Source organism: Panthera uncia, chromosome B4 (assembly GCF_023721935.1).
Source record: "Panthera uncia isolate 11264 chromosome B4, Puncia_PCG_1.0, whole genome shotgun sequence".
Classification (NCBI taxonomy): Eukaryota; Metazoa; Chordata; class Mammalia; order Carnivora; family Felidae; genus Panthera; species Panthera uncia.
The window spans coordinates 13,556,740-13,699,220 of record NC_064809.1 but is presented as its reverse complement, the minus strand read 5'-3'; the positions used below and the strand labels follow the sequence as shown (position 1 = coordinate 13,699,220).

Below are 142,481 nucleotides of genomic sequence, written 5' to 3'. Positions count from 1 at the left end.
AGGCCCTGATCTCATGGTTCATGGGTTCGAGCTCCTCGTCAGGCTCTGTGCTGACAACTCAGAGCCTGGAGCCTGCTTCAGAGTCTGTGTCTCCCTCTCTCTCTGTCCCTTCCACACTCTCACTCTGTCTCTCTCTCTCTCTCTCAAAAATGAATAAACATTAAAGAAATAGGTGCCTCTTCGGCTGAGACAAGCCCAGAATAACAACCAAAATTCGAAGGTAAAATAGGTGAGGGTTGAGATGATACAGAGAGCCCGAAGAGTTGGCCTGGGAAGGTCCAAGGAGGAGGTGAGGCTTGCACTCAGTTTAGAAGGTCAAGTGAAAGAGTTTTTCCAGACCAGAGAAGAGAGGCCAAGGTTAGGATGAGGTCAGCTTATTTGCCAGGACTCAGCTATCCAGCTCCCAAATTATGTTTCTCTGCGTGTTTATTCTCTGTGACCAAGACTCCAAACAGAGGTACCCACAATGATGAAGTTTCAGGGTGATGGTGGTGTTCGTGGGGTTCGGAGCTGACGGGCAAGAAAGAATTCTTGAATGAAGACGTCTTTGGTGCAAAAAGGTTATATTAAAGCTTGGGGACAGGACCCATGGGCAGGATGAGCTGCGCTTGCAGGTGTGGGGGGTGACCATTTGATGGAGTGGGGGGGGGGGGGGGAGATAAAGTCAAGTGAGAGTTTCCAAAGAGACTCTCACATGCTAAAAGTCTAGCTATTGTCAAGCTAAGGTGGTTCTGCCTCCACCAAAGCATTAAGATAGTAGGGAGTTCCTGACCCTTGGGCCATTGATGGGATTTGCCTTTTTCTGGTAAACTGGTGGAGAGCTTTTGTCCTTTCCTGTTTTGGGGTAGCCTGGAGTGTCTGAGGAATATCACACATGTCTGAAGGGGGGGGGGGGGGGGGGGGGGGGCGGGTGCAGCTTGTACTTTGCCCTCAGCCTGCCCCACAATCCCTCATCAACTAGATGTGGAGGTAAACTGACTACCCCACAACATCTTGAATTTTTCAACTATAGCTTAATTATTTATTTTACTTGAATGAAAAAAAAACTTTAATCCTGCCCTTTGCAGCAATATAGATGGACCTCGAGGGCATTATGCTAACTGAAGTACCCAGACAAAGGCAAATGCTGCTGGCATCACTTATTTGTGGAATCTGGTTTTAAAAAGTCAGATTAATACAAACAGAGAGTAGGAGCGCCTGGGTCAGTTAAGCATCTGACTTCAGCTCAGGTTAATGATCTCACAGTTCATGACTTTGAGCCATGCATCGGGGCTCTGCGCTGACAGCTCAGAGCCTGGAGCCTGCTTCGGATTCTGTGTCTCCCTTTCTCTCTGCCCCTCCCCTGCTCACACTGTCTCTGCCTCTCAAAAATAAGTAGACACTAAAAAAAAGAAGAAAGCGATGGGACTGGGGAGGGGGGAAAGGTGAGAGGGTTGGAAAAGGGTACAAAGTTTCAGCTATAGGACGCATAATGTCAGAGGATCTTCTGGAACGCAGGTTGACTATAGTGGATAACACTGTGCTACATAATTGCAATTGGCTAACAGAGCAGAACTTAAATGTTCTCATACATGCACAAAAAGGTGAATATGTAAGGTGGTGGATGTGTTAATTAAGTAAATGGTAGGAATCCTTTCACGAAAATGTTTCTATTTAACTCTAGCCTCTGGGACATTAGCTGTCAGATGATGACATCAGTTGTGAGTCAGAAGCTCTCAATTTTCAGGAATACCATAGTAACAATGTTCTTTTTTTTTTTTTTTCTTTTCCATTTGAGAATAACCTTTGGAATAATTAGAGAAATGCCTTTGTATGACTTCATGTTTTTTCCTCCCTCCGTCCTCTGAGGCCTGTAACACTGACCTGCCCTAGGAATCCTGGATTCCAGAAACCCTTGGTGGATTAAGTCAGCGCATTGTCGTTGTGATTGCTCACAAGTGTGATTACCCCTTATCTGTTTCCTTTGAGAAAGTCACTCCAATTGTTTCCATGTGTGAATCTACTGATGAAGCCATTACACGTCTGTCATCCACTCACACCCTCCTGTGCTGATCGCTGAGATAATGACAGGGTGGTGGTCCCACATGACTCAGTCCTTCCAAGCGTAAGCAGCCCCAATATGAACGTTTTTAAATCGTTTAAAAGGAGTATGAACGAGAAATTCACATTTTTTACTGCAGGTTGTGGAACTCCTGACCAGTCCAGGGACAATAGCCCCCACCCCCCATCCCGAGCCACAGCATTTGCTTCTATGGCAGGCCCTCCAACCACTGTATCTGTAACATCGCTGTGATCCAGAAAGAGCCCGTTCCTTCCCCATGGGATGGAGGGCTCTCAGCCTTGAGTCTCCAGATAAACTTACAATTTTGCTGGGGAAGCAAATACACATACTTGAGAAATTAACGGTGCAAGTAGAAAGAAAGGATGTCAGCCTTTGACGTCTATATACACAACCCTCCCACCTGGAGAATGGCTGTCAGGCTGATTCCTCCCAGAAAAATGAAAGGGAAAGGGTATAGGTTCCATGAGGGTCTGAGGCCCTTCCCAGAAGACTGTGGGAAGAGTTGATGCGTTCCTAGGTGCGGTCACATGCCTCTCCTTTAAAACCACCAGGGATCTTAAAGTTGTGATCAGAGCAAGCGTCTTCGAAGGACAAATTCTGACTGTTAGAGAAAACGAGACTGTGGGCTCATTTAAAGTGGCACATCGGCTGCCTCTCTGTGGAAGTGACCACATAGCACAGGGCAGGGACCCCTTTTGCTAAACAGTGTTGCAGCCACACATGGCAGAGTGTGAGGCTTCGGGGAGGGCAGGGGCTACTACTCCCCAAAGTGCAGCCTCCGGTCTCTTGAGAATGAGTTGTCTTGTAAAGAATGCGTCGGGTGAAGCAGTGAAAGGACTTCCCCAGAAGCTGATGCTGGGGTAGCAGAGCATCATGGGCAGAAACTTAAAAAGGAAATGTCCAGGAACTGGTCCCACAACACTTAGCCCACTTACAAAAGGGTCATGAGAGACAGCAGGAGCATTTGGGAAGATTTCTTTGGACAAAACAGTGCTGTGAACTCCACGCACAGGGCCAGACCCTGGGGAGGGGGCCAAGGCCACTGTGGGCAGAGAGGCTGGAGTCACAGAGGAGGGGCACTGACCACAACCCTCCCCTCTCTCTGGCCACATGTTCTGCGTTATGGCCAGCCCCATCGAGAAGAAGAGAAAAGACTGAAGGCTAAAACTAGAAGTTTTGCTCATTTATAGGGCTGAGCATTCTGACTGATGAATTGAAATGCATCTTGTCAAGACTGTTGACTGTTGCTCCTTGAGAGTGACCAGAAATGTCACCAACTTGACAGTTTTTGACGGATGGACAGAGGGAACTTCCCCCTACCCCCAACAAAGGACAGCGGGAGAGAAAACCAGGTTTAAATTGCGTCTGATTATGCAACAAGTTTAGTAACTTAAACCTGGTTCCCTCCTATAGTTTCTCCTTCATTCTCCTCCAAGCACGTAGTAGAATCTATTCCATTTCTTTGGAACACCTGGGTTCCCATCCTGTGTAAAAACATCTGCTAATTTAAAGAGTTTGTGTCAAGAGTGCTCTTGGCAGTTGTAGGGAGGAAGAATTATATGTTTAGGGACAAAAAGATTGACAATAAACAGAAGGGCCGAAGGAGACTGAAAATGCATAGTGAGACAGAGATGGCTCGTGTATGTGGAAGGATGCTGGGCCCTGGGCAACAAGTGGCCAGTCTCACCCAAGATACCCCTACCCTAGCAAGACTCGGGGACTGTAGAGCCACTGGACAGAGAGGAGCCATATAGACCTGGATCACAATTGTCCAGCACAAGCTGCGAGGAAAGACACTACCAAGTGCACTGGTGCCAATTAAGACCCATGGTGGGGAGATGGTCCAATAATGCCTAAGAGTGAATATCCTGCTAATCCAGGTGCCTGGGGTCTCAGACTCACATCTCAAAAATAATGAAATCCATTTGGATGTGCCTTCTGTAAGTTTGTAGCCTGAGATCCACACCCGTCACAATAGCAAGGAAATGTTTGGCACTAAGATGTGATGGGCAACCAAAGAAATAATCAGCCAGCAGGCAACAGACTGACATTTTCACCAACTTTTGATTTTTCAAATTCCAAGATTTAGGGGTTTTTTGTGCTATTTAACAGATTGTTTTCTTCCCAGGAAGTATTTTTCTATGGTCATAATAAGTACAGTAAAACCTTGGTTTGCGAGCGTAATTTGTTACAGAAACATGCTTGTAATTCAAAGTGCTTGGATATCAAAGTGAATTTCTCCATAAGAAATAATAGAAACTCAGATGCTTCCTTCCACAGCCCAAAAGTATTCATATAAAAATGATTACAATACAGTAATATAATACAAAATCATGAACAAAATACAAAGTATAAAGAGAAATAAACAAATGAACCTGAACTTACCTTTGAAAACCTTCGTGGCTGGTGTGAGGGAGATGAGAGGAGGGTTATTGTGTAGGACAATTTTCACTATCACTAACGGAATCACTGCTATCTATTGGTTCAATGGAATCTTTTTCTTTTCGTAACAAGGAACCTATCCAATGACACTTGCTTTTGTCTCCTTTTGAGGATTTCGCGGAAATGTGACATCTTATTGTCTTTAAACAGATGCATTGCTCCCATTGCTACCACCTCATTTGGTGGTGGTGTTTTCTACAAAATTTTGCACTGTTTCCCACATTTTACACATCTCCCTAATCTCATTTGAAGTGAGGGATTCCTTCGCCTTTTTCTCTTCCTGCTCTACAGATGAGATGCAGACATAGACTTATAAAATCCTGCTATTTCGGCCACTCACATCCCTCACTTGTACTTCTCAATGATCTCCTTAACTTCCACCATAATCATCTCCTTCTTCTTAGCGCCTTTCTTTTCAACCTTTTTCTGCACGGGGGCCATTGTATACACTTGCACGGATGTTGACTACATTACAGTATTAATAAACTCTGGTCATATACTGTATTTAATGTAACTGGCAATAAGGCAGCAGAGGGAAGTGTCTATATCCACAGGCAGACTGACTAGAATGAAACAAAGCATTCCTAAGTTTCATCTTGTATGGAAAGGCAAAAGACTGTGCATAGGTGCTTTGAAGTGACCAAAAAAAAAAAAAAAAAAAAAAAAAACACGCTCATGCTGGGCACCTTCTAACATTCTGAAAAATCACTGATTTCTGCCAAACATCAAGACCTGAGACCGAGCATCCAAGCCTGGGAGATGATCACCCACAATCCCGCAGTGAGAGAGAGAGAAGAACCATTGGCTCAGTTGTGATCATGTGACATTCAGCATCAGGTACGCCTCGTGTTACAAGACATCACTCGTTTATCAAGTTAAAATTTATTAGAAATATTTGCTCGTCTTGCAGAACACTCACAGAACAAGTTACTTGCAATCCAAGGCTTTACTGTACCTAAGTGAGTTGGCAGACAAGGCAATTTAAGGTGTTCTTTAAGAAAAGTGAGAGAATTGTGGGGGTTTTTTCTTGGTGTAGTAGACAGCCCTGGGTTTGTCTGCCAGGAACCCCTTTCTAGAAACAGCCCTCTCGTTCCACCCAATCCATAGGCTGCAGAAGTGGGCTACTGGTAGACATGTTTTCAGAACACCACACTATCCCTGCAGTTGATTAATCCACAGGTTCTCCGAAGGGTATGGTGCCCGTGGTCCAGGTGGCCTTTCAGCCTCCATCCGTCCCTGACACTATGATGTAGCAGCTGAGCAGCTTGGGTAGGACTGACTGCAGAAGTGGGCCCTGACTGGCCAAGACAGTGAGCATAAACACATCCTCCTTGCCCAGTGAGTGGTTGACGAATGAGCACATGGTCTAAGTTGGTCTAATTAAAGTGAAATTAAAGGCTTTTGTGCACCCATTGGAGGAAAAATAAATATTCTCTTGCTGTACAGTGAAGGCTGAAACTGCCTGGGTCCTTTTGCTATCAGGAAGAAAGGCAGGGAATGCACCTGACAGAAAGACGGAGGGCAAGCCAAAAGCATCACAGAGAAACTGAATGGGAGTCTGGATCAAACCAACCCCAAAGCCTTCCAATGCCATCGGACTTTTGAAATGTGGTTTAATAAGTTCATTTCATTATTTAAGTCTGTTTGAATTGTGTTTTGTGCTGTATCCTGATCTGTAAAATTTGGTTCCATGAAGAGGGGAATTATAAGTAACAGACCCTAAAATGTGATCTTGACTAAGTGAAGTAAGTTGAGTGGAAAACAATGAGAACAATGCTATTTTATGTAATGGCAGTCATAAATTAGAGTTCAGAAGATGTGCTTACCAAGATCTTAACACGAGATTTGGTAGAAAAATTCAACATGTTGGAGTGTCTTGATTGCTTATTGTAGCCTTCCATAAGATTCCACAAGAAAGAGATGTGCTTAGGCTTTAGAGAAAGAAAATATTATTTTGCTAAAATATAATATTAGTAAATGTCTTAATAGAGCCTGAAATTCAAGAGATCGGCGGGTTTCAAAATATGGAGTCTGATATGGTTGAAAAAGCCAAACTCTTTACTTCAGGTCAGCTGAGGAAAATCTTGCAGGAGAGACAAGCAGGGTTTAGGGAGGCATGATTCTGTCTGCCAAACATAGACAATGACTCTCCATGCACGGATGGTTGCAGCACAACATCAGGGAACAGAGTAGCTGTCCCTCCCCATCCTAACTCATTATTCTGAATTTTCCTGGGGGCAGAAGCCTAGGCAGAAGCATGGTCATTAACCAAAGGCTAAGAATGGATGAAGTGGAACTAGAAGAAAGACAGTTCCCTAGCTAAAGGCTATCGGGCTTTGGGTATAAGCCCATGACATTGACTATATTCTTGTTATACTTTAAGTAGAATCTCTGTAACTGCCACCTCGTGCTATGATGTTGAACATTTCCTGTTCATCTTTCTTTTAACTGGATCTAGTTCTGGTAAAGAGATAGTTTTGTTTGACTCACAGTCTTTGGCTTCCTGCTCTCAGTATGTTTTTTCTTTATTTGGTTGGCCTGGGTCATAATGCCTCCTAATATGAATGGGAAAATGAAAGATCCCCCTAACAAAGCTCTCTTTTTATTTTTATTTTATTTTATTTTTAAAGTTTATTTATTTTGAGAGAGAGAGAGAGAAAGCACAAGCAGATGAGGGTCAGAGAGAAGGAGAAACAGAATCCCAACCAGGTTCTGTGCCATCAACACAAATGCAGGTTTCCAACCCACAAACTCTGAGATCATGACCTGAGCCGAGATCAAGAGTTGGTCGCTCAACCATCTAAGCCATTCAGGCGTCCCTATTTTATTTATTTTATTTTATTTTATTTTATTTTATTTTATTTTATTTTATTTTATTAAGAGAAAAAGAGAGTGTACACAAGCACAAGCAGGGGAGCGGGGAGGGGAGGGGAGGGGTGGGAAGAGAGAGAGAGAGAGAGAGAGAGAGAGAGGGAGAATATCTTAAGCAGGCTCCATGCTAAACCTGGAGTCCAATTCGGAGCTCAGGCTCACAACCGTGGGATCATGACCTGAGCTGAAATCAAGAGTTAGATGCTCAGGGTACCCAGGTGGCTCAGTTGGTTAAGTGTTCGAATTCAGCTCAAGTCATGATCTCATGGTTCATGGGTTCGAGCCCCATGTCAGGCTTTGTGCTGACAGCCTGCTTAAGATTCTGTCTCTGGCTCTCTCTGCCCCTACCCTACTTGTGCTCTGTCTCTAAAATAAATAAACATTAAAGAAATTTTTTTTTTAAAAGTTAGATGCTCAACCAACGGAGCCACCCAGGTACCCCTGAAAATAGCTGTCTCAAAAGTGCCTAATTTGGTCTTATTTCCTGTTGTCGTACATTTGTAACAGCTAAGGAAGCAGGTAGAATGTTTTTGCTGATGCTTATTTTTTCCCATAATTTCTATGTCTTCGGTATCCTAAGCAATTGGTTTTTAGATAATTCTAAAGTGTTCTGGGGTTCTGTGAGGTAGGAAGCCAAGATAGGATCTTCTGATCTTTGCTGATTTGTGTATTATGGGACTCGTGTAATTACTTTTTCTAAAATGATTTCCCTTTTAAAAACCAGTAATAATGTTTGAAAACTGTTGTCCTAGGCACTGGCCACAAGGATCTGTTCTTAGCTAGTAGTTGTGTTGTTATAGTAAAAAATAAAAATGAAAATGAAAAATAATAATACTAATAGTACCAGAAGGAGAGAACTGGGTAGAAGGAGGAAGTGGGGGCATCAAAACACAGGAGGGTGGGGGCACCTGGGTGACTTAGTCGGTTGAGCATTCTACTTTGGCTCAGGTCATGATCTCGTGGTTTGTGAGTTAAAGCCTCCCATCGGGATCTCTGCTGTCAGCACAGAGCCTGTTTTGGATCCTCTGTACCCCTCTCTCTCTGCCCCTCCCCCAGTCACACTATCTCTCAAAAATAAATAAACATTAAAAAAAAAACAAAAAAAAACGGGGACGCCTGGGTGGCTCAGTGGGTTAGGCGTTTGACTTCAGCCCAGGTCATGATCTCACAGTTGGTGGGTTCAAGCCCTGCATCAGGCTCTGTGCTGACAGCTCAGAGCCTGGAGCCTGCTTCGGATTCTGTGTCTCCCTCTCTCTCTGCCCCTCCTCAACTCACGTTCTGTCTCTCTCTCAAAAATAAGTAAACATAGAAAAAAAAAATTTAACAAAAACAAAACCAGAGGAGGGTGTTGCCCTGTATGCAGAGAGGGGCTCATACCCAGAACAGAAGTAGCCCGCCTGGACTCTGTGTCTTCTGGGGTAGCAGCAAGACGTGTACGTTGGCTCTCGAGGTAAGGATCAGGGAGAACAGGAGTTGCTAATACTGAGCCATTTAAGGGATTTAAAAAATTGACCTCGCAAGGACCTGAACGCTGTAACTCAGGAACGGGAGAAAAACATGCAGAGAGAGAGGGTCGCCATTTCTAGAGCTCATCGGATGGTTTAATGTCATCACAGAACAAGGAGCAGAAGCCCCTCGGAGGTCACGTGGTTCAGTCTCCTCACTGGCAGACTTAATGAAAGACTGGACTGAGGGAGGTTTCGCTGTCCGCCTAGAGGTGGTCTGCATCTGTAACAGGCCGTGATGGCCGGCCAACCCTCTACAAATGGCTGTCCTCCTTTAAAGATAGAATCATTTGGGGGCCTTGAGAGATAACACACCAGGAACTTGATCTACCTGGTGAATTTCTTCCCCTGCTCTTTGCCCGACATATGGATTCCCTGGCACAACCTAGCGGAAGCATTCAGCAGCAAAGATATTTGGGGGAGTGATGGCTGAAAATATCTATGCATAAATTGTATGTTGCTATTTTTAAAGTGAATTTGCATTAACTACTCTCCCTCCCCTTCTTTATTGGAGAAGGTGGGTGAGTTCCATTAAGCAATATTTTGCTGTTGAATAAGAGTTCGATGTAGCCCATCTTTAACTTTCCAGATTTTCTAATGATTCCTCTCACGTATATCTACATCCTTAGGGGCTGAAGTACCGGAGGAGAGACCCTCTAATAATTGTGTATCACGTTTTAGTTCATGTGATATCATTCGATCTTTAGCGTCATTTCTCAGCGGGCAGCGAAGAAAGGCCTGTGGTAACAGAATAATCACAACAGGTTTCTGTCCACAACGCTCCCTCACACCAGCAGTCATAGTGTCAAAGCATAAGTTGCAGTTATGTTGGTGATCCTCTCACCTTGTTAGGACCATGAAAGGTGAAGCAGTTTTCCTGTGGGTTGGGGCTTTCCCTGTTGTACGTTGTTACAGCCGTGCTGAGGCGCAGAGCTCAGAGACAGACGTTTTAAGGCATTCCATAGAGCAAACCAGTCAGCCCAACATGAGCAGAGAAATGGACCGAGGTCTGGTATCCATCGGCATTGCGCTCCTATGTAAAAATGATATGGGGCAATAAAAGACAGGCCATTCCTGTCTGCTGTAATAGCCTTGGGGATGAAGGACCAAAAAGATGGGCTGGAGGACCTAGGACGTGAGAAGAGTTCTGTAGGAGGGCTGAGCCCATGCAGGGCTGCCGGCAGCGATGTCTGGCTTATTCAGATGAAATTTTGACCTTCTGTAAGAACCAAAAACACCACTGAGTGGAGGCTCAGGGTCAGCCAAGTCCTGGCTTAAGACAGTCATTGGTATTTCTGTATCCTTTTTCTCACCAAATCCCTCGTGAGGGAAAATGTCCAGCCTTTGAGGACATCCTACTGTGGGACCAAGGGTTATGAATTTAAAAGTGCCTATGTTTTCATTTGCAATATTTATCTTTTCCTTTTGTTCATATACGCTTAAATAGGCTTTTTCTTTTTCTAAAGCCTGGTGCTGAAGAACGCTTCGTTTGATTCAGTCGCTTGGTGTATGAGGGAGAAGTGATTGGAGACCTGTAAATTCTTCACGGGAGCCCCCCAGAAGTCACCCCAATGCATCGCAAGTCTGAGAGACGCCACAGTAGGGGAGTGCAGAATGTGCTGGGTGATGGGTCACACTGTCACAGCTACTGCAAAAGAAAATGGGCTGTGATTTAGGCTATCAGTACAACAGGTAATTCAGAAAATTCTGATGTAAGTAAACCTTCTTCCAGCCTCTCTATCCGCTGCGCCAAGGGTTTATCTTCATAGGCAGACATGAAGATCACCCTCTAGCTTGGAAAAGAAAGAGGAACTGAAAATAAGATGTGGGAACACAGAGCTCGTGGACACAAAAGATGAGACTGACAGTCCTTTCCTGGTAATCAGCAGAAGGAAAGGCATTAGAGCCAAAGGTTTGTAGAAGCAGAAATTGCCCCTTAGATATCCTATTTACTTGCAACGATTAAAGGTAGAGACCCAGACAGATGCTCTCAGTTCTTAGAAGGATCACTTCAGTTGAATCAATGTAAGACAAGCAGCGTCCACTGACTTAAGAGAAAGGTCTAGTAGGACCTGGCATCTTCGGCTTGGCAAAATTGCCTTCCTCGGGAACGGTCCCATCTACATAAGGTGCTAAGGCCATATGAGAAAACTCACACCCCAATCCCTTCTCTGTGGTATTTAAACAGACCCGACAGATGGGTCTGTTAGCTGTGAAAACAGCAGCAACAACAACAACACATAGGAATAAAGGTCTATAAGATCTCTGAAATAAAATGACCGTGAGGATTGAGAGAAACAAGACCACAGTGGGTAGGCTACCGCTTTGGGTCAGGAGGGGGAAATCAAAGAAGGAGCACTTCTGTCCATGAGGTGGCAGAACTTCTTCTGGGGGCAGGCTGACATTCCAGGGGAGGGGTTGACGGAGACAACCCCGTGTGTAGACCCATCCTGTCAGCAGCAGCAGGGAACAGAATTTCCTCAGGGCACCCGTGGGAGTGGAGAGGTGCATTCTAAAGTAACCGACTTCCAAGAGGTATTGAAACATTCCCCAGCTCCCTGTTTGAACGCCGCCCCTCGGGCATGATGGGGTGGGGCAGGCAAGTCAGGCCCTGAGATTCCCAGCTACGGTGAGTCACATAGAAAGACTTAGAGATCAGGACAGGTTAGATCTTGTCCTGCTTGTCGTGTCACATGGGGTGGAGAGGGAGCATGGGGACCCTAGGCAGGTGGAGGGCATTATTTTGTAAATCTGAGCGGAAATAAACATCTTCGGGGACCCTTGAGATTTGGGGGTTGGGGCGAGTGGTATACTGTCTCTGATGGAATCCAAAGATGGAAATCTAGGATGCCAGGGGTGGGAAGGGGCCAAGGCAGGCTCAAGGGGGTCCCTTCTTCACATCAACATAGACCAGGGGGCGCAAACAAGGAGAGCCGTCATTTATAATGCTTCATGCCGACCTGGAAACAGAACACAGCCTTCACAAGTGTTGCCACCAGGCGAGCTGCGGGCGTTCTACCACTTCCTGGACACCTGCTCTCTGCCCAGGCTTCTGCCGATAATGCCGGGCCTTTAAATCCCCTCAAAGATGGGCCACAGGGACGCCTGGGTGGCTCAGTTGGTTAAGCAACTGACTTCGGCTCAGGTCATGATCTCACGGTTCGTGGGTTCGAGCCCCATGTCGGGCTCTGTGCTGACGGCTCAGGGCCTGGAGCCTGCTTCGGATTCTGTGTCTCCCTCTCTCTCCTCCCCCCCTGCTCAGGTTCTGTCTCTCTCTCTCAAAAATAAATAAACATTAACAAACAATTTAATGAAATTTTGTAAATGTCAAAAAAAAATTTTTTTAAACAATAAATCCCCACCAAGGGCTCATTTGAGACCTTGTACATACAGCCCATGACCAAGTACAGTCACTTGCACGGTGACTCACAGGGAGGACCCGAGGAGCCTGCACCTAAGAGAGAACTGTATTTGCTGGGACATGTCCAGTAGCCAGTTGCACGGCCAGCTGAGGACCCAGCGATGTTCCCCGGCCTGGCCTGTCAGAAAGCAAGCTGGAGAATGCAGAACAGCAGGGGGGATGCATCTAGGCTAGAAGAGCAGAAGCAAGGAAGCAGCGTCAGGTTCTGAAACCCAGGATTGAAGCCAGATGCAAGATGTCAGACGAGGATACACCAAGAAGCCAGGAGTTCAGAGCCAGGAATTAAATGAACCTGACTCCAGGGCGCCTTGTTGGCTCGGTCGGTTAAGCGTCCGACTTCGGCTCAGGTCATGATCTCACGGTCCGTGAGTTCGAGCCCCGCGTCGGGCTCTGTGCTGACAGCTCAGAGCCTGGAGCCTGTTTCAGATTCTGTGTCTCCCTCTCTCTCTGCCCCTCCCCTGTTCATGCTCTGTCTCTCTCTGTCTCAAAAATAAATAAACGTTAAAATTAAAAAAAAAAAAAAAATGAACCTGACTCCACAGTCCAGATCAAGGTGTCAAGTCAGAGGCAGGCCCTGGTGAGGAAGCATGAATGCTCAGGCAGGAGGCAGGCAGTAAACGGAGCCCACACTTTCGTCTCCACTCATCCACTCAGGATCCTTACTCTTACCCAAGAATGAAGGATGGCTTAGCCAGAAGTTGAAAGGGAACTAGAAATTCAGCTTCCCTTCATCCCTTTGGTCAGGCTCAACTGTGCTGAAAGCAAAAGCAGGAATCTGGAAGTACCAGCCTGTTCCTCCTCTGCTAAAAGCCTGAACAATCAAAGGCTCTAGGCCACAGTGGAAGAACCCACAGGAGAGCCAAACAAAAGCCTGAGTTTCCCCATGGTCAACATTTTTTTTTTTGATAGAGAGAGAGTGGGCATGAGCAGTGGGGAGGGGCAGGAGGAGAGGGAGAAGGAGATCCTCAAGCAGGCTGGACACCCAGCAAGGAGCTTGATGCAGGGCTCCATCCCATGACCCTGGGATCATGAGCCAGGCATTCAACCAACTGAGTAACCCAGGCGCCCCTCCACAGTCAATTTCACCTTTCTTTACTTTCTGTTATACCAAATATGAGAAATAAACCCACTTGACCCATCAAAGGAGGGACGCAGAGACTCTAAGCACAGTGAAGAGAGGCTTTAATGAATGTTCTTGCAAGAGGGGGTGTCTGGTGGACAGACACATTCAGAGCGGTTACAGCAGGCAATTAATCTCCTAGCATGAAGTCCCTCCTCTGATTCCTCATTGGCTGCGTACTACAGAGGTTCCGGCCTTACCAGGAAGTCGCCTATGCCCATGTAAGGCCATGTAAGCCTGATTGGAACAAACGTGCATTCCCTGAGGTGATGCAGACTTTCAGTTCTTTGGCACGTGCTCATTGCAAAGCCGGTGAAAAGTAAGCTGGCAAAATGGAGAGGGGAAGAGCCAGGAAGTAAAGTGTCTAAGGGTTTGGGACTCCATTTTGGCGAGGGAGGGGTTCCTACATATTTCCAATAGGTTGTAAACCTTTTGTTAACTAGACAGCACAGCTTTTATTTGGTGTTTCTGAAAATGAAATATCTCCCTTACTTTTCACACTATATTTGCCCTCCAGGGAGATCTGGTCCCTGAAAAATCTCTACAAAGTGACACCTGTCATCATTTCTTTGTACATTATCCAAGGAAGAAGCTAAGGGCAGAGACTGGCAGGGCAACTATATGGTGACTTGAAGAATGACAGCAAGAAAGGGCTTGATGTAAAATAGTGGGACGTAGAACATTCGATCCAAAATCCACTGTTAAACTTCACATTGAAGGAAATGTATCTTGACTCTTATGGTCTCAATAATTATTCTCCTAAGCCCCAAATATGCTCAGACACAGTTGGGGTGATGGTATGCATACAAAGGTTGAAAGACTAAATACAACAAATGTACCAACCAATTCACTAAACGTGGAAAGTTGTGTGATGTCATCCAAAAGGATGATCTGAAAGCAATGTAAAATTAAAAAGCTGACTTCTCTTCATGTTTCACCACTAAAAGGAGTCACAGACATACACATAACCATATAAGAAGGAGCTTTCTCAAATGGCCACACTTCCCAAGAGCTTCTGGCTTACTTAAATTTGTATTAAAGACTCTAAATGTTTCTTCAGTAATTTTCAAACATCACTGTCTGCATAGGCTGACCCAAGGAGTGGTGTCTGGGGACAGATATGATGACCCATTGGAGATAGTGGAGGGTGGGAGCATAATGGCCTTCAAGCTTCGAATTTCTTAACATTTAGAGAATAGTTCTTGTTATCACGCCATCTGAATATTTTCCCAAGAGTTGATGTGGTTTTCAGTTGCTATGTTCAACTACATGCGACCTGCCATGTTATTCTGTTTTGAAAAATAGAGTATTTTTAGAGTTTTCTCCCCAAAGCTCTGAAAAGTAAATATACAAAAGTTTTGGTGTTGGGTTTGATCTCTAAAAGATTTCCTTGAGTTCCCTTGTACCAGACAATAAATAATTTTAGAAAAATGAAGTACAAATTAAAGCATGAAGCATGACTGCAAGTGTTATATAATCTGATACACTGGTTGAAAAATATATGAAAAGATATACCTAGTCATATAAAGAATTCACTTAAAATTTCATCATGAATATTGGATGCACTTCTGACTTTAAAATGGTAGCATCTTGGGGCACCTGGGTGACTCAGTCAGTTAAGCATCTGACTTCGGCTCAGGTCATGATCTCACAGTGCATGGGTTTGAGCCCAGTGTCGGGCTCTGTGCTGACAGCTCAGAGCCTGGAGCCTGCTTCGGATTCTGTGTCTGCCCCTCTCTCTGTCCCTCCCCCACTCATTCTCTCTCTCTCTCTCTCTCTCTCTCTCTCAAAAATAAACATTAAAAAAAATTTTAATGGTAGCATCTTCTGCAAACATCAATAATCCATGAAAAAAATGTATTTCCTAAACTCTTTACCATTAATTATTATAGCCATGAAATAATTTCTTTTACTGAGGAAAGGATTACATTTACTAGTAACTTTCTTTAAAAAAAAAAAAAAAAGATTTTATTTTTAAGTAATCTCTTTACCTAACATGGGGCTTGAACTCACAACTCCAAGATCAAGAGTTACATGCTCCACCAACTGAGCCAGCCAGGCACCCTTTCTAGTAACTTTTATATGGTTGGTTAAAATGTCAGACCCAATGTCCTGAGTGGAGAGTTTATTTTATTTTATTTATTTGTTTGTTTATTTATTTAGTTTAGGTAAGCTTCATGTCCAATGTGGGGCTTGAACTCACAACCCCAAGATCAAGAGTTACATGGTCTACCGACTGAGCCAACCAGGTGACCTGAGAGGTTACATCAGACTTTGAGAAGTCACCCTCTCATTCAGAACCCTCCAGAGCTCTCCAGGTTTCATCCTGCTGTCCTCTCCCTCCTACACTTCTCTTCTAGGCCAACTGGTCACCTCACTGCCTCCTGGACCATCATGCGGACTCTCAGACCTTGATCTCAGGTCTCAGATACCAAGATTTTCTGACTGGAGAGCCCTTCCTTTCCCTGCCCTCTACTCTCCAAAGTCCTGAAGCAAACCAGCCTCTTAGGACAACTCATGTTCCTCCCTTTCTGGAACCTCTTCCGTACCTCCCAGCTAGCCCACCCACCATGGCATGATGCTTTATGACATAGTCTATTTCAGTTGGATGGCTTGCCTCCATGATAAGATGAAGCTCCCAGAGGGCCAGCGAAGTCTTATTCTTCCTCCAACTCCCCATGGTGTCCAGCTGCGAAGCCCAGCTTTGGTGCTTAGAAGGCCCGAGTTAAAATCCTAGCTCTGTCATCTCATTTATGACTTCTCTGAACTGGCAATTATTGACACTGTGTTATGTCAGCACTGTGTTCTCCTGGGGGGGATTAGAAGTTGAGTCAGATGTAGCTACCACTTTCCAGGCCCTCAGGACTGAGATGTGTCTCCCCCCATAGCCACCATACATTCCTATGGTGAAGCCAATATTCATATATCGAAGCCTCAACATCCCGTATGGCTGTATATGGAGATGGGGACTCGGAGGAGGCGATCCGGGTGAAATGAGGTCCTGAGAGTGGGGCAAGGAGAGGGCATGGTCGTGTCAGTGGAGGGGAAGACTGAGGCTGCTCTGAGTTCCCCGAGTCCCTGGCCTGGGGTTGCACGAACCTCAGCATCAAGTAAATCTCAGGTGTTTTCCAAGAATCCAAGGTCTGCTTTCCTAAGCCTTTCAAGCTTAGGGAGCAAACAGCAGCGCTAACCTACCTTAAACAGTACTCTCAGCATGGGCTCGCTTAGCCTCCTCTCCCCTCCACCAATTCTCCCCAGAAACTATAAATGAAATTGAAAACAGGAGATCATTATACCTTTAGTGGAGGCAGGGCTGAGGCCTCAAGCTTTTTCTATAGAACACGTAGTAACCTAGGACAACTGGCCCCCCACCACCTCTCACCTCCGCTTATCCTACCCTCCAAGAGGGGTTGGAAATTTACGGATGGGTGGGTATTCACTGGAGTCCACCTTGACATGACTCAGCTTTTCTCTTAGCCTCCGGGGTTTTTTTTCTTTTCTTTCTTTTCTTTTCTTTTTTTTTTTTTTAATTTTCCACCCTGTGCTAAATGAAGAAAAAAAAAAAAATCTTCCCAAATCTCCAGTTCAAATTCCCAAAAGAGAGTCTAATTTGATTTTCAACCCCCCTTTTGAAGGATGTGTTCATGCAGGTGTCTTGACGGTCCTGCCCTCCGGAGGCAGCTGCCCTGGTCTCCCTGGGAGTGAGCTGTGGTCGGGGCCCTCTCCCTCCCAGTGGGTGGTGAGCATCCAGGTGATGAGGGACCATGAACCTGGCTGAGGACCAGGCACAAGCTAGCACCTCCCCCCCACTGGTGGGATAGGCGTGACAGTCCTCAGGCACGCCTGGCTGCCCAAAAACAAAGGAAAGAAAAAACCAGTGGTTAACTGATAGGGATCACAGTGGTGCAGGCCAGGAGTCTCCATCAGTTTACAGATATCTTAGCCAATTACAAGAAAAAGCCAGCCTGGGGCCCCTGGGTGGCTCAGTCGGTTGGGCGTCTGACCTCAGCCCAGGTCCTGCATGATCTCACAGTTTGTGAGTTCAAGCCCTGCATCAGACTCACTGTGGTCGGCGCGGAGCCTGCTTGGGATTCTCCGTCTCCCTCTCTCTCTACCCCTCCCCTGCTTGCATTCTCCCCAAAATAAATAAATATTAAAAAAAAAAGAAGAAGAAGAATAAAAGGAAAAGGCAATCTTATCAATAGCCTAATCTCCAGAAACCTAGAAGACTCTGTTTCCTGGAGCCCCTAATATCACCTTCCCCTCCATAGTGATGTGAGAACAGAGGCAAGAAGGAAAAAGCGGGTAAAATTAAATTTCCTTATAACCAGCAGCCCACTGACAAATACTTGAGGGAAGTTCAGAGAACATTTCTCCAGGAACCCCCTACCGTCCTGATGTTAATGCCTTACTAGCTGAAGAACAACCTTAGATTGACAATAGCAAGGCCTCAGGTATCTTAAGAGTCCTCTTTAGCATATCAACGTCCTTCTGGAGGCCTGCCTTTTGCCTCTCTCTCCCCCAGCTCCATTAGTATATAACCAGTCACTCTTGCACCCCCAGTACACCCTTTCCTGCCCCCCGGGTCCTGTCCCGGTGCTGGAATAAAAATCACACTTTTTGCACCAAAGACGTCTTCAAGAATTCTTTCTTGGCCATCAGCTCTGAACCCCCATCCCTCCAAAACCCCATCACAGGCATCTGGGGACAAGCCTGGCCTGCCCATATGGGATGGAATGCTTTCAGCTGCAAGTAACACGATATCCCAAAACAAGGAACCTGAAACACTAAGAGATTCTTTTTCTGCCCTGACAAGAGGCTGGCAGGTGGAGGTCCTGGAGCTCAGAGGGTCTGTGACCCCACGAAGACCAGGCTCTTCCCATCCTTCCCCTCTGTCAAGTGGCTTCACGGTAGTTGAATCAGCTCCATGAATATGTCACTCGTTCAGGTCTCCCCTGGGCCCGCAGGGGGCATCTTGATGTCTCACTGATAAAAGGAGTCATAGTGCCCCTTCTGGCAAGGGTGAGTAGTTGCCATTTACAGTGTCACAGGAGCAAGTGGATGCTGGTGACAGGTAGAGGATGGTGCATTGTGGACGCAAGTATCTGCTCTCACAAGCAGACAACCGCACCAGTGCTGTGAGTGCTAGAAGAATTTGCTAAGACGCTATTTTGGATAAGTTACATAACCTCTGTGAGGCTCAGATTCCTAAATGGAAAATAGGAATCATCCCTACATGACAGAGCTGTTGTAGAGATAATGTGAAATAATATCTAAGAAAGTCTCTGCCTCTATCCCCAGTGTCCAGGAAACACACATTTGTTTCACCCTCCCCATCACCCACGGAGGAAATACTCCATAAATACTCGTTAACCACAGAAAACACTGCTTACCTGGGATTTTATCCTCTTGAAAGTTGTTGGATATTTGTTGTGAAAAAAAAAAAAGAAAAGAAAAAATCAATTTGACGTGCCAAGTAAAAGTAAACATGAAAAAATGCAAAGGCTGGCATGCTAGGAGTTAATTTAAAATGCAATTGTGCCTCACTGTATTTATAAGAAAGCCGGGTAACTACATTTAAGCATCCAACACATTTCCCCTGGATCATCTGATTGTCCATTGTCACTCTCCCTCAGGCACGGCACCTCCGAACAATCTTGCATTCAATCTTGCATTCGTTCCTGCCACCGGATCATTGCTGAAATTGAAATGTTGGGGGATTTTTGTTGTTGTTTATTTAAAAGTGTGTGTTTGGTTTTTATGTTTTGTTTTGTTTTGTTTTTGATTTTTCGTCTATTGCAGAGTCTCTGGGACAGACTGGGGTCGCTTCTCATCTGAAACAAGTCAGAGTAACTGGCAGTTTCGCCTCCAGATGCTGTTCCTCATAAGAAGTTCAAGACATTATAGTTACATCAATTTCCCCCACCTGTATCTTTGACAACATAATCGGTGGGTGCTTCTGCGGTGGATTCAATTTATTCACATTTGATTTCAAGACTCTTTATCAAATTATCCTAATTATATCACTTCCCAGATCCTTTCCCTGCCAATTATGCACAAGGCATGTGGTTTCCATCTTTCCCCTTCAGTGTGTCATCAGAGGCTCCTGCTGTCTACCCGAGATTCAAGAATTCTTCCTTTTATTCAAAATTCATCTCAAAGCCCATCTCCTCCAGGAAACTCATACCTGCTAAGTGTGATGTTGTATTTGTTTCCTGGGGATGCCATAACAAATTACTACAAACTTATTTGGTGGCCTAAAACAACACAAGTTTATTCTCTCCTGGTTCTAGAGGGCAGAAGTCCAAACTTAAGGTGTCACCAGAGCCATACTCCTTTTGAAGGCTCTCGGGGAGAATCCTTCCTAGCCTCTTCCAGCTTCTGGTATTCCCATGGCATAGCATTCCTAGGCATGGGACTGTATAATCCCCATCTCTGCCCCTGTCTTCACATGGCCTTCTCTCCTGGGTGCCCGTGTCTTCCTCTTCTGTCTAATCTCCCTCTGCTTCACGCTTAGAAGGACCTGTCACGGGATTTAGGACCCACCTGGGTAATCCAGGATGATCTCGTCTTGAGCTCCCTAAGTTAATTTTATCTGCAAAGACCCTTTTTCCAAAAAAGGGCACAAATGTTCAGGGGCAAATTTTATGTTACATACATTTTACCATGATTACAATTTTTTATTTTATTTTTTATTTTTTGAGAGAGAGAGAGAGAGAGAGAGTAGGGTGCAAGTGAATGATGGCAGAGAGAGAGAGAGGGAGAGAGAGAGAAGCGGGGCTCACCCGATGCAGGGCTTGGGCTCGTCTGATGTGGGACTCGAACTCAAGAACCGTGAGATCATGACCTGAGCTAAAGTCAGATGCTTAATGCTGAGCCACCCAGGTGCCCTACAATTTTTTAATAAAAAAAATAATAAAATATTTTGTTAAATAATAACAAGAAAAAAAAAACACAATTGTTTCCCTAAGGTCAAGCTTCTTCTCCTGAGAAGTATACTCCTGAGAGTGCAGCCATTCACTTGCATCGCCCCTGTGGGACTTGGGGACAAGAAGAACTGACATAAATATACTCGACTCCTGCATCTTACTGTGCCGTGAGACAAAGTCCTTTGTCTCTGAACTAGGAAGCTCGTGTCTTCTGGCAGCAATAACACCGTAACAAGCCCACTTGTTAGCTTGTGAGCCAGGTAACATCTCAGACCGCTCGCAGTTCTTGACACATACTATTGCATTTCGCTCTTACCAAGTGGAAATAAAACTGTGTGTGCTGAGCCACAGAGCCCGTGCTCCAGCCTTGGAAATTCTGCTCACCAGTCCTTGCACATAGCTCTCAGAAAATTGTGCCTGTGATTCCTGGGGAAGACCACAGTGATGGAAGGAGGCTAAAAGTAAATTTGACTCAACAAAATGTCATTATGTGCCTGCTATATGCCAGGCCCCCTCTAAGACACTGAAAAGATGACCGACAACGGATCTCATTCTGAAGGAGCTCAGTGTCCTGGAGAAATGCAAACACAGGACAATACTAAAGTGTGATAATCACCAAGTCCAGAGTCAGCGTGTTAGAGGGTGGCAACTGCGGGCCAGAATCAACTGCAGACTCATGCTCTCATTCACTACGTTATGTTTCTTGAGACAGGCATTGTTTATATTGACATATGATTGCTAAATATGAACACAAAAATGTATCATCTTTATTGATAAAAGAAATAGGAACTTTGGCAATACACTGTCTGGTGCTGCCCTGGTGGACAAAAGCTTGGATATATTCAAGGGATTGGGCAAGCAGTGTGGTTTCAAAGACGTTCTTGTTCACAGAGGTAAGGGCACCCTGTAGTTCATGGTATGGCATCATCTCTGCATCCCCTGGCACCTTCATTCACATCGCCCTCAAGTCCCACCTTGTCCTCCGGGAGGCAAGGCGTGAAGTTGCATAATGGAGCTGGTCTGCAGGGTTCACTGTGGTCCCACCCTACTGGTTTGAGCACGTATGAAAACTTTTCAGCAGAACGCTGAGCAGTCAGAGGTGAAAATTACAGAGTGCTCATCAAAAGTGCTTCTCAAATGCATGTAGTCATAGGTTACTTAACAATTAGAAAGGGAGTCACTTTAAAAAAAAAAAAAGAAGAAGAAGTGAAACAGGAGCCTGAAGAGAGCAGCTCTCAGGAATAGGCAGTACAATGCAAAAGTCATGGGCAGGGCTTCGGGGGCATCAACTGGAAAGCGCGAACTAGGGATCTGGCAGCATTTTCCAAACATCCCCTGTTATACAGACAGCAATCACAGCTGGAAAGCAGGACTGAGTCTGTCTTTAAGACTGCAAGTTCTGGTCCTTCTAGATTTCTTCCAGTGCTGCTTGCAAACTGGCGGCTTCTTTCCTTAGCTCATCTCTTTCTTGTTGAACCCTGTCACATGCAGTTAAGAGTAACCAACTGACACTGAATATTCGGCCTCGAAATGATCTTTCTTGAGTCTAACGTATATTAGACATATTTTCTATCTTGTAAGTTACTAAACACAAGAATTTTACCCAAATGTTTTGAAAATACACAACATGGGACACCATATTGTTTTTAGCCTTTTATGGTTTCCTTACCACTTTTCCAATCTTTGCTTCCTTCTTAATTGTAAAGCCAATAGCACACATTTAGTGTGGTAACATCCTATGTTTACAATTTTTTCTTTTTTTTCAGAGAGAGAGAGAGAGAGAGAGAGGTGGGGGGGAGGGGCAGAAGGAGAGAGAGAATCTTAAGCAGGCTCCACACCCAGCGCAGAGCTTGATGAGGGGCTTGGTCCCACGACTTGAGCTGAAGTCAAGAGTTGGACGCTTACCTGACTGAGCCACCCAGGCATCCCGTACATCCCAATTTCTGTGTCAGTTACCAATTGTCACATAACAAAACACCACAAAATTTAGTGTCTTGAGAAAACACCACTCATTTCTCACAAATCTTCAGGTCTGCTGGGTGATTCTGCTCATCTAGGCTGAGCTCAGCTGATCTTTGCTGAGATCATGAGTGTATCTACAGAGGGCAGGTGAGCTAATGGTTGGTTCACGCTGGGATGGTCTTATCTGGAAGATCCCTATCCATGGAGTCTCTTATCCTTCTGGGAGGCTATCTAGGCTTGTCTTTGTTGCAGCGGCAGGATTTTGGGAGAAAGATTGAGAGAGAGAGAGGAATCACACAAGGCCTCTTGAGCCTAATCTTGGATCTGGCACACCATCATTTCCATCACATTCAAATGGCCGAAGCAGGTCAAAAAGCCAGCCCAAATTCAAGGGCTTTTCCTGGAAAGAGAGCCAAAGTCATACTGCAAAGGGTATAAATACAGGGAGAGGTTAAGAATTGGGTTCATTTCCAGGGCGCCTGGGGGGCTCAGTCAGTTAAGTGTCTGACTCTTGATTTCAGCTCAGGTCATGATCTCACAGTTTGTGGGATTGAGCCCCACATCAGGACCTGAGCTAACATCCGAAGTCTGCTTGGGATTCTCTCTCTCCTTCTCTATCTGCCGGCCGCCCCCCACCCAATAAATAAAAAAAATTAAAAAAAAAGAAAAAAATATTGCTGGTAACTTGATAATACATAAATCCAAAGGTTCATGTTTTTTTTTTTTTTTTAATCAATGGAAAATACACTTCACTTCCATTACTTCCTCAAATACAGTAGAACCTTGGTTTGTGAGCATAATTCGTTCCAGAAACATGCTTGTGATCCAAAGCACTTGTATATCAAAACGAATTTCCCCATAAGAAATAATGGAAACTCAGATGATTAGTTCCACAACCCAAAAACATCCATATAAAAATCATTATAATACTGTAATTTAATACAAAATAATAAAGAAAATACAAAATATAGAGAAAAATAAACAAATTAACCTGCACTTACCCTTGAAAACCTTTGTGGCTGGTATGAGGGAGACGAGAGAAGGTTATGTCACAATCACTAACAGAATCACTGCTATCTATTGGCTCGATGGAATCTTTTTCTTTTTGTGCAACTTTAACAAGGAAGCTATTCAATGACCTAGAATGAAGCCAAGCATTCCTAAGTTTACTCTTGTATGGAGAAGCAAAGGACTGTCCACTTTAAAGTGACAAAAAATACACTAGTGCCAGTTCTGGGCACCTTCCAACACTCTGAAAAATCACTGATTTCTGCTAAACACCGTGGCCTGAGACAGAGCCTCGGAGCATCGGAGATGATCATCCACAATCCCATAGAGAGAGACAGAAAAACCATTGGCTCAGTTGTGATCATGTGATGTTTGGCATCACATACTACTCATATTGCAAGACATCGTTTGTTTATCAAGTTAAAAGTTTTTAGGGGCACCTGGGTGGCTCAGTCGGTTGAGCAGTCGACTTCGGCTCAGGTCATGATCTCAGGGTCCGTGAGTTCGAGCCCTGTGTCGGGCTCTGTGCTGACAGCTCAGAGCCTGGAGCATGGTTCAGATTCTGTGTCTCCTTCTCTCTCTCTCGCCCACTCATGCTCTGTCTCTCTCTCTGTCAAAAATAAATAAACATTAAAAAAATTTTTTTTAAGTTAAAGTTTGTTAGAAATGTTTGCTCATCTTGTGGAACACTTGCCGAACAAGTTACTCACAATCCAAGGTTTTAGTGTACTATCTTCCCACATTCTTTGCTTCTGGAACTCCTTTTTTCTCCACTGTCTTCTCCCTCTGGAACTCATTCTTTCCTTCTGGAACTTTTGTGAAATGAATGCTAAATCTTTTTGTTCTATCAAGTACGTTTCTTAACTTTAAATTTTCCATCTTTGTATTTCTCTGAACTGCATTCTGGGTTATTTCTCAGGTCTATCTTCTGATTCATTAAATCTCTTTTCAGCTATATCAATAGTTTCCTCTCCTCTGAAAAAATGGGGTAGGTTGGGTCCTCCACTTACTACCCTTCCAAAATGAACCTTTAGATTTCGAGCGCAAATAACATGAACTTCTTGGGCTTTTCCTTTAGTCCTGTTGTCAAATTCTCTTAATTGCCTCTTTCCATAATCTTATTATAGTATCCTACAGGATACTGTAGGTATCCTACAGTATCCTATAGTATACTACATTATAGTATCCAGAGATGAAAATAAGAGACAATATTCAAATATATCTTGAGGTTAAGTATTATGCAGTATTACTTTACAGCTAATGTGTAATCTCCCTCTAATGATAGACTCACTTATGTAAGAATTTTTTCATTGTAATTAAGGCATCTCTAAGTTAGTCATCTCGTATTATTTAACGGACCACAGTAACTATGTTCATTTTATCCTTGTAGCAGATGTGGCTTTACAATTTTTTTTATTATTGTTTTGGTCTAAAAAAATGCACTTTACAAGCAAAAACAAGGGTTCTATATAAATCTCTGGTTATATCACCTCACACCCATAGGATTACTAGCATTACAAAAAATAGAAAATAACAAGTGTTGGTGAGGATGTAGGGAATTACAACCCGTGTTCACTGTTGGTAGGAACATAAAATGGTTGCAGCCGCTATGGAATACACTGTGTCAGTTCCTCAAAACACATGAAAAATGGAATTACCAGATGATTCAGTCATTCCCCTTTTGGATATATAGCCAAAAAAACCTGAAAGCAGGGATTCAAAATGCTGTTTCTCATCCGCTTTTATCGCAGCATTAGTCACAAGAGCAAGAAGCAGAAAGACCCCAAATGTCTATGGAAGGAGACCTGGAGAAACAAATGTTTATATCCATACAATGGGTATTATTCAGCTTTAGAAAGAAGGAAATTCTGACCCAGGCTCCAACACAGATGAACCCTGAGGATATTATGTTAAGTGAAGCCACCCCCAGCAGATAAACCCCCCATGATTCCGTGTATGGGAGGTAGCTAGAATAGCGACATTCATAGGGACAGAGGGCAGAATGCTGGCTGTCAGAGAGGAAATGGGGAGTTGTTTAGTGGCACAGCTTCAGTTTCTCAGGATGAAAGAGCTCCAGGGATTGGGCGCACAACAAGATTATACATAATACTACCAAACTACACACTTAGAAATGGCTAGGGGCACCTGGGTGGCTCAGTCGGTTAAACGTCCGACTTCAGCTCAGGTCACGATCTCGCCGTCCGCGAGTTCGAGCCCCGCGTCGGGCTCTGGGCTGATGGCTCAGAGCCTGGAGCCTGCTTCCGATTCTGTGTCTCCCTGTCTCTGCCCCTCCCCCGTTCATGCTGTGTCTCTCTCTGTCTCAAAAATAAATAATAATAAAACGTTAAAAAAAAATTAAAAAAAAAAAGAAATGGCTAAGATGGTATATTTTTTATTATGTGTATTTGACCCCAATTTTTTAACGTTTATTTATTTATTTATTTACTTATTTATTTATTTATTTGAGACAGAGAGAGACAGAGCATGAACGGGGGAGGGGCAGAGAGAGAGGGAGACAGAATTGGAAGCAGGCTCCAGGCTCTGAGCCATCAGCCCAGAGCCCGACGCGGGGCTCCAACGCACGGACCGCGAGATCGTGACCGGGCTGAAGTCGGACGCTTAACCGACTGAGCCACCCAGGCGCCCCGGCCCCAATTTTTTAAAAACCAAAAAGTTACAATCATTTAAATAAAATAAGACCAATTATACAGCTATGGTCTTGCATCTATAACAGGAGATGAGTTAGCAGGACAGGAAATTCTCCAGGGCCTCTAACACTAGTAGCTACTCTATGGTCCTCTCTTGCCCCACGTCACTCTTGGACCTGAGATTCTGGAAGATGCCCCTTGGTTCCAATTCCCCAAACTCTGGGATTAAGTCAGGGAAAGAAGCGAACATTTTTAGAAATAGTTTCTGTACATGACAATAGGATTTAGGAATCTCCCGGGTCATCTGCAAACTTTGCCCTCCTTCAAGTGATTTACAATGGCAAACATTTGTATTATATAATACCTCAATCCTGTACTGAACAGACGTCTGGGCCAACTCCTTTCCATTCTGGGGAACAGATGTTCCCTGTTTGTCATTGTTTTCCAGCGTTTAACTGATTTTTGATGCCCTCATTTTATTTCTCCAGGATTATTTTCTTATTCTTTTTTTTTTTTTTCTGAGAGGTTTTTAGTCAAAGCTTCTTGCAAATCCAAATAAATATGTTTGCTGAGTTTCCTTTGCTTTGTATTTTTACAATCTCTTCAAGAACCTTCCCGATAGGTTAGTGACGGGTCAGATACACTTGCTCCTGGTCATGATCCTGCTGGTCACCCAACTAGGTTACAGTTATCCCACTGTTCATGTTCACAGGCAAAAGCCGCAGGAAGCTCTGTGATCTACATTTGCCTTTATTCCAAAGTTTGAAGCCAGAGGCCACAAGTGACTTTCTGCCTCAGAAATAGTTGCAATTGTGAAAGATAGTATTAGATTTCCTTCATGTTTTGGCCCCTTTTTACACTTCTTACAGAACCTTAGCAGGCTCAACACCATCACAAAAGGCTGATGGGCTTTGAAATCGCTGTGCAATTTTTGTCTTTATATGCTCCACCTCAGTGCATTTTAAGGGCATAGTCTCCCTTGGGGGGCGGAATGGGGTGGGGAGGCACAAAATGCCCCCAATACCTTCTGCAAGAAAACTGACGCACACCGAAAATTTCAAGTGGCTTTTTAAAGTTCTATTTTGCTCGTTGATCAGTTTCTGATAACTATCCACTGACCGTCAAACCTTCCTGCGGTCTGGGAGGACTTTTGAACACCAACCGTTACGGGAAAGCAAAGGAAGAGCTGCTGTGTACAGACTGCGTACAGCAAATAAGAGCCCGGTTATGACTTCTCCTTGGCGGAGCCAAAGTGGCCTACGTGACACTGTCCAGTCCCCCAGCGCCACGGACAGGATTACCCCAATTCCCCCAAGATGGTTGTTGCGCTCTGAGCGGATGCCTGTGATGTCCACCGAAAACAGGGGCAGCTCAGAATTTTTCTGTTAAGAGTTTTAGGCCTGCCAGTCTGTTGGAATGGGGAGGTGGGGAGGTGGGAAGCACTCTGTTTTGACTTTGATTTTACCGTGTATTGGAAAGACAGTTACAAGAAATGGAATTGTATGTCTGCGTGTATGTATGCGTGGGGGAGGCTTCTAGAAATCAGGAGCCTCGGCACACCTATTCTTGGGTTGAAGATCCCTGCAATGGTTAAACGCGCTTCCTAACCTGTAGAGGTGTCAAATCGCGGGGACCGCGTTCCGAAACGAAGACCCACGGATTTGGGAGTCTGCGTGTTGCGGCAGAGATGAGGGGCGGGACGGGCTCGGGTTCCAGGGGCTCGGCGCCCGCGCCCTCCCCAGGGCTCGCGACCACCCCGCGCCGCCCGCCTCCGCCTCGGCCCCTCCCCCCGCCCCAGGCGCCGCGAGGTGTGCCCACCCCTCCCCGCCCCCGCCGCGGTGGGCGGGCCCAGGCCGGGCGGGGCCGGTGGGCGCGGCGCCACGGCTCCTGGCTCCGAGGAGACGGCGGGCGGCACTAGGGGGAGCTGCTGGCGACGCCGCCGCGCCGGCCCCCCACGCCCGCGGCCCCGAGCGCCGCCTCCCCAGCCCGCGCCGCCGCGATGGCGGAGGACAGCGAGTCTGCGGCCAGCCAGCAGAGCCTGGAGCTGGACGACCAGGACACGTGCGGGATAGACGGGGACAATGAGGAGGAGACGGAGCACGCCAAAGGGTAGGCGCGCGGGCGGCACGGGGCGCGGGGACAGCGCGCGGCGCGGGCTGCGCTCGGACGCCGGGTCCGGGGGCGCGGGCGGGGCCGGGGCCGCTCTGAGGGGGCGGGAGGTCCCCAGGCCCGCTGAGATCCGGCTCCCGGGGGCTCGCGGGCGGCGCGGCGGAGGCGAGGCCCGGGGTGGGCGGGGAGGCGCGGGCCCCCCGTGCGGGGACCGGCGACGCCGCTGTCACCTGCCGCGGGGCTGGCCGGTCCCTGCTCGTCCCCGCCGCCTCCTGAGCCCGGCCCCGGCCCGCGGGTGCGACGTGCGGTCCTGGCCGGTGTGCGACTCGGCGGGACCTAGGGGAGGCGCGGTCCCCGTCCCTTTGTGGCGGCCCCGTTTGTGGGAAGTCGTCCCTTTCCGTTCCTTGTCATCCTCTCCTAAGTCCTTCTAGACCTTCCCACCCCTCCCCCAGCCGCCGCCACCTCCAGAAAAAAAAAAAAAAAAAAAGAGGAGCTGATGGTGGGGGCAGTGGTTTGACATTTGCGCCGGGTCGGTTGCTCGCTGGAGGCGCGGAACTGCGGAAAGTTGTGCTTCGCGGCCGCTGCCCCCTCCCGCCCCGCGCGGAGAGCCCCCGCGGACGCGCGGGTTTGCCACTGCCCGGCGTGCCTGCAGAGCTCCGTAAAGCAGGTCCGGTCCGCTGATTTGGGTTCAGGCTTGGGGGCCAGCTCCCGCTGGTCTGAACAGATCCTGCTTGCAGAGCGGGTGTTTGATCTCCGAAGCCAGAGGCACCAAGGATTTTAGCACCCGATCAGGTTTCCTCTGATTCCTTTTCACTGGCCGGCTCCCCTTTCTCCCCCGCAGACTAGATTTGCTCTCGCTTTGGAGAAAAGATTGCTTCCGGTTAAGGGTATTGAAGTTCTGTTTTTAGAGTCTGGGAGGGGGGAGGCGGTCATTTTAAATAAGACTGGTGTCCTGAAAGGTGGTGTTTGCATTACCCTTTTACCCCGTCGGCTTCACACTGCGCTGGTACCGAGCACTTCCTGCCGCCCCTTGGATGTGAGATTTTGCAAACCGTGGTGACTGAAGAAGTGGGTCAGCTTGAAAACATGATAGGGAGGCCTTAGACACAGATGGCTTATTTATTCAGTTCATGGAGAGGATTCTTTCAGTGATTGACGATTTAAAGTGTAAAGCATTTGCATTCTGTTTAACGTCTGCTTGGAGATTTGTTTAAGAAAAGAACTTTTACTGAGCTTTTAATGTGTTAGAAAATATTAAAAGAGATCAAGAAAAAGAAAAGCTGACTAAATCTTTCTCCCATTTGCAAGTCGCTTTTTTTTTTTTTTGTAACGAATTCTTGGGTGGCGCCTCCAAGTACCGAATGTTACAATTCAAGTCTAGAATTTCTTTTTTTAAGAGGAAAGGAAATTCTTACAGAAATCTGAGCCTGAGTTCTGTTTATGCAGTGATAGAAATGTGCCTGTGATAGCTAGCTAAATATAAATTCGCTTTTGAGACAATAGCGTTAGTGCTAGAATGGGCCCAGGTGCACATGGGACGGGTTACCCCAATAACTTCAGCACCTGTCCATTATCTTTCTGAGGAGACCCTGGACTTTTCTCTTCTCCGCTGTAATTTCTGTTATTAAGTCTTTGGAAGGTTTGATCTGTACCTCCTTCCCTACACAGTCCAGAACGTCCATGCTACAGAGAATTATTTATCTGTGTGTCCACTGATCTGGGAAGCCGGGGCTCCCTTGGCTGTGTGAATTTCCCGGATCGGCACCCAGAGGCATCTCTCTGTCCCCTTCAGAGGTTTTCAGCCTTGTACATCCACATAGCATATATTAGCACAGTTACTCGAAATGTAGAGATGCCCAGTAGACAAGTGTTTTAACCAAGAACGGGTAATACAACAGCTTCTAGTGGTAAGAGATTGATATAGAAGGATTTTTTTTGGTAGTCTGTTAAATGTGAGGACAGCAGTAAAAATTCATGTTGCCGGGCTTGTTGGACTGCTTTTTTGGGGGGTTTGAATTTCGATGGTGTGTGCCAGATTTGGGGGTATTCGTGTTTTATTTGACTTGTGTCCTGATGGTATGGCTCAGTGAAACCTGGGTTTTTTTCTTACATCGCTCCAGTTTGTAAATGTTAACATTTGAAAAGAGGTTTTCTCTGCTTGACCTCTTCCTTCTCTACCAGTTTAAATTAAATTACAAATAAGGAGCCTTTGGAGGAATGCGTAGGTAAACACTCTACTTTTTAATGATGAATTGTTGAAGCGGCGCCTGGCTGGCTCAGTCAGTAGAGCCTGCCACTCTTGATTTTGGGGTCTTGAGTTCGAGCCCCACGTTGGGTGTAGAGATTACTTAAGAATGATGAATTATCGCTTTGAGGCCGCGAGGTATGGGTCAGTACACAGGCCACGAGGTATGGGTCAGTACACAAAGCAGTGATTTACTAAATACTATCCTGGTGGCCAGAAGGAATTAATTTCCTCCCACTATTGAGTATGCAGTTGACGCTTGAACAACACTGGTTTGAAACGCACAGGTCCGGTTATACACGGATGTTTTTCCATAAATACAGCACACTATGCAAATATTTTGTCTCTTCCTTATGATGTTCATAATAACATTGTCTTTTTCCAGCTGGCTTAATTGCGAGAATACCGTATATAATATATATACAAAATAGGTGTTCATTGACTGCTCATGTTATCAGTGAGGCTTCTGGTCACCACTGTGTCGTTAGTAGTTAAGTTTTGGGGGAGTCAAATTTATACAAAGATTTCTGACAGCGTAGGCATTCAGAACCCTAACACCCCCGATGTTCAGGGGTCAGCTGTCATGTATTTACTGCTTGTTTTAGACATATTAGTTGCAACTAGAGCCTTAGATAAAAGGAAAATACCAAATTAGATTCTTTTGCACCAAAATGTCAACATTACTATGTATGCTTTTCTTCTTTCATTTTCATGGAATTTTCTTTATGGACTTAAAAGATCATTGCATTTTTGTGGATAATATTTCAAGCCCATGAATGAAATGTTTTATGCTCTGTGAAAAGACCAATAAAGGATTACCTAGATTGTTTAAATAATTCCCTTGTAACATATGCCTCACAATTAGGGGAAGTAACCTTGTAAAGAGCGTGGAGGGAACTTGAAAACTGTCAAGCAAATTGGAAGTTCTAAAGTAATTGTGTTTGTACTGTAATTTTCTTAGCAAAGACTTTCTAAGTAGATGAAATTTTACTTCAGTCCAGCTTTCTATGTGAATAATTAGAAAGGGTTCAGATGACTGAAGGTTTCTGTTCTACTGGGGTTGACTGTGCTACTAAAGAGGTTCCCTTTAGGGTGACTTCCCGTGCAGCTTTCCCAGGTGGGTTTGAGGTTAGGTAAATACTCATGGACCTTTAATACTTCTCTCCGTTTGATGCATAGGTGGTTTCTGTTACTTTCTTCGGAAGGGATTTGGGGAAACTTTGAGGACAGGGCAAATTTCACTATTTTCTCATTCTTGCCCTTTTTTTTTTTTTTTTTTTTTTTTTTTTTTAGTTTATTTATTTTGAAAGAGAGAGGGTGCACACAGGAAGGGTAGAGAGGGAGAGAGAGAATCCTAAGCAGGCTCTGCACTGTCAGCACGGAGCTCGATGTGGGGCTCGAGCCCGCAAACTGCCATGAGATCATGACCTGAACTGAAAGTTGGACGCTTAACCAATTGAGCCACCAGGCACCGCTGGTCCTTGCCCCATTTTATGCATCTTTTCCCCATTTGTAAAGTACACTGGGTGGTGGTAATTATCTCTTACTCGGCCTGCCACACCTCACATGAAGCATAGTTATTGGCCAGTGTTGGAGGCATTGTCACACAATTGGCCCCAAATAAAATTAGCATTCAGGTCGGCAACAAAACCAAATCCCTTTTCTGGCTTTACCAACACAGATTTTCACAATGCAAAAAAAAAAAAAAAAAAAGGAAAGAGAAAAAACATTTTCTTAGACAAATTGATGGCTTTTATCTCCTTCCCACCAAGAGCGTTTTCCTCAATATTCAGTGTGGTGGAATAGGAGGCAGCTACCAGGAATATTTACCTAGGGAGTAACATAAACATTTATGAATATGCCGTTGTTGGCAGATGAATGGCCAAATTATTCCCTGAGGTAGATATGAAATAGCTGTAGTATTTGAGGGTTATTCTGAGACATTTTTAAGACTTTTTTTTTTTTTTTTTCTCCTTAGAAAAATGAAGGTCTGGTATTTGGTAAAGATTAAATCTTTGGATTGAACAAAGAACAAAGAACGTAACCTCTCTTCTCCCACACCCCATATAGGGGGGACATTGAAGTTATTCTCTGCACAGTATATTGTTCTTTCTGACTTTATCTGTGTATCATTGAGACCGGCTGTGGGAACTTCGTAGGATAATTCAAAGCTGCCCTTTCTGAAATCTGATCTGTTATCAACTGTGTAGATCTAAATGGAAAGGTGTGTTAACAGCTTATGCCCAACAACTCCCTCAATTCCAGTAACAGTCTGAAATCATCAAATGTCTGCTCTGACTTGCATCTGAAATGTGATATCACTTTGGGCTCAGAACAAACTTTTTCCAGAAGTTTACCTAAACTCTGGAAAATATCAAGGTATGGGACACACTCTTCATCATGCTGAAGTTGTTTGTTAACACAAGTGTCCACACTAAATATATAGGAGTTAAAGTCAGTTGCTTAGTTAACTCAGGGAGTGGAACCAAATTCTGTACCAAGTTCAAGAAAAAGTTGGTTGATTTTTTTTTGTTGTTGTTCTTGTATTTGAAAATATGTTTCTGACTTTTATTCATTTTAAGAGTAAAATATGCAGTATTAAAAATTCAAGCAGGGGTGCCTGGGTGGCTCAGTTAGTTAAGTGTCCAACTCTTGATCTCAGCTCAGGTCTTGATCTCAGGGTCATGAGTTCAAGTCCCACTTTGGGCTCTGCAGTGGGTTTGAAGCCTACTTAAAAAAAATTCAAACAATAAAGTGTATAAAGAGTTGAAGGCGCCTGGTCATCTTATTTACTAGAGAAACCACTATTGACAGTTTAATCCACTAACATTGTAATGTATATTAAAAAGTGCATATTTAACATAAATGAGATCAAACTTTACATGGACTCATTTGTTACCTTGTGTTTTTCACTGACTATTAGTGTTGTCTGCTAGAACTTTCTGCAGTGATGGGAATGTCCAATAGCTGTCACTAGCCACCTGGAAGGTGGTTAGTGTGACTAAGGAACTGAATTTTAAATTTTATTTAATTTTAATTAATTTAAATTCAAATGGCCCTTTCTGTGGACAACTCAGATCATATCCTACTTTTGACTTCTTGAAGCTTCTCTGGTACTCAGAATATTTCTTTATTCTTCTGTTGTCTTTCCTGGATATTCAACATTTCTTCCTTCTAGCTCTATACCCTACTTTTCTTCGAAACTCTGAGAATGATCTTTAAGTTTTGAACAAGTATGTTTTTATCGGTATTTCTCTATCAATGTCAAAAATTAACCATTATCTAAAATATTCTACCAAGACAAAACGCGTAGGATATTTGACTTTTCTTTCCTTTACATGTTCTAGGTTTTGTTGGAATAGTCTGGAATTTTAATTCCATGTAGCTTTTTTACTTTTGCCCTTATATTCCATTAAAACTTTTTTAACTATTACATTATACTCACATCCATATTGTCAAAAACTTCTTAGACTTTCCTTTTTTGTTGCTTATCACTATTCCTTGTAAACCATACCTTCTTTTTTTGAGTACTTTTTCATTTTTTTTAAGTTTATTTATTTATTTTGAGAGAGACAGAGTGAGTGGGGAAGGGGCAGAGAGAGGGAGACAGAAGATCCAAAGCAGGCTCTCTGAGAGCCCCGTGCGAGGCTTGAACTCATGAACTGTGAAGAATATGACCTGAGCCGAAGTTGGACGCTCAACCAACTGGGCCATGCAGGTGCCCCTCATTTTTTTTTTTTTATTAGAGTATGCAGATGATATATTTTCTGAATTCTTGTATGTCTGGAGATGTCTTTCTTTTGTCCTCATGCATAAACCACAGTCTGGGCATGCGTGTAATTCTGTAATAATCATTTTTCTCCAAACTCCACAAACGCTTTATTATCATCTGGCATTTAGTGGCACAGATGTTATTTCTCTGCCAATCTGCTTCCCTTTCTTGTATAGGAAACCTTACTCTTTCTTTGTTTTGAATTGTTTTTAGTCTAGAAGTTTCTAGGATTTTTCCCCTATCTTTCTATAACCTGAGGGTTTCTGCATCCTTTTACATCCTAGAATCACACTTTTCTTTAATATCTGAACACAGTGGCTCAAGCTCAGACAGGATGATTGCGGTTTCTTAGAGCCTGAGGCTTTCACGGTCCTCAGCCTGCCCATCACTAGCTCCACAAATGTTTTAGGCTCCTTTCCATTTTCTCCTCAGACCTTTGACCCTGGGTCACTTTGTTGTCTGTCATCCCCTGCCCCCAAGAACCACTAAGGTAAGGCTGTTGTGCACACCATTGACTGAGGGTTTTGTGAATAATGAGGGGGAGAGGTTTGATTATAGCGTAAGGGCAGAAAACAACGTATTCGCCATCAGACATCACTGTTCACCAAAGGGATTGATTTCCTGTCCGTGCCCGTCCCTGGGCCAGGGCTTCGCACATGTTCTTGGGGGTCCTCTCTCCCCGAGTGTGTTCTCTACATCTTCCCACCTTTGCCTCCTTCTCCAAGTTCAAGGTCTGGCTAAGGTTTCCACTGAAGGTGATAATCCCTGCCAGAGGCCCTACAGCCCTTCCTGCCGCAGTGAGATCTGTGGTCCTTTTCAGAAAAGGAGATCATAAACAAGGCTGACACCTCCAAACATGTCTGCAGAACATGAACGTGTGTCCACCTGTCTGCTCACCAGTAGGCTGGGCACGGACGCCGTGCTTGCAGGCTCTGATTTTTGCCGTATCTGGTGCACTGAACATACTGGCGGCCTAACAAAGATTTATCAAATGGATTCAGTGGTTCTTAATCCCCCTTGACAAATTAATTTCTAATTTAAAAAGTTTCCCCCTATGTGCATTAGGAATATGTGAAGGATTTTTTTTTTCTCCTAATTCTCATTGAAAGGACTTGAGATGTAGAATTCTCTGTTGGGTTCTGTGCTGCAGAGGATCCGGTGTGTAAAATAATTGCTAATTTTTTGAACTTCTGGTATGTTCTTACTTCGTGTATACATTTTTCTTGTTGAACCTTTGTAGCAACAGATGAGGAGAAGGGGGCTTTCCCAAGTTTATGTAACTTGTGCAGGCCACATTTCAGATTCAGATGTAGGTGTTGGGCCTCTTGCCATGTGACTGTAAACTCTCGCCTGTGCACTAAACTGCATGGACCGTAAATCAATAAAGTAGTGATTTGTTTGATAGTGTTTCACGCTTATCTCCCTGGAGGTCAGAGATTACCAACCTGAGCACCTCTTCAGTCACTTTTCTCAAGTGTAATGAGCACAGTAAATGTCAGTGAGTTTAAAAATAAATGAATGCATTTCCTCGTTTAAAAAAATTTTGCAGCTTGATTACAGAGAGCCCTCTTGAATTTCTCTTCAAGCCCGTTAAAGGACTAATTTTAATTATAGCATCAGTGTAATTTGCAGTGAGATCTTTTTTCTTCTCTTCCTGTTTCATGGCTATCTCCTCTCCCTTCTGGACCAAATTCTGTAGTTGCCCCCCCATGGCCTCCTGCAGGCCAGCATCCTTCCCCTGGTGCCCTCTGCCTCCCAGCACTGCGATGGGTCAAGCCTCCATAGTCAGTTTACTAGAAGAAGCAAAACGTGTTCGGGAGTCTGGTGTTGAGCAGCTCCCGTGGACAGCACTGCTGGAGGAATCCACTTGAGCCTGCTGGTTCCCTCTGGTTCACACTGGTTCCCACCCCACAGCCCGGCTGGTTTGACACTTGAGAGGGTAGTGCTTTTGTGGGTGTTTTGAGTTGCTGTAAGTTAGGAAGCTCTTCAAGCCACAGGAGAAGATCCAATGCACACATCACCCAGCAGGCATCCCAAACAGAGGTGGGATTTTAATTGTACAGTTTCTCTTTTGTGAGCACATTGTGTTTCTGTTACTGCGTCAAACACACACACACACACACACACACACACACACACACACACACTGGGGAAATATGGGCTCCTTTATTCCCACGGCAGTGTTCACTCATGTTCAAGTTCATGTAGTACATTCCCAGAATGATGGTGATTCAGTTAATATGATAATTGCCCATAATTTCTTCATTTGGTGTTTTTGGGGCATGGGGGAGGGATACTTGCTGTTTACTATCCTTTGGGTGTTGATTAACATTTTGTAGAAACTGAAGAAAAAAACCAATGAAAGAAGAGATTTTTTTTTTTCCAAATGAAGTTCACAGGTTGCCTGGGTGGCTCAGTTGGACTCTTGGTTTTGGCTCAGGTCATGATCTCACGGTTTGTGAGTTCAAGCCCTGCATTGGGCTCTGTGCTGACAGTGCAAAGCCTGCTTGGGATATTCTCTCTCTGTCTCTCTCAAAAATAAATAAACTTTGGAAAAAACTTGATTTTGCAAAAGCACATCGTTGTTGTTTTTAAAATTTTTTTTTAACGTTTATTTATTTTTGAGAGAGAGAGAGACAGAGCATGAGCAGAGGAGGGGCAGAGAGATGGGGAGACACAGAATCTGAAGCAGGCTCCAGGCTCTGAGCTGTCAGCACAGGGCCCGTTGCGGGACTCAAACTCACAAACTGTGAGATCTTGACCTGAGCCGAGGTCGGACGCTCAACTGACTGAGCCACCCAGGTGCCCCATCACGTCGTTTTTAATAGAGAGTGTCAGAATGTGTCATTAGGCAAAAAGACAGTTCCTTGGTATATATCTTAAAAAATGTGAATCTACTCTTCTTGTCCTGGAAATTCCTGTCATTGGGTGTCCCGGGAACATCATAGCCCTCGCTGGGTCCTGTGACACGACTGGCCGCTCCATCTTACGACTCGGTGGAGACTCATCATCATTCACTCAGTCTGCTCTTGGGCTCTCGGTCCGCGGCTGCTAGGGGGCCCCTTCTCCCGAGTCAGCTCTGTCTCCTTCCTGCCGCCCGGAGTGTTTCCGTCCTCCCTGCCGCCGGCCGCGGTGTGTGTGATGGGAAGTCACAGGTGAACCCAGCAGACGTCCTGGGGCTGGCAGAGGACAAAGTAGAGGGAGCCTGGCCCCTCTTGTCACAGAACGTCCTTGTGGGGCACACGGAGACTCCCGAGAGAGAAGTGAGCTTCTGTGCCGGATGCTCTGGGATTTGGGACGTTACCCGACACAGCCCGACCCGTGTGCTAACAAATACAGCGTTGGTGTATTAGCTGTGGCTCCGTATCCACCTTAATTTGTTAAATTAAAGAATATTTTGAATAGGTCGTTGAGCGTATGGTTGCGAGATCCAAGAGGCACAAAAGGGCGTCCCGTAGAAAGGGAGTCTCGCTCTCCCAGCACTGAGTGTCCCCCTTCAGGAGCAGCTGCTGTTGCCGGCCGGTGGCCTGTCCTTGCGATGGCGTATGCCTGTCCCACATACACAGGGACACGGGTGTGCGTGTGCACGCGTGCATGCTTACACGTGCCTGTGCAGATGGTGGCGAGCCGGACCGCTGCCGCACCTCGGTTTTCCACGTCACGGTGTATCTCTGAAATACGGATATCGGAGCACATAGACCAAGCTCTTTTTTAATTGTTTGAAACAATATTTTTTAAGTTTATTTATTTTCAAGAGAGACAGAGAGAGAGCGAGCGCGATCAGGGAGGGGCAGAGAGAGAGGGAGACACAGAATCTGAAAGGGGCTCCAGGCTCCGGGCTGTCAGCACAGAGCCCGACGCGGGGCTCGAACTCACGGACCGCGAGATCGTGACCTGAATCGAAGTCGGACACTCAACTGACAGAGCCACCCACGCAGGCACCCTGACCAACCTCTTTTTTTTGAAAGGCTGTATGGGGGCGCCTGGGTGGCTCAGTCGGTGAAGCGTCCGAGTTCAGCTCAGGTCACGATCTCACAGTCCGTGAATTCGAGCCCCGCGTCAGGCTCTATGCTGACGGCTCGGGGCCTGGAGCCTGCTTCCGATTCTGTGTCTCTCTCTCTCTCTCTGCCCCTCCCCCGTTCATGCTCTGTCTTTCTCTGTCTCAAAAATAAATAAACGTTAAAAAAAATTTTTTTTTAAAAAGGCTGTATGTTGGGGGCACCTGGGTGGCTCAGGGTGGCTCAGTCGGTGTGTCCAACTCTTGAATTCGGCTCGGGTCATGATCCCAGGGTCCTGCTGAGCATGGAGCCTTCTCAGGATTCCCTCTCACTTTCTTTCTCTCTCCCCTCCCCTTTCTGCTCCCTTCCTCTGCTCCTCTCCCCCGCCCGCATGCTCACTCTCTCTAAGAAAGAAAGAAAGAAAGAAAGAAAGAAAGAAAGAAAGAAAGAAAGACAGGGAAGCTAAAAAGTTGAATGTTGTATCAATCTGTCCCCTGTGAATAGATCATGAGGTTGTTTCTGTTTTTTTTTTTTTTTTTTTGTGCCAGTAAGCAGTGCTGAAATTAATATCTTTGTATGTATATCACTTCTCCAAAATATTTCTTTTTTTTTTAAATTTTTTTTTAATGTTTTTTTTATTTCTGAGGCAGAGAGAGACAGCGCCTGAGTCGGGGAGGGGCAGAGAGAGAGGGAGACACAGAATCAGAAGCAGGCTCCAGGCTCTGAGCTGTCAGCACCAAGCCTGACGTGGGGCTCGAACTCACAAACCATGAGATCATGACCTGAGCCAAAGTCGGTCACTCAACCGACTGAGCCACCCAGGTGCCCCTCCAAAATATTTCTTAATGAATATTTTAGTGTCTTTTTTAGCTAACAAGCATTAGAGAGGCCGTGCGGCATATTGAAATTAGTATTAAACCAGAAATCAAGAAACTTCTGTCACTAAGCCTCAATTTAATTTGTCTGAGCTCTGGGGTGCCTCTGTGCTTTTAAAAAATTTCCTTGTCTCTTTCCTCTACCAGCCCAAAGTGGACTGTGACCTTTAGCTCCCTTCTGGATTGGGGATGGCATAGCCCTCTGTGCTTGAGAACTCCCAAGTTCACTTTTGTGATTCCAGGTGATGGCCTCACCTATTGCTATGGCAGCCGCATCACTCCTCAGACACGGGTTTTCTCTCCACAGCCATGTAGATCTTGCCCCTCACTTCTTCACAGGATTTTTCTGGGGGAAGAGAGCAAAATATTTTGCCACACTCTGTAACTACAAGGATTTCATGTACGTATGGAATGTTTCTGTAATGAGAGATTTGATGAGGTCCGTGATCAGCATTAGGATACAGAAAAGAGGTAGAAAACAAAACTGTGTGGGGCGCCTGGGTGGCCTAGTCCGTTAAGCATCCAACTTCAGCTCAGGTCATGATCTCGCAGTTTACAAGTTCGAGCCCCGCGTCAGGCTCTGTGCTGACAGCTCAGAGCTTGAGCCTGCTTTCAGATTCTCTGTCTCCCTCTCTCTTTCTGCCCCTCTCCTGCTTGCACTCTCTCAGTCTCTCTCTCAAGAATAAATAAACATTAAAAAATTGAAAAAGAAAAAGAAACTGATATGTAAAGGAATTTAGAAATAGGAATATCATTTGAAAAGCACACTGATATATTAACTTTACTGATGCATTAATATTAAATATAATAATGCTAATACAATATGGCAATGACTCTCAGCCAGGAACAAGATTTCTTTATGGCTTGTTAACTATATCTGCCTCTGAAAGGCCCAGAAATGGGAAAAGTCATGTAAGTAGGAGCTGCTGTATATCAGTTATTCTTTTTTTAATTTTTCTATTTTTAATTTTTTTATGAGAGAGAGAGAGGCAGGGTGTGAGGCAGGGAGAGGGCAGGGAGGGGCAGAGAGAGGGAGTCACAGATCAGAAGCAGGCTCCGGACTCTGAGCTGTCGGCACAGAGTCCTACAGGGGGCTCGAACTCACGAACCATGAGATCATGACCTGAGCTGAAGTCAGGTGCTCAACTGACTGAGCCACCCAGGCGCCCCATATCAGTTATTCTTTCAGAAAAATACCGTGAGCATGAGTGAGAGAAGGTCATAGGAAATAGGTAATTTTTCACTAAGTTGGACTATCTTGAGGGATACACTCTGCCGACTACCTCATGCCTTTTAAAAATTTTTTTCCACTTATGTTCATCATTTCATCTTTAGGAACAGTTTTGGCCAAGAGACAAAGAGGTAAGCATTTGAGAAATTTGTTTGTTGAGGGGCACCTGGGTGGCTCAGTGGGTTAAGCATCCGACTCTTGATTTCAGCTCAGGTCATTATATGGTTTGTGAGTTCGAGTCCTGCATCTGGCTCTGTGCTGACAACGCAGATTCTCTCTCCCTTTTTCTCTGCTCCCCCACCCAAAATAAATAAATAAAAACTTTAAAAACAAAAAGAAATTTGTTGAATAGGTGAACAATTTGTACTTTGTCTTTTAATTTATGCAATAAACTTAAAGATATATTTAAAAATTTCATTTTGCATTTTAAATATTTTTTCCCTTACTCTGATCTTGGACTGTCTGCAGACAGGCCTTAACTTCACAAACTGTAAATCACACTAGACTAGTTTCTTGCTAATGCATATTGGTAAAATTTTATTATAATTCACATTAACTCTTACCAGAATTGGGTTTTATAGGAAGTAGGCACCAGAATTGTTTGATAATAAGGAAATGATTATGGCCAGAGAACGCTAATGAGGACACATTTTCCCACATTTACATTATGGTAAGAGTTGAAAGACTAAAAAATTTGGAAGCAAGCAGATATCTCAAAAAGGGGGATTGTTTAGCAAACGGTAGACCAGGAGCGAGCAAAGGAGTCATCCAGCTGCTTCTACCCCAACTGGGCCTGGGTTGAATCTAGGGCTTACTGAAGTCACTGCCCTCCTCCTAACACCTGCGTAAACATTGACATTGTTGGCCGGTCCCACTGTGACCTCTACCCAGCTGCAGCCCCCTTGGCTGACCTTTATAATGATCTCTGACCTTCACTGGCCATAAACTTGGGGGGGCATCTCTGAGCTCTGAGCCTTCCAAAGGCAGGTCCGTGATTTACTGCTTGATTGGAGATAACGCCGCTTTGGAGAGCCTCGGACATATATTTCCCGCATCAGCCCCATGAGGAGAAGGAATGTGCTGAAAAAGGCACGAAGCCACCTAACTGATGAGGTGGCTGAAATCTTCAGGTCAGGCGATAACACAGCCACTTGGTGGCAGCTGGAAGGGTGGTGACACCTCGCTCTGGACTGAGTGTTACACTCGGGAAGAAAAAGGGTAAAGGAGTCATTCTTGGAACTGCACGAATGAGCCGCTGACCAGAACAGACTGACTCTTGAATCTGAACCGTGGGTCAAATCCATTATTGAACTGGGTGGCCACATGATCAACATTGGAGATGGCTGTCCCGATCCAGCATGAGGAGAGGCTTGAGGCCAGCGCACCCAAAGGATTTGACTCTACCTCGGCCGACTTCCCACAGCTGCGGGTGCGAATTCTCTGTCTGCAGGGCACTGCTAAGCACCTGTGGGTTACTTGTACCGTTCCTAACCTGCATCCAAACCTCCTCATGCATTGTCCCCTGTAGTGCCTTTCCATCTAGGCATGGGATTTGGCATCCTGAACATAACGTACACACAGCACTAAACATCTGTTATAATTCATTGAAAAACCAAGAGGCTGAAAAAAATGTTCAAAGATCACGAATAGGCAGTTGACAAACGAAGACCTAAATATTGCCAGTGTATATCTAAAAAGATGTTCAGCCAGCGGAGATGCATGGAGGAGAGGCGTTATGGTGTAGTAATTGCGTGGGCTCTGGAGCCCAGACCGGCTGGACTTGCGTCCTGGCCCTTCTTCTTGCAACTTTCATCAGGTTCCTTCATCTCTTTGGATTTCAGTTTCCTCTTCTGTAAGACGAGAAGATCAGAATAATAGCACTTGCCTTACAAGTTGTGACTGTGCACAAGGTTGACATCTGTGAGGTGTGTGGTCAGCACAGCACCTGGCACAGTGAGTGCCCCACAGAGCTGCTGCCGTGGCTGGTGGGGTCGAGGATGGCAGCCAGCGCTAGATTGTTCTCCAGAGTGGCTTTGTCCGTTCACGTTTCACCAGTGGTTATACGGGCGTTCCTTTACCTCCCATCCTTCTGACATTGTTAGACTTGCAAATGTTAAACAAATCAGCAGATGAAGAGTAGAATCTGAGGCGGTTTTGTTTTCATGTTCCTTCCTGCCAGGGAGGTGGATGGAGCATCTTGTTATGACTTTTTTGGTGGTTAGAGATTCCTCTTTTGTGAAGGGCTTACTCACAGCCCATTCTTCTGTCAGTCTTTTGTCTCTTTCTTATTGATTTTTTAAATTGATTTCTCATTCACACAGCAAATATTTATTGAGGATCTTTTGTATGTCAGACACTCCTTTAGGCGCCAAAAATACAAAGGGAAATGCTGTTTTGTGCATCCTATGCACTAGTTAGAGGAAGAATAATAAATACATAGCACAATTTTAGCTACCGGTAAGTTACGAGAAGAGGTAAAGCAGGGCAATCATAAAGATAGTTAACACTGAGTGATTTCTATGTGCCATCTACCGTACTAAGTTCGTACATGTATTAATTCGTTTTCTTCTTGCAATTCTTCCTGTCTGTTCAAAACTCCATCCTTTTACGGCTGTGGAAACTGAAGCACAGACAGGTTAAGCAATATATTCCAAGTCACACAGCTAGAAAGTAGTGGAGCCAGAATTAAGAACCAGGTGGTCAGACCCCTAGCTAGTGCCTGCAATCCTAGCCTGGATGTTGTGTTTTCTCTCTGCTGTGCTGGAGAGAAAATGGGAAGGCCAAAAGAGCTTTTTGTGGATTCTGACCATTGGTAGTATTTTATCATGTGCCTTATGAATATCTTGCCTCGTTATGTAGTTTAACATTTTTATTTATAATGGGTTTGCCACAAAATATTTAACTCCGATGTAGTCAAGTTATTGCCTTTTATTTGTGGTTTGTTTTTTTGAGTCCTTGCGTAAGGAATGATTTCCTTCACTGATGTTAGGAAGCTGTTATCTTATTCTTTCAGTTTTTCATTCAACAGGTGTTTACTCGAGCACCTACTATATTCCAGACACCATCCTAGGCCCTGGGTGGATGTTAACTACACTGACAAATATCACCGCCTTCAGTTTTAAAGTTATATTTTCTAACTTTGGGTCTTTAACTCATTTAACATTTATTTATTTTTTTTGAAGTATATTTCTTTTGAGAGAAAGAGAGAGAGCGAGCGCAGGGGAGGGGCAGAGAGAGAGAAGAAGAGAGAAAATCCCAGGCAGGCTCCGTGCTGTCAGCGCAGAGCCTGATGCGGGGCTCAGTCCCGCAAACCACGAGACCGTGATCTGAGCTGAAATCAAGAGTCAGATGCTTAACTGACAGAGCCAACCAAGCGCCCCTAAAATTTATTTTTGTAGTTTGTGGGAAGTAGAAAACTAATTTTAGTTTTCTCCACAAAGGAAGTCAGTTTTCCTGATACTATTTACTGAAAGTTCATTTCTTCTTCAGTTGTTGGTGATGTGATCATTGTCATATAGCAGGTTCCTGTACATCATGGGTTGTTACTGGTCTGCCTATGCTATTTCATTGATCTCTTTGTCTGTTATTGAGCTCTGTGGTATTTTTTAAATGTTTCCTTTGTAAAGGCATTGTGATTATTTTTTTTCAGTGATTATATTTATTTCCTTTTTATTGAAGAATACTTCACATACAACATAACGAGTCAATATTTAAATACATTACAAAATGGTCACCACAGTAAATCTAGTCACCATCTGTCACCATATAAAGTTGTTACGATATAATTGACTATGTTCCCTGTGCTGTACATTACATCCCCATGCCTTATGTATAACTGGAAGATTGTACCTCTTAATCCCCTTTCCCTATTTTGGCCATCCCCCTACCTACTTCCTCTTTGTCAACCATCAGTTTATTCTCTGTATCTATGCATCTGTTTCTGTTTTATTTGTTCATTTGTTTTGTTTTTTAGATTCCACATATAAAACGTACAGAACTTGTCTTTCTCTGTCTGACTTCTTTCACTTAATGTAATACCCTCTAGGTCCATCTGCCCTGTCACAAATGGCAAGATTTCATCCTTTTTTATGGCTGAGTAATAATCCATGGAGTGTATGTATCTGTGTGTGTAATGTGTGTGTAATGTGTGTGTAATGTGTGTGTGATGTGTGTGTGTGTGTGTGTGTGTGTATATATATATAGTCACTTCCATATCTTGGCTATGATATATAAAATGCTACAGTAAACATAGGGGTGCAGATATCTTTCTGAATTAGTGGTGGTTTGGTTTTTTTTTGTTTTTTGTTTTTTTGGATAAATACCTAGAAATGGAATTAGCAGATCATATGGTAGTTTTATTTTTAACTTTTTGAGAAAACCCCATACTCTTTTCCACATTGGCTTCACCGATTTACATTCCCACCAACAGTGCATGAGGGTTCCCTTTTCTCCACATCCTCATCAACACTTGTTATTTCTTATCTTTTTAAGAATAGCCCCTCAGACAGGTGTGAGGTGATACCTCACTGTGGTTCTGATTTGCATTTTCCTAACGAAGAGTGATGTTGAGCATCTTTTCATGTGTCTGTTGGCCATCTGGATGTCTTCTTTGGAGAAATGTCTATTCAGGTCCTCTGCCCATTTTTTAAATTGGATTATTTTTATTATATTGAGTTGTATGAGTTCTTTATGTATTTTAACATATTTATATATTAACTCCTTCTCAGCTCTATCATTTGTGAATATCTTCTCCCATTCAGTAGGTTGCCTTTTGTTGATGGTTTTCTTTGCTGTGCAAAAGCTTTTCAAGTTTGATATAGTTCCATTTGTTTATTTTTGCTTTAGTTAGCCTTGCCTGAGGAGAGAGATCAAAAAATGATGTTGTTAGGACCAGTGTCAAAGAGCTTACTGCCTGTGTTTTCTTCTGGGAGTTTTGTGGTTTCTGGTCTTCTATTTAGGTCTTTAATTCACTTCTAGTTTATTTTCGTATTTTGTATTTCATATATGGTGTAAGAAAGTGGTACAGTTTTGTTCTTTTGCATGTAGCTATCCAGTTTTTCCCAATACCATTTATTGAAGAAACTGTCTTTTCTTCATTGTATTTTCTTGCCTCCTTAGTGGTAGATTAATTGACCATATAAGCCTGGGCTTATTTCTGGGCTCTTTATTCTGTTCCTTGATCTCTGTATCTGTTTTTGTGCCAATGCCATACTGTAGTGATACAGTAGTTTTATAGTATAATTTGAAATCCAGGAGTGTGAATCCTGCAGCTTTGTTCTTTCTTGAGGTTGCTTTGGATATTTGGGGTCTTTTGTGGTTCCTACAAATTCTAGGAGTATTTGTTCTAGTTCTGTGAAAAATGCCATTGGTATTTTGACAGGGATTGCATTGAATCTACAGATGCTTTGGGCAGTATGGACATTTTAACAATATTAATTCTTCTAACCCATGAGCATGGTATATCTTTTTTATTTATGTGTATCCTCTTCAATCTGTTTCATTAATGCCTTATAGTTTTTAGAGTATAGATCTTTTACCTCCTTGGTTAAATTTATTACTAGGTATTTTATTCTTTCTGGTGCAATTGCAAGTGAGATTGTTTTCTTAATTTCTCTTTTTCATAGTTTCTGGTGTACAGAAATGCAGCATTTCTTCTGTATGTTAATTTTGTACCCTGGAACATTACCAAATTCATTTATTAGTTGTATTAGCTTTGGAGCGGAGACTAAGGTTTTTTATGTATAGTATAATGTTATCTATAAATAATGACAGTTTTACTTCTTCCTTTCCGATTTGCATCCTTCTAATTTTTATTCCTCACCTAATTACCGTGACTGGGATTCCAGTACTATATTGAATAAAAGTGGTAAGAGTGGGCCTCCTTGTCTTGTTCTTGATCTTGAAGGAAAAGTTTCTCTCAACTTTTTTCACTGTTGAGTATGATATTAGCTGTGGGTTTATCATATATAGTCTTTGCTATGTTGAGATAAATTCTCTCTGTACCCACTTTATTGAGTTTTTATACTAAATATGTGTTGCATTTTGTCAAATGCTCTTTCTGTATCTGTTGAGATGGTCAAATGATTTCTTATTCTTTGTTTTGTTAATGTGCTGTATCACATTGAATCGATTTGTGAATATTGAACCATCCTTGCATCCCAGGAATAAATCTCACTTGATCATTCTGCATGATCCTTTTAATGGATTGTTGAATTCAGTTTGCTAATATTTTATCGAGGATTTTTGCCTCTGTCTCTATCAGGGATATTGGCCTGTAATTTTCTGTTTTTGTATTGTGTATGTTTGGTTTTGGTATCAGGGTAATGCTGGCATCATAGAATGAGCTTGGAAGCATTCCTTCCCTCCTCTTAGTTTTTGGAGTAGTTTTAGAACAGATATTAACTCTTCTTTAAATGTTTGGTAGAATTCACCGGTGACACTGTCTGGTCCTGGAAGTTTGTGAGAGTTTTTGATTACTGACTCAATTTCATTACTAATAATGGATCTGTTCAGACTTTCTATTTCTTCTTGATTGAGCCGTGGAAGATTGTTCTTTGGAATTTATCCATTTCTTCTATGTTGTCCAATTGATATATAATTGTTCATAGTAGTCTTTTATGACTCTTTGTATTTCTGTTGTATCAATTATAACTTCGTTCATTTTGTATTTATTTGAGTCCTCTCTTTTTCTTTTTTTTTAAATGTTTATTTTTGAGAGAGAGAGACAGAGACAGCATGAGTTGGGGGGTGGGGGGCAGAGAGTGGGAGACACAGAAACCACAGCAGGCTCCAGGTTCTTGGCTGTCAGCACAGAGTCTGCACGGGGCTCAAACTCAGAACCGCGAGATCATGACCTGAGCCAAAGTCAGACACTTAACTCACTGAGCCACCCAGGTACCCCGAGTCCTCTTTTTTTCTAGATCAGTCTTTCCAGAGGTTTATCTTTTCAAAGAATGAGTTCTTAGTTTCACTAACCCTTTCTTTGTTATTTTAGTCTCTAATTAATTTATTTCTGCTCTGATCTTTATTATTTCCTCCTTTCTAACTTAGGGTTTTGTTTGTTCTTCTTTTTCTAGTTCCTTTAGGTGTAAGATTAGATTGTTTATTCGAGATTTTTCTTCTTTCTTGAAAAGGACTTGTATTACTCTAAACTTCCCTCTTAAAAATGCTTTTGCTACGTCCCATAGATTTTGGAGTATTGTATTTTCATTTTCATTTATCTCAAGGCATTTAAAAAAATTTCTTCTTTGTTGTTTTTTGTTGTTATTGCTGACCCATTGGTTGTTCAGTAGCATGTTATTTTGTCTCTGCATGTATGTGGTTTTTTGTGTGTGTGTGTTTGGTTTTTGTTTTATTTTTTTTCCAGTTTTCTCCTGGTAGTTGGTCTCCAGTTTTAGACTGTTGTGGTTGGAAAAGATGCTTGATATGGTTTGAATCTTCTTAAATTTACTGAGACTTGTTTGTGGCCTAGCAGCCTGTATCTCTCCTAGAGAACATTCCACATATACTTGAGAAGAAATATGTATTCTGCTGTTTTTGGATGGAAGACTCTGTGTATATCTGTTAAGTCCATCTGGTCTAACATGTGGTTTAAGGCCACTGTTTCCTTATTAGTTTTCTGTCTGGATGATCTAAGTGGGATGTAAAGTCCCCTACGGTTAATGTATTACTGGCAGTTTCTCCCTATTTATTAACACCTGCTTTGTGTATTTCGATGCTCCATTGTTGGATGCATAGATATTTACAAATGTTAAATCTTTTGTTGGATTGCTCCTTTTATCATTATGTAATGCCCTCCCTTGTCTCATGATATAGACTTTGTTTTAAAGTATATTCTGTCTGGGGCACCTGGGGGGGCTCAGTCAGTCATGCAACTGACTCTCAATTCTGGCTTAGGTCATGATCTCGCAGTTCACGAGATTGAGTCCTACATCGGGCTCTGTGCTGATATCCCTACTTGGGATATTCTCTGTCTCTGTCTCTGTCTCTCTCTCTCTCTCTCTCTCTCTGTCTCTTCCCCGCTTATGCTGTCTCTCTCTCTTTCTCACAATAAATGAATAAACATTTTTTAAGAATTTAAAGTATATTCTGTCTGATATCTGTTGCTACCCCAGCTTTATTTTTGTTTCTATTTGCATGGACTGTCTTTAACTATCCCTTCACTTTTGGTCTGTGTGTGCTTTTAGGTCTGAAGTGAGTCTCATGTAGGCAGCATGCAGATGGGTCTGTTTGTTTGTTTGTTTGTTTATTTTCCATTCAGTCATCCTGTGTCTTTTTTCCTGGAGCATTTAGTCCATTTACATTTCAAGTAATTATCAATAGGGGTATATTTATTGCTGTTTTGTTTACTGTTTGCTGGTTGTTTTTGTAGTTCTTTGTTCTCTTCTTTGTGGTTTTTCTTTAGTGTTATGTTTGGAATTCTTTTCTCTTTATTTTTTGGATATTTATTACAGGTTTTTGGTTAGTGGTTACTGTGAAGTTCATATATAACAACCTATGTGCATAGCAGTCTATTTTAAGTTGGTGTTTGTTTAAGTTCACATGCATTCTATATTTTAACGCCCTCGCCACCCCCTTTTATGTGTTCGGTGCCATATTTTGCATCTTTTTATTTTGTGTGTTTCTTAACTAATTCTTGTAGATTTAATTGATTTTTTTGCTTTTGTCTCCTAATCTTCAGACTACTTTGTGAGTGATTGGCCTCCGCTACCTTCTGGGTTGCATATCCTACTATAAGCTTTCCTTTAGCAGTGAGATTTTTTTCTAATTATGGCTTTTTCATTTTTACTTAAAGCAGTCCCTTTAATATTTCTTATAAAGCTATTTACTGTGGGTGAACTGCTTTAGCTTTTGCTTCTCTGGGAAACCCTTTATCTCCCCTTTAGTTCTGAATGATAATCTTGCTGGATAGAGTGTTCTTGGTTTAAGTTTTTTTCCTTTCAGCATTTTGACTATATCATGACACTTCTCTCTGGCCTGCAAAGTTTACGTCAAAAAATCAGCTTGTGGTCTTATGGGGGTTCCTTTATATGTAACTAGTTGATTTTCTCTTGATGCTTTTAAGATTCTCTCTTTAATTTTTGGCACTTTAATTATAATGTGTCTTATTGTGGATCTCTTTGGGTTTATCTTTTTTCGAACTCTCTGTGCTTCCTGGACCTGGATGTCTGTTTCCTTTACCAGGTTGGGGAAATTTTCACCTGTTATTTTTCAGGTGAGTATTCTGCCCCTTTCTCTTTCTTTTCTCCTTCTGGAACCCCTATAATGTGAATGTTAACATGCTTGATGTTGATGTCCTAGAGGTTCCTTAAACTATCTTAATTTTTTAAAATTCTTTTTTCTTTTTGTTGTTCAGTTTGGGTGATTTCCATTACCCAGGCTTCCAGATCGCTGATCTGTTCTGTGTCCCCCAATCTGCTGTTGATTCCTGCTAGTGTGTTTTTCATTTCAGTTAATTGTATTCTTCGGCTCTGACTGGTTCTTTCTTATATTTTCTATGTTTTTGTTGACATTCTCACTGTATTCACCCATTGTTCTCTCAAGTCCATTGGGCATCTTTATAACCATTACTTTGAACTCTTTCAGGAAGAATGCTTACTTCCATTTCATTTAGTTCTTTTTTGAGGCCTTGTCTTTTTCTTCTGTTTGGAACATATTGTTCTGTATCTTAATTTTGCCTGACTCTGGGGGCGCCTGGGTGTCTCAGTTGGTTAAGCATCCAACTTCAGCTCAGGTCATGATCTCACGGTTCATGAGTTTGAGCCCCGCATCAGGCTCTGTGCTGACAGCTCGGAGCCTGGAGCCTGGTTCAGAATCTGTGAACCCCCTTCTCTCTGTCCCCTCCCCAGCTCATGCTCTGTCTCTGTCTCTCAAAAAATAAACGTTAAAAAAATTTTTATTTTTAATTTTGCCTAACTCTGTGTTTGTTTCTGTGTATGAGGTAATTCAACTATGTCTCTTGGTCTTGAAAGAATGTCCTTTCATAGGAGATGTCCTGTGGGGTCTAGAAGCTCGGTCCCCCTCACCACCAGAGCCAGCTGCTCCAGGTGTGTTCTGTGTGTGGGCTGCATGTGCCCCTCTGTTGTGGCCAGGCCTCCACTGCAGGGGGCTTGCTGCTGGGCAGGGCTGGCCTGCAGCCTGGGACTGCTGCAGGTACGCTAGGGATAGCAGCCTCTGGGCTGCGGGGTTTGAGGAGGAATGGGATTGTGCAGGGCTCTTAGCAGAACATGCCTCCTGGCCTTAGCAGTCCACAGGAACAGTTTCAAAATGGCGCCTGCTAGTGCGAGGATCAGCAGAGCTGAATGGGGCAGCAAAATGGCTAATACCAGTGGAGGGGCCCAGCTGCCTCCTGCCTACCTTGGAAGCCCTCAAGATTAGTAAATGAGTCTCCTTTACCTATAATCTATGCACTTTTCATTCTAGAGCCTTTGTACTCATTTCCAGGTCTAGTGAGTCTATGCGTAAGCCCTCTAAGAGTGGGTTTTTCTTTCCCTAAAGTTGTATAGTTTTCCTGAATTTACTCCCTATTGGTTTTCAAAGCCAGGTATTAAAAAAAAATTTTTTTTAACGTTTATTTATTTTTGAGAGACAGAGTGCCAGCAGGGGAGGGGCAGAGAGAGGGGGAGACTAAGAATCTGAAGCAGGCCCCAGGCTCTGAGCTGTCACCAGAGCCCCATGTGGGACTCAGACCAACAAACTGCGAGATCATGACCTGAGCCGAAGTCAGACGCTTACCTGACTGAGTCACCCAAGTGCTCCTCAAAGCCAAGGGTTTTAGGGGCTTCTTGCTCCTGTGCAGGATCTAAGTGTTGGCATGCCTGGTTTGGAGCTCAAATCTCTTGCTCCTTAGAGAAAATTTTCTTACTGTTAAGGCCCCTTCTGACTGTGGAGCTCCATGGCTGGGGGTGTGGGGTTTTTTCCCCCTTACTGAGACCGTATCTCTACCCCTTCTACCCATCTTCGTGCCATCGCTGTTGTGGTGGGTTCTCTGTCCAGTTTCTAGGTCTCCTTCTGTATGTAGATGAAGATTTGTTGTGTCAGTGGGACTCCTCCTGGGCTCCGTATCTTCTTATGCTGCCATCTTGAGTCCTTTTCCAGAGCCTTTGTTCTTGACCGTCTTAGGCATTGTAATTATTATAGATGATTTAGAAAATGCATGAAAGTACAACCAAGCATACCGATAATCCCATCGTTTTCTGTGCAGAAATAGTAAATCAAGGGGAAGAATTTATAAAATAACTAAAATATCAAACTACTAATGGTTTTTGCGGGGAGGAGCTCAGTGATTTCTAGTGGAATCCTGTGAAACCTAAAATTGTTATTTCGGGGATTCACAAAGCCTAAATTAGTTCCTTTGATGTCTTTCTTAAAATTAATGTATTAGTTATGATAGGCTAAACTGCTATGTCAACTAGACCCTATTGTGTAATTTGCTCCGTGCAACCGAAGTTTCCTTATTCCCGTGACAGCCGCGGGCAGGTGTTCAGATGGGCGGCAAGAAGAGTCTCCTTCGTTCTGCCAGCCAGAGCCTAGAATTCTGCCATCACATGGCTCTCCCATCCTCTGTTGTCTCATCCTACACCCACGTCCCATCGGCACGTGGGAAGGGAGAACACCCAAGGGGGTCTCTGGGCCAGCAGGGAGGGGCGGAACCCCCCTCCCACTCCCATCCCACTGGCCAGAACTTAGTCACATGGCCATACCTGCCTGTGAGTGAGCTGCGAGATGTAGTCTGGTTGTGAGCTTGAGAAGAGGCAAGATGGATCTTGTGGTCGCTAGCAACCTCTGCCTCACTTGTTTCTCCTGGAGCATCTGCAGAGCGTTTGCGTGGCCGTATTGCCCTGTTCGTTCCAGTAAGTCCTGTCTGTGGAATCCTTGAAGATTTCCTTGAAGAGACTTGGCTGGCTATGCTTATGAAATATGTGCCATTTCTATGGCCGAGAAGGAGTTTATTGGTTTACCTTTTAAGGATAAATGGGGTTTGAACATGGCAAGGATTCTCTGTAGGCACAGACGGAAGTAGCTGTCCTTCCTGCAGTAAGAAAACGGAGAGGCTATTCTTTGTGAACCTTTTGTATGAATTCTTGGGGACCCAGGAAGTGCAGCTTCTGTTCTTTAAGAACCAAGAGATCTTTATATATTGTTTTTAATTGAAAAAAAAAAGTCTTATTTATTTTTTGAGACAGAGAGTGTGAGCAGGGGAGGAGCAGAGGGAGAGGAGGACAGAGGATCCAAGGCGGGTCTCCGTGCTGACAGGCTGTCAGTGAGGAGCCCGATGCAGGGCTCGAACTCATGAATCGTGAGATCGCGACTTGAGCCGAAGTTGGACGCTCAACCAACTGAGCCACCCACGTGCCCCAGAACCGAGAGATCTTTATAAAAGGGCTGTGTGAGTTCCATGGCCAAACTGTGGGTCAGTGGTCACTCTCAAGCCCTGAGAGTCTGAGTCCGTTTTTCTTCATTGGATTTCCAAGAAGAGTCTTTTTTTTTTTTTTTAAGTTTATTAATTTATTTTGAGAGAGAGAAAGTATGTGGGGGAGAGCAGAGAGAGGAAGAGAGAGAGAAAATCCTAAGCAGGCTCTGCACCGTCAGTGCAGGGCCTGATGAGGGGCTCAAACTCACGAACCGTGAGATCGTGACCTGAGCCAAAGTTAGATGCTTAACTGACTGAGCCACCCAGGCGCCCTGCCAAGAAGAGTCTTCGTGAGAAGGGCTTTTTCTTTATTATTCTGAGGATCCGGCAGCACCTCTCCTACCCAGGGGCCATGACATCTGTGTGTCACACACTCCTCCTGGTCTGCAGAAGGCAGACCACAGATAACGCCACCACGGGCAACGCTTGATCTACGTGGGCCTTGACATCATCCTGACATCTCCAGCGACAGGAGTTTCACCTGCCAGTTTTTTTTTTTTTTTTTAACAGTTCTGTTGAGATATACTTCACATACCCTACAATTCACCTATTAAAAGTGTACAATTCTGGGGCACCTTGGTGGCTCAGTTGGTTGAGTGTCCCTCTTTGGCCCAGGTCACGATCTCACGGTCTGTGAGTTGAGGGCCCCGCGTCAGGCTTGCTGCTCTCAGCCTGTCAGCACAGAGCCCACTTTGGATCCTTTGTCCCCCTCTCCTCCCCTCCCCCCTCCCCTCCCTCCCTCCCTCTCTCTGTCTCAAAAATAAAATATTAAAAAAAAAAAAGTATGGACTCTAACTGGACTTTCTGGCTCAGTCTGGGCTGTCCTACTTTTTTTTTTCTTTTTTAATTTTTTTTTTAACGTTTATTTCTGAGACAGAGACAAAGCATGAACAGGGGAGGGGCAGAGAGAGAGGGAGACACAGAATCGGAAGCAGGCTCCAGGCTCTGAGCCATCAGCCCAGAGCCCGACGCAGGGCTCGAACTCACAGACCGTGAGATCGTGACCTGAGCCGAAGTCGGACGCCTAACCGACTGAGCCACCCAGGCGCCCCTGGGCTGTCCCACTTTGAAATAAGTCAAGTGTACAGTTCTGTGGCATTTCGTAGATTCACAGGGTTGTACAACTATCCCACAATCAATTTTAGAACATTTTCATCACCCCAAAAAGAAACCTGTGTCACTTAGCTGTAACTCCCCGGCCCTCTTCATCCTCCCAGCCCCTGACAACCACTGATCTGTTTTGTCTCCATAGATTTGCCTGGTCTGCACATCTTGTGCAAACGGAATCCTTAGCCTGATGTTCTCAGGCTCCATCCACGTGTCAGTGTTTCGTCTTTCATTGCTGAGAAATACGCCGTTGCATGGATGGAACACGTCTTCTTTATTCAGTTGTCAGTTGGTGGGCGTTTGGGGGCTTTCTGCTCGTTGGCTATTACAAATGGTGCTTCTCTGAACGCTCGTGGACAAGTGTCTGCGTGGCTGGTTCACGTCTCTCGGGCATACACCTAGGAGTGGGACCACCTGGCAGTGGTTAGCATTTTGAGAAGCTGCCGGACTGTTTTCCGTTTCTGCCAACAGTGAGTGAGGGTTCGGCTTTGTCCACGTGCCTGCCAGCACTCGTTATTACCTTTGGGGATTACAGTTGTCCTTGTGAGTGTGAAGCTGTATGCCTGTCAGTTCTCCTCTCCAAACCGTAATCTGCCAGAGGCTTCTGGAAAGTGGAAAAGTAGTTCTTCCTCATTGAGGGGTGAGGAAGTTCTGCTGCTTATCACTGTGTCACTGCCATCAGATCCGTCTGGGAGTTTGGAGGAGGGGATGGCTAATTTAGTGAGAAGGAGAGGAAAAGGGGGAAAAAAAATTCTTGGTGAGCTAGAGTTAACAAAAATGATTGCCGTTTCTCCATTCTACCACAATAAGTATAATTTAAAAAAAACTTTTTTTAATGTTTATTTACTTTTGGTGGGGGGTAGGCAGAGAGAGAGAAGGAGACAAAGAATGTGAAGCAGGTTCCAGGCTCCGAGCTGTCAGCACAGAGCCTGACACAGGGCTCGAACTCAGGGACTGCGAAGTCATGACCGGAGCTGAAGTTAGATACTTAACCGACTGAGCCACCCAGGTGCCCCTAATTTATCTTTTATAGAACAAAATTGACACTCAGGACAAAAATTTCTGGATTCTTCATTGGTGGAGAAATTTCCGTCCAATTGGGTAGGCAGGCATTCAGACTAGTTGTAATCTCTCACTCTCTGTCCCTCTGGATTAAAGCATTTTAGAGATTTGGAGATACTTTAAAGTAGGTGTATTAGACAGAAGAGGCTCCCAGTGGTTTCCAGAAAAGCCATAACCAGCAGAGTAAAAGAATTGAGGCAGGACAGGGATAATTCCCTGGATTGGGAAGCCAAGGGCATGTCTTGATGACTTTAGTTACCACCCCCCACCCCCTGCATCCAACAAAGTATTGAGCACATAGTAGATGCACAATAAAGACGTGATGATAGGCTATAGTGTTACAGCAGATACTCGGCACCCAGGAAGAGACAAGCGTCAAGCTCTTGGGGAACCAGAAAAGACTGTTTATTTCGCACTGCTGCCAGCCCAGCAGACTCACGTCCAAAGCTGAGAGCATCCAGCTTGGGTTTTACTGATCTTTTATACATAATGTGCTTCTGGGTTGGGCGGGACTAGTATAGTCAAGCTTCTGGTTCCTGGCTGCTGGCTCATGTCAGAGGCAAGCCTGATACAGAAGCCCAGAGCATGTTAAGGGAGTATCTGGCCTCGGACATTTGGCTGGCCCTTTTTATTTGCATTTACCAGCTTTTCTTCTCAATAGTAAGTTTACCCTGTAGGTAGGAGAACTGTAGCTTTCAGAGTTTTTTAACACCTGGCAATAGGTGATTAGAGTGATCTCAAGAGCCAGAATTATTCACTCATTGATTCAACAAGCATTGGTCATGAAAATCTACTGTCAGGCATTAGAGCGTCACAGACCTTAGGGATACAAATGTGAATAGCTTTCATCTGTTACACGCCCCCCCCCCCCCCCCACGATGTGGTACATCCATAAACCACACAGTCACAGTTCAGCAAGTTGACCACTCTACAAAGGTGCCAGCCATACCCTCTCTACGCAGGGACATTCCTGGAATTTTCAGACTCCCAAATCAGAGAATTCGCAAAACCATACTTACCCGCAGCATACTTCCTGCGCCAGTATGTGGCTCTGATGTGTTTAAGCCCAGTTGCTAGTCAGATATTTATGGTTGTCTTTAGCCACCAGATGATTTGAAATATAAACATCACAATAGTACAAATGTGATGAAAATAAACCACTCATTTTGGGGTAGGAACGCGTGACTGTTTTTAGACCACTTGGCTGTCGTTTGGCTGGGTCTTCATGTTGTCTCCAAAAATGCGCACTGCTTTCTATTTCAGGATCAGGAACAGGGAGCTATGAGTCTGCATCTCAAGCACTGTCTCTTCAATAGTTTTTCTCACTATGGAAGGTACCTTTTATTTATGTATGTTTCTAAAAATTTTTAAAAAATTTTTTTAACATTTACTCATTTTTGAGAGACAGAGTGTGGAGTGGGGGAGGGGCAGAGAGGGAGACACAGAATCCAAAGCAGACCCCAGGCTCTGAGCTGTCACCACAGAGCCCACTGTGGGGCTCAAACTCACAAACCGCGAGATCCTGACCTGAGCTGAAGTCGGACGCTTAACTGACTGAGCCACCCAGGCCCCCCACCTTTCTCTTTTTGGGGGGTGATTTTTTTTTTAAACGTTGGGAGATACCTTTTATATTTCAACTTTACAGAGGAGTGAATTGTCAATTTTAAATGGAAAAGTTTATGATTTTAATACATAATAACTGAAGGAAAGAAGAGTCCCTTTATGACCTTGCTATTGGGTGATAAGGCTTTGTTATCAATTAGGATACTCTGAGGTATCCTGTGGGTTAAAATTTAAAAAAAGCTCACAGTTCTGTTGTGTAGGTCGTCAAAGGTTTGTCTCCCACCCACACTGTGTGCGTGCAGGCAGGGTCCCCCACTCCTTAGAGGTATCAGGGGTGTCGCTTAGGTAGGAGGCTCCATCCGCTCCTGTGTCAGGGCTGCAGGGCTTGGCGGGAGGGTGAAGTCAGCAAAGAGGAAAGTGTAATGACTCTCCACCTTTCCCCCGGGAGTGACACCTGTCACTTGTTCTAACTTCCCATTGGCTGAGTGAACTGCCTATTCGCACATCAGTTTCCAGGAGATGGGGATGTATGTATATGTGTGGTACTTTCCAGTGCCCGTGGGGGAGGAGATTCAGAAATACTGGTAAAGAGAGTGGCTGGCTGTCAGTAGAGCATGCAACCACCCCCCTCCCTGCTTTTTTTTTCCTCTTTTATAAAGTAGGCTTCACCGAGGAGCCCAGTGTGGGGCTTGAACTCACAACCCTGAAATTAAGACCTGAGCTGAGATCAAGAGTCAGATGCTTAACCCACTGAGCCACCCAGGTGCCCTGAGCATGCAGCTCTTGATCTCGGGGTCGTGAGTTTGAGCCCCATGCTGGGTGTGGAGATTACTTCAGAAAAAAATGTTGGTGAGCAGGAATAATGTTTACCACACATCTGAGTAGGAAAACCCTGCTCTCCCGCTGTGTTTCTCCTTTACCTTCCCACTCCTGCCACATCACAGCACTGTGACACCAGGGGTGTGGGCTTTCCACCTAGCTGCTCTGCGACACCAGCTGGGTGCCCTACATACTAACTCCTTTCTGATATTGTCTTCCTGGAGGTCATCTCACATGACTCCCCCCCTCCCCGCTTCAGATGCCAGTCTCAGGCCCCGGTCATCACCCCTGCTTCTGACCAACCAGTTATAAGTTGGGAGATTATACAACCCCTTCCTCAGGCTCAATTAGTTTGAATTCACAGAACTCAAGAAAACGGTGACTTACTGTTTACCAGTTACTGTAAAAGGATGTGATAGAGGGTACAGATGAACATCCAGATGGACGAGATGCATGCAGCAGGGGATGTGGAAAGAGGCATGAAACTTCCACGCCCTCTCCAGGTGCCCCACCCTCGCAGCACCTCCGTGTACTCCCAACCTGGAAGTTTTCCAAATCCCGTATGTACGTTTGGGATTTTAATGAAGCTTCGTGGGTAGGCATGATTGGTTGTTAACTCCGTTTCCAGCCTCTCTCCCTTCTCTGGAGAATGGTGGGGAGGGCTGAAAATTCCAAGCTTCTTTTTTTCTTTTTGATTGTTTATTTATTTTTGAGAGAGAGAGAGAGAGAGAGCGAGCGAGCCAGAGAGCACATGAGCAGGGGAGGGACAGAGAAGGAGAGGGAGACACAGAATCCAAAGTAGGCTCCGGGCTCTGAGCTGTCAGCACAGAGCCTGACGTGGGGCTTAAACTCACGAACCGTGAGATCATGACCTGAGCCAAAGTTGGACACTTATCCGACTGAGCCACCCAGGCGCCCCTGAAAATTCCAAGCTTCTAATCATGGCTTGGTCTTTCTGATGATCAGCGACTGATATATTTTTTTCTACTATTTCATACATTTTACGGAGAAATGACAGACATTCTGTTCCTACGGAGCTTACATTGTAGTGGGAAGAGCAGATAAGAGCACCAGGTTAGAGTGTGCTACGTGGAAAGATGCTCAGATGGCAATGACAGGGGGGTCATTGCGTTGGGGACACCTAATCAGATTAGGGGAGGAGCAAGAAGCTTTCTCGGAGGAGGTGATTCTTGGCGTGAATCTTGAGTGATAAGCAGTTTACCAGGCAGCAAAGGAGACACGGATGTCCTGGCAGAGAAAACAACATGGCTTATCCACGTAGTAATAGCAGTACCTGCTGCTTATTGGCCGGCTTTCTTTGTGCAGGCCGCTAGACTGCACACTACAGGCCCTGTCTCATTTAGCTTCCCGTGGGCCTCCCATTTGCGTCTTACATACTGCCTTAGGATGATATGCCTCACAAGACAGGACTTTGCTCTGTTTGCTGTTGTTCCGGTAACTGGTGCTGTGTAGCAAACAACAGACATCTGATTAGGCTCACAGATCCTGTGGGTTAGGAATTTGGAAAGAGCCCGGTTGCAAGGGTTTCTCACTGGGGCTCATGCAGCCCACGTTCAGATTTCAGCTGGGGCCGTGGTAAGCGGAAGGCTCCGCCAGACTAGACACCCAAGGTGGCTCACTCGTGTGGCTGGCCGGTAGCTGTGGCTCAGCGTGTTCCTCCCTCCGCGTGCCCACCTCTGGCCCCCCCCAAGCAGGGCTGGATTCAGGGTCGCCTGACCGAAAGAGTTATTCCACAAGAAGTGGGTGGGGGCCACTTGCCGTTCTCACTAGACTTGGAAGTCACATATTGACACATCCGTTGTGAGTGCTTGGTTGTGAGTGAGCCACAAGACTGTAAGTGCACACATTCAGGGGAGTGGGACTATTCCCAGGGCGCAGGGGTGCAAGAGCACCTGGCTCGAGGGGTCCCAAATAGACCAGGGTCAGTCCCTCACCACTGACAACATCCACAGGCAGAGAGATGAGTGGAGGTGAAACAAGAAAGGAATTTATTTCGGTGAGGCCTCAAAGAGTGTCTCCGAAGAGTGTCTCCAAAGTGCTTCCAGGTTTATTTAAGGAAAACATGAGACAGAGGTCGGCGGGTACATGCAGGGGGGCAGTCAAGGTCAGGTCGATCATTGTCTTAGGGGTCTCGCTGGTGTCTAGGGAGTCCCTATTGCTTGAGGAGGTAGTTTTGGTTCCTGTGTGGGATGCTTTGCCTGCAGGGTCTTTTGCCTGACTTGACAGATAAGCTGGAAAGAAGAACTTAATCAATTAGGAAGTACTGACTGAGGTCAAAATAGAGGTAGTGGAGGTCTCCTTTCACATCCCCACCGGCAGAACAGCATCCCAGTTCTGTGGAAGGACAAGCCCGTTTCTTCTGTAGCCACTTCCTGCTGACCAGGGATGATGCAGGGATTTCAGACCGGAGGACTCTGACAGGGTAGGATTTCCTTTCCCTAGTCCCTCCCGAAATATACGGTAAGGGCATCTCCACGCTTGTGCGAATAGCATAGGCTCCCATTTGACGAATACAAAAAAGTCAAACAACAACTACAAAGAACAAGAAATATAGCAATGCTAAGCAGGGCATGTTTCCATTTGGAAGGAATCAAATTTAGCCAAGTACTAAAAGAATCTAGAGCTAGAGTGTTTACAGCAGTGATATGTTTGTTTAAATCTTCTGTGGCTTCAGTTTTCGGGTAATTTGGAGTGTAGACACAACATTCTGGTTTGTTTTTTTTTTTTAACTTTATTTATTTGGGGAGAGCGAGCGAGCACAGGAGGGACAGAGTGGGAGAGAGAGAGAATCTCAATGCACGCTGATAACACAGAGCCTGATGTGGGGCTCGAACCCACAAACTGGAATCAAGACCTGAGCCACGTAGGCCCCCTGACATAACATTCTGTTTTGATGAGAGTATAGGTTTCTTCTTGGGCTACGGTCATAATATCAGGGGCCATGCTGTGTTTTGTTTTGTTTTGTCTTGTTTTTTAGAGTGCTAGCAGGGGAGAGGGACAGGGTGAGGTGGTGGGGGAGAGAGAGGGAGAGAGAGAGAGAGAGAGAGAGAGAGAGAGAGAGAGAGAGAATGTCTTAAGCAGGCTGCATGCTCAACATGGAGCCTGATGTGAGGCTTGATCCCACGACGCTGGGATCATGACTTGATCCAAAATCAAGAGTCAGACTGAGTAAGTCACCCCGGTGCCCCAAGGTTCCATCCAGTTTTGAAGGACTGCTTTTCAAATTTATGTGGTTTCATCATTTAGGAGGGTGACTATTTGCTGGGTTTAATTAAAGGTGGCCACTGTATGCTTAGCTAAAGCCTTTACTTGTAATTCTACATTGATAGAGGCAGCTCCTGGGACAAAGGATCAAGGGATAAAACCATCAAGAAGCCCTCTTTGCCTGATGTCTAGCTTTAACAATGTCCTGATTACAAGGAATCACTGGCATGTAGGAGACAACTCCTCTGGGAGATATGGGCATCCCTAAGTGCATCATCCACTTTAATCATAAGGAAGGTGGGCCATCCACTATTTGCACAAGTCCATAGCTAACCCATGGAGTGGGGTTTGCTTCAGCTTTCGAGGAGCATTTTGCTATCCCAGCCATGTAGTAAGTAAGCCATGTAGTAAGTCACGGTGATAGTTGACTTATACAACGGTTGAGGAATCCATCCTATTGTCCAACTGTTAAAATAATCATGTGCCCATGGGGTCCTGTTATTATCCCTGCTGAGTAATAGGCAAGAAGATTGTCTCTATACATGAGCTATCGTGGCCATTCTCTGAAGTTTACCTCAAGTTGTCTAGCTTAGGCAAGCGACAAACATCCCAAAACCACCAAAGCTAGAATTTTATATCCCAAAAGGTGTGTTACTGAAATATAAATTTTCTCTCTAAAATCACTCTATTGGGGTGCCTGGGTGGCTCAGTCGGTTGAGTGTCCAACTTCGGCTCAGGTCATGATCTCACTGTTTGTGGGTTTGAGCCCCGCATCAGGTTCTGTGCTGACAGACAGTTCAGAGTCTGGAACCTGCTTCTGATTCTGTCTCTCTCTCTCTCTCTCTCTCTCTGCCCCTCCCCTGCTTTCACTCTGTCTATGTCTCTCTCAAAAATAAATAAGCATTAAAAAAAAAAAATTAAAATTACTCTCTTTTCATCAGAGATAGCCAAAGTAGACTAATCTGTAAAACAAGTCCAGTTTTAACAAACTTGGCCCAATTATTGGCATAAGCACAGCAAGAATAATCATTGTATAAGTTCTTATAAATCTGCTTTGCTGGGACTTTTTATAATGAATTAAAAAAACATTTTTTTAATGTTTATTTTTGAGAGAGAGAGAGAGAGAAACAGAGTGTGAGCTGAGAAGGGGCAGAGAGAGAGGGAGATACAGAATCTGAAGCAGGCTCCAGGCTCTGAGCTGACAGCACAGAGCCCAATGCAGGGCTCAAACCCACCAACTGGGAGATCATGACCTGAGCCAAAGTCTGGCGGTTAACTGAGCCACCCAGGCGCCCCTATGATGAATTTTAGATTGAACTCCAAGGCAAATACTTGCCTTCAGATTTGCCTTGCAGTAGGGCACCTGGGTGGCTCAGTCGGTTAAGTGTGTCCGACTTCAGGTCATGATCTCATGGTCTGTGAGTTCGAGCCCCCATCAGGCTCTGCACTGACAGCAGGGAGCTTGTTTGGGATTCTCTGTCTCCCTCTCTCTCTGCCCCTCCCCCACATTCTCTTCCATTCACGTGCATGCTAACTCTCAAAATGAATAAATTAAAAAAAAAAAAAAAAGATCGCCTGAAATACCTATAGATTTGGACGAATTCCTCTTCTTGAGGTCCCCAAAACATCCTACGGTTTACTGCAGCCATCAGGAAGTGACCTTCTTTACTCACCTCCCAAGACTGCTGGGAACTCTAAGCAGGGTCAGGCCACCATCTGCAAGCACTCTGTTGGCTGCATGAAGTCAACCTGAATTAGTTCCTTGAAGCTGTGTGGTCATATTGGAGTCTGTGTGTGTCTCTCCAGTATGACATTCCAGTCAAAACCTTGATAACTTAACCAGCATTTCCAGTGGTGTCCTGTTACAAGGAGGACAGATTTTTATTGAACTTATGCAAATAATTTTATTTTTTTTTTAATTTTTTATTTTTTCAACGTTTATTTATTTTTGAGACAGCGAGACACAGAGCATGAACAGGGGAGGGGCAGAGAGGGAGGGAGACACAGAATCTGAAACAGGCTGCAGGCTCTGAGCGGTCAGCAGAGAGCCCGACGCGGGGCTCGAACTCACGGGCCATGAGATCGTGACCTGAGCCGAAGTCGGACGTTTAACCGACCAAGCCACCCAGGCGCCCCTATGCAAATAATTTTAATTGCCATGAAGGAAAGAACGCTGGCTGAGAGTTTCCGAAATCTAGAGGGTTTGGGAAGGGAGGAAAGATAAATGTTTCAGTTTGTTCACAAAGGAATATTTTATCATGTTTATGCAAGTCATAGGTATGACAGTTTCCTTAAATCTGGAAGAGCAAACGTTAGAGAACCAGCTCAAACCAGAGTCACAAAACTGTTGTCATCTTCCTCAGTCCATTCAGTCCCTTGTTGCCACCTCTTGTTCTGTTTGAATGCAGCTTTTCCTTTAGTTCCAAAAATTCTTACCCAGTTTAATTTTACGATCTTAAAGATATCAGAAACCTGTAGTTATCAAAAGCCCTTTCAATGAATCTCCTTGAACATGAAACACACTTTCCAAGAGCAAAGGCAAAGTATAAATGACTCAAAAATGGCCATGTTTAAAGATTTGATGAGAGTTCATTATAAAGCAGTTGACAAGGAAATCAGGTTATTTCTGTGACATGCAGCGTTTCACCAATTAGAATGTCAAGGGATGGGGCGCCTGGGTGGCTCAGTCGGTTAAACTTCCGACTTTGGCTCAGGTCATCATCTCGTGGTTCATGAGTTCGGGCCCCTCATCAGGCTCTGTGCCGACAGCTCGGAGCCTGCAGCCTGCTTCAGATTCTGTGTCTCCCTCTCTCTCTCTCTGCACCCCCCCCCCCATACACACTCTGTCTCTTTCTCTCTCTCAAAAATAAACATTAAAAAAAAGAATGCCAAGTGATGACCTTATACCAAGACATATTAAAACTTGAGAGATTTTATATAAGAACAGTGATACCATTTACCCATACAACATAACCTAAGAAGGTTTATCATCATTTATTTAACAGTGTTCCCCAAATAACATTCCAAATGAACATGCCTAATTAGTCAAAAAGACTTCATTTAGATTTGAATATTTAGGAACTTTTGTTAAAAACTTCAGAAGGTTTTAAAGCACATACCCAAATAGGATTACAGATCATTACAAAACTTAATATTTAATTATCTCTTTAACCAAGGGCGCCTGGGTGGCTTGGTCGGTTAAACGTCCGACTTCGGCTCAGGTCACGATCTCACGGCCCGTGAGTTCGAGCCCCGAGTCGGGCTCTCTGCTGACCGCTCAGAGCCTGCAGCCTGTTTCAGATTCTGTGTCTCCCTCTCTCTCTGCCCCTCCCCTGTTCATGCTCTGTCTCTCTCTCTCAAAAATAAATAAACGTTGAAAAAATAAAAAAGGTGGAAGGAAGGTGAAAACTACCACATCTAAGCTTAGGTCCTTTAATAATGAGAAGTTTCTGTTCTCTTAAATAATCAAAGACCTGATAAAGACAAAGCATAGAAACTTTGTTTTTCTGGGCAGATAAAGAAACAAAAGCTTTGTTTACAATCTCTTATCAAGAGGAGACCAACAATCCGAGAAAACTTTGTCTTTTTAACAGAGAGAAGAGCCAAGCTTCAGTCTTAATACAGGTGTCCTTTTAAAATTCATTCATGCCTGCCTGAGTCCTAACCACACATAAAATTCTTTTCCAAAGATTCCCTTCACGGGGCTCCTGGGTGGCTCAGTTGAGCATCCAACTTTTGATTTGGGATCACATCCTGATCTCACATGTCGGCATGGAATCCGTGTTAGGTGTGGAGCAGGCTTGGAATTCCCTCTCCCTTCCTCTGTCCCTCTCCAGCTCGCATGCGCGCGCTCTCTCTCTCTCTCTCTCTCTCTCTCTCTCAAAAAAAAAAAAACCCAAAAAGCAATGATTTCCTTCACAGACCTTCTACAACTTTCTTCTCACATTCAGATTTTGTTTTAAGTTTTCCCTCTTTAAATAGCCAGTCTCATTTTAGGACAAGTTACTACTTTTCCCTCAATAAAAATGTATTCCCATTCTTCATAACTTTCTTATAAAAGACATGTCTTACTTTCCCTGCATACAGAGTTGCTTTCCTGGTCATTTCTTGGCAGTCTCAATTACGTTGATCAGACCTTTTACTTTTAGAAACATTAGTCTCCGGTGAAAACTAAGCAGTAACCAATTGTGAACTGTCTGTTACACCATCTTTCATTTGGAAGGAGTCTTAAAAGTGTTGAGTGCGTGTTGAAAACTACCACAGTCCATCTTCTGGCCAAAAATTATATTCTCCCATATGTGGACTACATTTACTCTCCCTAAGACCCTTTCCAGAATCATATCTGTGTTTTGGCTTATATATTAGGCTCAAGCTTTAAGTCTAGGATCTCATCATGTAAACTGAGTCTAGGTGTGATCATGTCCACTTCCTACACATCCCTTGTGAAATGGTGGACAGGTGTCAGAGAGCCCTGGTGGATATTTCCATCCCAGAGCGGGTTAGTAGAGAGCAAACCATACTCAATGGTCTGTGGCAGTTCTGAAATCCAATCAGGAGCGTATTGATGAGGTTTTGGGGTGATGGGTTTGTGAGTCCCAGAGCTGATGACCGAGAAAGAATTCTCGAAGATGTCTTTGGCGCAAAAAGGTGATTTTATTGAAGCTCATGGACGGGAACCATGGGCAGGAAGAGCTGCATCGGGGTTGTGGGGAGACATTGTTTTATGGAGTGGGGGGACATAGAGTCAAGAGGGAGTTTCCCAAACAGACTTTCACATGCTAAAGACTTTCTGGAGGCCTAGCTATTGTCAAGCTAAGGTTGTTTCTCCCTGTTGCAAAGTATTAAGACAGTAGGGAGTTCCTGGACTTTTAGGCTATGATGGGATTGCCTTTTTCTGGTAAACTGGTGGATATTCTTACAGTTTAACCTTTTTTGTTTGTTTTTGTCCTTTCCTGTTTTTGGGTAGCCTGGAGGGTCCAAGGAATATCATACATGTCCCATGGTGAGGGGCAGGGGGAGAGGCTGCTGTTAGCCTGCACTTTGCCCTCAACCTGCCCCACGCTCCCTCATCAGTGTCTCCAGCTCCTGAATCCAAGTTCAGTCCCAGTCCTTGGGAGCTGTCCTCCGTGGCTCTGGTGTCTTGTCTTTCGGGCTCTTGGTGCTGGCTTTCCAATCACCCTTCCAAAAGAAAATGGACTTTGCACCTGCGTGAGTAACCTTTGCTTCCTGCCTATAAAAGGTTGAGGGTCCAAAGTCTTGTTTCCATTTTGTTCTGCTCTCTTTCAAGCGGGTATAATGCTTTTAGAAAGGTGTTGGGGGCTCTCCTGCAGTTTTCATTTTAATCCACTCTGTTAGACAAAAGCCACCCAGAATTCTCTTCTTTCAGATAAGCTTTTCTCTTTGTTGGGTTCCTGGTAAGGATGCTGTAGGAAAGAGATTCTTAGAAGCTCTGTTTACAGAGGATAGACAAGTCCCATCCTTCAAGAGATTTAGAAGGCCTTTTGTCTGTCTGGAACGTCCAAAGGCACCACCTTAGATCTTTCTCAGGTCCTCACAAAGGGTCATACAGCTCCACCCTAGTGTTGAGTTTCTGTCCTGAGGCCATTTCTTAATGTGCAAACCCCGTGCCTTCTGAAGATGCTGGGGATGAGGAACACTTATTTTTTAACCTACAAAGTACTGGGTGAGTTTATATGTTCTCTGACTTCCACTTGGAAACAGAATAGCTTATTCTTTCTTCAGTTGATCTCTCTCTTGCCATTATCAACAGCTGGGCAAAGCCAGCAGCTGCAACCCTCTGCTCAGAAATCTTTTTAGTTAGATCATCAGCTCGTAGGTACATTTTCTGTACATCATCACCGGCCACAGCTTTATAAATGTTCCTGTAGTATGTAACACGGGTCTCCCTTCCTCGATCAGATTCCATATTTGAAAATGAAAAAGTCACTGAAATAATCATGACATGAAATACTGTCTCCCTTTTTCTTGGCGCCCTTGCCTTGTGTTTTGGGGATTTATTAGAGTGGCCCTCCATTTCCAGGCACCGCATTTCTGATCCAGATTTATTGCTGTGTAATAGATCATCGCCAAGGCAGTGACACAGAACAGCAGTCACTTTGTTATGCTCGCACCTGCTGTGGGTAAGGAGGTGGAAAGGCAGTTTCTCACTTGGTGTCTTGTGCAGGTGCAGGCCTGACCGAGCTGGTGGTCCTGCCGGGCTCCCTCCCCCCGCCCCCGTTGCTGCCGGCAGCTGTCCGGAGGCCAGGCCGGTGCGCTGTCCGCCGTCCGCTGGCCCGGCCCTCTTGGGGTGCTTGGACCTCTTCCATGGCTCCTGGCTGCCCCCAGAGTGACATCCTCAGGGAGCCAGGTGGAAACTGCATGGCCTTTTGTGACCTAGCCTCCAGAATCACACGGTGTCACTCCTGCTGGGTAAAGAGCAGGGGTGACAAGCTTGCCCAGATTCGAGGGGAGGAGAATTGACTCCACCTCTTCTTGGGAAAAGTATCAAAGAATTTTCAGACATGTTTGGAAATTGCTTGCACCCGGCATGGTATCTGGCAAAAAGAGAAGCTCACTAGGTCGTTGCATCCAATAAATCGGCCGGTCTGCCTCCCTTATTGTATTTGCTTATCAGTCTTTAGCAGGTGCAGTGTGACCCAGTAATAACAAGTTATGTTACAACGGGGCTTGTATTTATAATGTATTCTTGAAAAATAGAGACATGGTACTTCACACTTTTATTCCAAATGAATTAGAAAGCTAAATATTATTTTCCAAAAGTTATAGAGTCAATAGAGGGACAACACAGAAGGATGATTATATAGTTTTGGAATAGGCAAGGTCTTTCTAATAAGCAATGTTTAAAAGCCCCAGAAGCCACAAGGGAAAATTTTTTAAGTATTAGTCTCCACCAAAATGTTAAATGTCTGTACAGGAGAAGATACCATAAAAAATACACCGGGTAGAGTATTTGCAATCTAAATTATACACAACAGCTTAGACAGTGTGATGCAGACATGAAGCAGTATTGCACAGGGCCGTTGCAAGGATGAAAGAAAAGTGCCCGAAGTAAAAATACTTAACAACTGATAGGTTCCATCCACGTGGTTCTAAAGACCACCTACAAATCAATTTTTTAAAGAGAGGGCTAACAGAAAAAGGATATGAGTAAGCAATTCATGGAAAACTAGAAGCGGTCCATTAACACGAAAAGATGTATAGCCGCGCTCCTGATTAAACAAAGAAAAATTAAATCTTCAGTGAGACTTTTCTACCTGTCAGAGGATCAGGGATGAAAAAGAATGGTAATATTTCAGTATTGGCAGAGAGGCTGGGACACTGACGTTCTCATCTACTTACGCGGCTCTTTGTTCCTTCATAGGTGAGGTGTGTTTTGCCTCTGACTTCTTTCAGGGTTGTTGGTTTTTTTTTAATCTTTGATTTTCAGTAGTTTGAAAATGATAATGCCTGTGCTGAGGCGGAGTGTTTTTTGACATGTATCCTCCTTGGTGTTCTCCGAGCTTCCTGGGTCTGTGGTTTGGTGTCTGACAAAATGGGGGAAATTCTCAGTCATGTTACTTAAAATATTTTTTCTTTAATTTTTTTTTTTTAACGTTTATTTATTTTTGAGACAGAGAGAGAGCATGAACAGGGGAGGGGCAGAGAGAGAGGGAGACACAGAATCGGAAGCAGGCTCCAGGCTCTGAGCCATCAGCCCAGAGCCTGACGCGGGGCTCGAACTCACGGACTCACAGACCGTGAGATCGTGACCTGAGCTGAAGTCGGACGCTTAACCGACTGAGCCACCCAGGCGCCCCTCAAATATTTTTTCTTAATGCTTATTTATTTTTGAGAGAGAAAGAGAGTGCAAGCAGGATGAGGCAGAGAGAGAGAGAGAGAGAGAGAGAGAGAGAGGGAAAACAGAGGATCCGAAGCAGGCTCCCACTGACGGCGCAGAGCCCGATGTGGGGCCCAAACTCACAAACTGTGAGATAGTGACCGGAGCCAAAGTCAGACGCTTAACCCACGGAGCCACCCAGGCGCCCCTGTTTCACGTATTTGGTTTCTGTGCTGGCCTATCTGGTTTCTGTGCTTGGTCTCTTTTCCAGCTGTGTATTTGGCCTTTCAGTACGCCTTGTAATTTTCTCTTGATAGCCAGACGCGAGGTACTTGGTAAGAGGAATGGCCGTAAGTGGGCCTTTGGTAGCATGGTGGCACGGTGTGGGCCGGGGAAGTTCCGTGGTCCCGCGATTGGGCCCCTGCTGGCCTTTAGTGAACCTGTGCCTCTGGACTGACTGCAAACTCACTTGTGCTTTCTTCAGTTTTCTTCCCCCCGCGTATGTGGGACAGGATGCCACAGTGGGCTGGGGTCGGATATTTCCTTTCCCCATGTCTGTTAGGCTCTGGTCGACTGGTTTCTCCCGGGGGCAGGCCTTGTTGAGAACAGTGCACTGGCGGATTTCAGAACGGTCACCTCTTCGCCTCCCACTGCCAGGCGTGTGTGAGGAGTTTTGTCTGGTATTTGCTGTGGGAACCTGATTGGGCTCCTGGAGGTAAAGTGTGGGTCCCCTTCTCCACACGCAGGGCCCAGCACTTGGTCTGTTACATTTGGGGTTTTCTTTTCTTTTCTTTTCTCTTTTTCTTTCTCTTTTTCTTTCTCTCTTTCTTTCGTTCGTTCGTTCGTTCGTTTTTTTTAATGTTTATTTTTGAGAGACAAAGAGAGACAGATTGCAAGCAGGCAAGGGGCAGAGAGAGAGGGAGACACAGAATCCGAAGCAGGCTCCAGGCTCCGAGCTGTCAGCACAGGCTTGAACTCACAGACCGTGAGATCATGACCTGGGCTAAAGTTGGACGCTTAACCGACTGAGCCACCCACACGCCCTACATTTGGGGTTTTCTTCCTTGAGCAGCGGCTCCCATGGAGATGTGCACTCCTCTGGCTTTGCTCTGGGAAGCCTCAATACCCTGTATTCACCCATCCATCTCCAGTCTTGGGGCCTCTAGTTTGCCCGGTGCCCTTGCCTTTCTCTTGGATCCAGTAGGAATTGTTGATTTTTCAGTCTGTTAGGATGGAGCAGTGATTTCTAAGCTCTTTACATGCAGAACCAGAAACTGATTTACTGTTGGTGGAGAGGCTATTGGTACAGTTTAGTAAAGTGATCTTCATTTTCTTACTAAAACTAAAAATGTGCATGCTCTTTGACCTAGCATTTCCACCTTTGTGAAAGCATAAAGATGTAAATACCAGAATTTTTTTTTTTTGGCAGTAGCATTTTTTAATATAGAACTGGTTATAAATAAAATATATATTTACACAATGGAATGCTCTCCACCTGCTAAAAAGAAATGAGGTAGCTCGGTGTATCCTGACATGGAAAGGAGTCTAGGGAACATTAAGTGGAAGGAGAAAAAAAGCAAGCTGGCAAATGGTATGTTGGTTTTTTTTAATGTTTGTTTAGTTTTGAGAGAGAGAGAGAGAGAGAACACGTGTGCACAAGCCTGTGTGAGTGGGGGAGGGGCAGCGAGAGGGAGAGAGGGAGAATCCCAAGCAGGCTCCACGCTGTCAGCACAGAGCCTGTCGTGGGGCTCAATCCCACAAACCGTGAGATCATTACTGAGCCCGGACGCTCTGTCATCTGAGCCACCCAGGGGCCCCAGCAAATGGTATGGTTTTAAGATTCAGTTTTTGTTTAAAACTTACGCATGATAGGGGCGTCTGGGTGGCTGAGGCGGTTGAGCATCCACCTCTTGATTTCAGCTCAGGTCATGATCTCACGGTTCGTGGGGTTGAACCCTGCATCCAGCTCTGAGCTGACAGTGTGGAGCTGGCTTGGGATTCTCTCCCTGTCTCTCTGCCCCTACCCTGCTCTCACGCATACTGTCCGTCAAAAAGGAAAAAAAGAAAAAGAAAAAAAAAAAAACCCAACTTATTCATAGTAAAAACGAAGCCATGCTTAGAGAAGAAAGAATATTTTGGAAGAATATATACCAGAAAAACCATTGGCTGCCTTTGAAGGACAATGTTCTAAAGCTGTTAATATATATCAGTAAGACTTGTGTCTTGTATGATGCATGTATATTTGATAATTAGGTAAAAATTCAAGAGAGAAAGCAGGCAGCAACAGATAATTGAGAACAATAGAATGGAACTGATTGTTTCTATCACTTTTCCCTACGTCCAGGCAATAATGCGGTAGTAATCTTGGACTCTGAATTTTAACTTACCTTCTGGGAATACTTTGGTAGCGTAGATCCAGGTAACTGGAAATTGCAAATCTCTCTGTGTTTCTTTTGCTCTTTCAGAAGGTGACAGCCATAAGTTGACAAGAGCTCCAGACAGAAATGTTTTACCAGTGAACGTTTTTTTTTTTTTTTCACGTAGAATTTTTTGTTGTTCATTCCTCTTGTTAAATTGTTTATTAAGGACAATTTCCCTTCTGCAGAGAAGTGGTTTCTTTGGCTCTGTGGTGTTGAGATTAGTGGCTTGTTGTACCCAAGAGATGTTTATAATGGAGTTTTTTACATGTATCTCTCCCTTAAAGGGCTGACTGACTAAAAAAGTAGGTTAGCAGAGCAGTGATACATGTGAGAGCTGTTTGACTTCCATGATAAAATATGATCTGTATCTACAGTCTTCCTGCTCTAATGATATCTGAGATCTAAGCACCTGTACTATGACTGAGTGTAGACTGATGATTCTTTGTTACTTGTCCTGTTAACTTCGCATCTAAATTTCATTTCCTGCTTTACATCCTGTTGTGAGTTTCTGGATCTAATCCCATCCTGTGTGTGAGGGGGTGGGGCTTCCCACACGACACCAGGCAGTTATAGGTCACAAGTAGAATTCTCATACAGTTGTGCCGTGATACTGTCTACCCAGAAGTAGTATCAGATTCCCTGGGGTAGGGGTTCAGTCCCGCCAGACTGCTCCCACCCTACCCTGTCCCCCCACTTCAGACGCCAGCTACAAACCCAAGTTGTCACCTGAACTTCTGACCAGCCAGCTGTAAATCAGAGGTTCCCAAGACCCCTGGTCTGATTTGATTTGTTAGAACAGCCACAGAACCGAGAGAAACATTTTTTTTTTTTACTAGATCACCGGGTTATCAGAAAAGAAATCAGGTGCGCCCCATGGGAGAGATACGCAGGGCTGGGTGTGGGGAAGGGGTGTGGAGCCTCTGTGCTCTCTGAGCCCGCTACTCTCCCTGAACCTCCCCGTGTTCACCAGCCCAGAAGCTCTCCGAACCCTGCCCTTTTGGGTTCTTATAGAGGCTTCGATACGTAGACGTGACTAATGAAGTCATTGGCCATTCTGCTGCCCCCCTCTCTCCTCCCTGGGGGTTGGGGGCTGGGACTGAAAGTTCCAAACGTCTAACACATGGTAGGCACCGCTGGCAACCAGCCCCCATCCTTAGACGCTTTCCAAAAGTCACATCATTAACATAAGAGACATTTTTAAGCTCTTGTCACGTAGGAAGTAGGTACGAGAGCTATATACTTGGTCATCTGAATGGTCAAATATCTTTGTTTCTTATAAATCACGGTATCATGCATCCTGACAGCTTTTTTTCCCCCTGCCTGTGTCTAATTTGTGTTGTCCTAAATGATTAACTTTATATAATGATTTTTTGTTCTTGTTTTGCCCTCTGTAAATTTCCTAACAGAAGTCCCGGAGCAGACTTGGGTGCCAAAAAGAAAAAGAAGAAGCAGAAGCGAAAAAAGGAGAAACCAAATTCCGGAGGCACCAAGTCAGACTCGGCATCTGATTCCCAGGAGATTAAAATCCAGCAGCCTTCAAAAGTGAGCCCCCTGTTTTATTGTCCCCTCTGTGGTTTCTCACGCACGTGAGAGCTGGTTTGTGCAGCTCGGTGCCGTGTTGGGGCACCCTTAGGGATTTGCTGTGGCTGTATGCTGGAGGGCACTGTACCTGGAGGCTATTTACAGCCTCCTGAAGCTGATGTTAAGTACCTGAATAACTAAGAGGTACAGACTGAGTTTTTGTGTGTATGTGCATAGAGCCTGCAATTTTCCTTTTTCTCAGAGCAAATTAGTACGCAGATTGTAGCGAAAGAAGTTAAGTCTCATTGGGAGCTTGTTAGGTGTGCTGTTTTTTTTTTTTTTTTTTTCCTGTTTTGAAGTTACACTTAGTATTTAATTACTTTTAGTTCAGAAGATATTCACATTGTAATTTTTCTGGGTGTCTGTCTAATTACCTGAATAGCACAACACCATCTGGCAGCAGATTCCAGCGGGAGCAGCCACGGGTAAGTCTTCGTTGACCTTGGGTCTGACCAGTCTTCAGTGGCCGTTCTCAAATTCCATTGCCGAGGGTGGGAAATCGCTCCTAACATTCCCGCTGGAGAAACACCCATCCAGGACCAAACCAGCAGTTGTCCCGCTGAGCCCCGTGTTGGCAGATTGCCGGCCTCGTGGGGCTCTGGTGGGACAGATGGCAGGCGCCCCTTCCCGTGTGGCCAGCCGCGGTCCCCTGGCCGTGAACACGGGCCTTGTGTGCTGGCCACAGGGACGCACAGAGCCCTCTTGATGCAAGAAACTCACAGCGTGGAAAGGGGCAAGATTCGAAGGAGGACGAGGCAGAGATGTCGCGGACGGTCACAGCTCCGTGTGGGTTTCCTGGGTAGCGCGTGGTATAGCGGAAAGGGCTCGGGAGTGGACCGGGGAATGTGGGCTCACGAGACGCGTGGGTGTCACCCCCTTTGCGCCTGTGTCCTCACCTGCGGCGTGGGGGTCATGCCTTTTGCCTCCTGCCCCAACTCACGGGGCCATGAGGAGGAGGTTACAGTTAAATGATCTCTGTATTATAAAGCACTGCCTACATGGTGGTTATTAGCACTATGCAAGTTTCGTGGGGCTGAAGGTTTTTTTCCTTGTGCACAGTTGACACTTTATCACGAGAAGCGAATCTTGCAGGCAGTCTCTCTTGTTGTTACCGTTTTCCTCGTAAGGACCAGGAGTCACTGAGAGGATACTTACTTTGCCCAGTTTCCCTCTGTGGGGTGAGAAGAAAACGGGGTCTTCCCCCGCCCCTCGCTTTTCAGCTCGTCTCTCAGGTGATAAATACTCTGTCCACCAGGCATACTTTCCGAGGTCACTCAATTAAGGTGCACCGTAAACTCATTTTTCCCGTTCCTCAGTCGCTTCGTCGGATCCCTGCGGTGTCACTTCTAGGCCGCTGTGACCCTCCTTATTGCTTCTCCCATCACTGACAGCCCGTTGCCCTCTCCACACCCCCCAGTGGTTTTGCACCCTTCCTTTACTTCTGAAGGTCACTTACAAGAAACTAGAGCTAGTCACCGCAGGAGGAACTGCTTGCATCATATGGTAGAGAAATTATTTTCTTTTTAGGTCGAGAATACATCACAATGTTTTAATGCGGGCCTTTTTCTCCATTGCATTTGTTTAAAAAAAATTTTTTTAAGGTTAATTTTTTTTTGAGAGAGAGACACACACAGAGTGTGAGTGGGAGAGGAGCAGAGAGAGAGGGAGACACAGAATCTGTAGCAGGCTCCAGGCTCTGAGCTGTCAGCACAGAGCCTGATGTGGGCCTTGAACCCATGAACTGTGAGATCGTGACCTGAGCCCAAGTCGGACGCTTACCCGACTGAGCCACCCAGGCACCCCTCCATTGCATTTTGTTTTAAACTGGGGCTTCTTTTCCCTTACACTAGATGCTGGCTCTGGATAACCCTGTAAATTACAGCGGGTGGTGTTTCGGACATGCCCTCCTCTGCACTCAAGGGCCAGAATAAGATGGTATTTGTCTGGATTCTTTAGACGTCTTAGTGGTGGAGGGCCTGGACATTTTTCCAGAGTATTAAATTGAGAAAATAAAGGGCACTGTTGGTATTTAATATTCCACCGAGGAAAAGAGGTGTGCCCGACGTAGGGATATGGTAGCGGGAAGCTAACATGGGGTTGATACACATCCTCACCTCCCCTAACACCAAATCGTTTCCCCTTAGGTGGTGCTGCTGTGTGGAAGGTGGATGGATAGTTTTAAGAATATATCATAGCTAGGGATGAGCGCTGGGTGTTGTATGTAAGCGATGAATCATGGGAATCAACCCCCAAAGCCAAGAGCACACTGTATACACTGTAGGTTAGCTAACTTGACAATAAATCATATTAAAAAAAAAGAAGAAAATATCATAGCTGAATTTTCCTTGCTGCTTTATGACCATGGATTTGAAAATTGTGCTCACTTGTATCTACTTTAAGAAAGCACTTAAAATAGTGAGCATTCAGATATAAATATTTCATGAATGGTCATTTTGTGGAAAGACTGCTAGTCAACCTGATGAGGCTAATGAGGTAGGGTTGACACCACTCTGAGGTCTTTATGGAGCTGAGATAGGATTGGCTCCTTTGGAGCAAAGATGCTGATTCATGTCGGCCGCAAAACTGCTTGAGTTTGGTATGTTAGGGATTGAGAATTTAACTCCAAAATTAGGAAAGAAAAATACGCATGACAGATTCAGTGCAGGCACTGTGTAGGTTCAAATTTGCTTTTAAAAAGATAAACGGGTGCGTGTTCAAGCATTACTGGTTGAAATATGCTGTGCTCTGAGTTCCTGGTTAAATTATAGGTCTTCAAAGAGACTGCTTTGTTGGGGGTTCAAATGCATGTAAATTTCATTTTGCTGGCAATCAGTCCCTCTTATGTTGGAGGTTCAGAAGAGACCAGAGCAAGAGAAATCTAAAAATACAATAAATGGGACTAGCCAAAGTATTTTTTCAAGTTAATATGTGTAATTGAAATCTGATCTTTGTGACTTAGACCTCTATGAAAATACCAGATAAACAGCTTACAGAATTGTGGCAGTCCTGGGTGATGCCGTTGGACTTAGAAGTGGAGACGATACTGACCTCAACCCATCTCTGGTTAGACTCCAGCACTTTGTTTCCTTGAGTTATTGTAGTGGCAAGAATCCTAAGCAAACCCAGTGACAAATCAAAGACAGGGCAGTCTGTGTTAAATAAACCCTGTTTTGTACTGTGGCACATGGGTATAGCTTCCCAAGTCAAAGGATCAACTCCAGACCACAGACCTCAGATTCAAAGTTGAACAGAAGTCCAGAGCCACTGTTAATAAACCAGCGAGTGTCGATGGTACCTCTCCTTGGTGCCCATGGTGTGTTGACATACAGGAAAACCGAAGGGCTCTGAAATTCTCGTCAACCACTTCTGAACTACATGAAGAGCATTCTTCGTGTGGCATCAAAGTTCTAAAACTAATCATTTTGTGTATTGAAAAAACTCCGTGATTTTACTATTCAGCACTGCGTGCTCTCATTTTAGGAATAGTCTCATTTTCCATGTGGAATTGCATTATTTGAGGGATTAAAAAAAAAGAGCTGGGAATCTTCAGAGATAAGAGGAATGTTGGCTTCGAGGAAGGAACCTTAGAATTTAAAGATACGTTCGTTTTTCCAGACTGAGAATATGTTTTACTTAAAAAGGTTAGTTTCCAACACTTGGGTTGGGGAAAACAGGCTGTGGTTGCCAAAGAGCTAAACTCTCGGAAGAAACTGCTCTTTGGAAGGTTTTGTCTCTGGGGGAGGATCGGGGCTGGGAGAGGGCAGGGGGTGGTCCAGGAGGAAGGCATTCATAGTGAGATTTTCTTTCTTGATTAACTTCCTTCCCAGCTTAGCACTCAATTCACAGTTCTTTCTGTCTTCTTTTTCCTTTTTTTTTTTCTTTTATTTCCCTTTTCTCCCTTGTTTGCATCCTAGCAGTCCTTTCCTTTGTCCCCACATTGCTGCTGCCGAGCACTAACCCTAACAGTGACACCAAGGGTGTGCCTGACTGGCTGCTGTAGGGCAGTGATTCATGCGTGTGTGTCACTCCTCCCTGCCGCTCCTTCCAGATGAGTGATGGTGACGACCCCTCACCCCTCGCAGCCAGGTGGGACCCTGAAGCCAGCGGATGGTTGGCTTTACCTCAGATTTCCAAAACCGTCAAAGCCCCATTAAAAGCTACAGAGCTGTTGTGATCTTTAACATAATGCGTTCACTTCTGTTTTAGTGCGTTAGCGCTTGAGCCCAAGACCCTGACCAGGCTTAGAGGAAGATTGTGTTTTTGGTGTTGTCGTCTCCAGGGCAGATACACACGTGTCTGGCCCAGGTTTTGGAGCCACGTAAGCTTCCTCATCTTTGTGTCTGTGTGTCTTTGCTGTTATAGAATCCCACCATTCCAATGCAGAAGTTGCAGGATATCCAGAGAGCAATGGAGCTGTTGTCCGCATGCCAGGGCCCCGCCAGGAACATTGATGAGGCTGCCAAACACAGATACCAGTTTTGGGACACCCAGCCGGTACCCAAATTAAGTAAGCTTTTCTGCCTTTTCCGTGCCCCCCTCTCCCCCCACCCCAAAACACAGCTGGGTTGACAACAAACAAAAAACACAAAAGGAACTTCACTTAACATATTTGCTTTATGTCACAGATTAGAAATTTACACAAAAGTCATATTTTTCTTTAAAATATAAATATTGCGTAGTGATATTGGCTTTCAGCAGAAACAGTTTTAGAGTCGCATTCCTCTTCCTATAAAAAAACCCAGGTTTCTCACTTGAAACATTCGTATATTTTTAAAAATGTGTAAAAGGGAGCGCCTGGGTGATTCAGTTGTTTAAGCGTCCGACTCTTGGTTTCGGCTTAGTCATGATCTCACGGTTCGTGAGCTCGAGCCCCACATCGGGCTCCTCACTGACAGTGTGGAGCCTGCCTGGGAGTCTCTCTCTGAGCCCCTCCACTGTTTGCATGCCCTCTCTCTCTCCCCCAAAATAAAAAAAGTTTAAAAAAAAACTAAAAAATAAAATACATATATATATAAAAGACAGTCTCAGAACCAGTTTTGGTTTTAAGCTTCACGGAAGAGTTTTCCCTGTACATAAATTTTTAGCCGTCTCACATCTCAGTTATTCCAAAAGACACAGGAAATTTGCCCTATTCAACCTAATTGAAATGGAAAATGTTATGCCTCTTAACAAGAGGATTCTGCACGCTCACCACTGGTGTTAATTGTTAGCAGTGGGAGAACATGGCAGCACAGCGAGGGGACGGGGCCCCTCGGGAGGTCTCCAGGGGCCCCTCGGGCAGCGGGCATCGCTCTGACTTTCTCCTGTTACGTGTCCATAAACATCATTTGAAGTGTTCTCTTTTCACAGTAAAGAGGGTGATGATATAAATGCACTAAAATTGTTTTAACTGCATAAAAAGCTAAACCCACTGCTTACTGTTATCCTCATATGAAGATAGATGATAATTATTTCTGTGTTTTTCCTTCTTGATTGTTCAGCTTCCAGCATCTGTGTCAGGTAAAGGGTTACGTGTCATCCAGATCTCATAATAGTTCACTGACGTACAAATAACCAGTTTTGTCATATAAAAATCAGGGAACAATCGTCTGTGCCTTCAAATAGTGGTTTTCACACTTTTTAAAGTTACCGCTCGTCTCGCAGCCACACATGTTAAAAAGCACGGGATTTGGAGTGTGAAAGATAGAAGAAAGCAGTTATCCTCACTGGTCTTTTCTTTCAGGCTCTAGAAATAAATGTATTTGGTAGTGGAGGGAGACTCTAGCATGAATTTACAGGATTTTAAATGCCATTGAATCGAGGGACCGTTAGCTAAAGCAGTGTAGGTCTATTGACTGAATGTTTTGGGTTCAGCTGAGTGCTGCTTGGCAAGCTGTTGGTGGTTTTTAGGTCAGTGCCCCGGGGGACAAGAGAGCCTCCTGTAGCCTGACTCTAAGCAGAGGTCCTGGAGGGACTCTAAGGGAGCAGCTGAGAACCTGACCACTCAGACTGGCTTGATGGAGCCTCAGGTATTCATAGGGGGGGTGAGCTGGTGGAGCGGATATAAAGAGGGATGTGACAAAGGCAGGGGTTAGAAAGAGAAAACGAAACCCCTTGTAGCTGGTACAGATCCTGTGGCTTCCACCCCTAAAAAGGTGATGCCAAGAACCTGTACCTGAGGGTCATTAACTCAGCAGGTATTTGTTCCTTGTTTTCCTTCCGGTTCTGTTTATTTATTCATTGGAGTATAATTGACATATAGCATTGTTTTAGTTTCGGGTGTACAACATAACGATAGGGTGTTTGCATACATTGTAAAATGACCCCCACAGCAGGTCTGGTTATCATCTGTTACCACACAAAGTTACAGTTTTTCTTTTTCTTATAGTAAGAACTTTTAAGATCTTCTCTCATAGCAACTTCCAAATAAATCACGGGCTGTACATGACATCCCCAAAATGAACTTGTTTTTATAACTGGAAGTTTGTACCTTTGACCCCCCCCCCCTCCCCCCTTTTCCCCCCCCCCCCCCCCCCCGACAACCACCAATCTGTGTCTGTGAGTTGAGAATTTTTGGTTTTTAGGTTCCACATATAAGTGAAATCATACGGTATTTGTCTTTCTCTCTCTGACTTACTTCCCTTCCCATGATGCCTTCAGGGTCCATCCATGTTGTCACAGATGGCAAGGTTTCTTTCTTTTCGACAGCTGAGTAAGATTTATCAGTTATTTGTTGAGTGTCCATTATTAAATGCCGTGGGCAACGTACCGGAGAAGCAGTGATGGGAGAGAACGGTAAAAGTGGTGGCCAGGTGGGGGTGGAGGGAGAGCATCCTCCAGGCAGGAAAAAGCTTTAGTCGGGGAGAGATGCTGTGGGGAAAGCGATGTGTAAGCTTCTATCTGAAAACACTCAAGCTGCCAGCCACGTGGCGAGCAGGAGAAGGGCCTCACGTGCAGAGGGAGGGAAGCCGTGAGCCATGAGCCTGAGGGTGGTCCCTGAGGATGGATCCGGAGAGCCAGGCCAGGTGGGCGGCCAGGTGGGCGGCCAGGTGGACGTCAGCCACGGGAAGAGCCCGGGTTCTCTTCCAGTTGCATTGGGAAGCCGTGGGGAAGGAACCTGGAAAAGGGCGCCTTTGTGGAAATCGCTAGCGACGTTTATGACTTTGGCTGTAGTGGCAACATTCCAGGCGGAGAGCAGTGAACAGTCCTGAAATTAGTTGTAGATTTTGCTGGGAGGGGTCAGAGGTCACTGCAGCCCTTCCCTCCCCCGCAACCAGGTTTTTGAAATGCAGAGTAAGAGGACACCGACTCCAAGCTGTGCTGTGTGGGGGCTCTGTAATCTGGGGGTTGAGGCTCAGAAGTCCCTGTCATTTCATAATAAACACCTTGTCACTGCATGACAAAGGATTTCTCCTCTTATTTGATTGGTGAGATAGCAGCCCTTCTCCACTACCCAGCTGCCCTGTTGTCACTCCAGAAGTGGCTGAAACGGTAGCATGGTTTCAAAGATTATATTCCACCCCAGGCCCCTAAAAATGGTGTCGTTTTACGGAACGGACCATTTTGGGTCATCCGAATACTTTGTCGTTGAATATTCTGTCCTTCTGCCTTTCTCTCTCTGTGTCCCTCTCCAGATGAAGTGATAACCTCGCACGGTGCCATCGAAGCGGATAAGGACAACGTGCGTCGGGAGCCGTATTCCCTGCCGCAGGGTTTCATGTGGGACACTTTAGATCTGGGTAATGCCGACGTGGTGAGTACAGGCCTTCCGTTCAGCACCTGCCTTCGCACAAATTGCTTCCGAGTTGGTTCCGAGCGCCATAGAAAGGACGCTCGCTTGATCTTGCAGCTCAAGGAGTTGTACACGCTGTTAAATGAGAATTACGTGGAAGACGAGGAGAGCATGTTCCGGTTCGACTACTCGCCCGAGTTCCTGCTCTGGTGAGTGTCGCTGGCGCCACGAGGGGCGGCCCCGGGCGCGGGCGGTCGGGACCGCGTGTCTCCGTCTCTCCCCGGGTCCCGGGACACTAACCGGCACCTGTCTCCCTTGCCTGCATGGACTTCAGGGCTCTGCGTCCCCCAGGCTGGCTCCTTCAGTGGCACTGTGGGGTCAGAGTGTCTTCGAACAAAAAGCTAGTGGGGTTCATCAGTGCCATCCCGGCAAACATTCGGATTTATGACAGGTACGTATTAAAGCTCGTCCGTGTCAGTTTTGATGTGTTACTTTTCCAGAATTGCAGTTCCAGCGGGCTTTTAAAATTACTCATGCAGATTGTTTACGGTGGGGGCAGGGGGTTACGGGAACTCTGCTTTCTGCTCAGTTTTGCCCAACCTAGAACTGCTCAAAAAGATAAAGTTGATTTAATCAAAGAAAACTGGACCGTGAACAACAACAAAAAAAGGGCAGCTCTGTGTCTCTGCCTCTCAGTCTCATACATGCAGACACTCTGATGTTATTTTTTTTGTTTTTAATTTTTTTTATAACATTTATTTTTTGAGAGAGTTTGAGTAGGGGAGGGGCCGAGAGAGAGAGTCACAGATCCTAAAGCAGACTCCAGGTGCTGAACTGTCAGCACAGAACCCGATGCGGAGCTCGAATTTGAGAACCTCAAGATCATGCCCTGACCCAAAGTCAGATGCTTAACCGACTGAGCCACCCAGGCACCCCACACACTCAGATGTTTTATGTGTGTGTCTGAATAAAGATATAAATAGGTATTTCATACTTATTTCTAGAGAAAAAAAATTATCTTAATAAATTTTAGGAGAGATTTTTTAAAAATCTTTTTATCCATTGGATAACTATGTTGTGTTTTTGCTCCGGTCTTTAGCCCAGAAAGTCAGAGAGCTAATCCATAACAGGTCTGTTTACCTTTCATTGTACTGGGTTACTTGATTTGCTGCTCAAAAACTTTTGATGTCAAGGTATCTTGGTGCCAAATGAAATGCCCGTGTATCTAGAACCAGCGCAGGAAATGGGCTTTGAAGCCCTGAAAGGTTTACCGTAGCTCAGAAAATTACCAGCTTCTGTGTGGCCAAGGTACCTGTTGGGGACCTAGGAATTGCATTAGATTCCAGTGCAACATCTTACCAGATTCTGCATCTGGGTGACCCCGTTCTTGTCCTCATTGCATACATTACAGGAAAAACAGATGTAGAAACTTGGAGGTACATCTTATCCACTTTCTAAAGTGAAAACTTACAAAAGATCAAAGTCCTCCAATGTCTTCAGGACAAGGGGGTCTGGGTCTCCATGGCCTATAGTGATAGTTATTTTGGCAGGGGATATATGGGGAATAGAGTATCAATCGGAGTTTGTGAAATGTCTGAACGATGGGCTGTTTTTCTTTAATATTCTGTTGAAGGAGGTCTCTCGGTTTCTTATTCTTTGCAATTTTATGGGAGTTGTCTTGTTTTTAAAAACATTTTCGTCTTATGTTTGCTCTACTTTTTGACATCTTTCTTAGTGTGAAGAAGATGGTAGAAATCAACTTTCTTTGTGTTCATAAGAAATTGAGATCAAAGCGGGTAGCCCCAGTGTTAATTCGAGAAATAACCAGAAGAGTAAACCTGGAAGGTATTTTTCAGGCCGTTTATACCGCTGGAGTGGTTCTTCCCAAGCCAGTGGCCACATGCAGGTAATAGTGCCACGCGCTCACCTTGAATCTTGCCTCCCGCCGTGTGGCTACCAGTAGTATTCTCCCATGTAACCGGGAAACTTTGCCTTACCTGTTCTTTTGTAGCTGGTTTGGTAGCAGAGGTGGAGACCAGACCCAAGCACCACTGAGACCAGTGTTCTTTCCATTCTACCATACAGCCACTTGGCGATAAAAAGAGGTTTTAACATTTTCCTGCTAACAGTGCCGGTTCTGTATTCCTGCGTCTCTTCTGTTGGAAAGACTAGTGCTGCCCCTACCTTGGGGAACCCAGGGCACCGTGGTCTTGAAATTCAAATGTCCAGAGTACTACCATTTTTCTTCCTTCCAAACGCTTAGATTTACGCGCTGTTCTGCACTGCTCTCAGGAACTGTTCCAGAAGTTTGGTAAACACCAGTTGAGAAGCCCAAACAGACTTGCTTGCTAAGAGCAGGAAGAGCTTAAGCTCTTTTTAGGAGTTCATCTGTTCTCATCACGCTTTCAGAGGTTAATCCAGGGAGAAAATGGTTTATCAGATTTCTCCCTTGACTAACCTGTTCGTGAAGCATCGGAAGGAGTTTCTCTCCCTTGACTGTTTTTGACTCAAATAAGATGAAATTTCCACTAAACAGTAAAAAATGTGAAACTATAAAATGACTTGTCTCCCATTCAACTAGTTATATACTTCACAGGTAGATCTTAATACAAATCATCTGTCTAAACTGGAATCACTTAAGAAACTCAAGGTCGTTTCTCAGAAAGTTGTTTTCTTTGATGTGCGTGATATGAAAGCAATGGCTACTCATTTAGAGGGGATGTTTTCATATGTTTTTAGAACTTCTTAGTTTGCTTTCTGTAGAATCAGCAGTGGTCGTTAAATACTTGCAGACCGGGCATTTTTAACTTTATCTTACAGTTTTATGATAGCTCTTTACTGGCAGAGATGAAAGGTCACAAACTACAAAGGAATGTAACTGGAAAGCAGGACATGTTTTAGATGTAAAAAAACCAAGCTAATTATACAAGAACAGGGCCAGCATCCAACACTGCACAGGGGGCAGCAAGGGTGTTCGTTAAATGCCTCTATGATGACTGAGCTGAGACAAAGAGTAAAAGCTGGTAGAGTTAGAAAATCGATGAGATTTTAAAACCTTCGTTGTATTCCAGATACTGGCATCGATCGCTAAACCCCAGAAAATTGGTAGAAGTGAAATTTTCTCACTTGAGTAGAAATATGACTTTACAGAGAACAATGAAGCTCTACAGACTTCCGGATGTAAGTAAGAATGTTCTGGAGTTTTTCGAAGCTGTAACAGCTAAAGCTTTTAATGTAGAAAAAGATTATTTGCAAGAGTCCTAAAAACTGGCTCATGTGTTTGAGGATGTGAATATGTAGCTTTTTAGAATTCTGGGTGAGGAAAATCAGGGAGCTTATTTGAATATACCAGGGTTTTATTTTGTTTTGTTTAAGGCTTTTTAAGTCTTCAGTTTGTGGTTGGATGGGATTGAACTCAAGACATGTAAGTTTTGAAATTTTGAGTGTTTACCATCTGTTACGTAAAAAGAAAGAAAAGTTGAGGCTTCTGATGCTGTCTTAACACAAAGGAACTAAGGAATAAGGCTTAGAGGAGAGGCCAAGGAGAGGAAATAGTATTTCATTAAATTATCTTTTTAAACTAGCAAATTCTCAACATGGTAAGTTGTCTTTTAATAGGGGAAAAGTTAAACGTGCTTACGAGTGTTGCCTTATTTGGGGCTTGGATGGTGTATTAATTTTCTATTGCTGTGTAACAAATTGCTGCAAGTTTAGCAGTTTATTTTATTTTATTTATTTTTTGAGAGAGAAAGTGCTAGGGAGGGGCAGAGAGAGAGAGTCTTAAGCAGTCTCCATGCCCAGTGCAGAGCCTGACGCAGGGCTCAGTCTCAGTCTCATGACCATGAGATCATGACCAGAGCTGAAATCAAGAGTTGGCTGCTTAACCAACTGAGCCATCCGGGGGCCCCAGTTTAGCAGTTTAAAACATACATTTATAATTTCCCAAGTTCTGTGGGTCGGGAGTCAAAGCCCAGCTTGCCCGAGGCCTCTGCCTCAGGGTCTCTCGTGAAGTTCTCTCAAGGTACCAGCCAGGGCTGGGTCTCATCTGAAAATTTGACTGGGGTCCACTTCCAACTCACATGGCTGTTAGCAGGCTTGAGTTTTTGCAGACGGTGGGACCGAGGGCTTTTAATTCCTTGCTGGCTGCCAGTCAGAGGCCTCCCTCAGTTCTTTGCCAGATGGGCTTCCCCATAGGGCAGCAGCTGACAACATGGCAGCTTGCTCCATCCAAGCCAGTGAGGGAGAGAGAGTCTACAGATTGAATCTGCTCACAAGATGGAAATTAGAACCTTATGTAGTCGTTCATGAAAGTGACAGCCAACCACCGTTGCTGTATTTCACTGTTTAGAAGTGAGTCACAGGTCCCACCCACACTCAGGAGGAGCACAGGGGTGTGAACACCAGGAGGTGGCATCACTTGGGGGCCATCTTGGAATCTGTCCATCACAGATGGGATCTTTTCATTTGAAGTTTTGATTTCATCAGAGCTCTTCTTTCTTTTGGGTTGTTAGAAAGTGGTTCAGCGAATATTTTAGCTTGATTGGGAGATTGGGAGGGCTTCAGCTGTCTGTAGTGGCCTTTCTGGGTTCAGTAGACCCTAGTTCCTTTTGTCATTTGGCCATTGCGTGTTTACCAAGTACATGTAATCAGTAGTTGCCACACGAATTGGTGTATTTTGTTTTGTTTTGTTTTGTTTTTATGCTTATTTATTTTGAGAGAGAGCAAGCAGGGGAGCGGCAGAGAGAGAGAGAGAGAGAGAGAGAGAGAGAGAGAGAGAGAGAGAATCACAAGCAGGCTCCGTGCTGTCAGCTCAGAGCCCGAAGTGGGGCTTGAACCCATGAACCGTGAGATTGTGACCTGAGCTGAAACCAAGAGTCAGATGCTTAACCAGCTGAGCCACCCAGGTGCCCCTTGATGTATTTTTTCTGATGACAGACAGGAATCAACTAATTTCTGACCTTAAGCAGAATTTCATAAGGACAAAACCGGAGGGAGGTGAAGGAAACCAATCGCCAGAGATACCAAGATCATCATTCCAGGCTTCGCAACATGGCAGAAGGATCAGAAGGCCTCTTCTTCCCTTGTCTTAACTGTTTTTGTAGAGAGTGGGGCGCAAGCCAATTAACTCACCTCCTCTGAGGCCATGATGGGAGAGGAAACATAGATCAGAAGAGAGGAAGATAAAAACTGCAGCAACGGGACAGGGGAGGGTCCACATGCCCTGGGGCTGGAGCGGCAGAAGGGAGGGTGGGCCCGCGTGTGGAGATGCACGCACCCACCGAACTGCAGAAGTAGGAAGACCTTCAAAGATGTCACACTGTCAACATGACAGCTAATGTTTACTGGCCAGGATTCTTTTGAAGCCAACCGCCGAGACCTGGAGTGACCCGAGAGGGACAGAGTCACGTAGAGGCGCAGGCGGCCGTGAGCACAGCACACAGCTAAGACGAAACACCCCCTCTGCGGGCACCGGCTGTCGTCAGCGTCCTCCTTCCAGCTGTTAGAAAGACTCCGCCGTCCGGGCGTTGGAGTTGGAAACCCGCAGGCGTGCCTACAGTTTTCACGGGGGGCTCGTGCTGTGCTGTGGTGGTCTCCCCGAATTTCATTTTTCTGAACCCAAAGCCGTCCAGCTTGTGTGTAAGGAAAGTGCCTGCTTACGTGTCGGTTGTAGAAGGAGTTTTAATACCTCTCATCGGGTTTTTTTCAGGGTGATTAGAATCTGAGCTGGTAAGAGGATTTTTGACTTTTGTCCTTCGTCCTTTACGTTTTTACACAAAAATCGATCAACTCAGGTAACAGTTCTAACAAGCTGGTAACAAGTCACTGACTGGTCAGGCACTGGGTTTTTGTTCTTGTTTTTTCCCAGTAAATTGAAGTTGACAGAGTGCTGTCACGCATGTCGTTCGCTGTGTTCTCACGACAGCCTTGTGAAGCTGGTGTGCCTCGTCTGCGTTTTCCTGTGAGAAGATGGAGGCCCGTGCAGGTCGACACGGGCCCGTCACCGACCGGTGGGGACTCGGGGTGCGCACCCCAGACACCCGCGTTTCACCTGTTAGACCCCTGAGCTCCCGCTTCCGTCACCTCTGACGCCCCCGGGGGGCGGCATGGCCCGGTCCCGTCGGGCGTCCCTACCTGCCGTCACTGGAGCACAGGCACACACAGGAAAGGATGGTCGACAGGGTCCGGGCGGGAGCTCTCTGGTGTGTGTGTCAGTCTCCCTCCCTGCATCCCGTTACAGGGAAGGAGAGGAAAAGGGAGAGTAAGATAATGGCGGAAAGGAGGGCAGAAGAGGTGAGAGTACAGATAGTAGAAAACTGGAAGGTGCCCACGGCAGCCACCTGAGGGTCTGCCTCTTGAGGGCCTGCTGGACAGTGCTGGGGCACCTGGCGGGCTCAGTCGGTGGAGCATGCGACTCTTGGTCCCGGGGTTGTGAGTCTGAGCCCCCCCGTAGGGTACAGAGATTACTTAAAAATGAAATCTTTTTTAAAAAAACTTATTTATTTAAATTCAAGTTAGTTAACATAGTGTAGTGTTGGTTTCAGGAATAGAATGCGGTGATTCATCTCTTACATACAACACCCAGTGCTCAATCCAGCGAGTGACCTCCTTAATGCCTGTCACCCGTTTGGCCCATCCCCCACCCATCTCCCCTCCAGCAACCCTCAGTTTGTTCTCTGTATTTAAGAGTTTCTTACGGTTTGCCTCCGTCTCTTTTTTATCTTATTTTTCTTTCTTTTCCCCTATATTCATCCATCTTGGTTCTTCAATTACACATGAGTGAAATCAGAGGATATCGGTCTTTTTCTGACTGACTTATTTCGCTTAGCATAATACATTCTAGTTCCATCCACGTTGCAATTGGCAAGATTTCATTCTTTTTCATTGCCAAGTAATACTCGTGTGTGAGTGTGTGAGTGTGTGTGTGTGTACACGTTTACACCACATCTCATTCATCCACTTGTCAGTTGATGGACATTTGGGCCCTTTCCGTAATTTGGCTGTTGTTGAGAGTGCTGCTGTAAACACTGGGGTACATGTGCCCTGTCAAGTCAGGAATTTTGTATCCTTTAGATAAATACCTAGCAGTGCATTTGCTAGGTCATAGGGTTTAAAACTAAAATCTTAAAAAGCAGCAGCGGCAGCTGGATACTGCAGTGCTTACCACACCACGGCCGCCCCTCCTAGGGGCCCAGGTGGGTGATTTTAAGCAATCGTGTGATTTAAGAACATTTTTGTACCATGGCGTGTAAGAAGAACCTTCCCGAATACACCTTTTGCTCTGGGTCAGTCTCATCTTCCGATTCGTCATTACTGTTTCCGCTTCATGTCTTATTTGTCGTATTCGTGGAGTTCTTAACACAGGAGCTAGGTTGTTATGGCGAGCGCGGTACTAGATAGACACCGCGTGTGCACGGCCTCATTTCTTACTCGGAACAGTCAGAGAGGGGCGGGGCGTTCGCCCGGTTTCACGGAAGAGAGCAATGAAATTGCTTTGCCCAGAGTCTCCTAGGTGGGAGAGAACCGCACAGGCCCATGCCGTGACCTCTGCTCTCTGAGATGCTGGGGCCAAGCCTGTCCCTGCCCTGTGAACGTTGGCTTGGTTTTATGTTTGCTGTCGGATATTTTTTTTTTTTGGTCAGTGCTCCTAAAGGTGAAGGCACTTAATGTAGGCAAAACACTGCAGGCAGGTTAATGTCCCAGTGTCCCCCCTCGGTGCTGCTGGCAGGACACACTTAGGAAGACGTCCTGAGACCCAGTGTTCTGCCTTCAGTAGCCACAGAAGCGTTCTTTGCCATTTAGCACCCTCCTGCTGCCTTTTTAAAGCCAATAACCGTAATCACTGCTTCCATCTCTGCTCTGGAATCTTGGCTCTAAGACAGTTTACACCACATAGCTCGACAGAGAACAACACAGCTTCTGTTTCTTAATAGAGCGCTGAGCCTTTTTTCTCTGATGTACTGATAAGCAGATTTTACACATATTTCAGTGAACAGAGTCCGAATGATGCATGTTAGTTGGACCCTGGGAAAGTAAGTCTGATTGAGACCACAGAGTTTGCTTATGAAACGTTGGATTTTCTCAGTCACTAGAAATGTCTTTGTTTTTTATTGAATTCTCCGAAACATGACCACCTTACTCTTTTGGGTTATGCCTAAACTTAATCATTTTTTATCCAGGCTTAGCGTTCTCCCCCCCCCTTTCTGAGGACCACAGCTATAACTTGAGGGTTTATTTCACATTTTAAAATTTATTTCTTGCTTCTGTAGATGTTTTGGAGAGTGTGTGACTTTATGATGTTAGAAGCAAGTTTAGGGACTGAGACACATAGCCATTATGAGCCAGCAAAAATAAATATTCTTCCTCTGTTTTCTGGGATCTTGCCTTTTTTTTTTTTTTTAATGCTTATTTATTTATTTTGAGACAGAGTGTGAGCAAGAGAGGGTCAGAGAGAGAGGGAAGGAGAGAATCCCAAGCAGGCTCCATGCCATCAGTGCAGAGCCCAATGTGAGGCACAAACTGTGAGATCGCATGACCTGAGCTGAAACCAAGAGTCGCTTAACTGACTGAGCCACCCAGGCTCCCCTTGCATTTTTCTTATAGCTGATACTGTCTGATGTTCCTTTAAAAAAAAAAAAAAAAAAAAATTCTGCATAAAAGCACTTGAAGTGCTTACAAATTGCCCAGTGCATATACATTCTCTCTGCCTGTTTGCCCAAACACTGTTTCCCTGAGTTTTCCATTCTCAGTTCTACCACCCCTTATTCTCACCTTTGGAGACCTGAGTCAACACTTCTCGAAGTGTAGTCCTGGGACCCTGGAAGTCCTCGAGTCTGTTGTAGAGGAGTCTGTGATGTCAACACTATTTTTGTAATAACATTGAAACATAAAATGCATTTTTCGCTGAAATTATCTTGCAGATGTGCTGTGAAGTCTACCAGTGGTCGTATGGAATGTGTGCTCCAGTATTGTTTTGTTTTAAAATTTTCTCTGTTTGAATTTCTAGTATGATAGATATAGGTAGATAGAACCCACATAAGCAAAACTTTCTGGGAATATTCAATTTTTAAGAGGGTAAAGGGGTTTCAGACAAAAATATTTGGGAACTGCTGCTTTAAAGATGTCTGCCGGGCAAAAGATGTTGATTTTAGTGATTTTGCAGTATAAATATTCAGTGAATGAGAATTGTCCTGCAGAAGAATGTTCTGGTCTAGGAAGAAGCTGGCAAGCTTTTTCTTCATTTCTGAATGTCTGCTTAACAGATGCATGTATCCTGTTGCTTTCATTAGTGAATCTAATCGCTTGATCTTGTTACTGAACCAGTAGCAAAAGAAAAAGCAGTTTAATGTTGAGCAGGCTGCTTAAAAATTTATCAAGGTCATCCTCATGGAAGAAAATCATCTTTTTAAATCACTTTTTAAAATACATTCTTTCTAGGGGCTCCTGGGTGGCTCAATCCATTAAGCATCCGACTTGGGCTCAGGTCATGATCTTGCAGTTTGTGAGTTCAGGCCCCACATCGGGCTCTGCACCCACTTGGGATTCTCTCTCTCTCTCTCTCTCTCTCTCTCTTTCTGCCCTTCCCCAACTTGTGCATGCTCTGTCTCTCTCAAAATAAATAAATAAACTTCAAAAAAATAAAAATATACATTCTTTGTATATATATTTTAGTTTTCCTGTTAGCATTGAGAAATATACATTGATTAGGGGCACCTGGGTGGCTCAGTCAGTTAAGCATCTGACTTCAGCTCAGGTCATGGTCTCGCAGTTCATAGTTCGCGCCCCACATTGGTCTCTGTGCTGTGACAGCTCGGAGCCTGGAGCCTGCTTTGGATTCTGTGTCTCCCCCGCCCCCACCCCCATCTCTGCCCCTCCCCTGTGCGTCTCTATCTTTCTCTCAAAAATAAATAAAACTATCTAAAAATATATATATGTATTGATTACATTTAACAGTATTTGGAAATCACACGGGTTCCATCTTCCCGTGAAACTGCAGTATAGAAATGCTACCAAACACTAAAATTGGTTTAGGGGAAACAAAAGAAGAAAAGAATTTATGCCAGGCTTACGCATAAGTGCCAGGCAAAGAAATCTCATCTTTGCAGAGCAGACAGTGACTTTTTTCCCTGTCTGCAGCCTTCACCACAGCTTACTAGGTAAATGATTGTGGTACAAAACGTAGGAATTTATCCATTCATGCATTCATTCAGCACACATTTGGGCCGTTATTGCCCTGCCTGCTTGGGTGGTTAAGCGTTCGTTGGAAGCTAGGACCTGGAGATTTCCCGTCCTTTCGCTTTGTGCTCCACAGAAAGGCCACATGAGTTCTCTACAGTGTTAAGGACTTACATTCTCTCAGTTTAGACGATTACACTGTATTTTAGCTGCATTCCTGTGTCTTCATAGATTACATGAATCATAACAGAATGGCACATAGTAAGGACATTTGGTCTGTAAATACAAAGAACAAATTGCTCAATCCCACTAATCAGTAATCAGTCAGCATTGTTTGTCATGGACCCTTAGAAACCTCAGCACAGCCACTGAGATGGATCAGAGCCAGCACTCAGGATGAAAACCTATTTTCCACCATCGGCTTCTCCTGTCCTTCTAGACTAGGGCATGCAGGAACTGTAATGATCTAATTTTAGAGGCAGTATTTAATTTTAAAGTATTTAAAAATAACTTAGAATAGGAAAGGTAGACTAGCAGTATTTATATATAGTTACTTATTGGTTAAAATGTACCCCCTATTTAGGGGCACCTGGGTGGCTCAGTCGGTTAAGCAACTGACTTCAGCTCAGGTCATGATCTTACGGTTCGTGGGCTTGAGCCCCGTGATGGGCTTTGTGCTGACAGCTTGGAGCCTGGAGCCTGCTTTGGATTTTGTGTCTCCCTCTCTCTCTACCCCTCCCCTGCTCATGCTTTGTCTATCTCTCAAAAATAAATAAAAACGTTAAAAATATTTTTTTAATGTGCCCACTATTTCTAAAAGAAAATCAAGTTAGCTGGGCAAATGAAACTATTTTAATATTTTTAATATTTTGTACAAACAAGCACATGTAGTGGGTTTTCCCACTTCTAGGCTCAAGTGTCCTGGTGTCCAGGCAGTTCCTAGGGAGCTAAGCGATATCTGGAACTCTTGGAGACAAGCAGTTGAACAAATCCACATGGTGACCTGTTCGGACCTTTAGGTTAATTCTGTTCCTCACAGAAATCGTGATGCTCTGGAATGATGGATTCAGTTGCCTGCTCTGATCACCTTTTAATCAAAAGATGGCATGAGAGGCCAGGGCCAGTACTCGGCCGCTCGCCATTCCCCTTTAGAAAATAGCTGACTGTTAAAACGCTCTCCCTTCCCATTCTGACCAACATGATTTACTTTTATTTCATTTTTGTTGCTCATAAGAACAAAATTCCAACAGCCTTTTCGCAGGCTATTGAATAAAGTAAGATTCTTAACTGTTTTCATCTGCATTTTCAACATGTCAGGGCAGTTTTAAAGCACAGTATTCTAGAACACATGCTGATAAGATCGTTCTGCCCTGTGATGTGAGCTGTTAAAAGTCGCGGCTCTGGAACGCGGATCAGCTTGTAGTGTTCCCTTTGACTTTGGGCAGTATTGTCACGGGCAGTACTGACCAAAGAGCAGGCACACGGACAGAGGGAACAGTACGCCGTCGAACGTATATTCTCAGTCAGTGCTTCTCAAACTTGAATGTGTATACGGATCACCAGGGAATCTTGTTAAATTGTAGATTCTGACCCGTGCAGGTGGTGGGGGTGGTGCGCAGCACTCAGCAGTTCTGACAAGATCCCAGGTGACTCCGAGACAGCTGGCCTTTTATTCCTCTTCTATTTAAACTTCCCAATTTGTTTTGTTTTTACTGCAACAAGGCCACCAAGACTTCAGGCTTGAGGCCAATGGAACCGAGAGACATCAAGGCGGTTCGCGACTTAACCAACACTTACCTGAAGCAGTTTCATCTCGCCCCGGTGATGGATGAAGAGGACATAGCTCACTGGTTCCTCCCCCAGGAGCACATTATCGACACGTTTGTAGTGGAGGTAAAGATGAGGTGATAAGATACTACAGAGAAGTGTGAAAACACCATCTGGTCAGGTCTGTTTGCTGGAAGAATCAAAGAATGCCCCCCTCCCTTTCCTTCTTTCTCTTGTGTCTCTGCTTCTAGACCAGATTTCTGCTCACCCTGATAGAACCAGACTTTCTTCTTACAGTTTCCATTCCTGGAGTAGAGCACATTTTTACTAGTTGTTAATGGGAAATTAGGATGCTCTTCTGTTGGTCCCTGTGTGATCAATTGCTTTACCCAGTTTTGAAAATGCCAGTTTGGCTGACATACACTCCAAAGTTTAATACCCTTTTTCACAAAACTGGCTTAACCGAACTGCTTTTTGGTTGAGATGGCCAAACTCAGCCACTTAACCCTTGTTCAGGAAAGGAAGGAAAGAAACCCTTGTTCAGGAAGGAAAAGTGACAGTCTGGATTTTCTGTTGATTGGTTAGACAGATTTAACATGATGCTTTCTAAGCCCTCCCCTCCCCCCCTTTTTTTTAAAGCTTGGAATTTGTTGTTCAAATGACGTTTCACTTAGAACCTCTTTTGGGTGACATGGGATTAGGTTGGAAAGTTGAGATTTAATCTGGTAAGTACCTGGAGGAGAGGAGGAGTGAGGCGGCAGTTAGAAGTCCTGGTGGTGGCCTACTCACCCGTTCAGTTGCGAGCCTTGAGCCGGAAGTGTGTTGCCAGCCCTGTCGCGCATCGGTCCGGATAGGGGATGACAGCCAAGTGAGGGCAGAAGCGGCGAAAATAGGGTGAATTCAAAGGACCTTTCTGGAGAACAGCAAGCTTTTATTTCTGAAAACCGCGCTGGAGTGGACATCTCGATACTCAGATCTTTATGCACTTGTGTAAGTTTCTCCAGGTCAGCAGTTCTCAAAGTTTTTGATGTCAGGACTTCTTGACTCAAGAATTATTGAGGACCCAATTTTGTTTTTTTTTAATTTTTCTTTTATTTCTAGGGATAATATTTACAGATATTTATTACATTGAAAGTTGAAACAAAAATGTTTTATTATTTTATAAAGCAGATAGAGAAAGCCAAATACTGTAAGTTCTCACTTCTATGTAGAATCCAAAACAAAAACAAAAACACCTGACAGATGCAGGAAACAGCTTGGTGGCTGCCCAGAGTAGGGGGTGGGTTGAAGAGGGTCAAAAGCTATAAACTTCCAGTTAATAAAATAAGTCGTGAGGATGTAATATACAGCATAGTGTCAATATATTTGAAAGGAGCTAAGAGAGTAGATCTTAAAAGTTCTTATCATAAGAAAAAACAATTATTACTGCATGCGGTGATGGATTTTAACTAAACTTACTGTGATCATTTTGCAGTATATACAAGTATTGAGTTAGTACCTTGTACACTTGAAAGTCATATTATGTTATGTGTCAGTTGTATCTTAGTTTAAAAAACAATAAATAATTGAAATATATGTATACTATTTAATAACAATAGGACAAGAATAAACATGTTACCTAAATAACATGATTTGCATGAAAAACACCTATTTTCCAAAGCAACAAAATTAAGAATGGTACGTTTTGTATTTCTGCAAATCTCTCTAACATCCGATTTACTAGAAGAGAGCTGGGTCCTCCCAGCTGCTTCTGCATCCCATCTATTGTGATGTGCTCTTTTGGCTGAAGCATGTGGGGAAAAATCCTTCACAGGAAGTATTAAAGAGAAGGGAAAGAATGAGTATTTTAATAGCCTGTTCAAATCATTTTGAATATTGTCTATCTGAAAGCATGTTAATGAACGGCTCATATTCTGTTAGATTAAAACCCACTGGTGCGTCTTGTGCTTTGATCATTCTTTCACCAGTGTATGAGTTTGTAATGTCATAGATTGGTCATTTGGGAAATAATTGGTTCGCTGAGTTACACATCTTCCAAACTCTATACCTTCGGGCTTTCTTTGAGACAACCTTTGTGTTTCCAGACGCAGAAGGGCTAGATGTTGCTTCCTTCCAGGCCATCACACAGGATGTTAGAAGGATGAGTTCTTAAGGGTCGAGAGCTAATACAATTAATAATTCTTTAGTCACGGACATGCTTCAGTGAAGCTTCTTTTTAATTACGAGGGGGTGGCGGTGAAGAGTAAAATGACCACCGTACAGCTTGGTGCCACTGCCTTGTATTGTGCTGGGGCACGGGGAGCTGCACCGCCATTGTTTCTGCATCCTCAGTGCCCATGTCCACACGGTGAAGAAGGCACAGAACTTCTTAGTGCTGTTACGAAAATTGTTTTGATTTCATGGGCTTCCGGAAGGGTCTCGGGCACCCACAGGTGTTCACAGACCACATTTTGAGAACTGCTGCCCTAGGATGCATACTCAGAAGTCTAACTGCAGAGTCTAAGGGTCAGACACGTCTTTAACCATCACTAGAGATTGCCAGATAGCTCACCAAAGTATCTCTTAGCAGCGAATGAGAGTTCCTCTTTCTGCACATCCTCACTAACACTTGGTTTTATCAGACTTTAAATTTAGGTTGGTCTGATGGATATCACATGGTTTGTTTTTAATCTGTTCTTATTACTGATGAATTTGAACATCATCTGTTAGCCATTTGTATGCTGGTCATATACTTTGCCTTTTTTTTTTTTTTAACTATCATCTTGATTTCTAAAAGTTTTTGCATGTGTTGAATAATAATACTCGAATTGTGCTCTATTTCTGGGTTCTCTCTTCTGTTCCATTGATCTGTGGTGTCTGTTCCTGCCACCCTGTCTTAATTACTATAGCTCTGTAGAAGCCTTGATATGAGGCAGAGTGATTCATCCCACTTTATTCTTCTTTGTCAATTATTTTGATCTATTTCCTTGACCTTTCCTTCATAAATTGTAGAATAAGCTTGTCTTTGTCTACAGAATACCTTGCTGGGATTCTGATAAGAATGCATTAACCTATAAATTAATTTGGGGAGAACTGACAGGTCTTCCAGTCCATAGACATGATATGTCTCTCTTTAATCTTTTCAATTTTATTTTATCAGCATTTTATAATTCTAAATTTTCAAGTTGATAAGAGTAAAGTTGTTTCATTTTTCTCACGTCCTTCTAATGGCTACAGGATCCATAGTGATAATGCTTATTACATTCCTGATACTGATACATTTGTGTCTTTTTATGTTTGCACCAAATCAACTGTAATTGACTTTTTTCCACAAAGAACAAGACTTTTGTTTTATTGATTTTTCTCTGTTTTCCTATGTTTGGTGTCATTGATTTCTGATCTTATATTTATTATTTCCTTACTTTTGCTTTCTTTGGGCTTATCATACTCTTTCTTGTCTTGTCCCTTGAGGGATGGACTTAGATTACTGAGGCCTTTCCTTGTTACGTGTAAGCACGTAGTTCTCTAAGTGTCCCTCCCTCCACTGCTCTAGCTTCATCCTAGTATTTTAATGTGTCGTATTTTCATTTTCGTTTGGTTCTATGTATATTTTTAAATTTCTTTTGGAACTTCCTCGTTGAGCCACGGACTATTTAGAATTCTGTTCAACTTTGACACGCTCAGAGATTTCCTATTGATTTCTAGTTTCATTCTATTATGGTTGGATAAGACACTTTGTATGATTTCAGCTCTCTTAAGGTTCTTGAGGTTTGTTTTAGGCCCATGTGGTCTATCTTGGTGAATGTGTGTGAAATGTGTATTCTGCTCTTTTGAGGTGGAGTGTTTGTTCTCTATATGCCGTTTAGATCCTTTTGTTATTATTCAGATTTTCTGCTTCTTGATGGTTTTCTTGCCAGCAGTTCTGTCAGTTGATGAGAGGAGTGTGAAAGTCCCCGACTATAACTTCGTATTTTGCCCATTTCTCCTTCCAGCTCTCTCAGTTTTTCTTGATGTATTTTGACGGTCTTGTTTGGTACATATACATTTAGGACCTTTCTGTCTTCTCAGGGGCTCAATATTTTTATCAACATGTAATATCCCTCTTTGTTTGAGGTAACTTTCTTTGCTGTGAAGTCTACTTGATTGGGTGTTAATATAGTCACTCCTGTTTTCAAATTAATGTTTATACGGTATGTCTCATATAGCCTTTTAACTTTCAGCTTACCCACATCATTGAATTTGAAGTGAGTTTCTTAAAAACAGCATGTCATTGAGCCATGTTTCTTTATCCACTCTGCCAGTCTTTTCATTGGTGTATTTAGATCATCTACATTTGATAATTACTGATGTGTTCAAGCTTAAGTCTACCATTTTATTATTTGTTCTCTATTTGTTTCTTCTGGTTCTTATTCCTCTGTTTCTCTTCCTTGCCTTCCTGCGGATTACTTGAACATTTCTTTAGGATTAATCTTGATGTATTTATGGTGCATTTGAGCATATTTATATAGGTTGCATGATGGTCGCTGTGGGCATGTCTGTGTGTGTGTGTGTGTGTGTGTGTGTGTGTGTGTGTGACTTATCACAGGCAACTGGTCTCAACAATCAACATTTTACCACTTCAAGTGACATTACTTCCATCAGATCCCTTTATCTTGACTTTTTTTTTAAGTTTATTTATTTTGAGACAGGGACAGTGCGAGTTGGGGGAGGGGAAGAGCAAGAGGGAGACAGAGAATCCCAAGCTGGCTCCACTGTGCCAGCATGGAACCCCATGCAGGAATTCAAACTCCTGAAACTGTGAGATCATGATCTGAGCCAAAACCAAGAGCCGGACACTCAATTGGCTGAGCCACCAGGCTCTCCATCTTTTTGACTTTTAAATATTGTCTTGAGTATCAGATGGTTTTACAACTTGTGTTTCAGTCATCAAGTAGATTTATAAAACTCATGAGGAGAAGCATAGTTTACAGCATGTACCAGGATTTCCGCTCTGTTGTTCCTTCTTACTTCCTGATGCACTAAGATTCCTTCTGTTATTATTTCATTTCTATTTGGAGAATGTCCTTTGGCCGGTCTTAAAGGTAGGTCTACTAGCAGCAAATTCTTTTAGTTTTCATTTGTCCTAGAATGTCCTTATTTCTCCTTCATTCCTGAAGGGTAGTTTCACCAGAAGCAGAATTCATGGTTGATCGTTCTTTTCTTCCAGCACTTATAAATGATGTGCATTCCTCCTGCCTCTGTGGCTTCTGATGAGGAACCTGCTGTAATGTGAATCTTTTGGTAATGGTGATGTAATGGTATTCTCCTTGGTAATGTCTCATTTCTCTGTGGCTACTTTCAGGACTTTTCTTTGTCTTTAGTTTTCAGAACTGTCATTAGGATCCATCTTGGAGTGGATTTCTTTGGGTTTTTCCTGTTAAGATTCGCTCAGCTTCTTGAATTTATTGTGTGTGTTTTGCCAAATCTGGGAATCTTTTCAGTCATTATTTCTTCTGCTTTTGTAGCTCACATTTTTTTCTTTTTCTTTGATTTCTTGTGGGACTCTCCTGATAGGATTGTTGGGTCTTTTGTCGTTCTCCCACAGATCCCTGAGACTTAATTCTTTTTTTTTTTTTCTTTTTCCCCAGTCTAGTTTCTCTGTTTTTTTTTCATACTGGGTAAATTCTACTGAATTCTTCAAGTGCAGTGATTTCTGTCCTCTGTCATCTCCACTCCACTATTGAGCCCATCGAGTGAGTTTTGTTTTTCAAGTGGAAGTCCTTATTAAAGCTGAAAATTGAGGTCTTTAATTCAACTGGAATATTGAGCTAGCTGCTAATAGAGAGCAGTAGAGAATCACTTTAGCAAAACATGGTTAGTTTCTTAATGTCCGAAAACCGGTTTCGTATATCAGAAGCATTAAGAAAAACAGTATATCCCTTATGGAATTTTCTGCCAAAAGAAATACTAGCAAGAACATATGTGTTGTCTAGTCTCTTCAGCTGTGTATAATTCAGGCATATCACAGTTTGAATTTGTATGCCATCCGCATAGGCCACCAGAGCTAATGTAAACAACCCAAACAATACTGGCTAGCTTTTTATATTAAAAGGTATACCAGTGATGGTGAAATCAAGACCATTGTTTGGGTCCCTTTTGATTTTTGGTTGCTTCAGATTCACAGGTGTGTCTGCCTTTCACAAGCTTCTCAAAACAGCTGCTACACTCTGTTGACCTCACTTTGAGCTGATAAAATTCTTGCTCTGTGCCAAGAAGATGTTAGATTGATACAGTATCTTTTAGTTGGGAAAGATGGCCTTCCAGTCCCTGGAGCTCTTGTTTCTGCAAAAACAGTGAATCTGCTTTCATCTCTGTTCCAATGGTCCAGGGAGACTCATTAGTCAAGCTAAGGGAAACTTTCCTGTTAGAACATTCTGCTTCTTAAGAAGGTTAGGCAAATTGCCAGCCAGCACTAGGCTAAGTAGGGTCTAACTCCATGCTGCTTCTCAGGCTCTACCCAACATACCCTAAGGGCCCCCCAAACCCAGACTGCTGACAGAGAGGTAGGAGGTGCTGCCTTTTTTCATAAAGTTCCCGTACAAGTCACAAATCAAAAAGTTCGCTTAAATGCACGGATGCAGCGTGTTCAAGGAAGGAGGTATTTACCTGACTTACCTTTGTCCTTTAGAACTCCAGTGGTAAACTAACTGACTTCCTGAGCTTCTACACACTCCCCTCCACAGTCATGCACCACCCTGCTCACAAGAGCCTCAAAGCTGCCTACTCCTTCTACAACATTCACACCGAGACGCCCCTGCTGGACCTCATGAGTGACGCACTCATTATAGCCAAGCTGGTAAGTGACTGACTCCTTTTTTGTCTGTTTCTCCATATCTGCGTGTCAGTGTGTATAAAACCTCTTACTGTATTTTCCTCTACACGGGTGCAATTCATTAGAGATTTTTTTTAAAAATTTTTTTTAACGTTTATTTGCTTTTGAGAGACAGAGAGAGAGAACCAGCAGGGGAGGAACAGAGAGAGAGGGAGACACAGAATCCGAAGCAGGCTCCAGGCTCTGAGCTGTCAGCACAGAGCCTGGTGCGGGGCTCAAACCCACGAACTGTGAGATCATGACCTGAGCTGAAGTCAGTTGTGTAACCAACTGAGCCACTCAGGCGCCCCTCATTTGAGATGTTTTTTTACTGTTGACCATCAGAGGAACAATTTTGATAAGAGTTTCTTTTAAAACTTCAGTGACTGTTTGCATCATTAATTCTATTTGCAACTTAACCAAAAACATTTTGTGCAAATTAGAAACTTTTTTGTTTTTAATGTTTATTTTTGAGAGCAGAGAGAGACAGAGCACAAGCAGGGGAGGGGCACAGAGAGAGGGATACACAGAATCCAAAACAGGCTCCGGGCTCTGAGCTGTCAGCACAGAGCCTGACGTGGGCTCGAACTCACGAGCCTTGAGATCATGACCTGAGCTGAAGTCGGATGTTTAACCAACTGAGCCACCCAGGTGCCCCCAAATTAGAAACTGCTAACCCTCATATAAGAATGCATAAAACTCATAATACAAGGCATATAGGGAAAATACATGATGCTTGATATAAGGAACATACGTGTTTGTGTTGTAGTGAATAATTAGCAACAACAACCTTATTTTGGACTCAACTAGTCTCTGAATTTTAAAATAAAAGGCATTTTGAAAAATGAAAGGAATTAAATTCAAAATGTGCTGTCCTATATTTGCAGTATTTTTCTAGTTGTAGTAATTAGGATAATTGTTAAATTCTTGCTACAAATAAACATTTTCTTTTAAAAGTAAGTTGAGGGGCACCCGAGTGGCTCAGTTGGTTGAGTGTCTGACTCTTGATTTTGGTTCAGGTCATGATCTCACCATGGTGAGTTCGAGCCCCACGTCAGGCTCCACACTGAGCACGGAGCCTGCTTGAGATTCTCTCTCTTAAAAAAAAAAAAAAAAAGAAAGAGAAAAAAAAAGTTGAAATTAGCTAACAGTTATTTTGATGTAATTATTAAACATGAGAAAATGTTATTTGTGAGAAACCGGGAACAACACGTGAGACATATCTGCATTTATCTGGCATTTGATAACTGAAAACATTTTTTTTTTAACATTGTACTCTTGGATCCCCAAGTCAACATTATCCAGATTCTTTGATCCTGTTCTTTTTCAGCTACTTCCTCCCCCCCATAAAAGGCCGACAATAAATGATTTAAAGCAAAACCCCTGAGAAATAGAAATTTAGGTGCTTCATCTATACCACGTCTTTCATGGTATTATTACTTAACATTTTTAAGAAATTAGATTTTTACTAGTAAAATGTTACTAAATTTACTTCCCAGCAGCAGCCCAAGACAAGGATACACTTGAAGTCGTTAAAGCTCTAGCTAAGTCAGAACTTCAAAAGGCCAATAACTAACAGTTCTGGAGACAGAGCCATCTGGGCAAAATGTTCCTTCTAAAACAGGGACAGAATATTCTCGGAGATCTTCATAGATTATGTTAGTGTTAGCCGACATACTACCGATGTGGACTGAGCATTTCTGGGTAAGCCTCCTGACTCCGTCAGACTCGCTGCTAGTTTTATAAGACCATTTGAACTGAGTTCTTCACCTACACATAGATTATAGACATTAAACCTCTTTAGGAGAAATGCATATTCAAGCTGTTAGTAGATGAATTAAATATTACACTGAAATACATAATAGAGGAAACACTCTGGTCCTTTGAAATTTAAATTTTTAAATCCTTTTTATATTGGCAGAAAGGATTTGATGTATTCAATGCACTAGATTTGATGGAAAATAAGACCTTCTTGGAAAAACTCAAGTTTGGCATAGGAGATGGCAATTTGCAGTATTATCTGTACAATTGGAGATGTCCAGGAACAGATTCTGAAAAGGTAAGTGAAGTTGACACACCCTTTATAAACTTCATACATTTACCTAGGAAATCCCATACTTGCTTCCCTTAGGATTGGTAAGGTGTTTTTTAGTAGCTTTTAAAACATACAGATCTGTTACACTATAATTTATTTTTTCTTGCTTACCTGTTGTGTTTCTTCCCTCCCTAGGTTGGACTAGTATTACAATAGATGGATATTTCTATTTCTAGAACTCTGGCATCATCATTTGTTAATATTCTATTTAATGATTCCTGGAACTGCCATTCCAAAGAAGAATAAAATAAAAGCACAACTTCGGCAAAATCGATGTCGTCGGTAACAATCAGAAAAGATGAAAAAACACCCATACGTGACCAATAGTACATCTTTCTAGCTAGAATGTTAACATTCTTTTTTTCCACTGTTCACCTATTTGTAGGAGGGATGAAAGGGTACAAAGAGCACATTCCTCGAATTTTCAGACTTTTGGCTGTCTCCTGATGAAGAGAAGGGATTTTTCCTCTCTGTAGAAAAGGGACTGTTTTTCTAGGGACTGAACAGAAGTCACAGAATTGTGTAAGCACATCTTTGCTGTTGTGTGGAGACGAACTGCTGCATTTCTTTGATTAAGTGTTGGTCTGTTTGTCCATGTAACAGAATGAAGGATCCGTCCGGCAAATCGGTACTTCCCCACCTTGCACAGTGTGATTGACAGCGTTTATGGAACCGGGACGTGTGTAACTCAGTGAGGAGTGGGGGGTGTCTAAGTATACAGTGAGATCAAAATGTACCGGGGACTAGTAAGTACATTTATTTCTCCAGGAGCAGAGGCGCCAAATAAGTAAACACATAGATTTGTACTTTGATCTTCAACAGGTCAGTGGATTGGTTTCAGAAGCAAAGTTTTGTGCAAACACGGTCTCTGTGAGTCTACACCCATGGCTGACTAGACTTTGCTGCTGCTGCACATACTCGCTTCTTCTCGGCAGCAACAAGAGATGTGAGGCAAAGAAAATAAAAGCTCTAAAGCCAAAAGAAATGCTCAGTGGAATTTATTAGTGCTATCAGGACATTGATAGTTTGAATGTTTTTATTACTTATGCAAAATTGCACATGTTCCTTTATGCTGACTTTAATTTATCATGAAAGCTGTCATGCTAATGGAAAATGTTATTTGTAAATAAGTGTTCATAATTTTGTTACTGATGGTGTTTTTATCTAGAATTTGAAAACCAGTTTTCTCAGTGTACATATCTACGTGCATATTAACTGCCAGTAGTCCAGGAGGGGGAAAACGTGAACGAGGCCACGTGGAAACTGGCTTTGGCTCAAATACCACAAAGTAGATATACTTGTTCCTGCCTTTACTGTACCAGTGCCTAGGCTCTTCAGTCCAGAAAAATTGCATTTTCGACAATATGACAGTCTTTATGTTGTAAGTGGTCAGATGAAACTGGTCATACCTTATACCAGGCAGGACCTAGCAAACTATGGCCCATGAGCCAAATCCAGCCCATCACCTTTTTGTACAGCCCGTGAGCTAAGAATGGTTTTTACATGTTTGAATGGTTCCGGGGGTGGGGGTGGGGGTGGGGGTGGGGGTGAGGATCAAAGAAAAATAACATCTTGTGATGTGAAAATTCTAGGAAATGCAGATTTCAGCATCCATATATAAAGTGTCGTTGGAACTTAGCCACACTCACTTGCTTACGCATTTCCTGTGGCTGCTTCACACTACAAAAGGCAGAGTTGTGTTATTCTGACAGCACTGTATGGCCCTAAAGGCCTAGCGTATTTACTACCTGGCCCTTTACAGAAAAAAAAAATTTTGTCAGCTCTGACTTCACTAAAGAGCTGAAAGCCACTTTCTGCCCAAGATTAAACCCACAGCCGTGGCAGCCCCGAGACCACCACTAGAGGGCGCCCGGGGGGGCCACAGTAGTGCCTGAGGACGGGGATGGTTTCTGAAGACCAATGATTCAGACCCAACTGCATTACCCCATTCTTCCTTAACAGGAGAGTGGCTTTGGAAGCAAAACTGAACTAATTCATTGAAACACCAAGAATTAAGTAAACGGGATTTTTTTTTAATTAAAAAAAATTTTTTTTTTAATGTTTATTCTTGAGAGAGACAGAGAGAGAGAGTATGAACGGGGAAGGGGCAGGGAAAGGGAGACACAGTACCCAAAGCAGGCCCCAGGCGCTGAGCTGTCAGCACAGAGACCCACGCGGGGCTCTAACTCACGAAACTCGAGATCATGACCTGAGCCTAAGTCAGGTGTTTAACCACCTAAGTCACCCAGGCACCCCAAGTAAATGGAATTTTAAGTTTATCTGGACTCAAGGCTCTAGCTGGGAATTAGGGATTTTAATTTAACCTGGCATCAAGACTATAGTTGGGAATTATATTCCACTCATTTTTATGGCACAGTCTTACATGAAGCAGGTTTTCAAATACTTGCAGAATTGCCAAATTTTATCACAAGCTCCCCTCGTGATGAGACTATGGCACTTTTCCTTTGTTTACATAATTCAGTTGTAGAATTCAGTTTTCCTGTCATTTTTAAATGCACTAGTTAATAAATGTCACATTTCCCTCTTTATAATTTAGGCAGATTACCAGTAAATATTTCAAAATTGAAAATCAGTAAAATTGCTTGTGTTGATAAAGTTATTAGGACTAAATTTTTTTTTAATGTTTCTTTTTGCGAGAAAGGGAAGGGAGGGGCAGGGAGGAAGGGGGACAGAGGATCCCAAGAGGGCTCCACACTGACAGCAGAGAACCTGATGCAGGGCTTGAACTCATGAACCATGAGATCATGACCTGAGCCGACTTTGGATGCTTACCGACTGAGCCACCCAGGCGCCCCATCAGTTTACTTTTTTTAATTCTCTTCCTGACTTATTTCACCTAATTACCAGCCTACTTTGTACCCATGTTATATTTCCAAGAAAGTAAGTTAACCACGTAAAGGGGTGAACTTCAGCCATTCAAAATACCGTGTCTGGCTTTTTTTAATGAACATTAAGCCTTTCTCCCAAGCTCATGCATTTGCCTACCTACAAAGTTAAATCAACAGGAAGTTAAGAAAAAAAGATTTTTTTGTGATGTTTCTTTTTTTTTTTAATTTTTGTTTTAATGTTTGTTTATTATTGAGAGACAGAGAGAGACAGAGCATGAGCATTGGAGAGGCAGAGAGAGGGGGAGACACAGAATCAGAGGCAAGCTCCAGGCTCTGTGCAAGCTGTCAGCACAGAGCCCGATGTGGGGCTCGAACCCGCAAACCGCGAGACCATGACCTGAGCCGAAGTCGGTCGCTTAACCCACTGAGCCACCCAGGTGCCCCGTTTTTGTGATGTTTCTAAAGACGATGTATTGTTTGGTGTTTGGTAGCTCTTTTAAAGCTGATGATGCATCTGCAGTCCGCTCTCACCGGCAGCACTAACTAGAACCTGTTTACTGTGGCACACCTTCCAAGCCTGCCAGAAAGATGTTAAGTGTCGTGGGATGCAGATTTTCTTGCTTACTAGCATTGGTACCAGCCTCTTGGAAAGTGAATTTATACAAGCATGGACGTTAGTCGCAATAAACTTTTGTTACGATATTCGTACTTCTGGATATTTTCTGCACTTAGTGTTTTCAAGCGTCAGCCCATCCAGCTATACAAAGAGTCTTACACATATGAAACGGATGTTACTAAAAGTATTCAAGAATACACGTAAAAATAACGCATTTTATTAGTTCCAAGGCTTCTTCGTAAAGTGTCATCTTACAACTGTGTGAAATGATAAGTTGACCCAAGATTACTTTGAGGTCGTTTTTTTACCTTTGGGTGGTTTCCTTATCTTATTGGGGTTTGGAATCAGTTTCTTTATTTTAAGGGGTTGTAACACCACAGCCTGCTGACTTCCAACAAGCTTTCTTTTCTGTTTAGAGAGGTCTTCAAAGGACGTGTCCAAAATCTCTCTGTCTCGGCTTTCTGAGGACGCAGTGTCTAAACTTGCCCCGGAGTCCTCGGGTCTGCCTTGAAGCCAGGGCACGTGTAAGCTGGGTACTCGGGGAATTATAGCTCTGACTTCAGCGTCAAAGGCTGTGGTGGTCTTTTTGAACCCCAAGGCCAGGACGCACTTCAGGCCGATGACCGGTGCGAGCCTCTCGCTGAGCCGGGGAACCTGACAAGCGGGAACCGCCCGGCTCAGACTTAACTGAATCAGGTGCGAGGTGAGGATGGCGGGCTTGGCTGACCTGCACACCAGGACCAGCAGCAGCCCGTTCCTTTCCAGAGCGCGGGTGACTTCATTGATGCCAATGGCGAGCTGCTTCCTGACGTCCACGGGGGTCCACCCCGACCCCTGCTCGCTACCTTCTGGCGGTTTCTCCCTCGGGCCCTCGCTCTTCTCAACCTCTGTGCCACACCTGTCTGGGCTTGGTTTTTTTAAAAACTGCTTTCTCTTTTTCTTCTTATCCTCAATCTTCCGAAGCCCAAGAGATTTAAATCTGTCTTCAAGCGTCTGCAGTATGAAGTGCATGTGTTCTCTCTCGAGCGCGCTCCAGCAGATGGCGTAAGGGTTGTTCAGCGAGGTCTTTACGGTTAAGGGTCTCGTCTTCCGAACGGAGCCCCTCCCCGGTGCCTGAGGAGCCGCGGCCATTCCGAAAAATCTCTCGTGGAGAAGCAAACGACAAAGTAAAACTCGTGTTACTGGCAGTGCATGTCATAAGAGTATCCTGTCTGTACTTTGGTTCTCGATGGGCCACAGCAAGCCTCGTTCCACAGAACTGATTACGTGACCATACACCAGACCTCTTTTAAGACTAAGGCATTTGTTTTCCCCATTTTTTCATGACTTTGTCTTTATTCGTATACAGGCAATATATACATGTTTTTGCATTACTGCAATCACCGTGACGTTCTATTTATTTATTTCCTTTATTAAAAATGTTCCATGTTTCTACCCGTTCATGGTCATTCTTTTAAGGACTGCGTGGTATTAATTAATCTTACAATTCTGCCAACGTTTTCTAAGATGCTCTCCAGTCAGGCTTCATTCAGCAAACACTCCCTGAGCACCTCCGGCGTGCAGGCAGCGTTCCAGTCACCGGGCTCGGCAGGGAACCAAAACCAAGTCCACCTGCACACAGCTCACTGTGAGCGCCCGGAAGCCTCTGCCATTCATGATTACCGACCAGGTGTGAGTTACTCCACGCACACGGCTAAATACTCAAATGATATTTTCGTTCTATGCCCTTTGTAAGCCTCCCTCCCTCCCCAGACCCTAAGCTTCTGTGTGACCCTCCTCGAACATCTAGAGACACAGACACGGGCGTACATTCCCCCTGCCCGGTTATTCCAAGAGACTGCTCCTCCAACTGGCAATCTGCTGAAAATCGGGGGAATTTTGTCCTGAAACTTGAAAAATAGGAAGGCTCCTTCTTGGGAAGCTGTTGTAAACCACTGATGTGGGAAGCACATGCTGGCTCTCCTTCCCAGAGCAAGCGCACTTCTCTTCCCTCACTGTTATGCCTCGCTTCTTCCTGGGGCTCAGCCCATAGTGACCTACGTGGCAAAGCTGAAGGGGGCTAAACAAGCCAGCCCCCGACGAGTCTGGCGTCTGGAACTGTCCCGGTTTTCAGGTAACCAGATGTTCTCCTTCCAGGCAGTCCCTCATTCCAAACCACGTATCCCACCGAGGCCTGCCTTCCCCGACATGCCCCCTGCACAATGAAGTCCGCTCCAGTTAAACTTCCACTCACCCAGGCTGGCTACTACTGATGGTGACAGGCGTCTCTGTGGAGCGTGTCAGAAGCGAGAAGGCACTTTCTCCACGTATCACTTGATTCTCACACAACTCCCGTATGATTGCCCAACGTGTGGGTAAGAAGACAGTCTTGACTTGAAGCGCCTGGCCCAAAGTCACAACCGGTTTTCCGGACCCAAATTTGATGCCCTTTCAATCCTGGCTGCACCTCAACAATAACCTGTTGCCTTTCAAAACCTATGGATGGGTTGGTCCTTATACCGCACGTACTGAACTGGGAGCCCTGGGAATAGGGCCAGGGCGTCTATACTTGTAAAAAGCTGCCCAGGTGAATCTGATACTGAACAGGGTTACGAACTGCTGGGGTAGGGCTGTGGAAAACTGGACGGCCTTGGGAAATGGCCTCCTGACCTCCACTGGTCACTCCTCCTCCTAAGTCACCTTCTAACAGAAATCCAAAATTCAGCTCCTTCAGGCAAGGTCAGACCCTGTTCGTGCCAGTTCTGCCGGAGCCTCTGTATCTGCCGCAGAAGCCCACTGCACAGCACTCCTCGTCCTGCATTTTCCCCGTGTTCCCCTCAAGCTCCGGGAATCAGGAAGTGGGGACTGGGGGAGGCTGGCATCAGCTTGAAGGTGCTCATGAAGACGAGCAAGACAAATCTAACAGGGCTCTTGCCAAACCGCGAGTCCGTCCGCGTGCCTCGGTATCTGAACAGCACAGAATACTTAAATCCTTCAGTAAATACTTACAGTTATGTGCTCCGGAGGGGAGGCCAAGACAGGCGTGGGAACTCCCGCCTTCAGAATCTAGCCGGGGAGATGAGAACCAAGCAGTTCAATAAGCACAGTCTTAGGTCACATGATCCAGAAAACAAAGTACTGACTGATGAGAAGTAACAGTTTTGGAGGAGAAAAACAGGCCTTGCTGAGGTGCCTTTTGTGCTATGTCTTGGGGGCATCCACGACCTAGAAGATCAAATGCAAACCCTCTAAGGTGACATACAAGGCCCTCCCCACTTCTGGCCCCCCGTCTCCCCACCAGCCTTTCACCTTCTATGCCCCACCAGGCAGGATCACACCCTGCCACGGAACCACATATTGTTTAACGAGGCCTCCAGTTTCCCAGCTCTACATGTTCAGACACACTATTCCCTCTGCCTGCCTCAATACTCTCCCACCTTCAGCCCCACCACCACCGTTCTTTCTTCCGGTATTTCTGGATTACCCACAATGCACGGAGCCATAAAGTACCAAGTACAAACCATTCCTGGCCTCACTAGGCTTAGAGTCCATGAAAAAGACGTATCAGCAGGTAATAAAACAAGACGTGCACACTGAGGTCTGGAAACTGCAGGATAGTAAGCACGCGGCAGAAGCCTGACTTAATTGAGGGGGTCAGCAAGGAAGTCCTGGAGAAAGTGACCTTTTTAACCCTACATCTGAAGAGTGCCTGCCAAAGGGAGTATGAAGCCGAAAGGGTATCGCAGGGAACACATTCACGGAAGTGAAGTAAGGTCAAGGTCTCTGGGGCAGAGATGCTAGAAACGGTGAGGTTATTAGCAAAGGCAGACAAAGACCACAGGGTGAAAGTCCTTGCAAGCCTTGTAATGAGAAGCAACCGTAACGTTTAAAGCAGAAGAGTGGAGTGATTAGAAAGGCAATGCAGAAAGATCTTCGTGGATTCCCGGCCTGGTGGCGTCCTCTGCCAGGAGTGGAAGGCGCAAAGAGGTTCCCAGAGAGTCGCCGCGGAGGAAAGGCACAGAAATACATCCTAGCTCAAACAGTTAAGAGATAGAATCTACTCGGCTTAGTGTCATCAACTGGGAGTGGAGCAGAGGAAGGCCTCAGAAATGCCTACCGGATCCGGTAGCAGAGCGGAGGACAGCCTCAGTTCCCGGGGGCTGCATTCCTGTCCCAGAGTCACCCCTTCCCCGTGCATGTCCCTCCCCCCCCCCCCGCCCCGTATTGAGTACCCTCGTTCCTCACTACTTACCATACCGAACTGTAGTTACCTTGTGGTCCGTCCCCGCTTCTAGGCAGCGGAGCACTGAAGGACCAGGGTGGACTATGTCTTACGATTTCTCGTACCTACAGACACTTAACTCCAGGAGGACAGAGGGGAGTAAACCGAGGGCCGGAGGCAGGAAAGTACGCGGGTCCGGACGAGGGGGGTGCGGCCCAGGAGACGGGGTTCCCGGGGAAGACCGGGGGAGCTCGCAAGCCCACCGCCCCGAGGCCTCCGCCCTCCGCGGCGTCCCGGGCTCGATCCCACCCGGCGCGCCCCTCCCGTCCTCCGCGTCCCCCTGGTCCGACTTCCACTAACTACCGCGACCCCACCGCGCCCACGTGTGCCGCGATGCGCGTGCGCAGAGCCCTCGCCCTACCCGGCTCCGCCTTCCAAACGCTCAGAGAGCTTCCCATCTCGTCATCCCGCCTTGACACTCACCGGGGAGAGAGTCTGCCCACAGCGTCGCGAGGCAGGAACTTGCAAAAAGCCTGAGTTTGGCTGGGAGCGGGGTTGGGAGGCTCAGGACCGCGTCCTATCGCGTCAGTGCGCAGGCGCAATGTCTGTCTCGCGAGACATCACGGTTGCCGTGGTAACCCGCCGCTCACCATCTCCGAGGCTAGGTCTGGGGGCTCTTCAACTGCAGTTGCGAGAGGGCTGGTTTTTCACTCGTCGCCCACGCCCTTCTAATCCAGTTTCTACCTTTCAGCGCCTGGCGGTGTTGGCTCTGTCTCTCTTCCCGCTTTTCTGTATTTGGCTTGCCTAAGGGGACGCAAAACCCTGGTCCTTGTCCCAGTGCCCCCATCTCCGTCGCGTCCCCAGTACCAGGAAAATCAAGATAAACGGGGGATGAGGGGTGGTTTGCGATTAAAAAAAAAAAGTGCTTACAGGCAACAATGTAGGCAATCATGAGCCCCCTGAAAGGAGAGAGTAAAGAAGACTTTGCGTTCTGCGACAGCGGCTCAGAAAAGTCCTCCAAATGTCCGCCGTAGCAACTCCGACCAGTGGAAACTAACGGTTATGAATGGAGTCGCTAGGAAGGCACGGACAACCGCAAAACAGCTGAAGGACGTTTGCAAGGTCAGGCCTCTGAACCTGTTGATTTAGCTGTGGCCAGAACTTAGAAGAAAGTAGGTTGCTTCTGACTTAAAGAGCCTGCTCCCTTGGGGCGCCTGGGTGGCGCAGTCGGTTAAGCGTCCGACTTCAGCCAGGTCACGATCTCGCGGTCCGTGAGTTCGAGCCCCGCGTCGGGCTCTGGGCTGACGGCTTGGAGCCTGGAGCCTGTTTCCGATTCTGTGTCTCCCTCTCTCTCTGCCCCTCCCCCGTTCATGCTCTGTCTCTATCCCAAAAATAAATAAAAATAAAAAAAAATAAAATAAAAAAGAGCCTGCTCCCTCCCCACCCCATTCCTTTCTCTTTTCCAGCCCAATTTAGCGCCCCTCCCCCACTTTACTTTTCCTCTCTCCATCTTTCTCAAAAATTTTCCGTCCTCAATCTCTTCACTGCTCGTTTTGTTTTCCATTTTTTGGATCTATTTCCTGTATTTTCAGTTTTTGTCACCTACATAGCGCCCGACTGGCGATAAAGTAAACAAAACAAAAAACTGTGTTCCCTTGGGTCAAAAATTATTGCAGGTTACACAGGGTTAAAGTACAGTTTGATTTTTTTTAAAAATCACAGTTGAAAAGATTAAAAAGAATGAAGTTACAATGAGTCTGAGTGTAACAACAGGCTTTTGTTTCATAAAATGAATCTTATTGGTTAGTGATGAACTGCCAACATTCAGTTTTAAAGTAGTCTTAGATCTCTAGCTTTTAAGCTGTAAGAGAAATGCAGACGCACATACCTAATTGCAATGCTAGAGTGATGGGAAGGAAATGTGCATAAATTTTCGTCCCCCTAAGGTTCCAGACTGTGTAGTTAGATTTGTAGCATCTTCTCAGTTTGCATTCCCTCTGTGAGTATTACCTACCATTTACACCCCATGGCTCTGGAGCCAGGCTGCCTGGATTGAAATCCTAACTCCATCCGTGGCCAAGTATCTGACTCCTAAAGCAAGCGAATTAACCCTCTCCATGAAGTGATAAAAATAGTACCTGTTGTGCTTATTAGAAGAGATCATCTCTGTAAGATGATTAGCCCAGTGGCACAGAAAAAGTGCTGGATAAGTGTAACTGTGATAAATCTAGGGACAATCTGAATTAAGAGTTAATAAAAATTAACAGTAGCCTCTATGATTTTAGTGCATGTGTTTTATTTTGAGACTGCCACTATAATTGCCACAAGAATTTTGCTAAAATGAATAACCACACTTCAAAGAAGTTGGATCACACAAACATTGCAAGAAAAAAACCAAACACTTCTCCCGTGACCCAATTACTTCAAAACACATTTCCTTTCAATGTTCCTTTCTGATTTGTTTCACATCTGTGCATGTATTTAAATTGTGAAATAATACAGATTAAATTTTGTATTCTGGTTTTCTTTCCATATAACTTTTTTTAATGTTTCTCACATAGTCTTCAAATTATCACTTTAACTCACGTGGTATATATGTATATATATGTACATATGTATATAGAACCTTTTTTTAAATGTTTATTTTTGAGAGAAAGAGAGAGAGAGGGGCGCCTGGGTGGCACAGTCGGTTAAGCGTCCGACTTCAGCCAGGTCACGATCTGGCGGTCCGTGAGTTCGAGCCCCGCGTCAGGCTCTGAGCTGTCAGCATAGAGCCGGTCAAGGAGCTTGAACCCATAAACTGTGAGATCATGACCTGAGCTGAAGTCAGGTGCTTAAGGGACTGAGCCATCCAGGCGCCCCTGTATATATAACCTTGTAATGACAGCTATTACAGTTATTTTGCCCTGTAAAGCCTCAATTTGGTCTTTGAATAATGAAGTTTACTTTTTACATTAATTCCAGAATTGGACTATTGGTAGATTTATATGCTTGTCATGATGTAAGAGTGGTTTAAGGGCCTTGGTGATAAGTCATGTCATTAGCTATCTGTAGATACAACCTAAACGTGAGACATTTCAAGCCGTTAAGCGATCTCTAAGCAACAGCATGGTGACGTGCCACACATCCATAGATAAGGCCAGTAAGGAGAAAAAGAATCTAATTGGATGTAGGCCATTTATTATACTTCTGAGACAGCAAAAGCAAGATCAGCATGATTATCAGTTCCCTGCCTCCCTAGGCCCACGGGACATCCCTAGTCCCAGAGATCACTAACCATAGGTGTCATGAGTGATGGGGTCACTGCATTGACAAGCCAGCTTTAAACTTCAGCTGAGCAGTTTCATAGACTTACACAGAAACCTGCAGCTATATATACCCTAAGGTGGCGAGCAGAGAGGGCAGGGGGCAAGGTGAAAAGCATTAGTCTCCACTAAAACTAGGGAAATGGAAGAGAAACACCTTTTTTAAAAATTTTTTTAATGTTTATTTTTGAGAGAGAGAGTGGGGGAGGGGCAGAGAGAGAGGGAGACAGAGTCCGAAGCAGGCTCCAGGCTCTGAGCTGTCAGCACAGACCCTGATGCAGGGCTCAAACTCATGATCCATGAGATCATGACCTGAACTGAAGTCATACATTTGACCAGCGGAGCCACCCAGGCGCCCCGAAGAGAAACACCTTTGTGGGAGTCTTCCACAAGATAGGGACCCTCGCTGCAGAAGGGTTCTCAGGCATTCTGCCCCTGCAGTCAAGCCTTGCCTACATGGCTAGATGGAGACATGCAAGGTTGTCAGGGGGCCTTGGAGCAGAGCTGTCCTATTCAAAAAGAGATATTTGAAAGATCTTAAATGGTCAAAGAGCTGTCTGGGATGTTCTTTTTTTTTTTTTTTTTTTAATAGATTCTATTTATTAGAGTTTTGTTTTATTTTTTGAGGTTTTCTTTTTTTTTTTTTAAAGTAACCTCTGCACCCAATGTGGAGCTCAAACTCACAACCCCAAGATCTAGAGTCACACGCTCCACTGACTGAGCCAGCCAGGTACCCTTGTTTTGTTTTCTTTTTAAGGGCAGAGGCCTAATGTGATAGGAATCTAGGCTTTAGATTTTCTATAGGTCCTAAAGAGCCAGCACCAGTAATTTTGGAAATAAAGTGTCTGTATGATACAAAATAAGCTACAGGTAACTATTCACAATGTACCATAGATATACATAAACATAAACCTGTAATTTTAGACTTTTTTAAAGTAGACATTTATACTGGGGTGCCTGGGTGGCTCAGTGGTTAAGCGTCTGACTTCGGCTCAGGTCATGATCTCATGGTTCGTGAGTTCGAGCCCCACGTTGGGCTCTGTGCTGACAGCTGGGAGCCTGGAGCCTGCTTCAGATTCTGTGTCTCCCTCTCTCTCTGTGTCTCAGCTGGGCTGGGTGCTAAAAGGCCTCACAGAGAGGTGCCGGTTCAACCAAGACCTGGAGGAAGTGGAGGACTGAGCGGGGGAAGAGTGGGGGAAGGTTAAGGCCCTGAGGCAGGAGTGTGCTTGACCTGTTAGAACGGGGAAAGAGACCCAAGCAGCAGGGGGAGCCCTGGGAAGGAAGGTGAGAATGACAGGAGAGGAGAGAAGTGGCTCTAGGCTTGTAGCCCACACTAAAGATAATTCTTACCCTGAAGGCTTCCTGGAGGAGGAGGTGCGAGTCTTGAAAGAGGGCCTGGCCAGTTAAGAAGATGGGGAAGAGCATTCCAGACAGTGGGGTGGTAGCTAGCTATGGGCCTGGATAGCTGGGGGTGGGATGTGCATGTGAGGAAGGAGAGCAGTGAAAGATGAGGTCGAACAGGTCAGTAGGACCTGAATAATCCTGGACCACCACATACACTATGCAGAGGCTATTCTAAAAGGAGAGTTAGCAGGTGCCTGAGTGGCTCAGTTGGGTGAGCATCCGACTTTGGCTCAGGTCATAATCTTGCGCCTCTGTCCCCCTCTCTCTCTGCCCCTCCCCTGCTTACGTGCTCTCTCTCAAAAAATAAAAAACATTTTAAAATATAATAAAAATAAATAAAAGAGTTACCGTTTTGCTTCAGACAATAGATCTCAGCCCTGCTGTGTCACTCCTGGTGCTTGCACCCCACAGCCTTTTTAACATAATCTCTGGTGGCAGGAATCAGGCATTAGGTTTGTGTCTGTGGTTTGTCTTCCAGATTAAATGCTCAGCCACAATTAAGAAGTGCTCATCTTGATAAATACTACGCAAAGTGACCTAAAGAGTCATTGCAATCCCTATCAAATTCCCAATGGGCGTTTTTGTTGCATTTAAAAAAATCCTAGGGGCGCCTGAGTGGCTCAGTCTGTTAAGCATCTGACTTCAGCTCAGGTCACGATCTCATGGTTCATCAGTTCGAGTCCCGCATTGGGCTCTGTGCTGACAGCTCAGAGCCTGGAGCCTGCTTTGGATTCTGTGTCTCCCTCTCTCTCTGCCACTCCCCTGCTCATGCTCTCTCTCTCTCGAAAATAAATAAACATTAAAAAAAATTTTTTTTTAATCCTAAAATTCATATCAGATCTCACAGAACCCCTGAACAGCCAAAGCAGTCTTGGGAAATGAAGAACAAAATTGGAGGGCTCACACTTTCAGATATTAACAACTAACTACAAAACTACAGTAATGAAAACAGTGTGGTGTTGGTATAAAGACAGACTTCTACATCAATGGAACAGAGAGCCCAGAAATAAACTCTCACATAAATGGTCAATTAACTTTTGACAAGGAGGCCGAGACCCTTTAATGGGGAAAGAGCTGTTTTTTCAACAAACGGTGCTGGGAAAACTGGATATCCACATGCATATGAATGAAGTTGGACCCTTACTTATACCTCATGAAAAATTAAACTCAAAGTGGATCAAAGATCCAAACTTATGAGCCAAAACCATAAAACTCATAAAACATAGGGGAAAATCTTTGTGACATTGCATTTGGCAGTGATATCTTGTATCTGACAACAAAAGCACAGGCAACAAAAGAAAAAAATAGATCAATTGGTTCTTCATCAGAATTAACGTTGTGCATCGAAAGACACCATCAAGAGAGTGAAAAGCCACAGGGGAAGATATTTTTGCAAATTACATCTGATAAGGGACTAATATCCAGAATATATAAAGAACAACAACTCAATCACAAAAAGCAAAAACAAACAAACAAAAAACCACGGGGCCCCTGGCTTGCTCAGTTGGTAGAGCATGCAACTCTTGATCTTGGGGTTGTGAGTTAGTCTCCCAAAAAGTCAACTCAAAAATGGGCAAAGGACTTGAAAAAGACATTTCTCCAAGGAAGATATACTAATGTCTGATAAGCACATAAAAAGATGCTCAACATCCTTAATCATTAGGGTAATGCAAATCAAAACCATGATGAGATACCACTTCACATCCATGAGGGTGGCTATTATTAAAGCAACAGAGGGGCGCTTGGTTGGCTCTGTCAGTTAGGCATCCAACTTTGGCTCAAGTCATGATCTCATGGTTCATGGGTTCAAGTCCCATTTTGGGCTCTGTGCAGACAGCTCAGAGCCTGGACCCTCCTTTGGATTCTGTGTCTCTGTCTCTCTCTGCCCCTGCCCGGCTTGCACTCTGTCTTTCTCTCAAGAAATAAAATAAACATTAAAAAAAAAAAGCAGAAAATAACCAGTGTTGGTGAGGGATACTGTGAAATCAGAACCCTACTACATCACCAGTTGGAATGTAAAATGATGCAGCTGCTGTGGAATACAGTTTGTCAATTCCTCTAAAAGTTAAAATGTAGAATGATGATATAACCCAGCAATTCCACTCCTACGATATACCCAAAAGAATTGAAAGCAGGGACTGAACAGATACTAGTATGACAATGGCCATAGTTGCTTTATCCACAAGAGCCAAAAGGTAGAAACAATTTAGATGTCCATCAACGAATGAGTGAATGTCATATTTACATACAATGGAATATTATTCAGCCATAAAAAGGAATAAAATACTGACACCTGCTACAACATGGATGAACTTGAAAAACATTATGCTAAGTGAAATAAGCCAGTTGCAAAAGGACAAACATTGTGCAATTATGCTGTATAAAGTCCCCAGACTAGGCAAATTCATAGATTAAAAGGTAGAAGAGAGGTTACCAAGGCTGGGGGGAAGGGGAGGAGAAGGTGTTTAATGGGCACAGAGTTTCTATTTAGGAGGATGAAAAAATATTGGAAATACTGGCGATGGTTAACACAGCATTATGAATGTACTTAATACCACTCTAAATACTATTTTTTCACTCATTTTTCTTTACTATTCCTTTTTTATCTCATTTTCATTTTTTTCTTTACTTTTTTCTCATTTCTTCCTTTTAATTTTTTTCTCATCTTTTCCTTTTATTTAGTTTGTTAGTGTTCAGTTTTGTTTATTTGTATGCTCATCTAGCATTGTGTTTTGATTCCATTACAAAGATCAGCTGATCAGGTGGACTCTGGAATTTTCTTTTGAGGTGACGTGGGCCAAGCTTCTCACCAACTTCTCCCAATTTTAAGTTGGCCTTGGGATACCTTGACTCCAAAGTCAACAGTAAGTCCAACATGCCCCTGGGCCTCTCTGCTGTCTCTGCTGATGAGGATCCATATGGCCAGCCACCAGCTCTCAAGACCATCATCAAGGGTTAACTTGGCCGGGGCGCCTGGGTGGCGCAGTCGGTTAAAGCGTCCGACTTCAGCCAGGTCACGATCTCGCGGTCTGTGAGTTCGAGCCCCGCGTCAGGCTCTGGGCTGATGGCTCGGAGCCTGGAGCCTGTTTCCGATTCTGTGTCTCCCTCTCTCTCTGCCCCTCCCCCGTTCATGCTCTGTCTCTCTCTGTCCCCAAAATAAATAAAAAACGTTGAAAAAAAAAATTAAAAAAAAAAAAAAGGGTTAACTTGGCCAAGCTGAAGTTGGCTCGATGCATCCTGCCTTAGGAAAGAGGTAGTCATTAAAATCATTGACAAGACCTAGCAGAACTCCTCCAAACTCAAGAGACTATCCTGTGAATAAGAATCAGGAAGGCCGTGAACCATCCCAAAACAATTATTTGAAGTGATCCAGACTCTGCCTTGTCCTGGAATACTCTAGTGAAAGAGAGGAACTTGAGTTCCTACTGGCTCACGGCAGTCTGCAAGAAAAGAAGGCCACAGGCAAATTCCATCAGATAATGTCTGTGGGGTATGGTCACCAGGAGTGTGTTGTCCGTAGATTTAAAGGCATGTTCTTGGATGCTGACATGGTAAGTTTGAAGACTTTGGCTTCAGTCACAATTCACCTTTGGCGAAAAGCTGGGTGCCTCCTTTGGCAACCCCCTCTCCATGCTGTCCCAGAACTCCTCCAGGGTCAGATAAGATGGAACCGTGGTGGGTGTGTGGAATCTGAGGGTGTTCTGTAGACACTGGTCAGCGGACCCCTGCCTCCAAGGAGTACTCAGTGGAATATACCATATCCCCTTTACACATGCAGGAAATGTGAAAAACTGCTCAAGAAATCTCTCATTGTCAGTCTCAGCAAGAGAGCACTTTAGAGCCCAAGATCTATGGATGAATACAGGTCATGGAGACGAACTAAAACACCCTTATGTGGAGCCACTCCCTGACTACAAGGAAGCCTGGTTGAGTTGATCGTGCCCGGAGTCACACAGGGAAGAGATCAAGACTCGCTGATGGGCCGTAAGCACAAGGAAGCAATGACCTCCTGTTTGCTCCTGAGTTACGAGGGAGCCGAGCTGGAGGGCCATGTCGTGGCCCAGAAACCCCAGGCTTCGGCTGAGCTAACCAACAGCAGCATGCTTTTCTCGTCTCACCAGGTACAGCGTGGAGTCTGCAACACGGAGCGAGGTAGCCGTGAGCTGGCTGTTCTCACCTCTGATTCCTGCTCTAAGAGCGCTCAGCAGAGCAACACAGAACATGGGCCACCTGACAATGGTCAGGTGTCAGGGTAGAAGTTCCACCAGTCCCCCACCCTGCCTGGAGAGGAAGAGACCACCCTCACCTTCAGAAGCAGTGGCCCCTCCACCAGCACAAATCAACTTCTGAGTTCCCTGCTTTGGAAGGAGGCTGGCCTCGGCCAGGCCTCCATGCAGAAGGGCAGAGACAGCCTCACCCTGCCAGAGTCCGGGGCCTCCACAGCCTGTGCTCCCCTCCACACTCCACCTCTGCACCCCAGTCTCCCAACAAGGCCGCACCCGCAGGGACCCAAGTGCCACGGCCCAGTCAGGCCTCAGGGCTGTGCCCCCCAGACTTCTCAGGTGCCCCAGCCCAGCACAGACTCCCAATTGTGTCCCTTTGGCCACTTCTTCTGTCCACACATCAGAAGCAGTGGCAAAGCCACAGAGGGAACCAATTTCCTCCAGGGTGTGGCCGAAGGAAACCCGATCTACCTTGGCAACTTCCCACAGATGAGCCATTCCAGAGGCAGGGGGCGGCAGGGGACCACTGAGAACTTCTTCAGCCGGTTCAGGTTCAAGTTTATACTGAGACATCTGTGTTTCAGGTTTGCCAGAAGGAACCTGAAAGCAAACACTGATAGCAAACACTGAGACACTCAGACCTCACAGACTGAGAGCAGGAACAGTGATAAAGGAGAACTGTGGGGAGGCCAAGCAATGCTCATTACACTTGACATGGGGTAGAAAGAACGTGAACTTCATGCAGCCCAGTGAGAAGGTGCAGGAGACCGGCCAGGGGCTGCACACAAAGAGTGGCCAGTAGGAGCCGAGGAAGAAGTTTGCCCCGCTGTGTGTGCAGCGTACTCCGGCCAAGGGGAATTTGCACGGTGGATAGAAGGGTCCACGCGGTCACAGCCATCTCTCAGTGGAGTTCCACTTAAGTGGACAGCAGCACCTCTGCGGCATTCAAGAGCATCGCTTCCAAAACCACGGCAGTTTAACCTTTAAAAGGCTGCCAGGAGCCTCCAGGGAGACAAGGGGAGGGGCGGCCACCGGCACCCCTACCTGGCCAAGACTGCGGAGGCCCTGTGGCCTTCTTTGTGCCAGAGCCGCCAAAGCTCTGCAGCGCTTGGCCCGCGGTTCTCGTGTGCTCATGGGGGAGGCCAGTTGGTGTTTCCACAGGGCAGTTTGGCAAGGCGTCAGAACCCTTAATGGGTTCTTCTGGGAAAAATCTCCCGGGTGACTTTCACCGAGGGCCTCACTAGCATTAGCGCGAAGTCTGCTGCCAAAAATAGTTTGGAGTTTATCATAAGAAAACTCGGCTGCCCCTGATATATGCACGCTTAATGCCGCTTGTGTTTTCGGATGCTCGTTCTGGCTGCGAGTTGGGGGATGGGTGGGGTAAGCATTAGACTCCCTTGTGCTTGGACAGTGGCTTTAACCTCAGGCACTGGAAGTGAAGGAGGCAGCAAGCAGAAAATCAGCCTGAGTGTCATTGGCTGCTGTGCGACCTTCTCTCATTTGTAATTTTCTTCATTCTACACAATTTATTCCAGAACGCAGAGACAGGAGGATGCTTTCCCAGCTCGTTTTATGTGCCGGCATAATGCTGATACAGGAAAAAAAACAAACAAAACAAGACAGTATGAGGAAGGGAAGTTACAAAATAAAGATGGATGAAAAATCCCTCAAAATATAACTCACAGTCCAGTCATGTATTTAAAAAAAGAGAAACATTTCATCAAGTTCAAAATTAATAAGGAATGCAAGGTTGGTTTAACAATCGAAAATCAATTCATGTAAGCTCTCTTGAAAAGATTAAAGGGGAAATATATGATCATCCCAATCCCAACAGAGACATTAAAAAAAGCTTTTGATGAAATTCTACATCCATTTATGAAAACAAGTTTTGCCAAACTACAAATAGGAAGAAACCTCCTTAACCTACTAAAACATGTATATCCATCAAAATAAGCCAGCTGCAGCGAACATATCACATTTGATGGTGAAACACTGAACACATTACCTTTAAGGAACCATATACTATTCCTAGCCATTATTATACTCAGATCCTGGCTAGTGCAGAAAGGCAAGGAAAAGAAAGATTTGAGGAATGCAAAGGACTAAGTAAAACTATCATCATTCATAGACCATTGTTTGATAAATAGAAAACCCCAAATCGTTTACTGAAAAGTAATTAAAACTTAAGAGATCTATCAAGGCTGCTGGATAAAGAGTCAATAGACAACAATCAATTCCCTTTCTCTGTACCAGTTACAAAAGGATGAACAATGCAAATTTTTTAAAGACTCCATCTATAATGTAATAAAAAAATTATAAAGATACTTAGAAATAAATCCCCTTAAGGGGCTCCTGGGTGTCTCAGTCAGTTAGGCATCGGACTCTTGATCTCAGCACAGGTATTGATCTCAGGATGGTGTGTTCAAGCCCCGAGTTGGGCTCTGTGCTGGGCATGAAGCCTACTTAAAAAAAAAAAAAATACATATAAGATGTGTGAGACCTTTAATGGAGAAAATTGGAAAACTCTCTGAAAACATTACAGAAAAATAATTGAAAAAGACATGAGTCATGAATAGTGAAACTGTCACAAAAATATCTGCTTCTCCTCCCCCACCCAACCGATGTAGCTTTTCAATGCAATTCTAAGAAAAATTCAAGAATTTTCTTTTGTGGAACATGACTCATGGATGTTAGAGTTTAGAGGGAGGAGCAAAGTGCCAGAACAATGTTTTGTGAGGATGAACAAAATAGGTAGGATTTAATGATTAAGACAGTTTGACATGAGTGGAGGGATAAACAAAGGGAGAGTCCAAAAACCGATTATATAATTGCACCTTGTGTTTTCTTTTTTTATTTTATTTTATTTAAAAAATTTTTAAATGTTTTTATTTATTTTTGAGAGAGAGAGAGAGAGAGACAGACAGAGTGTGAGCGGGGGAGACACAGAATTGGAAGCAGGCTCCAGGCTCCGAGCTGTCAGCACAGAGCCCAATGCCGGATTCGAACTCACAAACCATGAGATCATGACCTGAGTCAAATTTGGATGCTTAACGGACTGAGCCACCCAGGTGCGCCACACCTGGTGTTTTCTTAAACACACTCTAATCAGCCTTTGTCCCCCACCACTGCACTGAAACTTCTCTCTCCAGGTTGTCAGTGATCTTGACAATGACCAAGATCCAATCGATAACTCTCAGTCCTCCTCCGCCCTGACATGCTTTCTCACTTGATGTGCTTTCTGGACACCACATTCTCTTGGTTTTTCTCTTACTCAATGACCACTTCTTCTCTGTCTCCTACACTCATTCTTCCTCTCCTTTCCAAGCTCTTAATGTTGCGATTTTCCATGGCTTAGTCTTCAATCCTCTTTCTTCATCTATATACACTCAGTTTCTAGAGTCACCCAGTCTGAGGGTTCTAAATACTATCTCTCTGTTCATGAGTACCACATTAATGTACCCCGCCCAAACTAGACTTGATATCCAACTGCCTATTTGACATCTCACTTGGATGTCTGATATCTCAAAACTCACATGTCCAGAACTAAACTTCTGATCTTTGCTCCCCGCCAAACCTACACCACCAGTGGGCCTCCCAGTGACTCAGGCCAACACTCTTGGAATTATTCCAACTCCTCTCTTTCCTTCACATCCCATGTAGAATCTTTGAGAGACTACTGTTGACTTTACCTTCAAAATATATCCAGAATCTGAGATACTTCTCACTACTACCACCTGAGTTTGAGACACCCTGTAAGTTCTTCCCTGGATTATAATTATGGTAAAGATTCTGCTTCCAACCTTGTTTCCCTGCAATCTATTTTCAACACAGCAACAAGAGTGATCCCTTTAAAAAGTAGTGGTATCTTGGCAGATCGCACTCAAAACTCTTCAATGGTTCTGTTTCACTCCCATTTAACCCCAAATGCCTTTGTGCAAGGTCTTGTCCGGTTTCCATCTTCTATTCCCTGGCCTCTTCTGCTCCTCTGCTCTGGCCACACTGGCTCCCTGGTGTTCTTCACACCTGCCAGGGAAGCTGTCTCTTGAGGGTCTCTGTATTGGATGCAGCTCTTAGGGGGTCTTCCTGATCAGCTCTTTCACCTCCTTCAAGCTTTTACTCAAATGCCATCTTCTCAAAGAGACCTGCCCTGTGTCCCCTACTTACCATTGCAGGTTACCTCTTCCACCCCACATACCCACGACTGCCCATCTCAGCAATCAGAAAGAATGAAACCTTGCCATTTGCAACAAGGCAGATGCTGAGTGAAGCAAGGCAGTCAGAGGAAGAGAAGTATCATATGATTTCACTCATGTGGAATTTGAGAAACAAAACAGATGAACATAGGGGAAGGGAAGGAAAAATAAGATAAACACAGGGAGGGAGGCAAAGCATAAGGGACTCTTAAATACAGAGAACAAACTGAGGGTTGCTGGAGGGGTTTGGGGTGGGGGGTTGGGCTACATGGGGGATGGGCATCAAGGAGGGCATTTGTTGGGATGAGCACTGGGTGTTATATGTAAGTGATAAATCACTAAATTCTACTCCTGACATCATTATTACATTATATGTTAATTAACTTGGATTAAAATAAAAAAAAAAAAGACTTACCATCTCTTTTGCTCTTTTTAAAAATTGCACTTATCAGGGCATCTGGGTGGCTGAGTTGGTTGAACGTTCGACTCTTTATTTCAGCTCAGGTCATGATCTCCTGGTTCCTGAGATCGAGCCCCATGTCGGGCTCTGTGCTGAGAGCACTGAGCCTGCTTGGGATTTTGTCTCTCCCTCTCATGCTCTCGCTCTCTCACTCTCAAAAATAAATAAATAAACTTAAAAAAAATTTTTTTAATTGCACTTATAATCTAAAATCTTTTTTTTTTTTTTAATTTTTTTTTCAACGTTTATTGATTTTTGGGACAGAGAGAGACAGAGCATGAACGGGGGAGGGACAGAGAGAGAGGGAGACACAGAATCGGAAACAGGCTCCAGGCTCTGAGCCATCAGCCCAGAGCCTGACGCGGGGCTCGAACTCACGGACCATGAGATCGTGACCTGGCTGAAGTCGGACACTTAACCGACTGCGCCACCCAGGCGCCCCTAAAATCTTTTAATAGACTATAGAATTCACTTATTATATATGGTATTGTCTGCAATGCCCTACCAGAGTGTAATGCAAGGATGGGGATTCTTGTTTGTTCTGTTGACTAATGTCTTTCAAGAACCTAAAACAGTGCCTTGCTCATAGTGGGCACTCAGTAACTATTTGAATGAATGAATGAGGAAGATAGGATATAATGGAATCAAGGGAGTCACAAAGGTAAGGATAATGTTCTATTTATTTTAAAAAAATCTTTAATGTCCACTTATTTATTTTGAGAGAGAGAGAGAGGGCATGAGCGGGGAGGGGCAGAGAGAGAGAGGGAGAGAAAGAGAATCCCACACAGGCTCTGCACTGCCAGCGCAGAGCCTGGAGTAGGGCTCTAACTCATGAGCTGTGAGATCATGCCTGAGCCGAAGTCAATTTAACCAACTGAGCCACCCAGGCACCCTGGTAATGTTCTATTTCTTAAACTGGTGGTAGTTTCATAAATGTGCCCTTTATTTTTAAAATTTTACATATATATGAGTGTATGTATGTATATTGATCTGTAATCAATATTTAACAATATAGTAAAAAAAAAAAAAAAAGAACTTGATTGTCCAAATTGATTCACTTCCTAAGGGCTCCAGAAAGCTGGGTTTTCACTGTACCTAGTATATTATTATTATTTTTTTTTTTAATTTTTTTTTCAACGTTTTTTATTTATTTTTGGGACAGAGAGAGACAGAGCATGAACGGGGGAGGGGCAGAGAGAGAGGGAGACACAGAATCAGAAGCAGGCTCCAGGCTCTGAGCTGTCAGCATAGAGCCCGTTGCAGGGCTTGAACCCACCAACTGTGAGATCATGACCTGGGCCGAGGTCAAATGCCTAACCCACTGAGCCACCCAGGCGCCCAATACTGTTTGTTTATTTTTGAGAGAGATAGAGTGCTAGCAGGGAAGTGGCAGAGAGAGGGAGACACAGAATCCAAAGCAGGCTCCAGGCTCCAAGCTTCAGCACAGAGCCGGATCCGGAGCTTGAACTCACGAACAGTGAGATCATGACCTGATCTGAAGTCGGACACCCAACCAACTGAGTCATCCACGGAGTTTCTTTTAAATGAAGAGTTGGAGGTAGTGGTGGGCGGGGGAAGTGGGGTACCTGGGGCTCGGTGGGTTAAGCCTCTGACTCTTTTTTTTTTTTTTTTAATTTTTTAACGTTTTATTTATTTTTGAGACAGAGAGAGACAGAGCATGAACGGGGAGGGGCAGAGAGAGAGGGAGACACAGAATCGGAAGCAGGCTCCAGGCTCTGAGCCATCAGCCCAGAGCCCGACGCGGGGCTCGAACTCGTGGACCGCGAGATCGTGACCTGAGCTGAAGTCGGACGCCCAACCGACTGAGCCACCCAGGCGCCCAAGCCTCTGACTCTTAATTTCAGCTCAGGTCATTATCTCACGGTTTGTGGGACAGAGCGCCTCCCGCCCCGCTTGGAGCGTGGAATCAGGTTGGGATTCTTTCTCTCCCCCTCTGTCCCTTCCCCACTTGTGCTCTGTCTCAAAAATAAACATTAAAAAATATATAAAAACATAAATGAAGAGTGGAAAATTAACTCCTCATATCACCAGAAAATGCCGTTCCAGTTCTTTGAACAATTAATCCAATGTGAATCACAACCTCATTCTGTGTATCTGTAGAGCTGCGGTGACACTGGATTTGTTCCCCTGGCGAAAGGGCTCAAATTGAATACGCACGTGGTTTTGTGCCTTTGCCCTGAGAACTAGTTAGGGTGGTTGCAGCACGTGTTCAGAACGTATTTTTGCTTTTTAAAGAGAAGACGCCTTTTTCATTGCCGATGAACTGCACCTAGAGATGGGAGAGGAGACGTGAGAGGTCTCAATATACTGCCTACAGTCCGGGTTTCTCGGTTTACGAGGGGGCGGAGGTATACATATATACACAAAAAGGAATCCCCACTGATTTCCGTGCCCTGCAGAGACCTCTCTGGATTTCCTGAAAACGGTCTCTTGAGAAAGAATTGGGGAGCGAGCCAAGAGCGGAGAGGAACTCATTTAAATTCCCAGCTCTTTCCCTTTCCAGTTCCAAGCTGCACCCTCGCTCGCAACTAACTACCCTTGCGAGAGGCTGGAGAGCCGGACCGCTGCCTCCTACACGGCAGGTGCGGCTCACAGCTCAGCCCCGCCCCCAGAACCAATGGCCAATGGGAACCATCCAATGGGAGCTGGCGGGCGGAGGAGCGCCGCTATTTAAGGAGTCGCGGGGCGGGGTCTGGGTGAGTGTGCGTCGGGAGTGTGGCTGCGGTTGGGTTTTGTGACCATGTCTCTGCAGGTAAGTCGAAGACCGTGAGGGAGGGTTTACCCCCCCCCCCCCGCCCCCCCCCCCCCCCCCCCGAGGGAATCGCTGCAGTGGCGCGTGTGGCAAGCGTGACGCTCCTGGCCGGCGGGCCGCTCGGACCTGGAACTTGGGACAGTAGCTGCCTGCAGTCCTCTTGCCCCCGTTTCCTCCCCTTCCCTCATCCCCGCTCCCGCCCGCCCCGAATTGTCCTTTGTGACCCCGAGGACACTCCCACCTGCTTCGCGAGCGTCCACTTAGGACAGTGGGGACCGCACCGGTGCCATCTATGGATGGCGAGCCGGGGCTCCCTATGGCAACGCTTGTGAACCCCGGGGATTGGTTAAACGCCAAGTAGGCTCACGTTCCCGGGAGGGCAGACACCGAGTTGCTCCGGGAGGACCAGGCGGCTCTGCCCCTCCAGTTCTTCCCATCTGAGAAATGGAGGCGAGGGCGGCTGGGGTCCCACCCGCACCGCCTCGCTCCTTGGTACAGCCAGGGGCCTCTCTCAGGCAAAAGTTGTTTTGGGCAGCAGAGAGCTGTAAAACTACAGTAAAAAATACTGTTTTGCTGATATGCGAAAAAAGTAAATGTTCAGGGTGGGAACTTTGGGGAAAGAGAACAAATGTAAATAAAGGCCATCAGGAGTTCCTTCACCCAGGTGACAACCACTGCTAACACAATGGATTCGTTTCTAGTATGTGTGAAAAATGTGTATGTGTATATATATATGCCTGTACGTGCTTGCACATACAGGTGCATGTATACATAGATACATGTGCATGGTATAAGTGTGCATACACACACACACACTGATTCGATTATACTCTTATGTGTATACAGTTTTGTTCCTGTACCTATCACTGTATTATGAGCCCCCTTCCAAGCCCCTGTCCGTCCTTCGGGTGCTGACCCCTCGGGCTTGGGCTAAGCGCCATGTCCTCTGGGAAGGCTTCTTCCACGCCCGCTGACACTCTGTCCTCTGTGTCCCCAGAGTTCCTGCAGCTCCTCCACTATAGCAAGTATCACGTGATCACTGTTGACTTGCTCATCTCCCACTGGAGCCTGAGCTCCTTGGGCGCCGGCTGCCCTGTTTCGTCCCCATGTGCCTGGCAAAGGCCTGGCGCATCATAGGTGTTCAGTACGTGCGTTAAGTAGTATGATCCAAGTGATGAGCTCTGGCTGGGCAGAGTCAACAGAATGAAATCAAGAATATGTGCTTTCTTAATGGCATTTAATCTTAACACCTTCCCCCTGAGGTTAATAGTATCATTTGGGGGGGGGGGGGTGGAGTCTGAATCACAAGAACTTTGTTGCTAGCATAGAGTCCCATGGCATTGTCTCTCAAAGCTAGAATTCAAACCCAAGATCCTGATGTGAGGCCAGTGCTCTTCCCACTTGAGCTCCTCATGGTTGCACCGGGAAGGGCCCCATAGAGAGGGTACATGGGAGCCACACCATGGAGCAGGAATGTATCAAGTTGTGGCACCACAAAATGGCACGCTGGATGGAAAGAATGACCTTGGTCCCTGCTCTGGAATGGGCTTCTCTACCCTGGAAGGGAGAAGAAAGGGGGATCCTTGAAGTTGTGTGTGAAACTGTGTCAGGGGCTGACCTCTTGTAAAGAGGGCCAAGTGTTTCATTAGGTTATCAAATGGTTCCATGTTCCCCCACATTATGAGGAACGCTTTTCCAGAAGTTCTTTCCTGGAAGGCAGGGACCTAGCATGGTTGTTGAGAATCCTTAGAATTCTCCTCAAGGCTTGGCTTGCCAAGGGGAATTGGGTTTCTGTCACTGGGAAAGGGCATAAGACCTTACAGCAAGCAAATCTGGAGGCAAAGATCCCTATGCCTCTGAATAGCCCTGCCCGGCCTTTAGGAAGCCATGGGCACTTATGGAGCATTTTCATTTTGTCCTGATTATAGACACAAGAGGGACACACTATAGAACATTTGGAGAGTATAGAAAGTGGTAAAACACCAGAAAACTTACCAATAATCAGAGGCAATTACTGTTTGCATATTTTAGTGTACTTCTTGCTGGTCTTTATTTTTTCTACATGGCTTACAAAGCTGAGTGTATAAAGACAATTTGGTATTATTTGTTAAATCAACATATTTTTCATTGTGAATAAGTTTTCTCTAGCATTAGGTATTTTTTTTTCCCCACAAAGAGACTTAAAATAATAATGGTAGCCTTTGTTAAACACTCACCATGTCCCAGGCACTATTTAAAATATTTTATATGTGTTGGGACGCCTAAGTGACTCACTTGATTAAGCGTCCAACTGTTGACTTTCTCTCAGGTCATGTCTCATGGTTCGTGACTTTGAGCCCCACGCCGGCTCTGCACTGACAGTGTGTGGCCTACTTGGGATTCTCTCTCTCCTCTCCACACCCCCCCCCCAAATAAATAAATAAACTTAAATAACTATTTTACATGTGTTAACCTGATTAATCTTGCCAACAACCTTGTGGATAGGTGGTATTATTGTCCCATATTCTGGCTGAGAAAACAGACATAGGTTAAATAACTTCCAAGGACACATAGCTCTTAAGAGATGAAGCTGAGATTCTAATTGGGGCAGTCTGGCTCTAGAGCCAGTGTTTTTGTTTTTGTTTTTTGAGAGAGAGAGTGTACGTGAGCAGTAGAGGGAGAGAGAATCCTAAGCAGGCCCTGTGTTCAGCACGGAGCCCGATGTGGGGCCTGATCTTATGACCCTGAGATCATGACCTGAGCCAAAATCAAGAGTCAGATACTCAACTGACTGAGTCATCCAGGCACCCCTAAAGCCTGTGTTCTTAACCATGACATTGTTTAAAGCAGTTGGCAACTTCCTAGAAAGAAACTCGGAAAGAGAAGGCAGGGTGTATGACCCTTGTCACATGCACTCATGCTTCTTAGACCCTTGTAGGGATTAATTAGGAGGCTGGGCCATTTTCCAGGTTATTTAGGTTGGAGAACCCAGTCTCTCTGATTTACAAGTGATTTTTGTTCATGACAAAACAGCTGTCCTAGTTGTGCTACTGTTCTGTCTTTGGCGCTGGAGGAAACTTTATCCAGCACCTCTGCTGAGATCACTGAGGTTCTGACATTACATTGGGGCTATCCACTTTCTGTACTGGGACTTTGGATATTTGGATCAAAGGCAGCTCTGCACTGGAGAAAGAAAATGGGGGTGGGGGTGGAATGCCTTCTTGAGCTTTTCTTGTTTGATACCCAGGCCGGTGACATTTCCTGCTTATCCCTGATTTATTTTTTTAACGTTTATTTATTTTTGAGACAGGGAGAGACAGAGCATGAACAGGGGAGGGTCAGACAGAGGGAGACACAGAATCTGAAACAGGCTCCAGGCTCTGAGCTGTCAGCACAGAGCCCGACGCGGGTCTAGAACTCAAGGACTGCGAGATCATGACCCGAGCCGAAGTCGGCCGCTCAACCGACTGAGCCACCCAGGCGCCCCTGCTTATCCCTGATTTAAATAACACAAGGTAAAATAACGTTTATTTATTTTTTTTAAAGAATAGAAAAATTCTATTAAGGAAATAGTTACCAAAGCCCTTTTTAGAGAAACAAAGAGGTTATAAGACAAGGAATAAAGCTAAGAGCACATAGGGGCCTCCTGGCTGGCTCAGTCTGTGGTGCGGGCAGCTCTCGATCTCAGGGTCATGGGTTCGAGTCCCACACTGGGGGCAGAGATTACTTAAGTAAAATATAAAACAAAATATTTTTAAAAATACTGGGAGCCCATAGACATTCCTCTGTGCAGAATATGTCAACGGGGAGCTGCCGGCCAGCCTGACGATCTTTGGGAGTTGGGCAAAGAGGAACTAGGTGGTGAAAGCTCTAGACAAAGACTGGTTGGTAGCAAAGCTATTGCAAACGGCAAAGGGTGGATTTAGGAAGGAGAGGGGGAAGTGTCCATGAGGGGGATCAATAAAGCTGCACTAAGTGTAATGTTGTTTTTTTTGTTTGTTTGTTTGTTTTAACGTTTATTTATTTTTGAGACAGAGAGAGACAGAGCATGAACGGGGAAGGGTCAGAGAGAGGGAGACACAGAATCTGAAACAGGCTCCGGGCTCTGAGCTGTCAGCACAGAGCCCGACGCGGGGCTCGAACTCACGGACCGCGAGATCATGACCTGAGCCGAAGTCGGCCGCTTAACCGACTGAGCCACCCAGGCACCCCTGTAATGTTGTTTTTAAAAAGTTATATTTGTATGCTTTAAACTTACAAGAAATGTGGGTTGAAATTTCTCTTGATAGATTTTTTTTGCCACCTTTTGACCACATTCATCCATTTCCCCCACCCTTCATCCCCACCTGTGGTAACTGCCAATCTGTCCTCCTTTTCCCTAAGTTTAGTGACCTTAGATTCCACATACAAGTGAGGTCCTTTAGTCTGACTTCTCTGTCTGACTTCACCTCACATAATGCCCTCAGGGCCCATCCTTGTTGCTGCTCATGGCAGGATCTCCTTCCCTTTTATGGCTGAATGATATTCCAGGATGTGTGTGTATGTGTCTGTATAATATTTTCCTTATCCATTCATCCATCATTGTGATGAGGGACCATAAGGCAAGCTGAGGGTCAAGCACAAGCTAGCACAACCCACCCCCCCTTGCCACCCCAGGTGGGATATGTGTGACATTCCTCAGACACTCCTGGCTGCCCAAGAACAAAGGAAAGGACAGACAATAAATGGTTAGACTGATAGAGTCTCCCTCAATTTACAAATATCTTAGTAGTAATATCACAAGAAAAAGGCAATCTTATCAGTAGCCTAAAGTCCAGGAACTGCCTACTTTCCTAATGTTAATGCTTTGCTAGAGGGAAACACAACCTTAGCTTGACAACAGCTAGGCCTCCGGTAATCTATGAGTCTTCTTTAGCATCTGGAAATCCCTTTGCTGCCAGCTCAGAGCCTGGAGCCTGCTTCTGGATTCTGTGTCTCCCTCTTTCTCTGCCCCTCCCCTGTTCGCACTTGTCTGCCTCTCGAAAAAAAATAAACATTAAAAAAAAAAAAACAACACTTCCTCTTGACTTTACCTCCCCCATCTCCATAGTGTATAACCAGTCACTGTTCACAACCCCAGTGCTGTTCTTTCTGCCCACAGGTCCCGTCCCCGTGCTTTAATAACAATCACCCTTTTGCACCTCTTCAAGAATTCTTTCTCTGCCATTGGTTCTGAACCCCCTCCATCACCCCAAAACCTCATTGATAGGGCACTCAACTTGTACTTTCCAAGTCTTGACTCTTGTTAAAAACAAAAACCAAAACCACTGGGCGTGACCGTGGGGGTGCCAGCATCGCTGTGAGACAGGGGCTTTGCTTCCGCCCAGAGGTAGAATTACTGGATCACGTGGGAGCTGGATTTTTAATTTGTTGTTTTCCACTGTGGCTGCACCAGTTTATGTTCCCAGCCATAGTGCGGGAGGGTTCCCTTTTCTCCAAGGTCTCACCAACACTTATTTCTTGTCTTTTGATTTTAACCATCCTAATAAGAGTGAGGTCATATCTCATAGTGGCTTTGATGTGCATTTCCTGGTGATGAGTGATGTTGAGCACCTTTCCATGTGTCTGTTGGCCATCTCTATGTCTTATTTATTTTTTCTTAATTTATAAAGGATTTATTGGATTTTCTCAGAAAAATTCTCTGAACTACATAACTAAGTTCTACACACACAAGCTCTCATTCTTCATTTAGCCTTGATTTTCTTAGTTTTCGTGTTTCTGATCATCTGCCATCTTTTTTTTGTTATTATCTCCATTTTATTTATTTATTTTTAACTTATTTATTTAAATTCAAGTTAATTAACGTATTTTTTTTCATCCACTGTCTTTTAAGCCATTTGGCATTTTGTTTTTTCCACTTGGCATTTTGTTTTTTCTGCGTTCCCCAAGCATTATTCAGCAACTGGGCTGCAGCCCTTCTCACTGGTAACCTCTTCTTTTCAAGAGACAGGCACTTATTTACAATAGTTCTGTTGGTTCTGGGACCATATGAAGAATTCTGTCTAAAGGCTTTCCCTGCTTGTTGTCTTGAATCTCTCAGATCCTGATCTTTCAGCCTTAGAGCAAGTAGCTTTCATTCTAGACTGTACTTTTTATACTTTCTCTTCAGCTTTCTTGGAATCGTTTCTTTTTTTGTATTTTTTGTTTTTCTTCTGCAAATGAGCTTCTTTCAACTTTCCTGATGACTTCTTTATGTTGTCTGGCCAGCTGTAGTTAACTTGTCTAGAATGTTATCTGGGAGGGGTTTTCTTTTTCTTTTTCTTTTTGCCTTCTTCTGAAGCCCTTTATCAGTGCGCACCACCGACGCCCCATCTGAAGCCCAACCACCGCTCCTCTTCTCAGCCTTCCCCAAAAGGGAGCTCCACTTGCTACCCTGCTGCTGGGCTGCGCCTCCTTCTCCTCCCCCAGGGGGTGCTCCGCTTCCCCTACCATCCCACCCCCCAGCCCCAGGTGATGCCCTGCTTCTCGGTCCTCCCCCCAGAGGGTGCTTTGTGCTCCACCTCCTACGCTGGGCGGGCTGGCTCTCCACCCACATCACTAGTGACGGGTGCGAGAGGATCTGTGCAGCGTCGGACCCTCTCCATTTGCCTTCCTTTCCCATTTTGTTTAATTGATTTTTTTAAAGCTATCGAGTGGTATGAGTTCTTTATATTTTTTAAATATTAAGCACTTTTTATTTTATTTCATTTTTGCATTGTTTATTTTTTAATTTTTTTTCAATATATGAAATTTATTGTCAAATTGGTTTCCATACAACACCCAGTGCTCATCCCAAAAGGTGCCCTCCTCAATACCCATCACCCACCCTCCCCTCCCTCCCACCCCCCCATCAATCCTCAGTTTGTTCTCAGTTTTTAAGAGTCTCTTATGCTTTGGCTCTCTCCCACTCTAACCTCTTTTTTTTTTTTTTTTTTTTTCCTTCCCCTCTCCCATGGGTTTCTGTTAAGTTTCTCAGGATCCACATAAGAGTGAAACCATATGGTATCTGTCTTTCTCTGTATGGCTTATTTCACTTAGCATAACGCTCTCCAGTTCTATCCACGTTGCTACAAAGGGCCATATTTCATTCTTTCTCATTGCCACATAGTACTCCATTGTGTATATAAACCACAATTTCTTTATCCATTCATCAGTTGATAGACATTTAGGCTCTTTCCATAATTTGTCTATTGTTGAGAGTGCTGCTATAAACATTGGGGTATGAGTGCCCCTATGCATCAGTACTCCTGTATCCCTTGGGTAAATTCCTAGCAGTGCTACTACTGGGTCATAGGGTAGGTCTATTTTTAATTTTTTGAGGAACCTCCACATTGTTTTCCAGAGTGGCTGTACCAATTTGCATTCCCACCAACAGTATTAAGCACTTTTTAAAGATACATGATTTGGGGCGCCTGGGTGGCGCAGTCGGTTAAGCGTCCGACTTCAACCAGGTCACGATCTCGCAGTCCGTGAGTTCGAGCCCCGCGTCAGGCTCTGGGCTGATGGCTCGGAGCCTGGAGCCTGTTTCCGATTCTGTGTCTCCCTCTCTCTCTGCCCCTCCCCCCCCCCCCCCCTGTCTCGCTCTGTCCCGCCCCGACAAACTAAAAAAAAAAAAAAAAAGATACATGATTTGCAAATATTTTTTCCCATTCCATAGGTTGCCTTTTCATTTTGTTGATGCTTTTCTTTACCTTGTAGAAACTTTTCAGTGTGATGGAGTCTCATGTCTTTATTTTTGTTTTAGTTGCCCTTGCTTCTGGTGTCAGATCCGATCATTGCCGAGACCAGTGTCTGCCCCCTATATTTTCTATCTAGGAGTTTTATGGTCTAAACCAAAGGTCTTACTTGACCTTACTTTAAATCTACTTTGGGTTGTGCATAGTGTCAGATAGTGGTCCAGTTTCATTCTTTTGTATGTGGCAGTCAAGTGGTCCCAGCACCATTTGGTGAGGAGAGTGACCTTTCCCCCATTCTACATTCTTGGCTCTTTGTCAAAAATTAATTGACCATATATGCATGCTTTTATTTCTGGGCTCTCTGTTCTGTTTCATTGATCTGTTTGTTTTTAGGCCAGTACCATACTGTTTTGATTACTGTAGCTTTGTAATATACAGTAGTTGCAAGTCAGGAAGTGTGATGACTCCAGCTTTGTTTTTCTTTCTCAAGGTTGCTTTGACTGTTCTATACAAACTTTAAGGTTGTTTTTTTTCTATGTAAACTGTGCCATTAGAATGTTGATAGGGATTGGCTTCGACAAATCTGTAGATTGCTTTAGGTGGTAGGGACATTTAAACAAAATTATTTCTTCCAATTCATGAGTATAGAATAGCTTTCCATTTATTTGTGTCTTCTTCAGTTTTTAGAATTTTCAGTATTAAGAATTTTTAGTATTGGGGCGCCTGGGTGGCTCAGTCAGTTAGGCATCCAACTTTGGCACAGGTCATGACCTCAGGGTTTGTGAGTTCGAGCTCCACATTGGGCTCTGAGCTGACAACTTGGAGGCTGGAGCCTGCTTCAGATTCTGTGTCTCTCTCTGTCCGTTCCCTGATTATGCATGCGCGCTCTCTCTCTCTCTCTCTCAAAAATAAATAAATAAACATTTAAAAAAAGAATGCTCATAATTAAGAATTTTATATAGTTGTCCCTATCTTATCTGTTTATCAGGTACCAGGAGAGGTATCTGTAAACCATAGCTCTGGTGGAGCTAGACTGTAATGGTTCCAATTCTGTTTGAAAGCTTCCTCTTTCTTTTTGAGTTCCTGGTGTTTGGTGGTAAATGCCCCCAAGACAGATGGGCCTGCCGAAAGTTAGTGAATGCACCATGCACCTTTTTTTCCTTTTGTTCTAGGCTGATTTTGATAGGATCGCCGAAGATGTGAAGAAGATGAAAACAAGGCCAAATGACGGAGAACTGAAAGAACTCTATGGGCTCTACAAACAATCTGTAGTTGGCGACATTAATATTGGTATTTCATATATATGTATATGTATATATATGTTAATATTTTTTAAATAATACATTTAAAAATAATGATAAGTTTCATTTGAACAATGTTTGTTAGAAGTATAGAGTAAAACATAACGTTGAAAATGTATCTGTCCTTCTTTTGGCAGAGTGTCCAGGAATATTAGATTTAAAAGGCAAGGCTAAATGGGAAGCATGGAACCTCCAAAAAGGTTGTTAATTCTTTAATAAGTGAAATAAACTTTCTTAATTGCCCGATACATCAGTGAGATAATCTGTTTTGTCTTTCTAGGGTTATCGAAGGAAGATGCCATGAGTGCATACATTGCTAAAGCAAAAGAGCTGATAGAAAAATACGGAATTTAAAATTCAGCTATGAGAAAGTTTTTCTTTTGAAACCTTCATAATGGTATCATGACCTAACATCTGGATAAGAAATGCACTGTTAACTCTACAGTGTCGTGAATATTTTTGCCATTAACATGAATTGTAATCCTTAATTAGTGGTACACTGAAACTGTGTTATGTAATGAAATTTTACTTGCCTAAACCAGATGATTGTAAAAGTTCTTTTAAAAATTTTTTTTTGCTCTGGTAGTATGTGCACAAAAACATTAACAATTTTTTTTTTTTTGGCTTACCAGTTTTTCTATAGAGAGTTAACATTATTGGTGTATAATCAAAACAGTTTATTAAGAACGAGTAACAAGGTTTTTCCTTTGTTGCATCGTATAGCTTTGGGATTCTCACTGACCTGGGGCCTTCGTCAACCATAGACATCTGTGGTTCTTGTCCTTACTCTGTAATTCTTTACTAGGTGACTGAGGCAAATTATGTAACCTCGCTAATCAGCCTCCTCTATAGAGTAGGGGGAAAATCAGTCTCACAGTGTTATAAAAACTGAATGAGGAACTGTAATTATCATACTTTAAAGCACACGTTATGAAAAGCCTAACAACAAATAAGCTAAAAATTTTAAAAAGAAACTTATGAGTCGATGACTATTCAAAGAAAGAAAAAAGCTACCAACTATTTTTTCTCTAAATGTCTACATTTAAGACAAACCAAAAAATCAAATGTAGTGTCTAGTGATAATAAACCTACAACTACTCCGCCTCTTAAGCTCAATTTGTATCGTAGTGAAAATGCAGAGTCTGGAATATCATATTGGCCTAATCCTCAGTCTTTCTTGCGGGCACACAGCTTCCCTGGAGGAAGGTGGCCTTCTTTTAGCAGTTCTAGAATCTGTCTGAGATTGCGTAGGATAAACATCATCAAAACCAGTGTAACTCTATTCCCTGGATAAGGGTGTGCATTTGGTATGCTATGACCAGTGAGGGACAGTTCATTTCATGTGACTTTAAAAAAAAAAACCAAGCAAACAAACAACCGAGGTTGACTAGATGAATTTCCAGGGAAGTGAAAAAAGCCAGTCTCAAAAGATCATGCTGTGTATGATTCCATTTATGTAACGTTCTTGAAATGGCAGACATAGAGGACGGAATAGTGGTTGCCACAGAGGATGGAGTAGGGAGGTAGGTGTGGCTTTAAAGAAAGGCAGAAGGGATCCTGTGGGGATGGAATGTTCTGTCCCTCGACTCACAGTGAACATCTAGCTGTAACATTACACTGAGTTTTGTACATGTTACCATTGGGGGCAACGGGGTAGATCTGTATTATTTCTCACAACAACATGTGAATATACAGTTATCTCAAAATAACAAGTTTAATGAAAAAAAAAAATCTAGTCGATTCCTATTCCGGAAAATTTTGGAAAGTAGAGATGATTCTCATCTCTACTAAATCTTCCCTAAAGATAGTCAGGAGTCTTCGATGATGACGTCAGCGTCCAAATCCAAGAAAATGAAGACGTCGGCAATGACAGGGCCGCTCCTTCTAATCGAGGGCCTGGAAGCTCCCAGAGCTATTCCCATGTGACTTCGCCTTCACCGGGAGGAGAGGCGGCCGGGAAGGCGCACCTCAACAGCCTGACAGCGGCTACATCATGCAATTCCCATTGTGGACCATATTAACTAACAGTTGTTCAAATGAATGATCACAAATCAAATGACTTTTGTGTCGCTCCTTCCATAGGGAGCCCTGGAGATGGTGTCTCGCCAAAGGGTAAAAGCACAGCAGGTACTAAGCACCTATTATGATTGGCTTGAGGCTATTTTTAGCTCAAGTTGATTACATGAATTCTAACTCCTCCCACAATGAATTTTTAATATATTTTTTAAAGATTTTATTTGTAAGTAATTTCTTCACCCAGTGGGAGGCTCACACCTACAACCATGAGATCAAGGGCCACACGTGCCACGACTGAGCCAGCCGGGTGCCCCACCCCACAATGAATTTTTTATATTATTTGCTCTTCTGTTAGGAATGATCAACTATGAAAACTACGTCCTGTAGGCATTTTGCTCTACCTCATTCACTAACACAGACGTGAACCCCTATTATGGGATCGTTAGCAAACCGATGCTTTAAAATGGGACATTTTAATACGGTTCGCTGTGTTAGGCACTGGAAGCCTTCGGGAAGACATCAGCGGCACCGCTTAGCGGGGTTTATCGCGAAGACCCACAGGACATGGGAAATCGGGTCTCTGCACCGACGGGGTTCCGGAGACAAACACAGACTTGGACTTGCCAGCCCCAAGCGTTCGGTGCCTCTTGTCCCGTCAGCAGGAGGCTGTGGTCCCACGTGCGGTGTTGTGCCTTCCGCGGACTCGGCTGGTTTTCCCTGTATTTCTGCATTCTCCCCTTTGAGCTCCTGTGTCCCCCGGCTGTTCTGCTTCCTCCCCGTGTCCGCAGGGCGTTGTCCCAGGGCAAGGCTGAGGCCTCGGGTCGGGCATGGCATTCGCGCGTGGCCGCTCCGCACACCGGAGGCGGGATACCAGACTGGCTGTCCTCGGGAGGACTGCTGCCGGCCAGAGTCAGTCGTTGCAGGGCGCCCCCGGGGCCCACGGAGCCAGCAGGTGCCGGGTGTAGGAGGGGCCCGCTGGGAGCGGCCGGGCTTGGGGGCTTTCTGAGGACTGGCCCGTGGAGACGGCGGTGATCGCTCGGGACTATCTTATTTTAAAAAACAGCAAGAGGTTACATGTTCTCACTGAAAGGGAGGACCCCATATTTCAAGCTATGGATCAAGCTTTGAACCAAGCGTGTTGATGAAACCATGTATTTTCTAGCATTCCCCCCCCCTATCATTTCCACTGTTAAGATAATTGAAGGGAAAAAATGGATGATTCACCAAGCAGAAATTTTGCTGACAGACGAGACGCCTCCCACAGATGAGTCTCAAATGAGATTCCCATGTGAAGATAAAGGGCCCTGCCAGAAATATTCTCTACCCATTTGTCTTTTGTCTCCAGATGCAGAAACTTGCTCTGTGAAGAAATACATTTCTGTATAATACATCACCCCTGATAGTAGCAAATGCGTAATTTTCCAACCTCTGAATAAAGCTAACCAACTACTTCTCCACGGGGCACCTGAGCGGCTCAGTGGATCCAGCCTCTGACTTCAGCTCAGGTCGTGATAAGGCGGTGGTGCATGAGTTCGAGCCTCGCACCTGGCTCACTGCTGGCAGCCCAGAGCCTGCCTGCCTCGAATCCGCAGGCTCCCCCCCTCTCTGCCCCTCTCCCACTAGCGTGCTCTCAAAAATAAACATTAAAAAAAAACTAACAAACTACTTCTGAAAAATTGAAGAGTATCATACAATCACTTGGGGCTACCTTCAGACTGAAAGGGAAAATATCTAAAAATAGGCAAGTATCGATAGCTGTAGACACTTGGTTATGTAGTTCTTGAGGAAGTTCTTCTCCTTGGAAGTTTCCATAAAGATAACAGTGATTTCCCGGAAGGACATGAGTATCAACACTGGCATCAGTTACATCTTCCCAGGCCAAAAATGAACAAAATTACGTTTAACAACAACCGATGCCTACCACCGCCAACAAAAGATTTACTTCCAGACGCTGCCTTTCTAAAGTTGACACCGACGATACAGTTACGTCTAAGGTCTCATGTTCTGTAAGTCCTGCGTTTTTAATTTCTCTAAGACCTATCGGTATACAGTGCTATTATCAGCATTATCTCCGTTTACACTAAATAAAGCCTCGGCCAATTTTCTACTTATCGCAGGAACTGCTGGTTGATATTAGTTGAAAATCACCAAACAAATCCCTGGAAATACAGCAAACTATCAAAACAATTTCACCTTCTATATCCTTGGCTATATCTTCAGATCCAATAAAACGTGTTAAATCACAGGAAGGAACAGCTTCGGATGGTGGATCAAAGCAGCAAATCTTAAGAGCTGGTTAGTAACTTTTCATCATCGACGTCTCGGAACCTTTCCCTGTTAATGTCATGAAGTGCGGTGCGTCTTCGCTTTCCAGCAATACAAGCATGTTTCCCAGTGCTACCTACACTTGCACCTGTCAGTACCTGCCTGAGACTCACTGTGGGCCCGGCCATTTTCCAAGGTCATCTGACTTCTAGAACAATGCAGGTGGCAGGCAGCACGAAGACAGGCAGGCACCCAGTTCAAGGAGGCCAGTACCAACCAGTATCTTTAACTGTCATCCCCAGAAACATCAACCTATTTCCCAGCTCTCCAGACGGTTGCCATGTACAGAGCAAAAGCAGGTTCAGGAAAGCAGGGCTCCTGAGTGGTCTCCACCTGTTCTCAGCTGGCACAACAACAGCATTTATGAAGCTGGGTGTTGGGTGCTGTGTTCACCGTAAACAGTCTGATTACTTCAGTGGCTTAGACACTGGCTGGGAGGCGACTAGAGAGAGGCGTTAAGTGCTGCCGGGTTCAGGGTGATCTGTGAGCAAGACAGCTGGGGTTGGGAAAGCGCCAAGCGAGGGCTCCCTGGGGAAATGGAGCTGGTTCTGAGGTCTGGATGGGTAGGGAAAGGGTTGGCCGAGGGAGAGAGGCAGCAGGGGTAGAGGGAATAGAATGAGCACAGACTGTCGGCCCGTCATTCAGAGAGCAAAGCAGGGATGGGGACAGATTAAGGGAGAGGGGGTAGGCAGGGGCCAAGTCTAGGCCTCCTAAGTGATTTTGGTCATCCTAAAAGTGACAGGAAGCCACCGAAAGGATTGAAGGCAAGATGTGTCACGACCAGACTTGTCTTTTATCCCTCTGGGTAGTGTGAGGAGTGGGTTGCAGGGGGACAGAGCATCTAAGATGGGGCCAGTCCAGCCAGCTCTTACTTTCTGCTTCCTCCTGGGATGGAGGAAATGAGGAATGCCACTGGGTCCCTAACAATGAGGAAAAATGTAGTTTGTAAACTACAAAATCATAACTTTTCTTGAACTTAGCTGAGTTTTGCAAGGCAAAGTAGAAAGCAAATTCCGAGGAGAGGCAGGCCCCTCTAGGGAGAGGTGGGACGTGTGGCTCACGTGGGCACAGCACAGGAGGAAGGGGTGTGTGCCGTGCATTCCAGAAGAAATCAGCTAAAATGTTAACAAAGCGCTGGCCATCCGGTGAGGGACCATGTGTCAGATGGGACTCACACCGACTTGTGGGCTCTTTTCAACAGGCCTCCAGTAGGGGTTCAGGAGAGAGATGGGAGCAAGGCAGGGGGCCAGAAGAAGCCCCACCTGTGGGGCAGGCCGGCAGCAGGGAATTGGCTGTGGCCTTGAGATGGGTGCTGCCTCTGCCCAGGCCTTTCTCTCCCAGGAGCCAAAGCCTCAAACTGCTGGAGGAGAGGCAGCCAAAGCTTTGGCCCTGGGCACAGGCACGGACGCTCGGCTGCAGGGGCAGAAGCATGAACCCTCTACCCTCGAGGAAGGAGGGGAGGAAGGGCTTGGGCCTACATGGATACCAACACTCCTTCTGGGAAGGGGCCGGGAACTTCCTCCCAAGACCAACCACAGACACGAGGAGAAGGGGCAGGAGTGCTGAGAAAGGCCCACCCACAAGGACCGGGCACAGAGGATCTGCCTCAGATCAAAGTTCACGCCTGTCTGGGACATCCAAGAACCCCCCATGTTGCCCCAGAGGCTAACACAGCACAACGGGTAACCAGCAACAGCTGCCTGCCCATGGGGAGCACCTGAGGCCTGTTCTACGAGGCCCTGGCAAGACTAAAATAGTGAAAAAATTCTCCAGCAACCTGGGCTCCACACTCGGCCCACACAACACCAGGGAATTTGGAGGCTGGTGTTGTCCTGCAGTGCCCATAGTAACAGCCGTCTCCAGTCTAGACGGACTCAGCTCTCCACAGTGCCCGATAGAAGACATGTACACAGATCCAGGTATAAAACTATTTCCTTCTACTTCTGTTTTATGCATGATACCTGGCTTTCAGCAAAAAATGATCAGACCAGGGCACCTGGGTGGCTCAGTCAGTTACGTGTCTGACTTCCCTCAGGTCATCATTCAGCATTTTGTGAGTTCGAGCCCCGCTTCAGGCTCACTGCTGTCAGCACAGAGCCTGCTTCAGATCCTCTGCCTGCTCTCTCTGTGCCCTTCCCCTGCATGTTTCTCTCTCTCTCTCTCTCTCAAAAATAAACATTAAAAAAAACCTTTGATAATATAATTGATAAAAATATTATCAGACCTAGAAGAAAGCATTGTCAAGAGGCAAAGCAATAACAACATCAGACTCAGATGAGACCCAATGTTGGAACTATCAGAGAGTGACTTTAAACCTATGATTGAGGTGTCAAAGGATTTAATGGAAAAGGTGGACAACACATGTGAAGAAGTGGGGAAGATCACTAGAGTCAAGACGATGAGAGTCAAACGGAAATTCTAGAAATAAGCAGCAGCGACAATGAGGAATCCCCTTAATAGGCTCATCAGTAGACTGGGCACAGCTGAGGAAGTATTCTGTGAACCTGAAGGTGGTCAATAGAAATGATCCAGGGGCACCTGGATAGCTGAGGCAGTTTAGCATTTCTGCTCAGGTCATGATCTCAGGGTTTATGAAATGCAGTGCTGTGTCTGGCTCTGCACCGAGTGTGGAGCCTGCTTGGGATTCTCTCTCTCTCTCTCTCTCTCTCTCTCTCTCTCTCTCTCTGTCTCTTCCCCTCTCCCTCTCTTTCTTTCTCCCCCCATCTCTCTCCCCCTCATGCACTCTCACTCTCAAAACATGGAGTAGAAGGAGGGGGAGGAGGAGGAAAATGATCCAAACTGAAACGTAGATAAAAAAGAATGAAAAAGAACATCCGAGAGCCAAGGGGCACTATCACCCAGCCTGACGTATGCATAATGAGGGTGGCAGAGAGGAGGGAACAGCACACTAGTCCAAGCGAAGGATGGGGGCAGCTCCGGGGAGTGGCGGCAGGTGGCCATCTCCCCCCCCCCCCGTGCCAGATTTCCATTTGGCCACCAAGCTGACGCCTTGTTTGTAGGGGAGGGGGAGGGGGAGGCCTGGGAGGCGCCTTATCAGCCTGATAGTGTGCACTTTGGAAAAGGCTGAGAGCGGGCAGGGGAGACTGAGAAGTGGGAAGGAGCGGGAGCGGGTCTGGGGCACGACTGTGATTTGCAGGGAGGTAGCCGACACTTGTGCACAGCTATTGCGATTTGATTCACTGGGGAGCCGGTGAGAACGTTAAGGAGGATTTTTATACTTCCTGGGTGAACTATGCCAGAGAGTGATTTATCTTTTGTTTTTGGCTTTGGGAGGTTGGAGAGCTGTGGAGAGTTTAGCCAAGCTCCTCTACAACGTTGTTGCGACGGCATCCACCCTGTGGCGTCGGCAGGCCCTTGGACAGACGCCAGCCCTCCGGTGAGCGCGTGAGCGCATGCGCTGGCCGTGGCGGGCGAAGGTAAGATCCCATAGCACTCCCCCACCAGCCCTTGCGTCCCTCCTGCCTCCCCGAACCTTCCCTCGTGCACCCCTCAGGTGAGACCCGGGTGAAGCTGACCCAAACCCCGCTTTTTTGTTTGAGTTGACCACTCAGGCCTTAGCGGAAGTACTGCACCCGCACAGCCCAACAGAGGCGTGCGCTGTGCGTCCGGTCCCGCCGCTCCCTCTGCCTGCACCTGGCCTTGACCCCAGCGTGGCGCCCCTAGGCGGGCTGTGGGGCTCCTCCGGGGCCCTCGGTAGTAAACTCCTCCGTTTTAATTTCTCTGGCGGTCTGTTGTTGAACCGAGGCTCGCCACCCCGCAGCTGGGGCTCTGCTTGGGAAATGTTAATCTAACAAACTCCCAAGGGCCTTCGGTAGTGAATCTCTTTGTTGTGGTTAAAAATTGCTTGTGGTTTCGTGCCAAACTGTCAGCGAAGCGCGACCTCGTTTAATCCCCACCACAACACCTGGATTACTCTTCTCCCTTCCCCGACAGGTGAGACACAGCTCCCCAGTCTGAGTGTCCATACTCCCAAAGCCGCAGGCGGAGGGTTCGATCCCGGTAAGTGGAGTCTACATACAGATGGCGTAATTTGCATTTATGCAAGGCTTGATTGTAAACACCCAGCGGCTGCTTACGTTATTTCTTTGAATGTGCACAGTGATTAGGATCACTTTTCCATTTTGGGGGGTTGATCTCACACTGGGGTTTCTTTGATTCTGACTCTGTGCTAAGCCAGCAACACACAGCCTCCCCCCATGGGGATCACAGCGGGGAGGAGCCGGCCCGGCGGAAATGGAGAGATGGATACACCTGGGAGCCCCCAGGAGGCGGGTGGTGGGCCCTGCGATAGATGCGAGGTGGGGGGTGGGCGGTGAACGGAG

At 44.8% G+C, this 142,481-nt stretch overlaps 3 protein-coding genes across 11 annotated transcripts; 2 read left to right on the top strand and 1 right to left on the bottom strand.

Annotated features, from left to right (window-relative positions):
* The first annotated feature begins 27,801 nt into the window (after nt 1–27,801).
* Nucleotides 27,802–102,334, top strand: NMT2 (N-myristoyltransferase 2). 3 transcript variants are annotated; one of them, XM_049624657.1, is made up of 12 exons: nt 27,807–28,077; nt 72,050–72,185; nt 76,587–76,731; nt 79,838–79,956; nt 80,053–80,144; nt 80,270–80,386; nt 81,671–81,841; nt 83,007–83,115; nt 91,831–92,001; nt 98,522–98,689; nt 100,626–100,763; nt 100,935–102,334. In XM_049624657.1, the coding sequence occupies exons 1-12, from the start codon at nt 27,968–27,970 to the stop codon at nt 100,953–100,955; spliced, it is 1,497 nt and encodes a 498-aa protein (XP_049480614.1). In that variant the 5' UTR covers nt 27,807–27,967; the 3' UTR covers nt 100,956–102,334. The 3 variants fall into 3 exon arrangements, with proteins under 3 accessions (XP_049480615.1, XP_049480613.1, XP_049480614.1); XM_049624658.1 differs by lacking the exon at nt 100,935–102,334 and having other exon boundaries at nt 27,802–28,077; nt 98,577–98,689; nt 100,626–100,714; XM_049624656.1 differs by having other exon boundaries at nt 27,805–28,077; nt 100,626–102,334.
* Nucleotides 102,335–103,889: 1,555 nt separating this feature from the next.
* RPP38 (ribonuclease P/MRP subunit p38) lies at nt 103,890–109,035 on the bottom strand. 6 transcript variants are annotated; one of them, XM_049624661.1, is made up of 3 exons: nt 108,949–109,035; nt 107,387–107,468; nt 103,890–105,407 (listed from the first exon to the last, which is right to left on the bottom strand). In XM_049624661.1, the coding sequence occupies exons 2-3, from the start codon at nt 107,459–107,461 to the stop codon at nt 104,550–104,552; spliced, it is 933 nt and encodes a 310-aa protein (XP_049480618.1). In that variant the 5' UTR covers nt 107,462–107,468; nt 108,949–109,035; the 3' UTR covers nt 103,890–104,549. The 6 variants fall into 6 exon arrangements, with proteins under 6 accessions (XP_049480618.1, XP_049480621.1, XP_049480616.1 ...); XM_049624664.1 differs by having other exon boundaries at nt 103,890–105,405; nt 107,253–107,468; nt 108,949–108,966; XM_049624659.1 differs by lacking the exon at nt 108,949–109,035 and adding an exon at nt 108,496–108,892.
* Nucleotides 109,036–109,116: 81 nt separating this feature from the next.
* Nucleotides 109,117–136,064, top strand: ACBD7 (acyl-CoA binding domain containing 7). Of its 2 annotated transcripts, none has more exons than XM_049624667.1 (4): nt 109,117–109,587; nt 133,669–133,786; nt 133,935–133,997; nt 134,078–136,064. In XM_049624667.1, the coding sequence occupies exons 1-4, from the start codon at nt 109,528–109,530 to the stop codon at nt 134,149–134,151; spliced, it is 315 nt and encodes a 104-aa protein (XP_049480624.1). In that variant the 5' UTR covers nt 109,117–109,527; the 3' UTR covers nt 134,152–136,064. The 2 variants fall into 2 exon arrangements, with proteins under 2 accessions (XP_049480624.1, XP_049480623.1); XM_049624666.1 differs by lacking the exon at nt 109,117–109,587 and adding an exon at nt 124,749–124,823 and having other exon boundaries at nt 134,078–136,062.
* Nucleotides 136,065–142,481: the final 6,417 nt, after the last annotated feature.

Bases quoted from the DNA above. Each gene is read 5' to 3' on its own strand.
- ACBD7 (XM_049624667.1), top strand. From the start codon at position 109,528: ATGAATGGAGTCGCTAGGAAGGCACGGACAACCGCAAAACAGCTGAAG. The intron at 109,588-133,668 runs GTCAGGCCTCTG...CTTTTGTTCTAG, and splicing joins AGCTGAAGGACGTTTGCAAG to GCTGATTTTGATAGGATCGC. The intron at 133,787-133,934 runs GTATTTCATATA...TTCTTTTGGCAG, and splicing joins AGTTGGCGACATTAATATTG to AGTGTCCAGGAATATTAGAT.
- NMT2 (XM_049624656.1), top strand. From the start codon at position 27,968: ATGGCGGAGGACAGCGAGTCTGCGGCCAGCCAGCAGAGCCTGGAGCTG. The intron at 83,116-91,830 runs GTAAGTAAGAAT...TACTGCAACAAG, and splicing joins AGCTCTACAGACTTCCGGAT to GCCACCAAGACTTCAGGCTT. The intron at 92,002-98,521 runs GTAAAGATGAGG...TTTGTCCTTTAG, and splicing joins TCGACACGTTTGTAGTGGAG to AACTCCAGTGGTAAACTAAC.
- RPP38 (XM_049624661.1), bottom strand. From the start codon at position 107,461: ATGCCCCCAAGACATAGCACAAAAGGCACCTCAGCAAGGCCTGTTTTT. The intron at 105,408-107,386 runs GTCAGTACTTTG...CTTCTCCACGAG, and splicing joins AAAACTGTTACTTCTCATCA to AGATTTTTCGGAATGGCCGC.